General features: G+C 36.2%; 2 protein-coding genes across 5 annotated transcripts in view; both read right to left on the reverse strand.

The window, feature by feature from the left end:
* Window positions 1–936: 936 nt before the first annotated feature.
* On the reverse strand, window positions 937–79,271 carry LOC140161388 (inverted formin-2-like). 4 transcript variants are annotated; one of them, XM_072184901.1, is made up of 18 exons: window positions 79,126–79,271; window positions 77,385–77,969; window positions 55,551–55,666; window positions 50,257–50,450; window positions 48,710–48,751; window positions 42,251–42,404; window positions 39,611–40,346; window positions 36,464–36,609; window positions 30,951–31,118; window positions 30,023–30,108; window positions 28,819–28,919; window positions 25,913–25,983; window positions 22,197–22,375; window positions 19,725–19,845; window positions 17,812–17,976; window positions 16,062–16,235; window positions 13,838–15,307; window positions 937–2,242 (listed from the first exon to the last, which is right to left on the reverse strand). In XM_072184901.1, exons 2-18 carry the CDS (start codon window positions 77,791–77,793, stop codon window positions 1,808–1,810), a joined length of 4,767 nt encoding a protein of 1,588 aa, XP_072041002.1. In that variant the 5' UTR covers window positions 77,794–77,969; window positions 79,126–79,271; the 3' UTR covers window positions 937–1,807. The 4 variants fall into 4 exon arrangements, with proteins under 4 accessions (XP_072041002.1, XP_072041000.1, XP_072040999.1 ...); XM_072184899.1 differs by lacking the exons at window positions 48,710–48,751; window positions 79,126–79,271 and adding an exon at window positions 45,211–45,231 and having other exon boundaries at window positions 77,385–78,990; XM_072184898.1 differs by lacking the exon at window positions 79,126–79,271 and having other exon boundaries at window positions 77,385–78,990.
* Window positions 79,272–95,864: 16,593 nt separating this feature from the next.
* Window positions 95,865–144,179, reverse strand: part of LOC140161389 (phosphopentomutase-like) — a 55,819-nt gene continuing 7,504 nt past the window's right edge. The window contains exons 3-15 of the mRNA XM_072184902.1: window positions 126,085–126,152; window positions 124,673–124,761; window positions 109,738–109,822; window positions 107,976–108,083; window positions 106,952–107,121; window positions 105,782–105,905; window positions 104,319–104,577; window positions 101,325–101,407; window positions 100,359–100,452; window positions 98,785–98,914; window positions 98,169–98,355; window positions 96,848–96,981; window positions 95,865–96,288 (exon numbers count right to left, since the gene is read on the reverse strand). Coding sequence (XP_072041003.1) covers window positions 96,186–96,288; window positions 96,848–96,981; window positions 98,169–98,355; window positions 98,785–98,914; window positions 100,359–100,452; window positions 101,325–101,407; window positions 104,319–104,577; window positions 105,782–105,905; window positions 106,952–107,121; window positions 107,976–108,083; window positions 109,738–109,822; window positions 124,673–124,761; window positions 126,085–126,152 — 1,634 coding nt within the window. The 3' untranslated portion in view covers window positions 95,865–96,185. The remainder of the gene's footprint in view (window positions 96,289–96,847; window positions 96,982–98,168; window positions 98,356–98,784; window positions 98,915–100,358; window positions 100,453–101,324; window positions 101,408–104,318; window positions 104,578–105,781; window positions 105,906–106,951; window positions 107,122–107,975; window positions 108,084–109,737; window positions 109,823–124,672; window positions 124,762–126,084; window positions 126,153–144,179) is intronic.

A 144,179-nucleotide genomic window follows, 5' to 3' on the forward strand; every position in this document is an offset into this window, starting at 1 on the left:
GTCCAAAATAGTTAGAAATGTTGCATATTTGAAGCTGATATCACATAATACAAAATGTAGAATATAAAGAGAAATTTCAAGTGATTCAGTATCATAAGTACATTTCCTTATAGTGACATACACCATGGTATAAAGGTCCGTTCATACTATGCTGCAATTGCTTTGCAATGCGTTCCTGCACTGCATCGTACTGCATTGTGGTTATTGCAATAAACTTGAAAATGTAACGAGTTGCGTTGAGTTGCGACAAAAAGTAATCGTCAATGCACCGCATCGCAAAGCAATTGCGGCATTAGTATGAACGGACTTTAAGCCATTTTATTTCTGGTTTTATCACATAAGAGTATTCCTTTATGGCTTACAAACATTATTATACAACTTGTCAGTTCAATGGCATTACCTGTGTGGGAAATAAGGTAGGACATATTGGCCAAAATGCCCATGAAAATCACATAATGCCCACATTAATTCACAGCGTAAACACGGAAGTGGGGTTCTGATTGGCTAATTCAATCGTCTGACAATCATAACAACAGAGGCGATCTGTGCTCAATGTCACTCATTAAGGGTAGACGAGGTATTGTTGGTCGAAGCAACCTAAAAATCGATTTTCATTATCTAGATCAATATATTATTGAAAAATAACACCTTGATGTTTTGCAAAAGTTCATTCTACAAATCGTATACTTTGCAAACTTGCTTAATTTATTGTTGTTAATGAGTTATGTACGTTTTACAAAAGTGTTGTTGTTTCAGCCCTCTTTACAACGTAACTCAAGAACCGCAGCACCTATAAAAGTATATCTGTGATATTTTAATTCTTCTACACACTCGCTATGAATTGAGCAATGCGGTTTTTGCCAAAGTTCACTACCATTCGTAAGATGCTGTGAACTACCAAATCACAACAGTTTAAAATAATTAATAACCTTAACAGGGTGTTTGTGTCAATCAGAGCAAGAGAATGCTGAACTTTGGTGGCAGCTAGTGTAGTCAGAACCAAAAAACACAGAAAATTCCACTATTTAGGCCAAAATTTGACGATTCCCCTCAAAATTTCACTTTTCCCCACACCCTGAAACAAATCTTGCTGCCGCCACACAGTTACCAATATCAGCTGACTTCAACGTCAATCTGTCCCTGCTATTGGCATCACCTGTATGAGTTGACTTCCAATAGTGAAACACAGGATCCATGTATTACTGAATGTTAATAATGAGTGGCAAGTTGTCACATCCCAGACTTGATGATGCATCCAGGAAAGAATGTAAACATTTGTCACTCATTAAAGTAAGGCCAGAAGATCTGATTATATTTACAAAATTCATAACATAAAACAAACAAGGGAAGAGGCTTACGCATCATACACTGGAACATAGAAACATACAAACTAGTGCACAAGATCAAATCAATGATTACTGTGACATCATCTGATCCAATCAGTCCAAAGGAGACCATTTTGAAAATTGAGATGTAAAACCTCAATTTTTCAGTATAACCAAAAAATCTGTACATCCTCAGTGTATTTGTTAAATAGTTACCTTTTTTCAGAGTCTTGGTTTAGACATAGCTTGTGACACCATCAGGACATTGTAAACACTACACCCGAGTAAAGATGTTGTGAAGATGTTGCAAAAAAGTAACATTTTAAGCAAATATCAAAAATGCAGAATGCAAGAGTCTACTCGCTGCTATTGCTTGGTTTCAAAGATGACTTTTATAGAGTCAATATTTTTGCTTATATTTCAATTATGCAATTGCCACCTTTGTCCAGATTGGGTCACATTTAGTAGATTAATCACTGATTTCAAACTTCGCTTTCATTTTTGACCTTTCGTTTCTTTTTGTCCTTCTTGACAGATTTACCCTTCTTCCCTTGTTGACCGTCGTCATTCATTCTGATGCCTTCTGATGTTGGTTCTTTCAACCCAGGTGAGCTGTCTCTTCTATCATCCACTATTTTGTTTCCATTCAACTCTCCTGTTGCAGAACTATGCGTCCTGGTATTCTTTTTCCAACGTTTTGATAAACTTCTTAAGAAGTTTCCCTTCTTCTTCTCGTTACCATATTCACTTGGATCACTGTGGGCTCTGCCTTTGTCTGATCCTTCATCAGAGTAGACTGAAGATTTTCGCCGCTTCTTAAAGCGGAAACTAGACGTCAATCGTTTTCCAAATTGTCTAAAGCTGCTCCCTCTTCTCGACACTTTCCTTCCTAAGTTTACTTCTGGTGTTTCCATTATCTACACATAGGAATTGATAAGAGAATTCATAGCACAGTTAAGTTTAGAAACACTGTAGTATGGATATGCAAGATGAAGCAAGCGATAACATGGAAAGTAGTTCTGAAGTCTGCATATATGCTCAAGGAGGCAAGGATTTACAGAATAAAAAATTTGATTTTTTCTGTTGCCTATCCAATAATTGTGTCATAATGGATGGGCTGGCCAATATTTTGAGTAGTGGATGCCAGCGAAGCCAGTATCCACTATCATGTCCATGCGCATATTTTGGGGGGCTTTGGGGCGCTAGCCCCCGGGTAAAAGCAGGGGCAGCCAAAACGAAGGGGCGGCCAAAACAGGGGCAGCAAAAACGAAAGGGGAGGCAAAAAGAATTAGTAAATAAAAAAGGGCGGAAAAATTTGATAAAGTATAAAAATTTTTGAAAAAATGGCACTATACATCAAAATGTGTTGCTTTTAGGGCGCTAACACATTTTTTTTTTTTTTTTGCTCTTCACTTTTTCAAACCACCCAAAAAAACTGGGTCAACCTTTTGGGGAAGGGGCGGCAAAATTGAATTTTCTTCAGCCCCCCGGGGTTGGAACGGCCACGGTACGCCACTAGCTGAAAACCAATCAAATTGCATGTTCTTAACAAGACACACAACTGAATAAGAATGTCACATCATCATCATCAAAATCTATTTCAAATAGATGATTTGCTTTAGAATTAATTATCAACATTTTTCCTGCATGTAATTTTTAATTCAAAAGATAATTGAGTGATATGTGAATAGTGATTCCAAAGACTTTCATCGAAGAAAATTATTCATATATTTCTTCATTATGCATAATAATGGGCGTTCTTAATTCAATCTCAGACCTGCAAATTTAATATACATATAATGCAACATGGCTGATATTTAGATGAGAATGCAAATGCTATGGAATAAAATGCATAAAAATATTCAAATGCATAAAAAATATCAAAGGCATGCGGTTAGCATTTGACAGAGCTTTGTTGTTATTTTGATTATAACAAGCAAACAAATTGCTTCCATAATATAGTTTGATCAGCTCGTAATAGGCAGGAAATGTTAGGCTTTTACCACTACGCCGAAAAGTAGACCTACGTTAAGAGTGCTATTAATTGACCTGTCTGGTCCATGTTTTGTGTGTCTTACAGAAAGTAGACAATGTATAGGACTTGAATTAATAATTTGTGATGCTTCTGGCGAGTTGTCACAAGATGATTCTCAAAATAAAATATTTTGATATTAATCCATGATGTTATAAGTCCTGCCGATTACGAGCTGATCAAAGTATAATTGTATTAGTATGCAATAACTATGCAATGCGTATAATTAGTCTTAGATACATTTTGTAAACTTCATAATTACTGGTAGATTGCTGCAGAGTTAATATTTAATAACATGCTGATGAAATTCAGAACTAGTGCAAATGCTTTTGCATCAGTGGCATAACATCATAGGGGCATGTTCCCCTCCCCATCAGGCCTGGTGTCCCCCAATCATGGTCAGTGCCCCCCCCATAGGATGACTCACGCTATATGCCACTGTTTTGCATACTCATATTACATAAATACAATAGTGCACATTTTTGTGCTAAATTTATGTTCACGCTTTTCATGTTTTGCAGCCGTCCTTTAAATTTTGCATATTTGAATACATTTGCCTAAATTAAGTTGCATAATTACCAGCATTTTCCCTGTAACAATCATTATTCTAGTCTAATAACCACAACTATGATTCTAGTCTAATTCTTATTATATTTATTCAATTATTATTAAATTTAAATCTAAACTCCCAACTTTTCTTGATCACCCTTTGTTAATATGGTACATTATATTGCATACAAGACTGTTAATGTGTTCAGCCACTGATTTCATTCAAGCGCATTTAATAAACATACATCATGTAGGATGTAGAAACTGCTATAATATTATGTAAGTGCCAATCATGCTCTTTGAAGAACTTACCCATAATTGGTGTTGCCATTACTGTATGTTACACTTTTTAAAGCTATGCGGCTTTATATGATGTAAAATTAAAGCAAAATAGTTGGTCAGAAATAACTCTCACATAGGCACATGACATTTTGATCTGATGCAGACTTATACTTCCATTTTTTCAAACAATTAAAGGAATAGAATTTGTAAGAATAATTACAAACATTCTTAAAAGACTTCCAACCAACCCTCTCACGTACGTTTGTTGTCAGTTATATAAATAGCAAAAATACAACTGCAAGTTATGTGATTCTACAATCTTAATTGAAAAAAATACATGAAGATGCTACATGTAACTTCTATATAGCTAGAAGTGCATTATGAGATAGAAAGGTAGGGCCTACAGTGTTATTATTTTGAAGAAAAAAATAAACAACTGAAAAAACAAAGGGAGATATACAGGCAAAGATGGCTAAAACATGATATTGACTGACAGCAGACTTGAAGGCAGCCAGTGTTTTTCATTTGACTTCAGGATTCAATATGTTTCCATCACCGTTTAATAACAACATATCTGCATCATCTGCTTATTTTACTTTGTGCAGCTTTAGCTTCTCAAGCAAGTTGTTAAACAGTGATGAACAACAGTGAAACAATGGTTGAATCCCTTTCAACAATCAAACCAAGCCAAAGATTGTCTAATTTACATGATTATTTCATGAGGAATGTCGCTTAGTCATTGCTACACAACATTTACAAGCACATCAATGATTTCTTTGTTGATTCCAGCACTAAAACTACAGGACAAAACGGCAAATGTTTAGCCACTTCCTCCAAAATAATGAATTCAACATGTAAGAGTGTATACACACACAAGTCCCAGGCATGAAGTCTTTTATGTGCAAACACATTATCCATATACAATGTATATTATACATGCTTTTGTTAACTTGTGTTTGCGTACACGCTAGTATAAAGTGTGGATTCATTACAGATTACAAAGTTTTGCTCCTGTAAAAAAGTATAAGAAAAGTTGTTGAATACATTGTAAATGTTGAAAAGGTAATTCCAGAGCCTAGAGGGCATATTGGTAGAAAAGAGGCAGCTAGCCAATCAAGTGCACAGGCTGTTGAAATTGCAAAGGCCTAGCAAAGGCCTAGGCATCATGGATGAAGATTGAATGGGCTTGGAGATTGTAAATCATCTTGTAAAAATGATGCAGATTGCAGAGTAACAAAATCATGGTGCTTGGAGAAGAAGAGGGTCTACCTTTGAGAGCAGAGCATGGAGACTGTTTTGCAGTAATAGACCTTTTCAAATACAATTCCGGGTCATCAACACTAGCGCAAACGCAACTATTACATCTGAACACAAATCTGTGTGAAAGACATGGTCAAGCGTTGGGTATGGCGCAAGAGATTGATATTTATATTGCGAAGACCACATGAAGACCAAATGTGCCGCAGACGACAAACATCTGCATTTATCTCTCTTTTACTGTCACATTGTGAAGTGCCAAATAGTGGAAGTGTTAGTTCAATACCTTTAAAAAATATTTCTCTGTGATAACTCATGTTGATTTTGGCTAAATATGTTGTATTTTCACTCAAAAGGTATGTGATTCCGCTTGATTAATTGTGCACCAATTTGACCCCCTAGCTTACTGAAGGAATACTGCGGTTTTCCGATTTTGATTTGACAAGGTCTATACCGAGAAGTAATGATAACAATTCTAAGTTTTTACACTTAGAAATGTTATATACTATGCTTCAAAAACAGAAATAATCCAAGGTAAAATGAAATGATATTATGTAGAAATGATGTAAATTAGTTAAGAGTCAATGCATTCAATTGCAGTATGCAGTATTACGTACTTTACAGTAACATGTGACTTATAATACTAATATACTTGCACTTAATTTCAGTTTAATTGATCAATGCAATTTTCAATAGTACAAGCAAGTAGAATTCTTCACACATTTAAGAGTGCAATATCTAAAATCAGGCAATACTAGACTGAGTCCCTCATCATCAACTGCACATGTTATCTGCGATATGCATTTAGTGATGACTGAAAACGAAGCTTTTGTATCATGTCGGACGTAAGTTTCTTGGTCATCAACCTGGACGTTGTCCGACTGAGGGTGTCAGTCTAGGAAAATACTACATGCTACAGGGTGACCAACTGAAAATCTTACTCATTTCTTTTCTTACTAATTAAATCATTAAAAACATAAAAGTCTATAATGTGTCTCATCTCAAGTTGTGACTAACACCAGCGATCAGACAAATCGCCCTTCTATGCATGCGTATATACCCTGCGGGATTAGGTTAGTCCGCGCAAAATAAAAATTGCCGCTGCAAAATCCAACATGGCGTTACTTTCAACTGGAGATCAGACAGACTATAGCACTACTTCTTTTAGCCTTAGGTTCCAGCTGACTTGTGGTTCTTTCATCACCTAAACTAACTATCTCCAAGCTCAGAAGTTGCTTATTTTAACACCTTGTTCTTCGTACATGCGCTTATACATTAGCATCAAAATTCCATTACTGACAGCTCAGATACTTATAAATTGACTGATATACATGTACTTCATTGTATTTTTTTTACATATTAAGTACTATTTTCAAAATTAAGTTTTCCTGAGACTTTGTGATTTTATTTTAATAAGGAGAACATGTCCAGTGAAATAATTTTGATTGGAGAGTTAGATTTTCAATAGGACACCCTGTATTTATTGTTTAACTGAAGTAATTACTAGTATTACATAGTCATTACATTATCCTAGATGCTTATAGTGGTGTACTAACCTGGCTCAAAATACAGCGACAAAATTGAACAAAATATGTGATGTGCATCTTCTCTCTATGTATGTTTTACAAATAGGTTCCTTATTTTGTCAAATTTTATCATTGTATTGGCAAATTGTTGCATTCATACTGTCCCAGTCAACTCACTCTGAGAGTAGGCTACATATTATGTGGGCCAGCAGGATGAATTTGTAATTTTTACAACTTGGATATTTAGCCTGGTAACATACACCACTGCATGACTACAATCAGGAAAAATATTGTTGGTGCACTTGGGTATGTTTTTCAATTGAGCTACTGTATTACAACCCCTGCATCCAAGTTACACAAGCCAGCCATGTATTTGAAGCATACAATCACACACTTTTTAGTGGCCTTGTAGGTCTGCTGATGACATGAGTTCGCTAAACATATTGTATTGGGGGAAGAGGGAAGCATGTGACGTTGACCCATTGAAAGTGTGCCGACATTATTTTTCTTGATTGTAGTATTTAATAGTTAGGTGCTGCGTGCACATTACTTTATAAACATCTCAAAAAAAGTAACTAAGCCCCCTTAAATAATGGCCATTATTCAAAAAGGGGCTATTGTATTACAAATCTGTAAAATGCCTTGGAAGCAGAATTTATTTCTGCGCATTTTGACACCTCATTTGATACGATAGCTCAGAAAACAATAAAACACTGGTCAATTTCATGTAGTAAAGTCCAGATTTGAAAGTTGCACTTACATGCAATACAAAAACACTCAGATATATATCATTACACAGATTTCCTTCCATTACACTGAATACAAAATCAATACAATTTACTGCAACTTTCAAATATTGGGTTACATTGTTTTAAATGTACGCTGTGACGTCAATATTTAGTCAATTGCTACAAATGAGGTGTCAAAATGTGCAGAAATAAATTCTGCTTTCAACACATTTTACAGATTTGTTATAATCTGTTTTGGAATAATGGTCATTATTTGAGGGGGTTAGTTACTTTTTTTTGAGATGTTTATAATAAGGTAATCAGATTCACATAGAATCACTATATCTTCACTAATTCAATCTGTTGCAAGGTGCTTTGGGGATGGAATAACTATAAAGGGAGCAAAGGATTCTGGGAAGGATGCAATCTTACCCATGTCACTTCTTTCTTACTGATTGAAGGTTGATTAGGATTTTATGGGAAACTTGAGCAGCAATCTGCAACTGACATAATCCAACTTATCAAAACAATTTCACTATGTAGAAAATGAACAAAATCTACATATACAAGCTCAATGAATGTCTAGTTCTTTGGTTTGTATATTTTCAGTTAGCTTGTATCATTCAAACTTTTGTTTAGAAAATATTGAAATAATTTTTAAGGTAAAAGTAAGCTGTTTTTCATCTCTTTGCATAATGACAAAAATGGTAAGGGTGTAAAAAGTAGACAATAGCTGAATATTGCAATATGTTTAAGAAGTATAATGAAAGTGTGAGAATAAATACAAACTTATATCAAAACAGAAACCAGAAGTGGACTTTCATTGGCTTAATATCATGACTATTGGACACAAAAATGGCAACAATCTATCTATAATAATATTTCATTATATAACGTTATAAAACATGCACATTTGATTTCTATTGAAGCACAACTTTGTGCCTTCATTGTGTCTACAAATTAATACACTAATACAAAATACTTGGAAATGTTGATAAGATGTGAAAATTAAGCAACCGATCTGCTGTCTATATAATGAAGAAAAAAATACTACCAAAATTATGTTCATTCAACCAACTACGACCCAATACCAGTAAGTGAGGCTAATGCCTGGCACTGTATTCCAGCAATATTGCTGCAAGTTGATGTTTGATGATAATTCTACAAAAATCATTAGGCCTACTTGATACATATTAAAGGGACCATTGAAAGAAAATATGATTTGGTATCAAAATAAAGCCCATAAAATATAGAATCAATATCTAAAACAATTGAAGAACTAACTATTTTAGAAATAAAAATACAATGAAAACAACGTACTCGATTTACCCCCTTCCGACGCTACATCGCACGTCATTTATCAAAAGTAGAAAAATTGGGCGCTTTCCTGATGACGTCATTGTGGTTACGCGTTTTGTGTTGCGTTGACATTTTTGCCGGGATAATTTGACAACAGCGATCGCGATCTAAATATCAGATGCAATAATCATGGTAATACAACCACTTATAATTATTTAAAGGTCAAGTAAAAACAAAATTCCAGTTGATTGTCCACATGTTATCAAAAAGAGGAAGTGGAGGGCCTTTTTTATTTATCATATATTATTATTTTTTACAATGCAAATGGATCATTTATGCCTATGTATTAGGCCTATTCCCAGACATTATTACTAGTTGCGTAACTTGTAGAGGAGGATGATAGGATCGAGGCTCTTGCTATTTGATGGTTCTCTGAGAGGATGATTAAAACAAAGCCTCTAAATTGATAATGCTTATTGGACAGAAGCAAATATAAACTATTGACAATATTATTAACTTTTGAAACATTTAAAAAAAGAAGTTTTTCCTTTAATAATAAAGAAAATAGCATTAAACATTTCAGACTCCCTCAATTGCAATGCCATGCGAAAGGAGGCGGGCGGGGACGATCAATTGGGTTTTTTTTATCATCATCAAGCATGCAGCTTCCTATTTTACTTATTCATAAATTCAACCCCGGTCAACATGACTAAGATATGATTCCGATGACTTTATCTAGGCCCTACATGGCATATATAAAACCATAAAACTAATTATGTGTATGCCTATAGGCCTATGATATAGTCACGATGTTGAGGGAATATCGCCAAGATTTGTCATAACACATAGATTGCAGATGATGTGCCGCGCGAGCACCTCCATGGGTATTATTATTATAGGCCTATGTATTTTTTTCCGTAGGACGTACCTACCTTAAAAATATTCAAGAGATGATTATTTTTTCCAAACCTTGACAATTGGTATAAAAAAGCTTTTTCTTCCATAAGTTAACTTTCAAAAGTGCTTATTTTCATACCCCAAACAATGCAAAGTAGGCCTAGGCCCTTTTATTTTGCAACTTTATTCCCCTGTAGGCCTACCATGTGTTATACGGGAGACTTGCCAATATTATTTGAGCCGTTGGCACTGGGGCAGTAGCTGAACGGCAGATGAAGAAGTTGGTTCAGAAGAACATGACATGCAAGCTGTTCTTGAAATAAATTACGAGGAGCGCCTATAAACATACATAGGCCTTCAAAAAGCCTATATGCTACAAACATAAAATGGGAAATATTATAGGCCTATACTTATTTTAATCCATGGATGGTTAGGACGGGGGTAGGCCTAGGCTATGCGAAATTGATGTCAGTCATTTCTAAAAACGAAATATCCAGCCAGGCGCGCTGTATTTTACAAGATTTACCCAATCAACATAAACTTTGTAACTGTAGGCCTACCTTTGATAAAACGCTCGGACACTTTGCACTTTCAAGTATCAGTGGGAGTTGAGATTGGATTAGGCCTATAAGCATTTCCATAACGTAAACTAAAGGCTGACAGTAAATATTGTTCATATGATTGTTTGGAGTGGCCTTTATATGTTCCTCTCGTGGTTCTTTATCTTCAAATTTGTTTCTCATTTTTCATAGGCTTTTAAAAATAAATTAAAATAAATTTCGGCTTTTATATAATAACGCCTTTTCCCAGATCTCGGAGGGTTCAAAGCGCTGTAATTTCGCTGCCATGGTACTTATCACAATCAGATCGCATCATCTAGGCTGGATGCTGCCGAACCTGTCGCAAATCTAGCCGCACTTGGATTGTAACATCCACCAATTATCTTTTCAGCTCCCCAAATTTCATTGGGTGAAGGAAGTTTTTGATAACCAAGCAACTAATCACCGATTTTTGAGAAGCAAAAGTTTTCCCGAAGAAAACCTGCGGGATCGAGATAAACCAAGTTCACATGAGTCTTTGGGCTGCGCGCCAGGGGCTTGAAGTTGAACCCGAAACCTCAGTAGTGATGCAAGGCGAGGAAACAACCGCGCCAACTCGCTCTCCCGAGCCTGACTTTTGTTTTGAACCTGGTCCCATAAGTGTAGTGTCTCTACACGGAGCGACCTTTTTAGAAACAAGCAACACACTTTAATCACTCGTAATTCAGCTTCAAACTTCGGAGTTAGCATCGGCTTGCGTTTTAGGCCTGGCCAGGCCCGTACGCAGGGGGTGCGGGTGCGACCGCACCTCCCCAAATTTGCAGAAGTATACAAAAAGTCTCAAAATTTAAGAATTAAAAATCAGGTTTTTACGTTTTTTGGTCAAAAAGGTCCAAATTTGGGGGAAAAGTCTCACTTTTCACAAAATCGCCCCGCTTTTGGAAAAAGTCCACTTTTTCAAAATCAGCACCCTCAAAAAATCCTGCGTGCGGGCCTGGGCCTGGCCTGGTTAAGGCCGAAAATTAATGTTTTGGTTCTCGTCCCCTCCCTCCTCAATTTCTGGCATTTGTCAGATTTTTAAAATATATTTTTCAATTATTTTAGACTTTGGAATTATTGATGAATTTTTCATACATAGGCCTATAAATAAGTTTATTAGAGAACAAGGACCACTTCCAAGTCTTTTTGTGGTAGGGCCTACTCTAGGGGGTTTATCCCGCAGAATCTCACATTTGAAAAAAAAAAGTGCGTCATCGTTTCCTCGAGCACTGTTGGAAAAGACCGAAAACTGCAGACAATGCTGATTTTACACTGAAAAAAAAACACCTCCCTCCCTCATCAATTTATGAAAATCCTCTGGACGAGAACCAAAATATTAATTTTATACGGCCTAACCTAGGCCGCACGCGCGCCCGGGAGGTAGGCTGATTAGGCCTAAAGATATTAAGTCGCATGCTAACCCGAAATATCATTGCCTTCTCTTTCCTATCCTCACCAGATATTTCAGAGGAAATATAAGTAAAGAGTTGCTATATTATCAGAATGCCTCAGTCAAAACATATGATACTCTCTTGCAAACGCCGAGCAGCTAGCACTGACAGCTTTGACTTTGTCAATATAAAGGCCTAGGCCTAACTTACTTACGTTTCCCGTTGTTGGCCAATTTTGTAGGCCTAGCTAGAATTTATATATAGGCCTATCATATAAGTCATTGTAGCTTTGTAATTTATATTATAATATCCTTTTTAATATACTTATTCATTCAAAAGTTCATTGCTGTAAACACGTTCATGCGTTGGTTTAGGACCAAGTCTGGACTATGCAGTGTTGCCATGCAGCGGAAAGGATAACCACTTTGACGTCACAGCGGTTGCCACGTGTCTCTGCACATATGAATTGGGCGGAACGACGCGACATTGGGCGCTTTGTCTTTATTTGCTGATTTGGGGGGTAAAATAAAGGAAAATTGCGTTTATCATTTTAGAAATGGATTCTATATGTTATTAGCTTTATTTTGATACCAAATATGTTTTTCTTTCAATGGTCCCTTTAAGAGAAGATTCATGGAGGTGTTGGAACAAAAATGACATTTCAATAATGAAACCTTTGAAGTGGCATGTGTGTCCCTTGTAATGATATAATGCAAATTTTGATCATTTGTCTTTTGAAAGGAAAATAATTGACCTTTTAAATTTTCTATTAGAGAAGAAGCCTCATTCACTTGTTTTGGGTCACAAATACAAATATAAAGATGGTATTTAGATGGTTGTACCTCTTGTACAACTATACAGTAATATCAAGTTTTGATGTGTGAGACAAGCAAGAATAACCTCTCTTCAAAAAGCTCTCCTAAAGTTTCTCAAGACAGTGATGTATTGCTCATGTGGATCTGTTAACTCTCTCCTTGCTCACAATGCTGGTGTCAACTGCAGATGACAATTTTATTTAATTGAAAATTTCAGAATTGTACATTTTCATAACCATATTTGGAATCAGCATGAAAAATGCATTAAAATGAGTACAAGCAAGTCTAGTAGTAATGGTTCAGAGGCTCTTGATACTTTTAGAAACTTTCTCAAACTTGGACGTTTTTTATTGAAGCATATGACTAGCATGCAGAGCATTAAAACTCAATATTTAACTTTATCACAAACATCCTGAGGAGGACAATGTGTATTTATCTATTTTGTTTAATTTAAATCACCTCCTGAAAGCACTGCATGCTAGCCAGATCAAGTTTTGTGATACTTTCTCAAAATATCAAGAGCTATCTTAAAGGAGGATTTTGTGGTCCTAGCATCCTCTTTTTATGACATTTTTCAGTAGATTCAAAAAACCTTATTCCCAAAATTTCAGTTGATTCCGATTTTGCGTTTGCAAGTTATGCATGATTATGTGTATTACATTGCTCCATAGGCCACTGTTGTAATTTCGTTCTGGTATACCAGAACGAAATTAAAATTTGGCGCTGCTAAACGAATTCATCTGCAAGAAATATTTGGTACATAAACATTATGTAGCCAGAGATATCCAGTGGTATAAGAATCTCAACTTTTTTGAAAAGTGGGGGGATGAGGCTGTGGCTCACGAAATGCCCTTTTAAGAACCACTAAACCAATTTTAATGCATATTTCATGCCGATTCCAAGTATGGCCATGACAATTTGCAATTCTGAAATTTTTTGAATTTTAAAGACACATTTGAAACTTGTTGTGTGCCGTCGTCTTGACACCCGAGTAGAGAGAGTTAACCATCCACGCAATTTTGAAAGTTAAAACCCGCAATATACTGATAAATCAATATTCATTTGACTAATGACTGCTGTATGGATAAACAAATGTGTATAAAGCAAAATGGTTTAATTGCATTATAAAATCATTAAAGCAAAACAAAAAGAAATTACCTGCTCTGATGGAACTTCAAGTCCAGGAGATCTTGGAGCATCTTTAGATATATCCAGGTTGGCATTGGTCCTTGCCCTAGTATCAACACCAGAGATGGATTGCTTGCTGGACTCAGTGTCATCTGCAGGTGGTATATGATGATGTATAACAGGTTGATCCTTCCAGTGGGAATCATCTATACGAACAGTGGTTTGCCCAGGTGAAGTGGTACTTATGGAAGGCACCATGGCAGGTTTAGCTTCAACTTGCAAGTTGCCACCTGCATTGATGGAAGTGTCAAGACTACCTGTTCCATTTTGATCATTGACTGTCACAGAAGGAACTGAAGGTTGTTCATTGTCTTCAAGTTGTATATTGATATCTGTATCCGTAACAATGTCAGTATCAGAGTTTACTGTTAGTTGTTGATTGTCAATATTGGGAATATCTAGTGTTGGTTGACTTACTTCAAGTTTTGCATCCAAGTTGATGGTGCCATTGACTTGGCTTGGAATCTCAACTGCTGCAGTTCCATTAATCTTGGGAGTGTCAATGTCAGTTTGTTGCTTCAGATTAATATCAGTGTCAATATCAGCAGTACCAACCACTGATGCAGTCTCATGTCCATTAGTTACTACGTCTGTGCCTATAGAAGGCTGTTCCACATGAACTGCCGGAGTTTCTAGTGATGCATCTACATCTAATGAAGGAGTCTGTGCAGTTCCTGCTTCTGCCGAGATATCGCCGTTAATTTTGACATCCACAACTGGTTTTGCAGCATCAATTTCATCAACAGTTGAATCAATCCCATTTACAACTGGTTTAGTACTGACTTCAATTGGTTTAGTACTGACTTCAACTGGTTTAGTACTGACCTCAAGGTCAACATCACCTGCCCCTTCAAGATCAAGTTTGGGAACCTCTTCCATTTCTACAATACCATTAATAGTTGGTTTTGCAGCACTGACATCAATCATGACAGAACCATCTGAGTCTGACTTTGTCCTCCCTTCTTTTTTTCTCAATGATCCAAGCAGTTTCATGCCATGCAAAGAAAATCCTTTCTTCCTTTTCTTTTTACTCCCATTCGCATCTCGTCGTAATTGCTCCGCCTTCTCTTCATCTCTTGGGCTGGTATCACTTGATTGACTACCAGTTATGGCTGGTGGTGATACATCAGGAGAAATGGTTATGGTTGGGGATTCTGGAGTGGTTACCGTGGGTGATTGGAAGACATTATCAGAACCTGCTCTATCCTTGGTTTCTGTGGGTGGATGTTCCTCAATGACAGTAGGTATGAAGACATTGTCCGATCCAATTCTTTCGTTGCCTCCTGATCTCTCGTTACCCTTGATAGAGGAAGAGGATTTTTTCGTTGCTGATCTACGAGACTGATACCTTCTTGAGACATTTCGCTTCAAATTTCCAGCTCTTGCATTGTCTGATGGAGGCTCGGAGTCTGACATGGTTGTCCTCTTTAGTGGGAAACCCTGCAATGAAAAAGATATAAGATGACAGACATCTTATTTTGCTAATTCTTGCTCTAATCTATTTTTGTTAGCTTCCATTGGCTTTGTGTTTTACACATTGCGCTACGTTTTTTATGAAAATGAAATACTGAAAGATGCTAAAATCTCTCGGTCAGGGTTGTACAGGGCCTTTAAGTTCCAGTTAATTGTCTCAGGATAGATATTACGAATTTGCTCTTTCTTTTGTAATTATAGGAAGTTGATTTCCCCTGATAAACATTTGAACTTTTGGAGTTGTTTCTCCAAAAGGTATTTATTTTATAGAATATTTTGTGATTTCCCCCATTGATTGCAACAGTAAGTTTCCCCTTCATGTCAGAGGGAGTTAAATGGAACAGCCAAATCGCAGCAAAAACAACCAATGTGATGAAGCAATCTATAGCCAGTAACTGACCTTATAAGGTGTGTCTTGTGCCATAGTGGTCAGCAGCTTTATGTAAAGTGCAATGGGCCATTCCATGTTGGAATCCATACACCCCCTATGGAAGACATGCCCTTAATCGTCCACATAGTGAGTGTGAATATTAAAGAGGATTACTTAACAATGGGTGACTCCATTTGAAATCTACACCCCCTGCGTGGGAGATTAAGGTCAAGTTTTCCATAGAGGGTGTATGGATTTCAACTGGAATAGCACAATGATCTTTGTCTTATGTAATTGCACTAATATGTTGCTTTTTTTGCCTAAGCTTAAATTCAACACTGGTCTCCATACCTTTCTGATGTCACTAAGCAAGTTATCAATAATATTTCCATCTTCTTCGCCAGGTGGAGGGACAAAGACGGACTTTCCAGTTGCTTTTGCTGCTTTCCTCTTGGCCTCCAATGCTTCTCGTTGCTTCTTCCTTTCAGCTGCTTTCTTCTCCTGGACAATTCGCTTTTCATTTTCCTGTTAGACATATGTGGACAGTGTAATTTGTTATATACTAAAATGGATATAAACACATTTAAAATGAAATCATCTAAGGAATATATTACTATATAAGTGGTAGTTTTTGTGAGGATTTCATTTTCACAAATTTTGTAAATGGAATGCCAATCTGCGCAAGGTGTATATTATAATACATAGGCAGGATTGGACAATCACATAAATAGCAAATACCTTAATGTATCTCTACTTCAAATTGCAAAAATAACTGTATGCAAAAATTACTGCTTGACTCAAAGGCTACCTTCTGTGAATTTTATTATCATTGTTGTATTTCATATTGTTATTTTAGAGATCTCAGCATGCTTCTTTCTTTTATGAATGGACATGAAATTGTAATAATATTGTGAATACCCCAAAATTAATATATAAAGTTTTTAGACATTCTAATAGTAGGGATGCCCACTGTCCATACAGTTTCCACTAGAACGATTTTTCATTTACTGTGTGCGTGCACTCACACACGTATTGTCTATGGAGAAACTGATCGATACAAGAAATCCCAGGCCTGTTAAATGGCGTACATACTTGTTTTTGATCCAAATGTAGGCCTATATCAGGGTGTTTCAAGAAATTCCTGATTCCACGGAAAACATTAACCAAACTTTTTCCTGATTGGTCAGTAAATAGAGAGGACCTTCCTCCATGCAGAGATCAACTTTTTTTAATGAAAAATTTAATGAGATGAGAACTACAACAGGTTAAAGTGACACCATTCCGTGCATCAGGTGTTCAAACGCAATTATTTCCGAATTTGGAGTGAATCAGACAAGCAAACTTACATAGTCATAAAATGTAACTATTTTTGAAGACAAAATGTACAGGATGTTAAGAAATGTTGCTATCCATCATGGCTTCCATGCACACACAGTGTATTGCTCAATGTATTAAAGATAACCTTTGAGTTGGAGCAAATTTCTCAAAATTGGTAGTGATTAATATTACCAAACTTATGCCATGATGAAATATAATAATTTTTGAAGATAAAATGTGCTGACCGTAAAAGATTGAACAATGTTTAAGACTACCGCCATTCATTTGAAATAATGCACTTATTGTTCATCTCCTCTATGGAGATATTTTCCATGGCGACCATATATGATCATGCTTATGGTTTCACCAAACAAACCATGGGTTTTGAGGTCTTATATTTTTTGTTGTATGTCAACAAAATCGATTACATTTTCAGGATGATCTTATTTTCATGTTGTTATAAGCAAATATATTGCACTTTCTGTTAGTAATCCTTTTTGGACTTTAACTTTTTAACATGTTCTAGCAGCCCTATATAAAACCGTAACACTCAAAAGGCCATATCTCTGGAATGAAACGTCCGATTAAGATTATTTAAACGCCAAAATGTTTCTTTCATCAATTCCCAGCCAATAAGTTAGGTCTGAATCAATTTAAAAGTACTTCAATTTTTAGTGGACATGCCTACTAATAGTTGCTAAAAAGGAAAAGAACATTGTACAATACAACCTTTCCCACACAGCAATATAGATAATGCAATGATTAGCATGTCCCTAATACTGACCTCATGAGCCTGTTTAACTCTTTCAGCAAATGTCTTGAAGATCCCCAAGAACTCTTGAAGCTTAAATGTGGCTGCATCCTCCAAGAAATATGCAGCGACTTCATTGGACAATTCATTTATCTTCTTCAAACCATCTTGTAGGCCTGCTACTTCGGACTGGGCATCCTGAGAAAGTGATCAAAAATTCCATTTTGTCAAATGAGTTGGATGTAAAAACAGATAAACCACATTTTTAAGCTTTCAAACTTTTTGAGTTAAAGCTGTATTGCAACATTTCCATACAAAATAGATTTGCATTTCTTTCCCACAAAATGTTAGATTTTACTGTCAGATATGTCCTGTTTTAAGTTTGAGCCAAATTACTGCAGTAAAGCAAAGAAAATCGCAAATATTTATTAACTTCCACCATCAATGTCGCCAATGCATGTCACTCCGTCAGTTGTGACTGTGGTTAGACCTTTGATATGTTATGACCATCCTGCATGTCATGTACTTAATAAACATCTAAAAAAAAAGTAACTAACCCCCCTTAAATAATGGCCATTATTCAAAAAGGGCTATTGTATTACAAATCTGTAAAATGCATTGGAAGCAGAATTTATTTCTGCACATTTTGACACCTCATTTGATACGATAGCCCAGAAAACAATAAAGCACCGGTCAATTTAATGTAGTGAGGTCCAGATTTGAAAGTTGCACTTACATACAAATTTTTACAATTAAAAAACAGTCAGATATTATTACACAGATTTCCTTCCATTACGCTGAATACAAAATCAATACAATTTACTGCAACTTTCAAATCTTGGGTTACATTGATTTAAATGTACGCTGGGACGTCAATATTTAGTCAATTGCTGCAAATGAGGTGTCAAAATGTGCAGAAATAAATTCTGCTTTTAATGCATTTTACAGATTTGTAATACAAAATCCTGTTTTTGAATAATGGTCATTATTTAAGGGGGGTTCGTTACTTTTTTTGAGATGTTTATGTACAGTGCATGGTGTTATGAACATTGCATGTGGTCGACTAATATTTGGATCGTGGGAATAAGATGGGCATGTCATTTTATTAAAAATCTTGGATCTTGTCACAAATACAGCACCTAAAGGCATGATTTTTGCAGGATATGTTAGTTCTTTCAAGCAAAATATCAGGAATTTGACTAAACTTAAGGATGTCCTTCTCAGCAAATGTCACTATGTGGCTTTAAAGCAACCAACATCACCACTGCCTGCTTAAAATCAGGTGAATTACTGAAAATATGATTATAAAAGCAGCATATTTTTTCATAATATTTTCTTTATATTTGAACCCGTATTTGACTGGTTGACCCGGGCGGTTATATTTGCCAATATCTCAAATTGACTAGTAAAATGAATATATCTGTTTTTGTATCCGACTTATAGCTGTCTTACAGTCATTTGGTAAATTTTGCAATACATAGACTTTCCCAAACATCACCAATCAATTAATATTGAGTCCAGCATTCAAGTAATCTGAACGCATATGCAAATAACTGCATGACTATGCCCCCCCCCCCCTCAAAATTCTGGATCCACCACTGGCTAACTTCTCAAAAGGTGCATTGTATGGGCAGACTTATAATTGTAGATTTCTTTTTCTTTTTCTTTCTTTTTTTTTTGGTGGTGGGGATATAACAAAACATACACATATTTATGCATTCACCCACTTTGCGGACCCCTGCAAATCCAACCAAAGTTCATAGTCCAACGCGTACAAAATCTTGAAAACGTATGCGTTCAAATATTACAAGATGTGAATATAGAAACACCCAATATTGTTAAAAATATCTTCCAAAGAAGAGCAGAAAGACTGAGCAGCCCTTTTTGTGAAGCCCCTATACTTCTATCACTAAATGTTGCCTAACTACCTTCAGGGCTTAACATACCTTTAGGAAGTCTTGGAGTTGTTCTGTGATATCAGCAGGTGCATTGGTCAGTTGCTTCTCAATCTTTTGTAAGCTCTTGTTAAGTTGGTTCACTTCACCTGACAAATGATCTATTGATAACCTGAAAGAAAGAAGCCATCAAAAGTTCACAATTACAGTAGCTTTTATGCTTTGAAACAGGAGCTCTTGTTAAATTGGTTCACTTATGATGACAAATGATTTAATGATAAACTGAAAGAAAAAAGTCACCAAAAGTTCATAATTACAATAACTACAATGCTTTGAAACAGAAGCTCTTGTTAAGTTGGTTCACTTCCGATGACAAATGATCTATTGATAACTGGAAAGAAAGAAGTCACCAAACGTTCACAATTACGATAACTATTATGCTCTAAAATAGCATCTCTTGTTCAAATTGGTTCACTTCTGATGATGATCTATTTATAACCGCAAAAAGAGAAGCCATAAAACTTCAGCATTATGATAACTATTATACTATGAAATAGGAGCTCTTGTTAAAATTGGTTCACTTCTGATAACAAATGTATTTTCTAAACTGAGATGAAGTACTAGTATACATGAGTATGCGTTTGTTGATATCGTAATTGTTATCGATTGACAAAAGTGTTTCAGAGTTTGTTCATTCAGGCATGTAAGGTGGTTCGGGAAGAATCTAGGCGTTGTCACTTGATGTCTTTCGCTCATAACAACTACACCAGTTCGGAGTCTTGTCCCTGTTAGTGTTTGTATGCTTGTTCAATTTGTGGCCGTCAGCTGTACATTGGCTATTAATTACTATGTCCGAAGATGATTCGGGACCTAGCCAAGGGGCCAAGAGAACCTACGGGGCCTACACAAAAATTCGCAGGAATGTTAGACAACTTCAAATCATATTTTGAAGGCAAACTGGATAGTTTTTGCAAGGAGATATTGAATCAAAGTTCTTTGACCCGGGAAAACTTGGAGAAGCTACAAATGCCAGAACCAGAATTCAATTATAAAAGCAACAAGAAACAATGACGGTTCAATACTGAGGTAGGAGATAAAGTTGAAGAAGCAAGTGTATTTCATGAGAAGAATAAAGTCGAAAAGCAAAAGAAGTGCTGAAACAGGCTGTGGTGATTATTAAACACAGAAATAAGCTAATTCGTCTCGCATACAAAGGCGGGCTGGTTGGCTGTAGAAGAATATGAGGAGGATGACCTTGTGTCAGATAGCAAGGATGACAAGTGCATACGGTCAACAGAAAATCGTGGGACAGCCCGTAAAAAACGTCAGATTCAAATCCCAAGATCCCAAATCCAACATGGCTGCTACTTCCGCTGATTTTTTTATGATGGGGAGCAGGCCTTAGCTGCTGCGGTAAGACGACTCCCCAGTAAACAGATTTTTATGTTGTGTATATAACATGTGGCGCAAGCGTGTTAGAAAATGTTTTATTCTCATTTAAGCAGCGCATATTTAGCGAATAAATGATCTATTGATATAAACCGGAAAGAATGGAGCCATCAAAAGTTCATATTTACGATAACTAGTATTATGCTCTGAAACAGAAGCTCTTGTTAAAATGGTTCACTTCCGATGACAAATGATCGATTGATAACCAGAAAGAAAGAAGCCATTAAAAGTCGATCATTATAACTGAATGTTTTGAAACATCAGTGAGGATCAATTCTGAGCCTTTTGTGCTCTTTTTGTTTAGCAAGCAGTCAATCAGAAATGAGCAAAAATTAATTACATAGCTTGTGATTTTTTGAAATATAAAACATTTGGTATAATCTTGCTGTAAATATTATCAGGTATCACTAACTGCTCACATTTGATATGTAGACTATGTAGTTTACTACCAGGCTCACTGCTACATGGATTTATGAACATTTGATCTTGAACAATTCTAGAAACACTACATCTTCTAGAAACACCACCAGTGTTGCTGGATCATGTCATCACTCATGACTAGGAAACCAGACAAATAGGTTTCGAAACGTTGAGTTTCTATAAAATATGAGTACTTTGTACATGGTTATGTTTTATATAACTTTAGCTACAAATGGATATGAGGGGTTAGTGCAATAAGGCCCTATCTGTAATAGCTGCTCATAAGACAATGTCTGCATTCTCTATTGTACACATATCATAAAAATATGATACCTGGCAGCTATAATTGCAGATGTGCTAACTCCTTGAATAAAGGTTTCTGTAAATAACTCTCTCCACAACAAGTTTCTTTTTTTTTTTCAATTCAAAAATTTCATAATTGTAAATTTTCATGATCATATTTGGAATCAGCATGAAAAATGCATTAAAATGAGTACAAACTATGCTAGTATTGGTTCAGTGGTTCTTAAGATAGCTCTTGATATTTTGAGAAAATATCTCAAAACTTGGGACTATTTATGTCAAAGCCTATGGCTAACATTCAGAGCATTAAGAGCAGAAATCTTTGATTTTGAATTTTGAAATTGATCTTACCTTGTTGCAGCTTTGAGACTGTTCATTTCATTGGGGAAATTCAGTAATTTCTTGTCTTTATCTTCTGCCAGTTGCACTATGAAATGCATGAGATTCATGCGAGGTTTGTTGGACTTAGTGTCCGGTATTTTCATCAAGGAAGATATCTTAAATCCAGCTGCATTGCCTGCAAAACCACCCTGGAAAAAGATGAGAAATCTCAATTAAATTGATGTAAAACTTTCATAAGCAAGACAAAAATTGTTGCCCAAGGACACAATATGTTGGCCTACCAGGGTTTGAACCCACCACCTTGCACTCACGAGTCAAATGCTCATTAGTTAAAACTACTTTTAATTTGGGATGGTAAAATATCTTTGCAAATTGGATCATAACTTGTTAAGCATGGTTAATGCAAAGTTTCTGGTACTTTCTTCATCAAAGATGTATAATATTAATAATGTTAAATGTTATGTCTTATTAAATCTGGGAGTAAATAATGATCTTTGATTGGAAATTATTGTATAATGATCATTTGACTCATGAGTGCAAGGTTGTGAGTTCAAACCCTGGTAGGCCAACATGTTGTGTCCTTGGGCAATACACTTTATCTTGCTTGTCCCACTCCACCCATGTGTAAAATGGGGAGCTGTTAGGAAGTAGACATACCAGTGCCGTTATTGTTGGCTGCCAAATGGTTTGATATATCCTAGTGGCAGTGGAAGCATCATCACAAATGTGACATGATGAAGGAGAATGAGTCACAATAAAAAATGTTGACTCTGGTCGAATATCAGTTTTACACATGTTTCTAAAGAGGACATTTAGAGCTTTTAGTAACTGAAAACCCCATGTTGATACGACTTTTTTTTTTCCTGAAGTTACGTCAATTTATCAATCCCTGAAAACAATATAAAACAAAAGAATTTTAACACTTTCTTTGCCAATATCTCAAAATCAATATCAGCGACATCCGACTCATTTCCCTTGATCGTGTCACAAATGGCCACACATGACACCCCTCTGTTAATGATCAGTCCCCACCAAGTAGCCCTATAAAATGTAACAAGTTTTTATGACAAATGTGGTGCATCCTTTTTCTCCTAATCTGTAACAAAACTGGAACTGAACTGTAACTGATATTCTTAAATTTCTCCCTCACTAATAAAACAGGTTCTGTACCCAGGGCTTCATTCATTTCTCCCTCACTAATAAAACAGGTTCTGTACCCAAGGCTTCATTCATTTCTCCCTCACTAATAAAACAGGTTCTGTACCCAAGGCTTCATTCATTTCTCCCTCACTAATAAAACAGGTTCTGTACCCAAGGCTTCATTCATTTCTCCCTCACTAATAAAACAGGTTCTGTACCCAAGGCTTCATTCATTTCTCCCTCACTAATAAAACAGGTTCTGTACCCAAGGCTTCATTCATTTCTCCCTCACTAATAAAACAGGTTCTGTACCCAAGGCTTCATTCATTTCTCCCTCACTAATAAAACAGGTTCTGTACCCAAGGCTTCATTCATTTCTCCCTCACTAATAAAACAGGTTCTGTACCCAAGGCTTCATTCATTTCTCCCTCACTAATAAAACAGGTTCTGTACCCAAGGCTTCATTCATTTCTCCCTCACTAATAAAACAGGTTCTGTACCCAAGGCTTCATTCATTTCTCCCTCACTAATAAAACAGGTTCTGTACCCAGGGCTTCATTCATTTCTCCCTCACTAATAAAACAGGTTCTGTACCCAAGGCTTCATTCATTTCTCCCTCACTAATAAAACAGGTTCTGTACCCAAGGCTTCATTCATTTCTCCCTCACTAATAAAACAGGTTCTGTACCCAAGGCTTCATTCATTTCTCCCTCACTAATAAAACAGGTTCTGTACCCAAGGCTTCATTCATTTCTCCCTCACTAATAAAACAGGTTCTGTACCCAAGGCTTCATTCATTTCTCCCTCACTAATAAAACAGGTTCTGTACCCAAGGCTTCATTCATTTCTCCCTCACTAATAAAACAGGTTCTGTACCCAAGGCTTCATTCATTTCTCCCTCTCTAATAAAACAGGTTCTGTACCCAAGGCTTCATTCATTTCTCCCTCACTAATAAAACAGGTTCTGTACCCAAGGCTTCATTCATTTCTCCCTCACTAATAAAACAGGTTCTGTACCCAAGGCTTCATTCATTTCTCCCTCACTAATAAAACAGGTTCTGTACCCAGGGCTTCATTCATTTCTCCCTCACTAATAAAACAGGTTCTGTACCCAAGGCTTCATTCATTTCTCCCTCACTAATAAAACAGGTTCTGTACCCAAGGCTTCATTCATTTCTCCCTCACTAATAAAACAGGTTCTGTACCCAAGGCTTCATTCATTTCTCCCTCACTAATAAAACAGGTTCTGTACCCAAGGCTTCATTCATTTCTCCCTCACTAATAAAACAGGTTCTGTACCCAAGGCTTCATTCATTTCTCCCTCACTAATAAAACAGGTTCTGTACCCAAGGCTTCATTCATTTCTCCCTCACTAATAAAACAGGTTCTGTACCCAAGGCTTCATTCATTTCTCCCTCACTAATAAAACAGGTTCTGTACCCAAGGCTTCATTCATTTCTCCCTCACTAATAAAACAGGTTCTGTACCCAAGGCTTCATTCATTTCTCCCTCACTAATAAAACAGGTTCTGTACCCAAGGCTTCATTCATTTCTCCCTCACTAATAAAACAGGTTCTGTACCCAAGGCTTCATTCATTTCTCCCTCACTAATAAAACAGGTTCTGTACCCAAGGCTTCATTCATTTCTCCCTCACTAATAAAACAGGTTCTGTACCCAAGGCTTCATTCATTTCTCCCTCACTAATAAAACAGGTTCTGTACCCAAGGCTTCATTCATTTCTCCCTCACTAATAAAACAGGTTCTGTACCCAAGGCTTCATTCATTTCTCCCTCACTAATAAAACAGGTTCTGTACCCAAGGCTTCATTCATTTCTCCCTCACTAATAAAACAGGTTCTGTACCCAGGGCTTCATTCATCTGTGTTGAATTTAAACATACATTGCCTCTCTACTACTATGTACAGACCCCTTCAACAAGATGCCTGCGGAAAGAAACAATTTCCCCAAAACATTGTTGTAAAAAGGAGAATTTCTTTCACCTTTCAAAATAAAACAAATCTTCTGCTACTCAAGTCAAAAAAATCTGTCAAAATAAAACTACTTTCCCACAATATTGTTGCAGAAAGAATAACACATGTTTCTTTCACCTTTCAAAATAAAACAAAAATAATTTTCTGATACTCCAAGCAGGAATGTTCTCAAAACAGTAGATCTTTACTAATATGTGTTTGCTCCGTATCAAATAAATTATTTGGTTCTTGTCCCATCCTGTCTCAATTTTTGGGATTTTTTTAAAATAGATTTTTGACAAAAAATCAAACACTTCCCCAGAATGCTTTAAGAAAAAATAAGATAAATAAGTTTATTAGAGAACAAAGAACACTTTCAAGTCTTTTTGTGGTACTCTAGGGGGTTTATCCCTCAGAAACTCACATTTGAAAAAGAGCAAGAAAAGAGGACTCCATGTTTTCTTCAAGCACTTTGGAAAAGACCGAAACTACTAACAATATTAAATTTCACAATGAAAAAAAAATCCCTCCCAATATCAATTTAGGAAAATACTCCGGATGAGAACCAAAAACTAATTTTATGTGTCCTATGCTGTAAGATTATGAAATACTTACTGAATTCATGAAGTTTCCTGTCAATAGGATGAGTGTGAGAAATTCTAGCAGAGTTTCACTTCCCAAGATATCTGAAGTAAAAAACACCAAAATAATTCATAATTTAAAAAATAATAATTTAATTTTCATTCAAAACACTTATTCAAGTTAAAAGTTCAAGAGAATTAAAACTATGATATTAATTTTTAGGTTCTTTTACCTATCAATAGTATTCACAATATATCACACGCACCTTGTTCTTTTATATTATATTACCATTTTACAGGAAGTTTTCTGGTAAGTTTTACAGGAAGTTTTCTGGTAAGTTTTACAGGAAGTTTTCTTGCGAGTTATAAATTTCCATATTATTATTATTAAGGAACAATAATATAAATTGTGGCATAAGATGAGAACATTTGATAACTGTTCTCACTGTTCTCTGTGTTTGTGGGTGTATATTTTGGCAAGAGGGCTAATATCCTTATTCAAATACCTCAAGCTTTTCCAAACAAGCTTATTAAGAAAAAAATAAAGTGATTTCAGAGGTTTTCAATATTTAGGTGGACAAAGGCCTGGGTAGGGGCAGTGCCCCTATGACAAGATAAGGCATAGTAGATTTCATATTGTGTACTTATCACCTGTCATACTTGGTTCATATTTCCCTAACCTACAGCACTAGCTCTAAACACACCTGTTTATGTGAACAGCTAGAAATTAAACCTTAACCAAGGAACCTAAATTTAATAACATTCACACAAATATACAGCAAAATAGTCAAAATACCCCCAAGTTTGTTTTCATACTTTGGTACTTTCTGATCTGCTCACCAGAGAACCACAAAGTTTTACCTAAGCACCATCAACAATAACCCATAGCCACAAACTATAGAAATAATCATGTTTCCAGAAATGTTACAAAAAAAAGGGTTTTTTGTGTGAATACAGTAAATGGAAAAAATAATAAATGCAAAAGAAAAATGAAAATTGATTTTGTTTGATCACATCACACATCTCCAAGAGTTTGATGACGTATCACTCGTTATGAGGGCTTCAAGTCAGAGAAGATGTCTTGCCCTTCCCAGAATCCTCTGCAACATGATGCATTTTAATAAATCAAATGACGCTATTACTTTTATTGTACAAGTTCCCTTTGTTTTCATTTTGAGAATATACTGGCTAAACATGGGTTGATAGTCAGGAAATAAACATATTTTGCAAGATCTGGATGCTCTCTGTTCATTAAGGTACATTTTGCAACTATCAACCCGTGTTGCACTAGATGTAAATCAGTACAGAAAATGAAATGGGAGAAATGCATTATGGGAAGTGTAAGATATTTTCTCTGGCTTCAAGTCTTATTTTGTCTCCTGCTGCATCATGTACACTATAAAGATGACACCACACACTGTCATATTCTATTCTTTACATACCATTTGCGTAGGTTTCCTACAGATCACAAGTCATATTTGAGTAGGTTTCCTAGATATCATACAGTCATATTTGACAATAATCACTATGCTCTCATCAGGGGGTGACCAGTGCAGACTACAAAGGTCATATTCACATGAAGAACAATACCTTAGGCCTGTAATAATCATGAGGTTTAAATTGGTGATTGAGATGCAAGAAAGTATCAAGAAGTCCAAACAAACACTAATGAATCAACTAATAGTGGCCCCATAATGAGGTCATTTCTATTCTTTGCCAAATCACACAGGTGTGTATATTTCTGTCTTGTGCTATGAACACACAGGAGACTAGGAATAGCATATAGAATCTTGCCTCTAATATACTAGCAGCTCAAAAGTTCAGATTTCTTTGCTTATGTAATGGGAGTGTCATTTGATGTAGTGAGGGGATGTATCTTGTTGCAGAGGATTCTGGGAAGGGCAAGATATCGTCTCTGACTTGCAGCCCTCATAACGAGTGATACGTCATCAAACTCTTGGAGATGTGTGATGTGATCAAACAAAATCAATTTTCATTTTTTTTTTAATTTTTCCTATTTACTGTATTCACACAAAAACCTTGGTCAAATGAAATATATCTTGATCCAAGCATTTTTGGCAGATTTATACCATGATGAAACCAAGTCAACTAAATCTCAAGATGTTTCTATTCACATGTGAACATGACTTTCATCTTACTAGTACATGTAGTCTCTTTATCAGAAATCCATCCTATTGTCATAAGGTTATAGACTTCATATCATTATGAGTAATATTTAAGTAACTTAATGCCCAGACACACCTACTGAGTATTAGTCAAACTTGTGAAATATTGAAAAGCTTTTGAAATTGTAAATTCTGTAATACTAAATGTGGTGCATGTGTGGTACATGGTCTATCTACAGTGAGTACAGATTTATTGGACTAGAAATATGAAAAATTTTCATTTATCTATATTACCTAATTTGGGATGATAAAACCGAGAAAACATAAAAATGTTTTTAAAATAACATTTAAATATCTGATAATGAAGAAGGAGGTGCCCTGTATGTTTTACCCTAGCAGGGCATAAGACAATGTGAGAGTGAGACTCAATTAATATATATGAGGTTCAGAAATGAATGATGCAAGCCCAAGAAATTGTGATTTAAATATCTGGTTATAAAGGTCATGAAAATATTTTATATAAAAAACATTACAACAACATTTTAACAATATTGTCAAATTGTTATAGCAAAATATTTCTTAGCAGACATTTTTTCAAAAATTTTTGACAACACTAAATAATGTTATGTCAGAATGTTTTGTATCACAATGTTATTAAACGTTTTATACCCTTTATGTAACCCAACATTTAAACATTTTCTGTAAAACATTTTGTGTTTGCTGGGTTGTTGCCAATTGATATTTACCTTGGCATGCTTGTTGTAGGCACTCAATAGCTGGCTTCAAATCACCTACAGATGACTTGAATTCTTACCTTGGCATGCTTGTTGTAGGCACTCAATAGCTGGCTTCAAATCACCTACAGATGACTTGAATTCTTCTTTTAATAACATTCCTTCAACCCTGAGTTGATAACTGATTACAAAAAGACAAGAAAATAATTGATTACAAAAAAGACAAGAAACAATACTGGTCACCTGTTGTCTGACAATGTGTGTATTCACTAAAGTGCAATGTTTGGTAGATTATATTCATACCCGGGGGGTTCTCAACTTTGGTTTGGGTGGGAATGTGCGGCTGGGACTCTGAAAAACTACCAAACTTAAAACCAAATATGACATAAAAATAAGACCCGAAATTATACAAATTTTTGGAGGATTTTCACAAATTCTGTCAAAAAACAATGAATAATATGCACTTCTTCAAGAAAATTTTGCAAAAAAAAAACCTTTCATAAACATTTTTCATAAAATTGAGGGCCATCAATTAACTAAAATGGATGAAAATGCACCCAAGTTAGACTAAATGGCTGAAAATGCACCCTGAATCTGCCGCATATCACCAGACCCTCATTTCCACTAGGACCCCCTCCCCAAGCATTCATGACAAATAGCATGTTGTGTTTAGCAAGGTATGATATAATGACACACCACATGAAAAGATAACATTACTTGTTCTGAGATAATGATGATTAAAGCCATATTGTAACATTTGCTGAGACACATTCAATGTTTTACAAAATTCTTGATTTTTAAACGATTCTAATGCACTTCAGTCAACTAACATACCCTAAAAGGCATGCATCCCTGTGTTCTCTGAATAAAGATTAAAGTCATCATATTATCAACTTTCAATGAAGACAACTAACATAGCTACACTCGCTGACTACAATTAAGGTAAAGGTAAAGGAGACGATCCTGTATAAACAGTGATCGGAGTGCCCATCTCTCTTTCATTGGTGATAGCTGTGGCGTGCGTAGCACATTGAAAGTGGGGGGCAGGTAGTTCAGTTCCCCTGAATGGAGTCTGATTAGTGTAAGGTGCGGGCGAAATCAGTAATTTCAGGGGAAATGACTTATATCCCCCTGAATAACCAACAAAAGTGGGGGAGCCGTGGTCCTCCCTGCCCTCTCCTTTGCGCATGCCACTGGGCGATGGGGCCAGACTCAGATTCAAATGCAAATTGTATTTCTGGATGATGAGATTTAAGATATATCCCTGATTGCAACTCAACTCACTTTGAAAGATCCGCTAGTAAGAGGTAAAATTTCTCCGCTGTCCCTAGCTTGTCTTTGTCTCCATCAAATGCACGTAGCATTTCAATCTGAAAATAAAGTGTAACATAATCATAGTATATTATAAGCTAACTCATAATTAACCATGTCCATTTATTTCTATATTCAGTCAAGCCGTTGTCCTATTAAGCTCCATCAATTTATTGGTCTCTTTACATAACTTATATAAACTATTTATAAACAGGTATAAGTCCACATATATAACATATTGAATGTGAACATTAATCCACGGTGGCTGGAAAGTGACACGGGGGCACCAGCAGAGTGGTATCCCCTCCCTCCATCGAGAAATTCACTTATCCTCCCCTCCCACCCCCACCCCAACAAAAAAGGAAAATGTGGCCCTTTTCCATAAACAACTCATTGGGGCTTAAGGGGGGCAAGCAGGGATGAGGCTTAAGGTGAGAGGGGGAAGCAGGGATGCAGTAAGGTTTAAAATATTGGAACACCCAAAATTGTGTCAAAATTGATACCATGTTATAAAAAAATACAGAACAAATTACTTGCAAATTGGGCAACCATACTCTCCTACTTACTACAGCTCTGGGGGAAAAGGGTCCTGATTGACAAGTCAAGCCTCACTTAAGGGTAGATGCGGTTTTGTTGGTCAAAGCAGCCAAAATATTGATTATCTAAATCAATATATTATTGAAAATAACACTTTGATGTTTTGCAAAAGTTCATTCTACAAATCATATACTTTGAAAAATGATCAATGCAATTTTTGCCAAAGCATTTGCAAGATGCTGTCAACTACCAAATAGCAAGAGTTTAAAATAGTTGCTAACCTTAAAGATTCATTTGTTACCAAATCAATCAGCTTTCTACCTAATGACACAAAGTTCAAACTAATAAAACTTTTCCCTCTTACCTCTTGTTTATCTGGCATTAGATTCATGAGACTTTTTAGCCTCTCAGCACCACCAAACTTCTCTACATCACCATTCTTAATATTAGTAATGATGGCTTCATTGGATGATTTGAACTGACGAAGAAATATGTTGAGATTCAGACTCCTTTTGCCATCTAGAAGTGTGATCTGAGAAATAAAGCATAAACCTTGTTATTGCAACAGATAAATTAAAAGTATCAGCTTAAAATTATAATATTATACAAAAAATACCTCTTATTTGTTGACATTTAAAGGCTTTTGCTCATCCGAGGGACCGTACAAATGCTAACATAGCCTGCTAGTGTTTATGCCAAAAGCCATGTATAAAAGACAAAATAAGATATTTTACATGAATCTGCAATTTCTCTACTAAAGTAGAGAATTAGCTATATGTATTTGAATGGAGCTTCAACTTTGTCAATACTGTTATTTTTCTTGTTTTTTACCAAATTTTTCATTTTATTTATTAAAAAATACCTTATGACAATTGTAATGACTTATTATGAATTACATTTCACTTTGAGGAAATTGATACACAATTTTAAATTTTTACACTTTCGCTGGGGTCATAGCTTTAACCTACACTCTGAGGTGGTCTCCCAGCTAACCAAATAACGTTCTCTGAACGTTCTGAGAACGTATCGTTGACGTTTTCCAGACGTTTTGATAAAACGTTTTTAAAACGTAATTTTGTTGAAGGTTTTGACGTTCTAAAAAGCGTTATTAAGAGACGTTCTAAAAACGTTTTCACAACGTAAACAACGTTTTAAAAACCTTTCTTTCGGTCACCCAGGACCTACAGAAAACTTATCGGACTTTGTAGTGCGCAGCGGACGTACTACTTAACGTTGTAGAAACGTCCAAAACGTCCTGAAAACGCGTTATAGGAACGTAAAAACGTATTGCATATTTTGTTTTTGTTTTTATTGCAGGACGCACTTGTCACCATCAGACAACGTATGTTACGTTTCTACAACATTTTTAGAACATTTTAATGACGTATAGACAACTTTTACTAGTACACTTTACAAAAGTACCAAAAATAATATACATAATATTGAACTATAGGTCCGGCTCCTGAAAAAAAAAAAAAAACGTGGTCCATGGCAGTTTTACAGTGACCAAGTGACGGAAACTCCGGACGAAAACTCTGTAGTATAAACACGAGAACCGTGTGTAGCGATCGTCTACCATGATGATAGTAATAATGTTTCACACCAGGTAATACGTATGACCTCAACAGTTCCATGTTCGACAGCAGCAGCAGCAGGTTCTGTATTTTACCGGCAGTAATATCCGCATGATCCCGGGAAAAATATACACGATAAGCAGAAACACGCCATTGTATGCCTATTTGGGATAATTATTATGTTTGGTACCTTATAATATAATTGTATCTACCGCCAATACATATACAAACAAGACACTCGCATTACATTTACAAAGACTACACCACACTTTCCGTTTTCACAGGGAAGTGGTTAGTCGGTAACACAAATCACGGAAAAAATGTCACTTTAATATAAATAGGCCTACCTGAAAATGTCACTCCTTGGAAAATGTTGTTTTGATGATATACATAGAGGAATTATTCCCGGAGCCATGTTTCACCGTGAGATTACGGCATACATAATAGCACAGTTATGATACATATGTACATACACGTTGTACTGTACACAGCACTATGCTTTCGGCGAGTAACCGTTAGGTCAAGTTCAACTGTGACATTCCAATGTCTTTCCATATTATGCGTGGGCGCTATTATAGTCTTGAGGTCAAGACACAAAGTGAGAGTATAAGTATAGGCACATATACATCGTTTTCCCGAGACCATTTTAATTCTTTGATCGAGGCTAACTTCCCTTTCACTATTTGAAATATTTGATATATTAGGTAGGCCTATATAGAACTATTTATGCAAGAGTATATAAATAATTGACTAGAACAAAATCGCAATCATTATTATTTATATTGACTCCATAGGCCTTGGCAAAATGCAAATAAACAAATTTCGACTGGTAGAAGTTAAAATTCTTCTTTTAGGCCTACATTCTATTGTACATTTCCAATATTCTATCGATAAAACTTAAGAAACGATTAACAGACGTCGGCGCAAAATGTTTGGAGAACGTTGCAGGCGAATGTTTTATAAACATCGCAAAATAACATTAACACTTTATAACGTCCACAAAACGTCCTGTGAACGTCCTAATAAAACGAAATTAATGCTTCAACATTATAACCAAATCACGACGTTTTAAAAATGTTTTAAAAACGTTTTGGAAGACGAAGACGTAAAAGACCTAACCAGAACCTAACAAAAACGTTTTGTAAACGTTTTGTGTTTGCTGGGCTAAGATTCCCTGTGTGTTACCCTCCCCACCCTGCTGAAGGGGAAGCACCCAGCCTGAGTATATTGTGGTAATTTTAGTAAGATGAATAATAAAATCAGAAAGAATATTTTCGATCATCTCACTACACACAAATCAGTAAAATTCTTCAGCAGAGCACTACTTTCACAGTACAGGGTTTATCCCTCAGAATCTCACAAAAAAAGGGCCTCCTTTCGTTTCCTCAAGAACTGTTGGAAAGGACCATTCACTACTAACAATACTAATTTTATATAAGAAGAACCAAAAAAACACCTCCCTCATCTATTCATGAAATTCCTCCAGATGAGAACCAAATAATTAATTTGATATGTGGCCTTATAAATTATACCGATTGATAATAAAAATGATTGCTCGTCTTCATCTTATCTTTGCAATGGGTTGTTCTGTTTGATAACCACACCCCTACTGTGGAAGATTTTGGGTATAAAGTATTCCAGATCCAAACATTTTTTCTCCATAAAAATTGAAAAAGGTGTGCAAGATTTTGGAATTCTAAACAAAATTGTCTAGCTTTTGGCGAAATTGTGCAAATTCCTACTGGATTTTAAAAATGTCAATAGGTTTCAGCAGGTATTTTACATAAAAGTAGCAAAAAATATCCAGTTGGATTGACCATACAGTGCAATCTTCCATAGGGGGTGTGTAGATTTTAAATAGAATTGCCCAATCCAGTGTCCATCAAATAATAAAACCTTACTTTACAACAATTTTATTTATGTGATGGACTATACCCTCTGTGGCTTGGTAGCAGTTAACACAGATAACATGAAACTCAATAGGCTTTACTTAATGATAAAATCAATTCAACATGGCATCAAAAAGTTCAAAATGGAAACAGCTTATCTTTTTATAAAATATGCTGGGTGGGCGGTAGTTTGAAAGATCAAGTATAAGTTCCATGCAGCGGGTCCGGTGCTATATCTAATAGTTCTGGTTCTAGTGACGTCAATGCCTTTACAGTTACCCGGAAGTGGGACTACAACCCCCTCTTTACAATAAACTTGATTCGATGCTACAACCACCAAAATACGCACCTACATCATTGCCGAACTTGAGGTGATCAAACTACAGTTTAGATGTAATGATTTGATCTAATGAATTTTTCATTAGTTCAAATAAAATTCCTATCTCCTGTTCTCAACAAAGGCATTTGACAGGAACATTAAGATTGTAACAGACACACAAGCTGGATTATGGTTTCTTACTCTATACAAATATAGGTCAAAATTGACTAAATCTGGCCAGTGAAAATATCTTGCACTTCCAACAATGCATTTCTTCCATTTCAATTTTCTGTGCTGATTTGCAGTGTTATAATATAAAGGAGGCACTGTTTTTTATGCAATTTCAGATTTTTTTGTGCACAGAATCAAATGTTTTAAAGTTTACAATAATTTCAGCAGAGCAACAAACAAGTTTTTATTTTTCAGAACTTTTGGGTTGAAACACTTTTCCGCTATTTTAATCCATTGAAAACATACAAAGTATTTTGATTTACTTAACCTGGCACTGGCTACTGTGTGAAACTACTGACCTTAACATACAAGCAGTAAGCTGCATGCTAACAATCTAAAAGCCATTGTGACAAATACTTTCTTTGATGTTTTCTATTTCAATGTTAATGAATTTTAACTCATTCAATATATGTGACACGATCTGGTCCATGGGGGCCAAAGGCGGCAAATTTGAAGCTGAGATAAAGGTAAAAATATGGAGTAAACAACAATAAAATACATAAGAAAATAGACATCAAAAAACTTCAAAACCAAGTATGCTAGACCTTTGGTGTTTTCAGTAAATGATAACCTATTGTATGTATAATTTAATAATTACAGTAACTCAATTTTCAAAAATGCCTCCTTTGGCCCACATGGACCAGATCGTGTCACATATAACATTATGCATTCAGGTTATTCTGATATTATCTGTCAATATTTGGTCGCATACACAGATAAAATTCATTTTGTTTTTATAATTTGGCTATATAATACAAACTCTGTAACATGTTGGCATTTCAGGTTTAAACCAATTAAAAAATCCCCCCAAACATGAACTTGTTGGCAGTGATGATTTGATTCAAAGTTTCCTTTCTTTTGACCCAAAGGCAAATTTATTGTTCACTTGATTTGTCAGGAGTGGCCTTCCTTTACCTTGATCTTCTTACTCAACCCTGCTGATTTCTTTTATCTCTATACAGCATGGTTATATAGGCTTTTTAGCCAGGCTTGAGCAATTCTATCTGAACCTAAGTGTGTGTCCAAACAAACCCTGACCGACCAGTTTAACAATAAACAAAACTTGGTCATAGCAAAATGTATAATTTTATAAGCATATTCCAAGTAAAGACCCTGAATTGATGGAATTTGTTCAAATAATGCAATAATAACAATATCACAGATTCCCTTCAATCCCTAGCTGGTCTGCCCAGGTACCTCTTGCGAACCAACCCAGTTTTTGACAACTTTTGTAAAAGAATGCTTTTAACCACCAGGCATTACAGAGACCATTATAAGGTCATATTACCACTAAATGCAATTTTAATTATAAGGGCTTGACACCTGTTAACAGTCCACTGTTGTCCTAAGGGTTCTTACACATTTGAAACTCTGAATAAAAAATGTGGTGTAAAAAAGTATTTAATATTCGCAATATACAGCAAAATTTAATATTCACAATATTCATTACCACAAATTGTAAATATAAAATTTGAGATTCTGATTTATTTCTTATTTTATGTACACACATATACTTTGATCAGCTCGTAATTGGCGGGCCTTATAACATCGCAGATTAATATCAAAATATATTTTGAGAATTATCTTGTGACATCTCGCCAGAAACATCGCTGAGGGCCTGCTTGAAAAGCAGTGCTTGTCACTGAAGCAGTATAACCCTCAATAAAGAAAGAATAAATAATAATTATTAACTCAAGTCCTATACTATATCTACTTTCTACAAAATATAGACCCAGCAGGTCAACTAATACTTAGCACTTTTATTATGGGTATACTTTTCGGCGTAAACGGCGTTGGGGGTTGGGGAGGGCAGATATACTCCCATCCTTAGGTGCTTCTTAGGGGTTAAGGCAGATATACTCACATCCTTAGGTGCTTTCTTGGGCTTCTCTTCTGTAGCTGCAGCTTTCTTGGTCTTCTGAGCAAACAGTTCTTCGATCTTCTCATATTCTGGTGTTAAAGACTCATCTGATAGCTGACTGATCTGCCGCCATATATTAGGAGGCTTATCTGCGAGTATATAAAGATGATGTATGATATACTTCATAATGCACATATATTTATTTAAATCTGGATACGAGTAGGATAAAGATTAAATTTATTTCACATTCTTCAACATAAAACAACAACCAATAATGCAAGAATGCAGCAGATGCTCTATGGCTTGTAGTGAACACCACTTGAACTTTAAAACAAAATTATACAGACTTACGGGGATTATGCCTACACATAACAAGCCCTATTCACCTCATAATTTGGAAATTATATTGTTTTGGCAATAAGCTTCCATAAGGTAACTACAAAATGTATGAAAAAATCTCACCACCCACCTTTAATGATAAAAATAAAATATATATTCCATCTACATTTTGAGCAAATTAGTGATACGCCTATATAATAACAATTGCTTAATATGTGACATGATCAAGGGGAATGAGTCGCATCTCGGTAATTTTTAATTCGAAGCTTTTGAAATCATTTTCTGGCAGTTTACGGAATGATACATTTTGATGCAAGCCCCATCCAAATCGGACATCTGGTTACCGAATAATGAACAACTTATCAATGGCTGAAAACAATGTAAAACAAAGGAATTTGAACACTGTTTTTGCCAATATCTCAAAAACAATATTAGCGACATCCGATATTCCCTTTGATCATGTCACATATCTGACTGCTCACCCCATGTTTTTAGTAAATAACTAAACATCAAATAATTTTTTTACTTTTCTGTTCAAATTTGTCACATCCTTAGCTTCTAAAACACAATTTTCCACAACAAAATTGCTATTATCATACCAATCTGTAACAATTTGTATGCATTATTATGTTTTGATGAATCCAAGTGTGTGAAAATATTGGATCCAAAACATAATAATGATAAAATTCGATGCGTTACGCCCAATATTTATTGGTCTCGCTATGAGTTTTAAAATATTGGACTCGGCTACGTCTCGTCCAATATTTTCAAACTCATAGCTCGACCAATAAATATGGGCTCAATCGATCCAATTCTGTATCAAAGTTGCACTATAGATACGATCAACTTTAGCCGAAAGCCATTTCAAAGTGCGAATAAGTGGTATGGAACCATAAGCATTTTAACAGAATGAAAATGATTAAAAAGCAATCATGTCTATTGCTCCAAGTCATGTTAAAACATATTTAACACATGTGTTAAGAATGACATACAAACACACCCATCCTTCATCAGAGGTTAATTAAATATTATTATGCCTAGAGAGTCTAGACTAGATATATGCAATACAACATTATATTGAGATGTGAACATGGATTCATCATATTAAAGGCAGAAATCAACAGTGTATTCCAAGGCAGTGTTTGCTAGGGTCTAAGTTCCTAGTATGTTTACAAATTAGCCCAGAAAAATACACTACAAACAGGGAGAAAATTGTTCATTGAGCCAATTATTTTATGACATACAACTGTATAAGTCAAGAGTGCATTTGCAATTTGTCTCCATAAGGAATTAAAAAACTGTGCAAATGTGGGTTACAGAACCCTTATAAACTGTATATAATACTGACCCCACCCATTGAGATGATCTATCTGTGTGCCCAATATGAAACCAATAGTGAAGTTGCCTAATTGGATGCCATTTCATGATCTAATATGGTCATGCTTTGGTAGATAAAAGCTTATACAGCGCAGATGGCTTTTAAATGATACACCGGTATAATTAGAAATAAATAAAGCATTACATATGTAGAGCATAGCGATGCCTATGATGGAGTGCCAATACAGTGTGCTGGCATTTATGAACGCTTCTTGTCACAGTTCATTTGCATTCATTTTAATAAATCAACCTTATAAAAAGGCAGCTTCATTTATTTGTTGTGATTATATTTATTAAATAGGTGGATAAAATCTATAGGAAGGACACATACATGGACAGGGATGTAGCAGTGGCTTAGACAATGGCAGCTCTCCATGTGAGACATTTTGTCCCCTCACCTTGTGGAATGCTGGCCTCCATTATATTTTAGATCTTTAAGGCATTTTTATAATATTATTTTTGTTGAATTTTACCTTCAATATTTACCTTGTCACTTTTACCCCCTCCCCTCAACCTCTGGAAATATCCTGACTATGCCACTGGGGTGAACCAGTGGGCTGGTGGTAATTTTGTTGTTGTGGGGTGGGAAGGTTGCTCAAAAAGGGCAACTATCACTAGAATTTCATACACTCTAAGAACCACATAGCCAATCAGAGAAGCCGCTATAAAAATACGCTTAGTGCATTAATATTGTATAATTGCACGGGCGCGCACTCCGCATGCTACGCGCAGTGATTCCAAACGCGTTTGCATCGCGTAGGATTGAGTCATTTTCCTTGCCGGTTGATGCATTATATTTGCTCGTATTTTCCAACATTTTTAGTGACAATTTTGTTATAAAATTAGCAAAAATCACACCCTTTTATCTTGTGTATGAAATAGGTTAATAAATGCGTATTACTTGTTGCTCCAGAAATTGTACAAATAATGCACTTGTACTGAGATGTTGTTGCGTCTAATGCACTCGCCCTTCAGGGCTTGTGCACTAGGCATCAACATCTCAGTACGCTGCATTATTTTGTACAATTTCACTCTCAACAACAAGCGCATTCATTAACCTATAAATCAAACATGCTCATCTGTCTGTACACACTTCTTTAACCCAATAGGCTCCTACATGCATAAAATGACCTTTGAGTGTTGGGTACAAAATCTTGTGCTCCAAAACTTTAAAATGTCAACTTTTGAGCTAGCTATGCTTGTTGAATGGAGGTCAGTGGACTTTGTCATCAGAAATGATATCATTGGGTTATTCCAGTTTGATTTTCCATACACCCTCTATGGAAGACATGACCTTTAATCTTCTACACAGGGAATGTGGATTTCTAATGGGGCTACCTGTGACTCCCATTTGAAATCTACACTCCGTGTGGGAGATTAAGCTCATGTCTTCCATGGGGGGTGGATTTCAACTGCAAGAGCCATTTTTCTTACCATTTCCAGGAATCTGAACAGGTGCTAATACTTTGTTGGCTGGTATCTTTGCCCAGTTGAATGTCTTCAGTTTTGTCTTTGGTCTGGGTGGGGCTGTCACAGCATTAGCAACTCCTACAGCACTAAACATCGACATTGGTGGCATTCCAGGTGGTGGAGGGGGACCACCCATGCCTGGAGGAGGGGGAGGTGGTGGTGGTCCTCCCATTCCTGGTGGAGGTGGTGGCGGTGGTGGGCCACCACCAGGTGGTGGTGGGGGAGGTGGGATTCCCATACCTGGTGGAGGCGGAGGTGGTGGAATCCCCATTCCTGGTGGTGGGGGTGGAGGTGGGATTCCCATTCCTGGTGGTGGTGGGGGAGGCGGAGGAGGAGGAGGAGCAGCCATTCCTGGTCCAGGTGGAGGAGGTGGTGCAGGTGGTGGTGCAGCTGATGCTGTTGTTGAAGCAGTCACCATTGTTATGACATCTTCATCCTTACATTCTGTCTGTATTGCTATATCTACACTGTTCTGCTTTTGTATCCTGACTCCTGTATGTGGTTGCACAGACATTAGAATCTCTTTGAAACCCTTATCTAGTAAGTTGTTGATGTCAGTGGGTTTATCAAATGCTATTGCTTGATTGACCATCCTGTCTGCAAGGTCCCAGTAGATGTCTGAGGTAGAATCTTCAGGGTCTAGTTGCAGTAGAGCATGGAGAAGAGATAGCAAGGAGGCAGCTTGTGGACTACTACTAACCTGAAAAATATTAATGAATGAAAGGAAACATTCTGTTATCAAGAACAATCAGAGAGCTAATAAATATATCTTCTCCTCAAAATCTCTGCATATATAACTTGTTTCTTAGTTTGATGTCTTTTAACAAGGAGTTGTTTGGAGAGTCATCAGCAGAGACTGACTGGTTGACATAAGCCTAAGCAAGTAAGCAAGCAACAATGAGTGCTCTACAATTATGAAAAAAGCTTTTTAAACACAAGTCTCCACATACATAAATGACAGCCAGTGACAAGGGCGGATCCAGGACTGCTTCCCCCCGGGGTGCTTTAAAAAATCACAAACAAGTAAAAATGGGCGCTGAAAGCGAGCATCAAGCGTCGCTTCTTGCTGCGCAGACAGAGGGTGTCTGAGGGGGATGTGCCCCCCTCAGAAGTAAGAAACTTTTGAAAATGAAGACCTAATTGAAGCCATTTGGTGGACCATTTTGTCACTATAGAGTGTGTAAATTTTGTTTGAGCATGTTGAAAAAGCCGAAAATTTGTGAAATGATGGGACATGAAGCCTTTCGTGGACAAGTTTCCCCTATTGTTATAGGCCTATATATTGTTTTAAAACAAATTAATTTTGAAAGCAGAAGCGAAATGGCCACTTGTTTATGCACTACGCAGGGGGGTGTCTGAGGGGGGATGTGTCCCCCCTCTGAAGTTGGAAATTTTGCAAAATGAACACCCCCTTGAAGCGATTTGGTGGACCATTTTGGCATTATTGGTGTGTACAATTTAAGTTTGAAAAAGCCGAAAATGTGTGATATGACGGGCCATGAAGCCTTTCGCTTCCCTATTGTTGTAGGCCTATAAATTGTTTTAAACATAAATGAGCAGAAATGAAAATGGCCACTTATTTATCCAGTATGTAAGGGGGTGTCTGAGGGGGATATTCCCCCTCAGAAGTTGGAAAATTTTGCAAACTGAATACCTAATTGAAGCGATTTGGTGGACCATTTTGGTATTATTATTGTGTAAAATATTTTAGTTTGAAAAAGCCGAAAATTTGTGAATGACGGCCCGTCCATGAAGTTTTTCCTATTATTGTAGTGACTTTGGTGACAAAATGTGATAGGCCCTCTTGGGCCCGCAGTAATTTTCAAATGCTTTTGGTACGAGGTCCGCCTTCAAGCAATGCCTAAAAATTGCTGGCCCATATTATAGGGCCTACTTCCGATCGACCCGACTCTGCGGTTTTTTAGGCATGAACCTCAATTATAACTCAATTACGTGCAAGTTAACCTTTTCTCTCCTCCTTTTCTCCATTTTCTCTTCTCTTTTTCTCCTTTTTTTTTAGCTTTTCCCCCTTTCTCTTCTCTTCTCTCATTTCCTTTTTTGTGGGAAGAGGGCCCGCCCCCAAATCGCGCCTGCTGTAAAGTAAGTGACCAATACGGGGGTCCAGGGTGTTGGAAGGGGCTGCATCCCTGCCTAGGAAATTTTGCATTTCTGAACTCAATTCATGCTGATTTGGTGCATACTTTTTCCTTTCTTTCTTTCTCTCTTTCTTTCTTTCTTTTTCTTTTCTCTCTTTTTTTTTTTTTTTTTTTTTTTTTTGCGATTCATACCCCGGGTGCTGCAGCCACCAAAGCACCCCCCCTGGATCCGCGCTTGGCCAGTGAAAAAAAGTCACTGACCATCCAAGATTTGAACCTGGGGCCTTTGGATCACCAAGTATTCTAAAAGCATCACTTTGAGAGTGGCGGCACCAATTTCTGCACTTTTCTGCACTGTTTTGAACTTTTTCGCATCTTCGCGTAAATTTGGGCGCCCTCAAAAGCCTGTCAATTGAAATCATGAGTTTCATACCACAAAAGTAACATAAATAACTTTCAGGCCTAAACAATAATGCCATTTTCCTTAAATTTATACCCATTTACATACCTTTTTAAATATTGCATGAAAGACATCGATATGACTGTTTAGATCCACACCATCATTATCAGGGTGTAACTCCATTAATAGCTCATCATCAGCTCCTTTCTGCTCATCAAAGCAGTCTAACTGAATGGCAAGATCATCATCCTCTTCCTGGTGCCTAGGAAATGAATACAAAATGCTTTATAAACCAATCCAAAATACTTGTATATTGGGCTATTTCAGTTGAAATCCATGTATCCCTATGGAAGACATAATCTTAATCTTCCACACAGGGGGTGAATATTTCAAATGGAATCACACATTTAGGTAACCCCATTTGAAATACACACTACCTGTGTGTAAGATGAAAGTTATGTTTTCCATAGGGGTGTATTGATTTCAATTGGAATATCCCATTGCATTACTGACTGTTATTTTCTTTGCTGCCCAGCTACCCTCCCTTATAACATGTTATCACAGCCATGTATTTGGGTTCATTTTAATGTACAAATGTCTATAGAAAGGACGCTTCCAAATTTGTTATTTTTCATTTCTTGCCAAACAGAAAGTATTTCTGAAGAACATCATGATAGCATTAACATTTATACATATTATCTTTCAAATTATGCAATTGAAATTATGAATCAACAAGGAAAATTTTCAACAAAAACAAAGATTCCACAAATATGGTCTTTAAAATGTTGTTCCTCCTGCGAGTCATCTTAATGCTGTGCATGCTTGCCATAGACTTAAACATAAAAACTTTTTAAAACAAATTTTAAGATATTTAATCAAAATCTCAGAAACCACTGAACCAATACTAGGTTTGCTTGTTTTCATTTGAATTCATTTTTCATGCTGATTCCAAATATGGTCATGAAGTTGTATAATTCTGACATTTTTAAATTTTTAAAGAAAATTAGAAACTTGTCGTCAGCAGTCAACCGCATGGAGAGGGTTAATGTACTTTTGCATTAATATAACAACATTTACAGTTCTCAATCAAATTGCAAATTTGTGATATCTACTTTTTTCTAACTACTAAATACTGGTGCTAGGCTACCAATCCCAGGCAATTTGAAATTCCAGTCAGCAATAGCAAAACACTACAGATGACTTGCATTCGCCTTATGATGAGTGCATTACCTTCTAGTCAGCAATAGCATAAAAAGGCTGCAGAAGACTTACATTATTTCATTACCCTTACTAGCACTACTTTCGGGCTCTGTTGCTATTTAGTATACTATCCAGAGAGGTTGCGTCACGTGCTGACGCGCTCGATTGAACGTCTCGCGCTACGCACTCGCTAAGTCCGTGAGGGCCACAGACTGCGGCTATACCCTTACCAAACTTGAATGCATTCCTGTTGCATTCGGAATGCATTCGGCAGCATTGTGGTAGAATTCATTATAAAGCAATTAAGGGCCACTTCTTTTTCATAGTGCACTGTTCAGAGCATTAATATTCAAACCAATTTCTATTACTATAATACAGCATATTTGTAAGTTTGCTAATTTATTACAGGATATTTATTTTCAGCATGTAAGCATTATACAATTTTCCCTTTGATTTTTAGCATGCTTAGCTTACTACATATTAACCAATACACAGCAAAGAACGGTATAGATTTTTCATGCATTATAAAAAACAAAATAGCTATTTGGATGTCCTCCACCAACTCAAATTTTGAAAACTGACACAAAACAAGGTTTTTTTGCGAATTGATAAGCTTAAACTATGAATGAAGTCCATACATACATTTTGTAGGCAATAACCAGCTGAACAGATTAAATTGGGATATCAGATCATTCCCGACTCGGCTCTTTCCCCTCTATCCAGGACAATATTCTCAATGACCGGGGTTCTGCTCAGCCTCTTGGAACTAAGACTGACTACAGACTGGTCAAAACTTTGTGGAACTTATAATTACCACAAAATATTTTCTTTGTATATATATTATAATACGCTATTCTCTGTAGATCTGAGTTGTGAATCACTAAATAATCAAAGGTGATAATTTGGGCTCCAAATAGATTTCATTCAAGAGCAATGACCAATTTTTTATTCACTGGTCTCAAATTGATTTTCTGGAAAGAATTAAGAAGTTAATTTATTCAAATAAAAACTGTGTGATCAAAACAGGTCAATGTCAAATGAATCTGCTTGACTTTTGACCTATTTTGCAGTGATACCTAAAATTACCATGCAACAAAACACATTTGCTGTCCATATGAACTTTGAGGTGGTGGTAGATGCATGGAATGTGATGAGGAAGAATGAAGGGTCAAGCGGGGGGTCAAGGGTCAAAGGTCAAAGGGGGAAGGTCTTTAATGATGAAGGGTGGAGAGTAGCCAACTATGATCTTAATGCAAGCGTCGGTTTGAAGCTTGAACCTACCCTACTCAAGCCTTCGACACTACATCAGCGTCTATTCGACGCCTACGTGTGGGGTGTCGTGTTACATCATGTGTCTCATTTTGTTTGCTGCTGGGACTAGATATCATATAGTCATAATGGGACGCCTACTTTAAAACGTCATCAAGTCAAGGTGGTTCAGGAATGTCCCGTCATTGTTAATACCCAATAGATACTTCATAAAATACAATGCTTTATAATCCACACATGGTCTCATAAAATCAAACAAAGAATAGAGCTGTACAATAACAACCGACATAATTGCTAGCTTATTATACTCTTAGTAACAATAGGATTACTGATTACTTTGACACAAGTGTTTAACTGGCAATGAGAAACATGTAGGGCAATACCAGCACGGCTTTGGCGTCGAATCTACACCGATGTAGCGTCGAAGGCTTGAGGAGGGAAGGTTCAATCTTCAAACTGACGCTTGCATAAGAAATAGGAAGATTGGGTAGCATGGTGAGGAAACTGATCACACTCTGCAGCTGCCTGGGTATGAGTTAGCACAGAAGTAAGCACATCAAATCACCCCACACCAATGTCAACCAACAACCTGTACTTACCCTTTTGTAGAGGGCAAAAATCTTTAGTAATCACACAGGAAGAAAGTAACAATCACAAACAGAATCACATTAAACTGATATGTTAGTGTTTGAGACTACAGCAGCTGAATGGTCTATCCCATCATGCTTTGCAGTACCATGACAACTGCACGAGCCATAGAAAGTGTACACAAAATCGTTGAGACTTTTGTTTGAAAAAATATGAACTCTGCAAGTACAGTGAAATTATCCATATTATAGCACTCCATATTTAAACAGCTCTTACTTATTTTTTGTACACATTTGCTATGGAGCAAGCAGATACACACTCTGCAATATATGATGGGACACTCCATTCAGCTGCCGTGGTTTGACACTTAAGTTAAGGGTGTTCATTTAAGAAGTACAATGTTAAAGAGACATGATATAGCAATATTTTGACATCCTCACAGAAACACAGTTTGTTTCTTGTTCAAAGATCTTATTATTCAAAAACATACCTTTTGAAAATACCAAGAATGAGAAAAGTTTGCTGTTTGCAAACCACTAATAAATGAGTGGATAACATTTTGGTATAAAATCGGATAGATTGAGCCTATATTTATTCACTGGTCAACATATGAGTTTTAAAATATTGGACAGACGTAGTCCAGTCCTGCAGTCCAATATTTTAAAACTCATTGCGAGACCAATAAATATTGTGCGCAAAGTATCCAATTTTATCAAAACTATGTTTTGAATCCAACATTTTTACAAAGTTGGATTCATATAAACATAATAATATTCAAAATTGTTTTGTCCAAACACAGTTGGTCCAATGCCCGATGGGTCCAATGTTGTTTTGTCCAAATAAACATTTGCAAAAAGCTGTGTAGCTTCAAATGCTCAAATAGCTCTTATAAATGCATATACATTGTAGATGCCAATGCCACCTTGCCCCTGTGCAGTCAATTCACAGATTTATTCCAGTAATTACATCAAAGCTAATTACGTTAATGGCATACAAAGAAAAAGCCTGATTTTAAGTTAATTGTGTCTAATGGAATGACAACCATAATGTCTTTATAAATTTACTGGCAGCGGCAGGTAGCTTGGGCTCTGTAGTTTGGTAGTATCAGTATATACACCTTATGATAAATTGGAAAGAAACAAGTCAATAAAATATGGTACTTGTGATAGCAGTTTACTTCATTCTATCTATTTATGAGAAAGATATCGTAACATTCTTCTTTTCTAATTTCTGTTTCAAATTTCCCAACTCATTTTGTGTACAAAATACATTCTGCAACATTTAACCTATTATTGGGTTACTGTTTGCTTAATAATTCAGACTTTTGATATATGTATTACTCAACATTAAGTAATGTTTGTCCAACACTTTCATGCATTCATGATTCGACCTCCTTTATAGGTAAAAATAAATAAATAAATGTAGATATTTATATAGCGCTTTATACCACTGAGCCACCATGTCCTCGGTACATTTTGTATATTATGTGAAAGTGCCACAATTACACCAAATGTAAATAATGATGCTTGGAATATATTCAGCAAAATGGAAGAACCAATTTTCACAAGTTAAGAATCTTTGCTTTTGTTGTAAATCTGGGTTAAGGTTAGTTTACTGAATGACATCATTGAGAGTGCTCAGACAAATACAAACCACAGATGGATGTGAGAAATGACATCATTGAGTGCGCTCAGACAAATACAAACCACAGATGGATGTGAGAAATGACGTCATTTAAAATAATGTCACAGTCACATACACAAAGTCACCCAAATACACCCCACCAAAACCTATACAAGTAATCACTGTCAATCACACATGGATTTCTACACAGATATCAAAGTTCATGAGCTTTGTATTCAAACCGCAGACTTTCTTCATTGAGCCTATGTTTACACCATGGTCATTTTCCAATTGTTTGTGTCAGGGGGACCTCTATCTATAGGGCATTGGGTTGTTTTTGCATCCCGGGTTGATATTAGTCATAGTTTACAGATGCCTGAGAACCTTTGCCACCCAAATGGGTCTGGAGGATTTTTCACAGAAAGTTTTGAAAAATTGTCCCAAACAGCAAAAATAATATTCCTGTTAGCTGTTTTCTTTCGTAAAATTTACTAAACAGTGGTTTGGAGAGGTCACATGACAAACAAAAAAGAGGAAAGTAAGCTGAAAACTGTGTAAAAGTACCAAATATGGACTGAAATTTATGGCAAAGAAAAAAGGAAATCAGCTGAAAAAGGAACTCTCACATCCCTGAATAAGGGTGTTGAAGCTCAGCTGTCAAACATTATTAAATACTCCAGATGGACCTTCCCCCTTGTTTAGAACTGACTGCACATATACACAGTTCAAGCTTCATGTCTAGTGTAGGCCTATACCCCACCCACACCCATACTATTTTTTTTTCACATTTTAACACTGCACACAAAAATCATGGAATCTCACCACAGGATCCTGGAATCCCAAGATCTGTGACGTCAGTAACCACATTTAACACTGCACACTGACACAAAATCATGGAACCTCAAACAAGAGAGATCACTACAACAAATAGGTTCCTGGAAAACCACAACCAAGACTGTGGGAATGTGTAGGAGTGTGCCATTGACAATGCCCTTATGTTAGGGTATATGGTGAAAAGTGGGTCATAATAATTTCCCATACCAATCAAGATTCCCTCCAGCATCCTTCCTTAAAGCAATATTGTAACATTCCCATCAACATAGATTATGTTCTTTCCACAAATGTTAGTTTTCGGTGTCAAGTATGTGGCCTTTTAATTTTGAGCCGAACAGTGAGGTAAAATGAAAGAATATCATGACTTAATTCCAGCGCCTAAATCGTCAATGCATGTGTCGATCAATTATGAGGTCATGCATCGATTCAATGTGCCATTAACATAATCCCATAGATTCATGCACACAATATTTCAGTCATAATGAAGTTTGATCAGCTCATAATCGGCATCGCGGATTAATATCAACATATTTTATTTTGAGAGTTGTCTTGTGACATCTCGACAGAAGCATCATGAATTATTAATTCAAAACCTATACTTTATTTACTTTCTTTAACATGCAAAATATAGACCAGATAAGTCAATAACATTGTATATCACTCTTTAACGTGGGTCTACTTTTCGGGATAGTGGTAAAAGCCTAACAATTCCCGCTGATTACGAGCTGATCAAACTATACACCATTTAAACTAATATTTTGATGATTAAAAAATCATTAAAGTCCATTACAATTGTGAGAAAATCAGAATTTTGAAAAAGAAAATGAGGCCGCCCTGCTTCGCATATGTTACAATATTGCTTTTTATGTTCCAGGATCTGCGATAGTAGGGCTATCCTTTTTTATTCTTTTTCAAACAGGGACAGTTGGAGGTAGGACCTATATTTTATTTAGATACTTTTCAAATGCATATTATTAACGAGAGGAAGCATTAATGGCACACACCTACAAGTATCCAATGAGTCCTGTTGTGGTTTTCCTTGATTATACCTACACCTCTAAATTTAGCCACTTGTTTACTATTTTCATGCCAGCTCTAAATGGTTAAGAAAGAAGATGATATACAAAATATTGTAATGATGCACAGATGTAGGCATATCAAATGTATTCATCATGGTGAAACATTCATAATTATAAACATGCTATGAGTATGTTAGAATGATAGATTTCTATCAATGAAATATTAACCCCATGAGAACTACCTGCCGATTGGCCAAAATGAATATTGTGTTCTATATTGAACCGACGAGGAGGGTATTAATAAGATCATCTGTAAATGCAAGTTTGACCATAAATAGTTTAAAGCCCAATCATAATTGGCAATTGAATTGAGCATTTCAAGTTATCAACCAATCAGAAATGCTGTTAGATGACCAGTAGTGTCCGGGGGTTAATATCTTGATATTGATGGATGTGATAATGATGATGATGCATTATCGTAAAATGAAAGATTTCAAATGCAAAATGCGATTTTAATTTTTTTTTTTTGCTTTTATGATCTTTCATGCAATGAAATACCTTTGTAATTTGTAATTATGCAGCGGGCACTAATTTGTGTAATTTTGGGGTTTTTACCTCTAAAGTAGGGAGGGCATAAGAAATATATTGCCCCTTGCCCCCCTCCCCCCGGTAGCACCACCACTTGTGGTACTTTTTTTTTTTCTGCACACATCTTTCTGAATTTAATGTCCAAAGATTTCCAATCAGCTGCTGAAATGGTCTAGTTTACATACTGCATTTTGCTGAGATTTCTGAGATACCTTTATTGTCCCTCAAAAATGTGGCAAAATTTCAACTGTGAACATTTGATTTGGGTCATTTGGGATAACTATATTTGTTATTGCCAAGTTGATAAATTCCCAATCTATGCTAGCATAACTTCACAAAAATTGTGTATCAGTCACACAGTACACAAAACGTGTGTATAACATTGTAAACAAATAGATAGCAGTTTATTTGTTCATTCAAGTTCTCATTAACCTGAATGCCCAACAACCCAATAAAGTGATTCTCCATCAGTTGATTTGAACAAACCCAAAGGTCTCTGCTACTTTCAAGTTTGACTATCCCATCATAAATGAATTCGGATGTATGTGGGTGTGTATGTGTTGTTGTGGCTGGGTGCTCAGGGTGCACATGCAGCGTTCGAAATAGGGCCGGTCAGCCGGCCATTGGCCTGTAACTTTTTTGCCTGGCCGGTAACTTTTCTGACTGGCATCTAGTTGCCGGCCCGGCTGGCCGGTAACTTTTTAAGGTCAAGCCCGGCTGGCCTGTAACTTTTTGAGGCATATTTCGAACACTGTGCACATGCATGCATGTGCATTTGTACATCCATTCAACTGAGGACACACAAGGTAAACAAACAGGAAAATGTGGACACAACAACTGAGGACATCCTCAGTGAATTGACTATATTCAAAAATCGTAAATAATGTTAAAGTCTACAGGGGAAACAAGGGGTGGGGCAAATTATTCCACCTCTCCTCCACATTTGGTGGTGCATCTGATTGCTTTAATACATAATATCACAAATATACCTACCTCAAAGAACTCAGAATATCTAAAAGTTGAAGCCCAATGAACTCATTCCTCATGTGAATGCGTGTCTCAAAATCAGGCGTAGAAATCAAGATAGCATTGATGAAGCCCATGAGTGATGTCTTGTAAGGCGTTGTCTCAGCCTTATTGAGTTCATTGATGATCAGACTAAATCTGTATCTCTGACTTCTGGTGGTCTGTAAACAATTTAAAATAAGAGAAAAAAAATCATAAGTATGAATGTTCATATCAAAATAGTCTTGATAAACCATGTTGGGATCACACTCAAATTAATACCAACACTCAACATAAACACAATGTATAAATCAGCATGAATATAATAGTAATACAAGCTATAAATACCAAAGTTCTCAATCCTTTTTTTTTCACTAAATTATATACATTTGAAGGGTCTCCTGCATTTTTCCATGTTTGTCCACATTGTGCCGTGAAGCTCTATAAACAATCAATTGTTATTGATCAAGCAAGCAAGCAAGCAATCAATCAATTGATCAAGTCATAAACCAAGCAAGTAAGTAAGCAATCAATCAATCAATCAATCATTCGATCAATTAATGAATCATTCAATCAACATAATCAATCAATCATCAATTGATCAATTAAAGGGCCATTCAGCAATTTGCTCTTTCAGAAAATCATAAAAAACATTAAAATTTGGTTTTTGCACCTTTGTTTAATACTAATAGTAACATAGATGTGCTAACATTTCCTACTAGTGGTTAAGGCGAAAGCCAAAAAACAAAATATAGGACATTTTATACGAAAATGTAATTTCTCTACTCAAGTAAAATTATTTACATGTATTTGAATGGAGCTTCAACTTTGGCAATACTGCTGTTTTCCTTGTGTTTTGCCAATTTTTAGATAAAAAAACCAACCTAATGACCATTTTATTGACTTGTCCTTCACTTTTAAGCAATTAATACACAATTTTAATTTTCATACACTTTCGCTGGGATCACTGAATGGGCCTTTAATTATTAGAAAGATTCGAGCCAGGTATACCAACTTGGTGTGTGGAACAAAGACAAAGACAAGATAAAAACTAATGCAGTATGTAAACCTGAACAGTGTACACTGTTACTGCACTAGTAAAATCCAAAACAACAGGGATAGAAGAGTTAACAAAAATACAACCGATGTTTCGAGCAAATAAACTGCCCTTTAATTATTAATCAATCAAGAAATTTCATTTAATCATTAATAAAACTTTTTCATTACTAGAATATTTATATGTTAATTTGGATGAATAAAATGCAAGGACATGAAATGTCTGCCTCTTTGTGCACCTTTAATGATGACTATAATGTACAGACACTCACAATTATCGCAATAAAATCACAATAAAATTATATAAATAGACACATTTATCATATTCATTTCTTTTCAAACAATAACAACTAACCGCAGGTTAACCATTATGTCACTTGTGTTTGTTGCGTGCTAACCTCTTATCTAGTGAACGGAACAAATACATGAACTTTCAGAAAATGGCTTATGTTATAGAATCATGTGTTGTAGATTGGGAATTTGGGAATGGTATTATCTTCCTGGCATAAAATGAACTGGATAATGTTACAGAAAACCTTAACTCACAATCACCTGCTCCCACAAAATGAGGATAAAGTCGCCAGGGCACTTTAGAAGATACAAGTCAACAGGCCCGTACGCAGGATTTTTTTTGGGGGGTGCTGATTTTGAAAAAGTGGACTTTTTTTTCCAAAGAGGGTGCAATTTTGTGAAAAGTGGGCTTTTTTCCCCAAATTTTGACCTTTTTGACCAAAAACTGTAAAAACCTGATTTTTTGACTGCCACGCCGAAAATACTTACATTTTGGGATTTTTTGTATACTTTTGCAAATTTGGGGAGGTGCGGTCACCCCCCACTCACCCAAGCACCAACACCCCCCGCCACACCCAAGCACCCATAAACTTTATGCTCATTTTGTGAGAGCTGGTCACAGTGAGTTGCGGCTTTCTGGTTCTGAACCCTAGATGTGTTGTAGAGTGGGAATTTGGGAATGGTATTATGTTCTTGGCATAAAATGAACTTTCAGAAGCCACTAGATAATGTTACAGAATCATGTGTTGTAGAGTGGGAATTTGGGAAAGGTAGTATATCATCTTGGCATACCTGCATGTGTATACATGCATGGCCATCACATGGGGTAATATATCAGGCCTGACCCTACATCATTTATTTAATGGGTCAAAAGTTAACACATTTCAACCAAATTGCATTTTGGAAAACGCTATCTCGGTACAAATATATCGCCACCTTCTTTTTAGAAACTTAATGCACATAGGGCTTAAATACAAATGTGCAACAACTTAGTCTCCAGCAGGCCCATAAACAGGGGGGCTGGAGTGGACACCCCCTCCCCCAAATCCCAAAATGCCCCAAAAGTCCCCTTTTTTGACCCAAAAAGTCCCATTTGTGACCGTAGCGAGCGGAAAAAAAAAGATCCAAATTTTGGAGAAAAGAAAGTCCACTTTTTCAAAATTTCTCCTTAGTCCAAAAGGTCCAAATTTGGAAAAAGGTCCACTTTTTCAAAATCAGCCCCCCCCCAAAAAAAAATCCTGGTTATGGGCCTGGTCTCCAGAATGAAATTTGTATTTAGGGGACTTTTGGATAAAGAAAATGATTGAATTCAGATGCCCTTTCCAAGACTCAAGCCATGACATTTTAATATCCTAATTTTTTTCAATGTCTATTGGATCTTACTGATTGAAAACCAAACAAACAATTAAAAAATCAACATCAAATTACAGGAAATATATTTATCATTCAAGTGACCGGAAGGACCTGTTCAGTATCCATCGGTTAATTCATTTGCTACGATATAGCGATCATTGTTCTGTATATAGATATCATCAAGTTTGCACTTGACACAAATCTACGGTGACATTTGCGAGAATGAGTCCACAATTTCCTTGACTCATTTAAGCAATCTTTCATAGTCATACATATACACCAACCATGGTATACTAATTGTACTAATCAAACCTATAATTATAACTGTCTATATTGATAATACTGAGACTTGGTCCACATCATACTCTCTGATACACATCAACTTGATCACATCCAAAAGTATGACATAATGGGGGAAGAATCTTTACAAATTTGATTCTTGAACAGAGAAAAACCCAGAAAAATTAAAGGGGCATTCCAAGATCCATCACTCCCAAACACACAAGTCCACATCATGACTGCAATTGTTTGCACTTTTCAAATATTCAAATATTTAGTAACCCTTATAAAAATTTAACAAAAATAAAACACTTGGTAATTCTTTATGCCCATGCACAAGGTATTCCATGCATATCAAATAAGACACAATCCCAAAGATGGATGTAACCTTTCAGTTTTCTTCATTTGGGCTATTCCAGATAAAATCCACACTACCCCTGTGGAAGATTTTGAAAATATCTTCCACAGGGGGAGTACATTTTCAAATGTAATTGGTCATTTTGAAATGCACACTCCCCCTGTATATACCTTTACCTATATCTTCCACAAAGTCTGGTATGAGTATTTCAAATGGAAGTTACCCAATAGTCTGTTCTATTTGAAACCGACACTCCCTCTGTGAAAGACTTTAATAGGTAAATCTTCCACAGTGGGTGTAGATTACAAATGGAGTAGCCCAATCTTGCTGTATCAACCATTTTCAGACAATTTATTTTTGTTCCACGACAGATCTCTAAATTTACTTTATGGACATAAGTAATACCAAACATTTGTAATGAATGTAGTATTTTTTCATGACGTATATCTGTCGCTTTATCGGAAAAGCAATTGCCAAAGTTGCTATCATGCAATAGCATCAAATTCCAAACATTTTAAACCTTTTAGCAACATCACTAGCCACTACTACAAATGTTGGTAGCATTGTACAATCACTATGCACATGGCTAGTGATTGTGTCATTTGCTGTGACTGCCAGTATGATATGGATATTAACCTAGCCTCTTTGACAGCTAAGAATGTGGCTCTTGGAGGGGACATGTCAAGGAATTCAAACATTGCACTTGATGTTATATGTCTTTCAGTTTCTGCTTTAAAGTCATAAACAGTGCCACCTTAAAACAATTAAGCTGGCAGTCTACATTGTATACAATAATTATTATTGGAGGAGAAAATCAAGATTTTACCTGGCACTCGATTAACCTAAACATGCACAAATCCAACTAGGTAAACCACTGCGCATGCATGACATCCCATGTGATGCCATGGTGCAATCACCCTTCACATATATACACAGAATCGCTGGCCAGGCCAGCAAAACCCCTGTCCTTGATCCAGTGGTTGGTACCCGAGGGATCTAAGGTTCGAATCCTGGGGGTAGCAAGTGACTTCTTTGTTCATCTTCTCTACTTTTTCTTTTCTTCTTACCTTCCGATAGCAAAAAACCCTAGTTAGAGTTATGCTACTTGCTTCATACTTGTATGCAACATTTTGAATCCATTACTGAGCTTAAGTTTAATCTAGATTCAAATCAATTGCAATGCATCACATGGACAGCCAAATATATAACAGTTTGCAATATCTAGTACTGACATTAATAGGCTTATCTAGGGCTTGCATGGTCACACCTTTCATATTAATTTCCGCCATACTATAGATGTTTTTATATATTGTTGATTGACCCATGCTGTATGCCTTTTTCAGCTTGATGATTATATCACTTCAAACCATCTGACATGTACTCATCAAGTTTGTTATTAATAATTCCCCACACGTTCACAGTAGGTTTGTGGAAAGTAACACACTTTATTCTCTCTAACAAATCCACATGTAAATTATTTTATTATTTTGGAGCATTGTGCTTTCAAGAAATTGAATATTAGCATGCATACTTGTTATAGTCACTGTTTGGATTGGTCACTTCACATGCTATCTACTGAAGATAGCAGTTTACAAAATGTATATATTTCTTAACCGGGGGGGTGTACGGACATATATAAGGTTTACAAAAATGTGCCGGTCTAATGGGTCGCTTTTTGCAAGAATGAATGATTATTTGGAAATTTAAACTTTTCATATTGCAGATAAATATTTTATTCCCAAAAAGACCTAAATTTTCTAGGTCTTTTTGGAAAAAAAAAATGTGTATCTTTAATACGAAAAGTCAAAATTATTTGATATCAGAAGGACATTCTTTGTATTCAGAATGCAATTCAACATGTCTGATGTACTCTCATCAGGCCCTACAAAATATACTGTGCAAAAGTGGGTGGCCAACCTAATAAGTTGGTATAAATAAATCTTACCTTGTAGTCTTCCAATGCATCAATAGCCAATATATATCCATCATAGTTGTATACACATAATGCTGATAACAGCTCAAATACTTGCTTCTTCACCATCTGATTATTGGTGTTCAGTGCTATATAAAACAAAAAAACAATTATATATAGAATTAATTGATAACTGTGTTAGGAACGTCTTTACAAGAAAGCTTCAACCAAAGGGCCTGGAAGCATCCCAGCAAACACAAATCTTTTTTGACATTATTCGCAAAAGCTTATAAACAGGGCCGGCGCAACCTATGCGACAGGTCAGGCGATCGCCGCACCAGTTTGAGCAAAGCAAAAAAAAAAAGAGAGAGAGAGAGAGAGAGAAAAGGAAGAAAGAAAGAAAGAGAGAAAGAAAGAAAGAACGAAAGGAAAAAGTATGCACCAAATCGGGCTAATTGAGTTCAGAAATGCAAAATTTCCTATGCAAGGGGCGCTGCCCTTCCAACACACTGGACCTCCGATTGGTCATAACTTTACAGCAGGCGTGGTTTAGGGGGGGCGGGCCCTCCTCCCACAAAAAAAAGAGGAAATGAGAGAAGAGAAAGGGGGGAAAGCTATAAAAAAAAAAGGAGAAAAAGAAAAAGGAGGAGAGAAAAGTTAAATTGCACGTAATTGAGTAGGTCCATGCTTAAAAAAACGCACAGTCGGGTCGATAGGAAGTAGGTAGGCCGTATAATATAGGGCTGCAATTATTTTAGGCATTGCTTGAAGGTGGGTCCTCGATACCAAAAGCATGTGCAAATTACTCATGGGTCTACCGATATGCCCGAATGGGCCCATTTTGTCACCAAAGTGACTAGACGACAATAAAAGGGAAAACTTGTTCACGAAAGGCTTCATGGACGGGCCGTCATTCACAAATATTTTCGGCTTTTTCAACATGTTCTAACTAAAATTTTACACACTAATAGTGCCAAAATGGTCCACCAAATCGCTTCAATTAGGTCTTCATTTTGCAAAATGTTCCAACTTCTCAGGGGGAATACCCCCCTCAGGCACCCCCTTGCGTAGTGGATTTTCGCTTCTGCTTTCAACAGTTGCCAATTTATATTTAAAACAATTTATAGGCCTACAACAATAGGGAAACGAAAGGCTTCATGGCCCGTGATTTCACAAATTTTCAGTTTTTTCCAACTAAAATTGTACACACTAATAGTGCCAAAATGGTTCACCAAATCGCTTCAAGTAGGTCTTCATTTTGCAAAATTTCCTCAGACACCCCCTGCGTAGTGCATAAACAAGTGGCCATTCAATATTTGCCCATTTATGTTTAAACATAGGCCTACAACAATAGGGAAAACTTGTCCACGAAAGGCTTCATGCCATGTCATTTCACAAATTTTCGGCTTTTTCAAACTAACATAATTTTTACACACTAATAAAGACAAAATGGTCCACCAAATCGCTTCAATTAGGTCTTCATTTTGCAAAAGTTTCTTACTTCTGAGGGGGGCACATCCTCCCTCAGACACATCCCCCGCCCCCCCTGCGACACGATGCTCGCCTCGCGCACATTTTTTTTTACATTTACGATATTTTATTTTAACGCACTCCGGGGGGAGCAGTCCTGGATCCGCCCTTGACACCTTGTATATATTGATGGGTCTACTTTCAAATTCTCAGCGGCACCCCCCCCCGGTTTTATAATGTGAAGTTCTTAATCTGCATATTTACCATTGCAAATTGGGGAAATTATAATAGAGTGATTTTTTTTTTTTTTTTTGTGATTCGGAAGCCTAGAATATCCGCAATTAGTGTTTAAAAAACAACAGGAAATGGCCTCTAAGCGCATCCAGAAGCAAAAATTTTCAAGGGGCCCTAAAGCGGGCCCCTGCACCCTACGCCGTTAGACGCTCCGCTCGCATCGCTCGCTACGCTCGAATGGGATATTATATTTCTAGCGCCGCACCACTTATAAATCCTTTGCGCCGGGCCTGATAAATAGTTGTCAGAAAATGTTTAAATGTTGGATTGTATAAAGGGTATAAAAAGGGTATAAAATGTTTATAACATTCAAAAATATTTTTTTGAAAACTTACGGTAAATTTTTTTAACATAATGTTGAAATTATTTGGCAAATATCATTTTACAATAATATTTTGACAACACTTGAAATTATTGTTGCAGTGTGTTTTCATACAAAATGTTTTCATGATCTTTATAAAACCCAACATTTAATGTTAATAAAACGTTTTTATCAAAACCAAACATATAATATGTTAAAAATGTTTTAAAACATTCTGCATTTCCAGCCCTTTATAACCCTTTCAACAGTGTTCAATTTTTTCCAGCAGTAAAGTGGCAATACTGACAAAAACCTGTTTTTGCTAGTTTTTAATATTTATCGAAGTTTTGAACATGTTTTTATACACTGAACAATTACCTCATTTACTGTGACGTTGTCCCTGATGAATTAAATCCAAGCCATTAAAAATGTATGTATACAATAAATATTTGAAACTAAAATATTATTAATATCAACCAGTAGGTAATGATTTATGTCCCATGAACTATGGATCACAATGGCCTCATTCCAATGGCATAGTTCAATAACCTCAATTAAACAATCATAGTGCAAAATTTGACCTCAAGTTGCAGAGTATGAGTTTTTGTACCCAGATTTTCAGAGGTCATCAATGAATATACAAATTTATTGGGGTTAAAGAACTGTGTCTTGATTAGATGAGCATGTTGTGGATCCAAGTGATGGTGAGACAAGTTATTGAAGCATTCATCACAACACATAGTTTGTTATCAGACCATGAAGAAAGAAGGATCACACTATTCATTAAAATTTCATAAATGTAAAATAGTGTGAGCTTCACCAATCTAATATCAGCTAATACAATGTGCTGACCTATATGGGTAAAAAACATGAGCACATAAAAAAGTGGGCATCCTCCAAGCTGAGTATATTGTATAAGATTAGTTATAAGCATCATTTCTGCACCATTAATTTCATTATTTATGTTCTCAGAATCTTCCTTCCTATATGTTGTACAGTACAGAGTTACATATAAATATAATTATAATGAACGCTTACACTCAACACCTGGACTGTGTTGGATAGGCGTAAATTTTTCCATAACATTTTTTTTTTCAATAATTTTTTGACCAAAACTCATTTTTGACCAAAAGTATCACATTTTGGACCAAAAACCACATTTTTGACAAAGATAAGATTCTGAAAACATAATAATTATAAAATTAGATGGTTTTTCACCCAATACAAAATTTATTGATCGAGCTACAAGTTCTAAAAATATTGGACTGGACGTAGTGTAGTATTAGTAATGTAGTTTCAATCCTTCCATTTTTTACTTTATTTACTAGCTTTTACTATTGTGTGCAGTCATGTGCAGCAACCAACTTGAATACATGCAGCAATCAGCATGATGGTCATATGTTTTAAAGCAGCACATGAGCTCACATGACTATGCAAGAGTTCCGGCTAAATTAAGATATACGACCATGTGGTCTTTTTCAACTTAAAAAATGGTTAAAATGTTAGTTTAACCATAGATTTAAAATCTATAGTTTAACATTGAGCAAAAGTGCAGAGAAAATGGATGGCCATGATATTTCTTTGTATTGTAAAGATAGAACACGATTGTATCTTTAATATGTTGAAGAAATTTCATATTTTTGATATTAAAGAGGAGACTCTCTTTACACAATCCAATAAAGGCATGTTTTCTACCACATTTGTTGAGGATATCTATCAAAGACCCATTTTGGAGGACCCACTTTCACTGAACTTGGATTCTGAGAATTTTGTCACCAGAGGCATAGCAAGAGCCTCGGGGCCCATTGGACAAGGAGCAGTGCGGGACCCTTCTAACATCTCCTATCAGCCCTATCCCTATAACCCACTTCATTTTCGCTTTTGATCAGGGCCCTGAACCCTCGGGCCCATGGACTTTGTCGACCCTATCCACCCACTTGCTACACCCTTGTTTGTCACCAAAAGAACCCATACCTATAGGCCTATATATTTGCAGTAAACTGCTTTGTGGATTTGTGACAGATTTCATTCTTACTTGATAATTGTCTAGCAATTGTGCAACATGATACCAGATGATACACATGCATCATCTTGATGGTAGAGTTTGTTACTTCTGATCACCTAACAAAAATTAGGCATGTCCACATGGAGGGTTTTTCAGTTCTCATGCAAAAACTTGGGGAAATCAACCGTGTGAACTGTGTTGAGGATATTCCAATCCCTAAGATTGTCCCTTAATTCATCAACCAATATATCCCCAGGAAATTTAGGGGATTTTGCCATTTCTCCCAGTGATCGTCATATGGTCCTTGAGTGCTACTGCCAACAGTGCCATGTGAACTAGTCATTTTGTGATTCTGAAGTGCAGGCCCGTAGCCAGGATTTATTTTGGGGGGGCGCTGATTTTATTTTGGGGGGGCGCTGATTTTGAAAAAGTGGATTTTTTTTTCAAAAATTTGGACCTTTTTGGACTGGTGGCAGATTTGGACATTTTTGGACCAAAATGGCATAAAAAACCTCTACACTGCAAATTGGGACTTTTTTGGTCAAAAAAGGGGACTTTTGGGGCCTTTGGTAGTTTTTGTTGGGGGGTCATCACCCCCGCACCCCCTGGCTACGGGCCTGCTCAAGTGCTGACCTATGACTTTGGTTTAATTATATTTAATATGGTTCAAATCGTGGGGGGGGGGGAGGGGGTTGGCACACACTAGATAAGGTCAATTAAGCTTCTGGTTGTAATTCCAAAGCTGATCTCATCAGGAGATTAGGCATCGCAAAACTCAAGGATTTCAGTCTTCAAATGGAGTTATGTGAACACGCAGTTGGGGATTGACAATTCTCAAGATGCCAATTCTCGAGAATTATCTGACTGTGTGAACTTGGCTATGAAATTGATATGTGTGGTAGGACAAACCCTAAGGGATCCTATAGTGTTGCTGATCTGACAGATGAGGAGCACTAATGGGATGATGAGATTCAGAATTTTCCAATGCAAAAAACAAAACAACCTTTTGTACATGTAGGCTAAACATTTCCTGTACAAATACAACTCGGTGCAGGTGCAATGAGTAATTGTAATGTTTTTGCTACGGTTTATTTTATTCATCTGGTAATCTGCAACAAAATTGGATAAAAACAACAAAATTTAATTAAAGCTCCAAGTTTTAAAATTTAATTAGAAGTTTAATCAAAAGCTTCAATAAGGCCAAATTGATCAATTTAACCAATTTTCAACGGAAATTTTAATAACATAAATTTGGCATAAATGTTCAGCAGGATTGAACATAACGTCATAAGGTGCACCTGGAATTCATATGACAGTGAAATGTTCCACAGGAAATGTGAATTTTAAATGGAATAGCCCATGTGACAAAATGACATGTGTTTTGTAGGTTTCGTGCTAACTTTTCCCACCATTTTTTATAAAATTACAGGTAGAAGGGTTAGGGGTAGGCCAATTTGTTCAATATTTTTGTTTTCACAATTTTTTTCCCCATTTTATTTTCAAATTATTTCCACATATACTTTTTTTGGGGTGACTACTTGGATCAAATTCGGTCAATGGTAATGTAAGATTTTCAATAAACCCAGCCTTTTCTATACTACCAATATAACACTAGTGTTGCCAACGTTCATCGCATAAGCGGGCAGTTGAGGAAGCAGGAGAGACTCATTGTTCGAGAACCGCCTTGTATAAATTTATTTCATAATTTTGTTTGGGCCTGTAGACAAGTTGCTCAAATATGTTGGGGAAATCGGAATAAAACACCTGGCATCATTCAATTTACAATTCCAATACAGAATACATGTTAAGCTTGACTGATACAAGTTCACCATACTACAATTCATGTTCATAAATGTATAACCAAATAGACCAAACATTTTCCCACATGAAACATTTTATGTCCAGATTACCAGACATTTAATGCTTTCTCTTACAGGTCAGCTAACAATTGCAAAGTTACAGACAAACATAATAATAGCAAAATAATGTGGTTCATTACATGAAGGGAAAAGGCTCATCTAAGAGGACTCATTGTGTACTTCGGAATAATGCCTTTGTGAATTTTGGGCCTTTTTTCACCCAAATTTTTTTGCTTGCTATGCTCGAAAATTGTTATTTTTTAGGACTTTTGGTATACTTTTGCAAATACTTTTTGCACCCGCCCCCCCTGCGTATGGGTATTTTGCAAGATCTGCAATCAACGAAATATGTCTTAGAACGCTTGCGTGTAAATAACGGAAAACTCTCACCCCCTCTCCCCCGTTCAATGTTGAGAAATGCCAATGTCTTCAGCGGTTTCCCAATGTGTTCCAACATTGATTGATGGGGAGGGGGGAAGGGTAAATCATTGTTGAAGATGTCATGCTTGTTTCCAGGCAAAATATACGTCATTTCCATAATCATATGAAATTCTGCACGGGATTTCGACAGAGTGAGCCAAGCGTTCCAAGGACTTTTTTCGTAGATTGTCTCTGCCGAATGCAAAATATTTCATCTAAATTTCGCTTTTGTCTCATAACTCAAAAACGAGATGTCGTATGAGCTTCACATTACACACGATTTGAGAGTGGATTATATGCTTTGGAATCATAACAAAATTGTTGATAAAGAAATTGGTTTATTTAGGAAGTGGTCACTGTAATCACCCCCTATGCTAAAATACACACATTTCGCAATTATAGCTCTAAAATGCCCTAAAATGCCGTCTTTGTCCCATAACTCCAAAACAGAATGTTGTATGAGCTTCATATTGCACAGGATTTGGAAGCAGACCATGTACTTAGGAATCATGATACAATTGTTGATAAAGAAATTGGTTGGTTCAGGGAATGGACACTGAAACACCCCATACCCTAACATACACGCATTTAAGGAAATTTTTATGCTATATCTCAAAACCGAGAAATCGTATCACGGCTCTAAGCTGCATGATTCCGAGTTGTTTAATTTATTTTTCAAATTAATATTTAAAGTTCACCTTCATAGCACTTGTCAGATAGGTGAACGAGCGTTAGAAAACAGAAAATGAGTTTTAATTCAATACTAAAACCGCATGTACGTTAAGATTGTAAGGAAGCAAATAATAAACTACGACTATCTTCAGTAGATAGCATTAACTTGTTTTTGACATGATGTAACAACTATCTTCAGCAGATTTGTGCTTCACATTTTTGTGTAGGGGTGTGTGTATAATGTGGGGTGTGGGCGTGTGAGGTGTTGGGCGTGGGATGTATGTGGGGTAGGGTGGAGGAGGTTTGTAGGACTATTATAAGATCACATTTAAATCGGAACGTATTTCATTTGGGGGCTTTTGGGAAAGAAAGAAAGAAATAATTAAATTAATTAATCAAACATAGAGAAAGAAAGGAAGAAAGAAAGACAGAAAAAATAAATCAAAAATGTATACTTCATGTATTTATGATAAACAAATCTTTTCACCGGGTTCACAGTAGCAAAATAATAAATGAAACAGAAAAAGTAATACCGCCTGGGAATCGAACCCAGAACCTCATGTTTACAAGACCTATGCCTTAACCACTTGGCCACTGGAGCTTCGTGATTAAGCTGCTTGCAATTTGAACCTATAAGCGGTCATTTCAAACCTTTTCCACGTTCATGTTTTTATTTATTTCAAATGTCTTTCGTTCATTCATTCATTCATTCATTCATTCATTCATTCATTCATTCATTCATTTTCTTTCCTTCTTTCTTTTTTTTTTTTCCCTTTTCTTTCTTTCTTTCTTTCTTTCTTTCTTTCTTTCTTTCTTTCTTTCTTTCTTTCTTTAATTCTTTCTTTAGTTATTTTTAATACAAAGAAAGAAAAAAAGAAGCATAGAAAATAATTAATGCATAATTTAGCAATGATTCACGCAATTAAAACACGAATAGTCAAAGGGTGTAAAGTGTAAACCCATAATGGTAATCTGTAATGGTAAACTGCTACATTGAATAACGTGCATACTGAGCAGTTTGCCCTGCATCGATATTAATATATATACGTATAGATATTTATTTCAATTCAAAATGGCAAACTGTTAACAAATGTCATAAATGCGATCAATTTGTCATTCCTTTTGTATTCAAACATTCTCAATTGGTATAGCCAAGGTAAACGAACGTCACGCTTCATGAGATGCGGCCTAAAAACCATAAAATGTTGATTTTGGACCATTTTGTCATAATGGTAAACTGATGCACTTTGCCATTTCCACTATACAGGTTTACACTTTCCCCGATACCTGACTACTATAAAAGACCAAAACTGGTTACTTTGATTATGTAATGACAGCGTGGCGCAACGGCTTAGACCTTCGACTCATAATCTTTTGACTATTGATTGATGTGAATGGTTCGAGTCCCGTGGTGGTAGATTTTTTCTTTAAGTGTATTTAATTGTTTTTTTCTTTTTTTTTCCTCACCACTAAAGCGTATTTTATTATAAATAATATTCAGAAATGAGTTGTTTCAAATTGTTACATCATAATCTTTCTGATTCGCTCGGATAGGCCTCTACTCAGGAAACGTAAGTTTTACAGAAAACATTTACATGTTAGGTTATATTATAAAGGGTACAGAACGTTTTAATAAAATTCAAAAACATTTCAGAAAACATGCTGCAAACATTGTAATATTTCTTTAAAAATTACATTTGTAGTGTTTTTGACTTAGGAGACAAAAAACGAGATTTGACTCAGCATAATACAGTAGAGAGTCATAATTACTTAAATGTGTGTAATTTAGCAAAGGAGGTGTTTTCAGAGACCATTCCTAAATATTCCAAGTTCTTTATCAACAATTTTATTATGATTCAAAGGAATATTATATACTTCCAAATCGTGTGCAATATGAAGCTCATACAACATTTTGTTTTTAAGTTATGGGACAAAAATGACATTTAGAGCAGTTTAGAGCCATAATTACGAAACGTGTGTAGTTTAGCATAGGGGATGGTTTCAGTGACCACTCCCTAAATAAACCAATTTCTTATTCAACAATTTTATTATGATTCCAAAGCCCAATATCCACTCTCAAATCGTGTGCAATATGAAGCTCATACGACATTCCGCTTTTGAGTTATGACACAAAAAACGAAATTTAGATGAAATATTTTGCATTCGGTAGAGACAATCAACGAAATATGTCTTAGAACGCTTATGCGTGTAAATAACGGAAAACTCTCACCCCTCTCCCCGCTCAATGTTGAGAAATGCCAATGTCTTCAGCGGTTTCCCAATGTGTTCCAACATTGATTGATGGGGAGAGGGAAGGTAAATCATTGTTGAAGATGTCATGCTTGTTTCCAGGCAAAATATACGTCATTTCCATAATCATATGAAATTCTGCACGGGATTTCGACAGAGTGAGCCAAGCGTTCCAAGGACTTTTTTCGTAGATTGTGGATGTGCTCTGTTCATTGAGGTACTATTTGTCAACATTGATCAATGTTGCACCAGATAGCAAATCAGTACAGAAAACTGAAAAGGAAGAACTGCATTGTGGGAAGTATAAGATATCTTCTCTGGGAAGTAGCGGACACTTACACTATGGACAACAATGACCTCATCCCAATGACATAGTTCTCTAACCTCAATTAAACAGTCATAGTGCAAATTTTGACCTCAAGTTGCAGAGCATGAGTTTTCATACCCAAATTTTCAGAGATCATTCAATGAATGTACAAATGTATTGAGGTTAAAGAACTGTGCTCCTGATAGATGAGCATGTTATATCCTAGTGATGTGATCTCACACAACCACTATGCTATTTCATTTCAAAACACATCAAGTTTCTCTTGTCATAGCAATTTAATGGTGAAAGGTTCAAACAATTCAGAACATGAACTTCAGGAACAAAGTCATGGCCGATATATCACACCAAAATGTGTTTTTGCCAACAACCTACATGACACCTATAAATAGAAAACTAATTTCCTTCTATAGGTTTCATTATATAGGCCTTTGTGTTATGCTTCCATAAATATGTTAGCAACATTAATTCATATTAAACTGTGGATTGAGAGGATACGTGTATGCATGTATATAAATATGAATTTTAGTTCTCTCATACAGTGTAGTCTTTTAAAAGTCTCATAAAAACTGTGATTTGGGTATCAGTGTTTTGTTTAGATGTTTGAACAAAAACAGGCCTGTGACCAGGATTTATTAGCTTTTATTTGGGGGCTGATTTTGAAAAAGTGGACTTTTTTTCAAAATTTGGACCTTTTTGGACTAGGGGCAGAACTTTTTTTCAAAAGTTTGACCTTTTTTGACCATAAAGGCCTAAAAAAACCCTATTTTTCTCGCTACTCTCGCAAATGGGACTTTTTGGGTCAAAAAAGGGGGCGTCCCCCAGCCTCCATGGTTACGGGCCTGAACAAAAACATGGTAAAAAGTGGTAACCACCACCAGATGTATGTACTATCCTATAGGTAATATCAAAACCACTGGAGCAATACAACTCCATTCAAGTTTCATAGTGTACACATGCAAGAAATTTTATCCCTAAACAGGAGATAATAGGACTGTATCTGAAAGGTACCTTATCTAAACAGTACCACCTTCACACGATTTTGATAAAATACACACCTTATTTAATTTTTTTTTATCATTTTCTAATATTAATATAAAGCTGTGGGTCATGGTCCTGTTTCAAATCAGTATTTACACAAACTTTAACCCTAACACTGACCCATTTTTTTTTTGGTATCGGAAGTCAGAGAAGATCCGAATTTTTCAAGAAGAAGAAGAATTTTGACTTGGCACCCCGGATTCGAACCTTTGACCCCTCGCATGCCAAGCGTTAACGATCGCGACCGGTAGCTGCTCGGGTTATTGCTGCCCGCCAGCAATTCCGTGAGCATATCACACTTCGGGTGATTGCGCCATCGCAGACCCTGGGATGCATGCATGTTATGAATTTGTCATCGTGGTATTTTGTGGTTTTTACTGGTGTTAGGGTTAAGGGCTGGGGTATGAGCGTTTGGACAGTATTTATTTTGGGACATCAGAGCACATCAGACATATCGAATTGCATTCTGAATACGAAGAATGTCATTCTGATATCAAATAATTTTGATTTTTGAAATTCGCAATTTAATACACATTTTATGGCAAATCATTAAAATTGATATTTTGATATTTAACAGTACTTGAAGTAAACTTTATAAATCTGATGATTTATACTTAAAGTGTATGTAGGTGGGATGAAAAGCCGACGATCAATTGAAAATTTTGACCTTTAGATTATTGAAGATATGGATTTTTTCCCAAAACACCAAAAAAAATTAGGTCTTTTTGGGAAAAAATCCATATCTTCAATATGAAAGGTCAAAATTTTCAATTGACCGTCGGCTTTTCCTCCCTGCTACATACACTTTAAGAATATATCATTAGATTTATATAATTTACTTTGAGGACTGTTATATATCAAAAATTTGAAAAATATCAAATTTTTATAATTTGTCATAAAATTTGTATTATATTGTGATTTTCAAAAATGAAAATTATTTGATATCAGAAAGACATGCTTCAGATTCAGAATGCAATTCGATAGGTCCGAGGTGCTCTCATGTCCCACAAAAATACTGTCGAAACGCAATAAACGCCATTTTAGATCCCTTAAAGGACACTCTAATCTGGAAAAATACATCTTTTCTAACCCTAACACTGACCCATGCTTTTTGGTATCGGAAGTCAGAGAAGATCCGAATTTTTCAAGAAGAAGAAGAATTTTTGACTTGGTACCCCCGGGATTCGAACCTTTGACCCTCGCATGCCAAGCGAACGATCGCGACCGGTAGCTGCTCGGGTTATTGCTGCCCGCCAGCAATTCCGTGAGCATATCACACTTCGGGTGATTGCGTCATCGCAGACCCTGGGATGCATGCATGTTATGAATTTGTCATCGTGGTATTTTGTGGTTTTTACTGGTGTTAGGGTTAAAGAACACACTCGCATTTTCTGGTCACACATGTGTACACTATGAAACTTGAGTGCCCCTAAGGTCACAAAATGTTCCTCCCTTTATTTCAGTTCCAGAAAACAAGCCTTGTCATAAAAGCAGGCGTAATATGTTGGCAACATATTGAACCACATGAGGAGTAACATTATTCTAAAAAGGGTCAAACAAATGTGAGCTTTTATTTTAGTTCCTAACAGGAAATAATGCTGCAAATACCAGTGTGGTTTTGGTATTAGGGATATCATGTACAATCATTGTTTGGATCAAGTGGTTGTTCAATAGACACCATGGGACATTTCAGATCAGAAAATTTGATTTATTCAGATGCAATTTAAAGGAAAGAAAAATGTTTTCTTTAAATACAGGGCTACCCATCAAACTTTTTCCCCATGACCCAAATTTCATAAGAAAAATATTGTGGCTCCCAGAATGACCTAACCGGGACAAATGCACGCATAGCGCGCGAAAAATTATAATGCAGCATTTTGAGAAATCAAAATAAATATGTATGTAATGGCAAAGTGATACAAACAAATAGCTAAAACATTATTATTTCAAAGATTTATTGAGCGCATTTCCACAAAGACCAATGAGCTTTACAAATTACAGAATATAAACACATACAAAGTACATACAAGAGACATAATACATATCAAAAGCCTTCTATAAAAAGGAAACATTTCAAACTTCAACAACACAATCCAAACAAATCAGGAAACTTTTAAAACCCAAATCAATAAAAAATATATATCTGCATGGAAATTCAAAGATTAAATAATTACATAAAAATCACATAGATATATGATAAAAACCAACATACATTTTTCAAAGTTTTCATAGTAAAAAATTTCAAGAAAAAACTCACGTTTTCCATACAGTTTCGGCAATCCTGTCTGTTGCCTTTCTCAATGGTATATGCCTATTGATCCTTTGTTGGATGGTATGACATCATCGGAAGATGATGACACCCTCAAGATCGGTCATAGACGTGACTCAGTTGGAAGGCCCCCTTGTCGTCGTTCATTAGGCTCTCTTTCATGCTTGGTTGTGATTGCCTCCGGATCCAGATAGACTCCCTTATCCATCTGGTGTTTCTCGTGTCATCCGTAGCTAGAATTTTTGGATTGTCCCAGTTAATAAGATGGTTTTCTTTACTGGCGTGTTCATCCATCCAACAAAGGATCAATTGGCATACTATTGAGAAAGGCAACAGACTGGATTGCCGAAACTGTATGGAAAACGTGAGTTTTTTCTTGGAATTTTTTACTATGAAAACTTTGAAATCTGATTACTGTATTCCTGATGAATCTCTTCAATAACATACATTTTGTACATAAAAGCAGCCAAAGTGAAAAAACAAATACTTTAGTAACTAGGGCTTAAACCATTGGGAAAAGTAAAGTTTTTAAAATACTTTTTAAAACATTGCACACTCTCAGCATGTATGTGCACAGGCAAGTCTCAACTTTCCTGGTCTGGGCCCTAAAACAGAAATGGGCTTGTCCCCAATGGATTGTTTTGTTGGGGTATGGCAAGATGAGTATGATCTGAGCCCGGAGTTGTATACAGAACTTTAAGACAAGTTATGTAAGATCCCGTGCAAGATCCATTACAGATCAACAGATACAATGTATGTACCAGGAATTTGGCATTCAAAGGGCAAAGCCCATTTTGATATCATAAAAGTAATAAAACAATGATAAGAAAATATAGTAAAAAGTTTATCAGTTGAAAGTTTAAACAGTAGTGAAGAAGTGTTTACTTTAAACTGCATAAAAGCTCACATAGATGTTTACGGCTGTGCAATAATCATGTGTAAATATGGATTTTTTTTTAAAATATAAGAGTTGTGCGGTTCAAATTACAAACAGGCGAATTATTTTATGCGAATTTTACAGCAAATATGCGAAAATTTGAATATGAAAAAAAAACCTATTTTTTAAGATTGAAGGGTACTGTCAGAAAAGGTTTTTTAGGCCTGCATTTTCTACATTTTTTTGGCGCAGCTCTCCCTTTTAAAGGGATTTTATTTCCATCACACTGTTGTTGTACCAAGTACCACTGACCGCATTTCTTGACCATACTCTGAATAAACAGTGCTATGAACAGAAGGACTGAAATATCTACTACCTCCATGCCCAGGCTTATGCAATTCAATCCAAGATACACCAAGCAGGCATACCTGTGAGGTGGACAATCTTTTGTGTCATCTAGTTATCAAAATAAATAGGTTGTGTAAACTGAACTTGATAGCATACAATACTTCACTTTTATAAAAGCTTCCTTTACTGTGCAGCACACACAAAAATTAGTAGTTCAGGTCTGTAAAATTGGTCGAAGTATGGACTTTAACTGGAAATTATTATAGATATGGGGTCCCTATTTTCCAAAATCCTTGCATATTGTATGTATGTGTCCCTTTATTTTCGGCAAAATCATCCTAAGGTTTAGGGGTTCGTTCACTGGCGTTACGCACATCATGCTGCATGTCACCAATTGAAAAAAACACCCCTACGATAGTGACCAGGTTGAAACTGAAACTGAAATCCAGTTGTTGACATTGGTCTTAAATTGTACCTCCAGGTAGTCAGGTACATAGCCTATTCATTTGGACCACATACAAATAAGCAACACCAAGTAAATATTTGAAGCTGAGATTATGAAAATAAACTTTATTTCATCAAGTTATCTAGATGTTATTTGATTTAGATAGGAAACTAATAGGAAGGTTTGCATGTCACTATTTGGCAAATGTTTAGCCTCAAGTCACCTAAGCATTTTCCAAGTATGTTGAAGAAATTTACTTTTCAGGGCCGGGGACAAAATTTGTGTGTTGTTTTTTTGCCATCTTTGTTAGTAAAATGTTTTGTTTCTCCAAATTCAGTGGCTCTGGAACCAGGGAGGTCATATAATTTTGGTGGCTATGGAAATTGAAGTACCATAGGGCCCTCCAATAATTTAACATCTTCTGAAGCCTCTGAATTTTGAATATACTTTTATACAGAGTTGGGTGGGGCAACATTTTTCCATCTCACTTGTAGGCCAAGATAATTGTCACTGTTTGCAAATGATTGCCCTCTAAGTCATCTAAACATTCTTCAAGTGTGTTTGACTTGATTTGACAAGTTGCTCCCATTAGACAGGTCATAAAAAGAAAGGGTGCAAGTTCACAATTCAAAAGGTCATTATTAATACTACAGGGTGTCTCCATTTTATAGTGGTATAACATTTACTTGCCTTTTCTCTCTCCCTCTCTAAAAAAAATGTAGATATTTATATAGCGCTTAAATGCCGTAAACAGCCTCAAAGCGCTTTACATTTATTCCGCCGTCATTAGAATATGTCGGAACCACGATTGTAGCCTACAAGTGGTGCAGGGTCCATTAGTACAACGACTGTGACAGCTTCCCATTGCACCTGGGTGGGGTGAGGCAAGCAAGACAACACGGTGGTGGGACGGGCAGCCACTGTGCCCTCCCTGATGCCCTCCCCTCCATCCATCCCTCCATAGATCAAGGAATATTGATGGTCATGTGATGATGTTAAACTTCAGAAATACGATACCATGGAAACTGTCATATGAATGGATCATATAATTCTGGAACACCCTGTAATTTGTGCGTGTTGAAAATGGCTATACCCAGGAGTGTACCTATAGGATTTTTTTTTAAATACATGTAGAACAGTATACATTAATGTATCTTTTCTTGAAGGAGTGCAGAATACAGCAGGGCAGCTACACATGAATAGCAGATAGGATCTTTTTGTACTATTACTAAAGAAGTCATACTTTCAGACAAAACAATAAAATTGATATTCAAGACAAATATAACTCACTGGGCTTTTTTTATGATCACTTCTGTGTTATTATATGTCTGGCAATTCTACTTCCCAGGAAGTGAAGGGGGAGGGTTCTTCCTGGTTGAAGGTGTACAGGGTTGTGCCATGGTTTTGGGGTATCTTTTCAACGATTTTGGCATATCTATGGGTGGCTTGGAGACCGATGTGCCTTATTTGGGTAAAAGTGCTAAATGTAAAAGCACCCAATTTAAGTAAATTTGGGTGCATTTTGAACAAAAATTAGTATTCTGATGGGATGCACAACAGCAAAAAGTCATTATAAAAGTCAGCATCTGAAAGTCTGTGTGGCACATCCCAGTACAACATTTTTCAATGACAACCCCCTCTGATCAAAGGTTGATTGCACCTTGGTAGTGTAAATCCAGGGCAACTGAAATTGTCTCTTTTCGGCCTATGGTGGATCAGATCATGTTACAAACTGCAGGCAGGATCATCTCCAAACTGAATATGTAGGCTATAATTAGTCTTAAGTTACTCATTGAACTCTCTCTAACTGTGCAATAATTATGAGCGCTGGGGAGGGTACAATTAGGGGGGAGAATTTTTTGTCAAGTAGGAAGTGAGGGTGGGCAAGCCATTTTTGGCAAGCCAGAAGGAGGGGTGCAGGCAATTTTTAGAACACATTCATTATTTTGTTCATGGGGAACATAAAAATGCTCTAAAAAACTTTGGAAAACAGTACAGAAACACTTAAATATGCAAATTTCCCTGCTCGCTGTACATGTACTTGTAATTGTATATAGGCCTTAAGACCTTAAGGTTTGCAAATTGGGATTAAAAAAATGGCATGTGCAAAGGGGGGTGGCAAAGATTTTTTGGAAGACCAAGAGGGGAGGCAAGCAATTTCTGGCAAGCCAAGATAATTATTGCATAGCCCCTTACAAAATAGCGCTCAAAATGATCAAATAATGAATATGTATTGCTACTCTGCTCTCTCAATGGTGTTACAATATATAGGCCAGGTTGCACACCAGGTAGGACCCTGCACATTCAAATTGAGTTTGCATTAAACATGGTTAACAGACACTTGAAACCATTTTCAAGCTTTCAATATAATGAAATGATGAAACTGACACTCCATGTATCAACCAACATGTAGCACTGTGCTGATGTGATGTACCCTCCCATGGCACTAAACAACTGCACTCTACTCACCACTTGGTACTGACCACCCCCTCCTCCATGCCCGCCCCCATTATCTTTTGATTAACTGCTGGACTTGTGAAACATTTATGTGAAAGGCTCTAAGCCTATGTAGGTTTGGGTGTCAAAGTCAATTTTGCTTCCAAAATGACTGTACATTTATATCCCTTTAAAATAGCTTAAAATCAATTTCCAAATTTTCTGTCCCAATTTCAGCCAAAAATGTTTTTAATGGAAAAGCTACTCTACATGTACATGTATTGTAGCCCCACCCCCTTAAAGAGTTACTTTTCATTATTTCTTGTGTTGTGTGTTAAATCTTTATATGTACAGATTTGCAGAATAAACATTTCCTGATAACCTAGATTACTAGAGAGTCTGCCTGCCAGCAGACACATCCAGGGAAACAATCTCGGATTACCTCATTAGCTGGCATTCAATTCCTTTGATTCAGAGATAGTTGATTAATTAGGATGCAAGTATTTCATCTTACTTAGACTTGTCACTACCCTACCATCTGTTGTCATATCCTATGCCTGCCCAAAAACATCTTCACCACTTTTAAAGGTTTACTGTATCCTAGAGAATGCTATAACTATTAAATTATGAAAATGTTCAAAACATTTGTGAAAAGGATATATATGTGACCCCTCCGCACAACTGAGCCCGGATGTCGCCAGTGCCACTATTGAGATATGCTCCATCGAACTTAACAATAAACAATAGGAAACAAAGGATTTATTGACTGTTTTATTGATTTTTCACTACTCAAATGTCAAGTACTATAGTCATGATATACATCATTTTAAAGCTAATTTCAAGCAGAATATTTTGGTTGAATATCTCCAAAATGATGATTGGAGACATCCGGGCTCAGTTGTGCTGAGGGGTCACATATAGGCCTACTTGATTGAATATTTAATATTTATTTCAAACTTGTCTTTTAAAGCTCAATTTCTTAAATCTATGCCCTGGTTTTAAATCTGCATATATGTGCATGTGTTACTGCTTTCCCTCATGGCATGATCTGTGTTATATTCAACTTTATAAACTTAAAGTTGAGTTTTGTTAGTAGGCCTACATGTATGTACATGCAGCTCATATATTGTGATTTGCAAATGATAAAGTATCTAGCAAATGAAATATTTCTCACTTTTGTGTAAAAACAAATTAGTCATCAATGGTCATAGATACATACATGTATATGTATATGCCCACCCATACATGTACATCTATAATACATGTGCATACATTTACAATGTTTTTTTGCAAACAATTATAACATTTGTAAGTCAAAAATATACAATTTAACTTTACTCAGTTTTCGGGACCTGTCCCATGCGTTTCCGTCAACAAGGGCCATCCTTGACATTTAAAATGTGTGTTTTAGCATAAATTAAGCAACCAAAAAGGGTTCTGTCGAACTCAAAGAACAAACAAAGATGTTTTTCACTTGAAAATGTTTCACAAAATGAGATGCAAAAGGGAGTGTTTTCAAAGTTCATGCAAGAGCACCCCTACATCCAATCTATATTATCAAGCACAGTACTGTTGTATCATCTCTCTGATAATATATAAAGAGTAAAACAGTGTAAATAATTTCACAATACATGACACAGCTCCTTTATTATTGTCTGTGAATTTTATCCAAAAGTTTCATGATTTGTTGTTTTTGTAGAAAATTCACTTGTGAAAAGTGGCTAAAATTAATGTTTTTCCTGCTAAAGCGCTGAATTTGCACCTAAACTTTGAGAAATTGCAGTGGACCGTCATTTTCAAGTTAAAAAAACAACCAAAAAGCGCAGTTATTTACATGTATAATGTGCAACGCACAGGCATAAAGCCTACATGTTGATCCACAGCACACCGTCCACTACTGCCCCACATCATTCCATAAACCATTTAACAAAAAAAAAAAAAAATCAAGGATCAATAAATGATACAAGAGGATACAATAACTCATGGAATTTGCAGCTTTGCAGCTAGCTTCAAGAGCGCACACCCTAGACATTCCATAAAAAACCTTGGCATCCAGGATCAGCTCCCTGAGTTTCACACGGTTACTACGAGACAATTAGCAGTAGTTCCTTGTCCATGGCAGGCGCGGATCCAGGCATGGGCACACCGGGCCTGTGCCCCCCCTTTTCGAGGGTCCTATTTTTTTTTTTTTTACAATTTTGTTGAATTTAGAGACCATTTTACAATTTTGTGGGGGGGGGGACGTCCCTCCTCAGACACCCTCCCTGCGTATGCATAAAGAAGTTGCCATTTTCACTTCTGCTTTGGGCACCAGGCTCTTTATGTTTCAAGCGAAAATTTGTCGACGAATGACTTCAAATAATAGTATTAAAATTTTCCACCAAATGGTTTCAATTGGGCCTTCATTTTGCACAATTTTCCAAATTCTCAGAAGGGAACATCCCCCTCTGCGTATCCATAAAGAAGTTGCCATTTTCACTTCTGCTTTGGACACCAGACCCTTTATGTTTAAAGCAATAATTTACATAATTAATAGTGAAAAATTGTCGACGAATGACTTCAATTGGAGCTAATTGGGCCGTCATTTCACAAATTTTTGGCTTTTTCAAATCAAAACTTTACACAGTAATAGTGCCAAAATGGTCCACCAAATGGCTTCAATTAGCAGATTAGGTCTTCATTTTGCAAAAGTTTCTCACTTCTGAGGTGGGCACATCCCACTCAGACACCCCCTGTGTATATGTTTTGGACACCCCGACCCTTTATGTTTAAAGCAATAATTTACACAAAAATAGTGAAAGCTTGTCGACAAATGACTTCAATTGGGCAGTCATTTCGCAAATTTTCAGCTTTTTCAAATTAATATTTTACACTAGGGCTGCTAAGAATACGCAATTATGCGTTATTTGCGCCTGCAATTCGTATTTTGGCTCCAATTATGATTTTGACATTTTTGAAAAAATCTAAAAAAAAAAAAAAATTAAAAAATTTTAATTTTTTTTTTTTTGATTTTAAGATTACCTTAAACTAATATAAATTTTTAACATCATTTAAAAAAAAAAAAATGTTTTAAATGGAAAAAAGATACCAAAAATTACAAGTTTGTATCCAAATGGGACCAATTTGTAACTTGTGTTCACTTCAAAATCTATCTAAGATATAGACTTGTGTACAAAACCAATGCATTTTTATATCTTCAATAGACTATGCAGTGAACACAAGTTACAAATCAGTCCCATTTGGATACAAACATGTAATTTTTTTGTATCTTTTTTCCAATTTTTTAAAAATCAACCACAAATGATTGCAGTACCTCACTCTAGGTCAAGGGACTCTCTAAATCCATAAAATATTTTTAAAAAAAAAACGCATAATTTTTAATTTTTGTAATTTTTTATTTTCTTAATTTTTTTTTTTTTTTTTTAATTTTTTTAATTTTTTTTTAGATGATGGTAGCACTTGATGTTAGGCCCAGGGACTCTCCAAATCCATGAAAAAAAAATTAAAAATCGTGAAAAAAAATTTTTATTTTTTTTTTTTTTTTTTAGATTTTTCGTTTTTTGCGGGTATTCGCGTTTTTTTGTGTTTTTTGGAAAATCGGGGTGTGTTTTTTGTCCTCCAAAATCGCGTATTCTTAGTAGGCCTATTTTACACAATAATAGTGCCAAAATGGTCCACCAAATAGCTTCAATTAGGTCTCCATTTTGCAAAAGTTCCTCGCTTCTGAGGGGGGCACATCCACCCTCAGACACCCCCCTGCGTCGCGCAAGCGCGCCGTACGCCACTGCCGCGCCGATGATTCTAAGTTGTGCCCCCCCTTTTCAAAAATCCTGGATCTGCCACTGGTCCATGGGAATTTCAAGCTAACTCAATTTTTCCACCGAGAGCGTACTAGGCACCGCCAGGCTCCTGGGTTTGAACTCGCAACCTTTCGCAGGAAAGTTACAGGACAATGGTTCAAAGCTGCCAAATTGAGTGCAGTAACCCTGATGCATCATGGGATTGCATACATGCATACCCAAGTTTTAGGCTAGATCTATAGGCCTACATGTACACTATTTCCAGTGGTGGTGTCAGGAATTTTTTTTTTTTGTTTTGGGGGGTGGATTAGGGGGAAAAGTGAATTTCAGGGGGGGCAAAACCAACAAATTTTGCACAATTGTTGCAAGAAGATGAATTTTTTGTAATTTGGGGTTTTTACTGGGGGAAACTGGGGGAAGTAGTTCTGACTGGAGGCATTTGCCCATGCCCCCACCACTTGGGCTGTGCAGCCACCAACTATTTCAGGAAACGAATTTCTTATTCTATTTTCTTCAGTCTCATCTTCCCCTTTCTTTCTATGGAAAAGTCATCAATCAATATAAATGTAAATATAATTCCCAATATAATTGATTGAAATAAACTGTCCTAATGTAATCGGAATACACCAACAATGGCCAGTACACCTGCCTTGGACAAATATCAGACATAATAAAATACAACAAAACAAGCTGATGACTAGACTATGAAGAGACTATGAATCTTGAGACAAACAGCGCATGGCAATTAAAGGGATATTATACATTCCACAACTGTTTGGAGTACATGCACCTTTATTTTTGTGCAGGTATTATTATCACTTAATGGACTCACTGACTCCACACTATGCAGTTACATACATGTATGTAGCTAGGATGAGATTAATAATATGGCTTTAAAAAGCCATATTACAAAATGTATAACATTTCCATAAGAAAAATAATTGTACTGCTTCACAGGCAGATCTACAATGTACAATGTAGTGGTATGAACCCTTAAAACTTTTGGAATTCAAATGTAATTATACAATGTATAATATTTATTTCATATCACTCACCTCCAGCTAGTTTCCTGGTGAAGTCATCATGATCAACGATAAAATCCAATCCTGCTTTAGAGTTCATAACAGCCTTGATACATCCAACGATCTCCAACTGCAAGTATGCATCGGTAAAACTCAGCGACCTATCCGAGAATCGTTGCAATACTTCAAATAAAACATCCAGCCCGTCTAGCCCCAGAAACTTATCCATCCACTCCGCATCCTGGTTGGCTGTTCGAATCCTCTTCTTAAGCCCTGCATAGTTATGAACCGTCGGAATTTGCAACCACTGGATGCACAATTCCGGATCGGCATTTTCCAAATTACCAGAATCAGTTTCATCTTTGCCTACCACTCCTTTTCTATTCGGACTTGGACTGCCTCGTCTTACAGCATTTTTGGCTACTTGTGTCCACCGCTGCATCTTCTTACCACCAAAAAGGGATCCTGAAGATCCCTTGTCACTGCTGGTGCTACCACTGCCACCTTTTGGACTTGACTTCTTGCTGCCGCTCTTTACAAGTTTGTTAGATGAGCTTCGTTTTGACAATTTTTTACTCAATTTAAACACAGATGGTGTCGTCTGCTGCTCAGGAGGTTCTGTAACAGAATCAGATTGTATTTGAGAAGAGTTATCAGTTTCCATGGTAACCTTTACAGCAGTACTCCACTTTGAGGATGCCATATTGATTACCAATATATCAAATTTTACGAATGTACACAAAAACTTGAACTGGAGCAAGTTGACTACAATAATAGTGACTTTATTTAGGTAAAATCAATACATTATGTGTGTACATGAAGCCCAGTACTTGTATAGTTCACCGAGTTTCCCAATTCAACACTGGAAATCTATATAATCACAATATAGTGCATTCCTCGATTTACTTTAAGCTTATACTGTGATCCAAATCAGCAAGCAGTACAGAAACCCAGGGTATCAATGTGTCATGTCAGTGTTGATCTCTGATTCCACATTCAATGCATCTGAAAAGTTGTTGAAATGTTTCCTTTTATATACCACCCATAACATGCAGGCCTGTGTCGAGGCTAAAGTCATCCAAGAAGTATGTTATTTCCCGTTTGGATGGATGGGTGTAGAATTATACACCATATAGTACAGTAACCCTTCTGAATCGGTGTAACAATTGATGTCAGCAACAGAAGTTAATCAACTTGACAAATTGACCGAGTTTTCCAAAAAAACAAGTTTGATAATCCATAAAGAATCCCCAATTTAAGACAATCCCTGTTGAAACCATGCAGGAAGACAACAATGTCTGAATCGGCTCAATCAGGGTCTGAATACTACACCAGTAATTCACAGGAATGCAATCCCAGTGTACTTTGATATGGTAATTTAAAATACCAGGGACTTTTGGTATGGTATACTAGTATAAAGTTCATATAATATTTTCACATCGTAAAAACTCAGTATCCAGTTTTCTAATTATGTCAACTGTTTTGTTTTGACACTGATGAGAAAAGTTGGATAATACAAAGTTTCTGTACTCGGTCAAAGTACCTGTTTGCCGATTTAAACCAACAATATAATCTTATTAAAATTATTAAGCAACAAAATTTACTCTTTGTCAAAATCATTCAAGCTTGTGACACAAAGTTTAATCCAAATGAACCTTTTTATTAAGGACACGCTGTCTGTCCTACAGTTCAATGCATCAATGTAACAGAAATTCTATACTATTAATATTCATTTGAAAATTAATTTACATTATCTTATATAAAATTGCCATACCTTGTCAGTCTAGACACTGCATGCTTGTTGGATCCAATTATTCCACAAGTTTTCTTCCATCCTTGTTAAATTCTATGCTCTATAAATACCAAATAAATTTACATGGTATATACTCAAGAGCTCCTTCAGTCACCTCACATCAAGTAGTGATTATAAATAACACACATTGAAACCACTTGAAACACCTGAATGGGAAAAAGTACAATAAGATTGATTCATTATATGGTAGGGGTGAGGGTTTAATGTACGGATGTAAACAAACCATGTAAATCTAGAGAAGATAACCACATGGAACAAAGTTGAGAGCCCTCTCCCTCCCACTCAGGGATGTGTTCATTTCATAGAGATGGCTCAGTACTAGTATCTTTTTCTTCCATCATTTTCTATTATTTGTTGGGGTGATGGTTTAATCACTTTGGTTTAATGGAAGGATGTAAACAAGCCATGAAACCCACATAGGGCAAAGTCTAGAGCCCTATTTCTCCCACTCAGCATGGAAGTAGTAAATAGAGATGGTTTCTATCTTGTTTCTTTGATAACTATTATCTATTATTTGTACATGGGTAGATAAGTGGTGAGATAACATGATGGATCAATAACACAAAGTAAATAACTATAATATTCATATCGCTTCCCATCAGATAAAATATTACTACTGATCATACTTCCATGGTCATGGTCTGTCACTACAACTTTGTGCAATTTATTTAAAGCAATAATGTACAATTCCCATCAAATTTTTAAGTTTGATATTCTTTACTCAACTGCTGAAATAATATTAGATTTTAGATTTATTTATTTGAACATACGCTTTCATAACAGCGGCACACGCATGTAAGACAGCGGTGCGTTCATAAAACATTCATTTGTACAAAAGAAATGGTAAAATTACAATTTCTTAGTAATTCGAGAATTGTCAAGTTTAAACTGACTTTCAGCACCAAAATTCACTAACCATGAATTTTCGATGTGTGACACACATTCTCATCAGATGAAGTCCTAAGATGTTGTGATGGACTTGCCCTTTTGTTGACCACTATTTTTGATATTTAACAGTCCTCGAAGTAAAATTTATAAATCTAATGATAATTTATAATAAAAATTTAGTTTTTTTTGGGGAAAAAAATGTGTATCTTCAATACAAAAGGTCAAAATTTTCAATTGATAAAACTCAGCTACATACACTTTAAGTATCAGTAGATTATAAATTTTACTTCGAGGACTGTAAATTATGAAAATATAAAAAAAGACCAATTTTAATAGTTTGCCATAAAATGCATGTTTTATAAAGCCAATTTCAAAAAATCTAATTTACTTGATAGCAGGAGGATATTCCTCGCATTCAGAATGCAATTCGATATGTCTGATGAGCTTTCAGGCCCCACAAAAAATACTGTGCAAAGGTGTGTGACTGAGCCCTTAAAATTAAGATTTAATTTAAATCTGGTCAACCAGACATACCTATTTTTGATGGACGATCCGACGTTGCGACTGAAACCTTCGGTCTTCCGCTGGGTTGTGATGCAAGTGGTCATTATGTTTTTAAACAATGAAAACATTAAGGGTACTTGCCCATCAGTTTCATTCAGGGGCGTGTTCGAAAAACGGCACAGCGCATTAGTAAAAAGAATAAAAATACTAAAATTTTCACCGGGTTCGAACCACTGCCAATTGCACTATTAATGCTAAAGATGCCTACTGTGCCACGGTGACTGTGGTTAACATTAGGCGATTTTCAAAGATATACATATCAACACGTTTCTAGTGTATTGAATATCAGATTTTGGTAGGAATACGGTCATAGAAAGACATATGACTCTACTTGTCTGTTTGTTTTTCATTTAATACAAATTAATTTTGATGAATTGAACTGGTACGACTCTTAGGACTCTGATAAACGACGATTAATTTAGTAATAATAAAATGAAAACGCTGGGTCATTCACGACATCATTTGTAATTCATGTCCAGCCCTCGCCGAGACCACACCCCTCCCCCCAGCCTGTGCTCTTCCGCTGTCGATACTCAATGATCCAGACAATAGCGTTTGAATATACCGCCCTTTAATGTATGCATCTGCTTGACACATCTTGTCACTTGCGGGAAGATATACTATAGGCCTACCCTAATAGCTTACAATAGATACCCCACCGTAAATAGCTCTCTGCATTACCTCGCTGTCCCAGTATATACGCATAGTGTACGCACTTTTGAACCATATTTTGTTCAAAAATGATAGGAAGGGGCTGTTTTCAGCTAAAATGTTGGTTATCAGCAGATGCTTAATGATACCGGGAAGTGTTGCAGAAAGGTAAGCGTACTCTTTATTTATTCAAAATATCACATATCAATGAATTTAAATTAGAAATCCAAAAAGGAAATGTCAGGTCAAAATTCTCACCTTAGAATTATTGTGAAATAAAATCAAACCAAATTTAGGCTCCGCAAACAACGTCCAATTATTCCCATTGGTGTTTGCTACACGTGAATATAATAAATTATGATTTGGGGCTAATTTAAGAAGAGTTAATGCCTCGAGTTTCAAAATACACGAGTGATGTTTTTTGATCAAAAACATCGACAATTCAAGACTCTGTAAAAACAAATCAAGAATTATCTGGGATAATTGCAACTAAGTATAATGAAAGTTATGATCTAAGCTACCAGGTGCATCATTAATTTCTTGACTATGATATTTAGTTGTGGGAAAAGATTACTTTAATGTTTTGGCGGGATTATTTCCCGCCAAAAATTTCAACCAAAAAGAGCATGTAGCCTTAAGTTGTAAATGAAATAACATTGTGATAATTATGTTAGTGCAAGTCTTGTATTGTACATGCCATAAGGAAGAGTTAGGCTTCTTTTTGAAATAAGTCCATGGTAAAATGATAATTTCCCTAAGAGTTTCTAGTCCAGTACATACCAGGGTTTAATATGCACCTCCCCCAAGATTCTACCAAACCAGCTTTTTTAGCTTCCTTTTATGGTCCTATAACACATTCAAGATAAATTCCCTGCATTTTGGCCATATTCAAGTTTAAAGATCAACACAGTGGTCAAATTCCAAAGTTGCTGAAATCTGGTTAACAAGCAATTCCTCTCATTGCAAGGATTACGAAAAAGTATAGTTTGACCTACCTGCGACATACCGTTCTTGAGTTATAAGCAAACAGATCAAATCTTGGGGATGGTCAGTTTTTTTTGCCCAAATGTGGTATTATTTTGGTACTAAAAAGCCCATGCAGTTCTGCCTCAGCCCCGATGTTGTTTTCAATCCTGGTTATGTGGGTACATGATGTCATGTCCATGACGGAGGCTAGATACAGGGAGTTTAAACTGCCTCAAAATATTACACCCATTCAGTCAAGCTCTTCCTGGTCCTGGTACTTGTGGCTATTCAAATCAAGGATGTGTGTGGGAAATATTAAGACAACTTTGAAACACTTAACTTCCACATGATACATGATACAAATATGATGCCGATGATAGATTTTAGGATAACAACTATATCATGGCTTCAAAGCCATAACGGGCAAAATTGTATATTAATAATTAAAGGAGTATTTTGTGACTCTAGCATCCTCTAGATATCCACAGGGATGAGGCTGTGGTGGATCACAAAATGCCCCTTTAACATATTTTTACCCTTTTAATATCTTTTCCTGTCATAATTTCAATGTAGGCTCTCAGGATTTATTTTTATAGATTAAAGTTAAGTCCAAATATTGCTAGTGCAAGCCTTCTGTCATATGAAATGAAGGCATGCCTTTAGCCAATCTTTGTGAAACTGGTCCATAGAGGCCTGTGTACTAGGCATTATATGGAGAATAGGAGTACATATTTCGGATATTTCAGAGATCAGATTTCAATCCTAATCGTATTACAATTAAGGGTTTTCCGTCGTAATTAAACCTATCGACCAAATTTTTTTGAATTGACATATTTTGTACATTAATATGTGTAGATAATAAATCAGGAAAAAAAACAGGGGGTTTTGAGCTACAGTCAGTTTAAAAGAGGTGTACATTTCGAAATATCTCTGTAGACTTCAATGGCAAAATCAGCAATTACCCAAAATAGACCATCTTTAGCGTTGTAGAAAAGAATTGTATCGACAAAATTTGTTAAAATTTTTTATATGTTATTAAAAAGTAAAAGCTATGTAAAATCGCGCAAAAAAATTTGGGGGTACCGGACCTTGTTTTCGTGCAAATTGACCAAAATAGGGCAAAAATGCATTTTTTCTGCGACATTGTGCGTAGTAAATTGCACACATGCATATTTTGATGCATTAGGCCTAAATTAGGCCTAAAATTTGTTTAATTGGCACTATAATAATAATACAATTTTGCCATATTGAAGCTAAACTGGTGAAATATGGTACAGAAAGTGAATAAATTCGTGCGAAGGGCGCAAAAATTGGCACTTTTTAGGTTAAAATGGCAAAATATAATGTAAATTTGGTCAGAAACACAAAAAAGTCTTTAATGTCGGGGCGGTCACCATCCCGCAAGAGGGGGGCAAGACTTTTCACAGGGGGCAGCTGCCCCCCAGGCTACAAAAATCCAATTAAATAATAAAAAGGCTTTTATCAAATGTAATTTACAGCTTTAAAAGTAAAAAATAAATAACTACCTACCCTAAATTTGTATGGCCCAAATCTAATCAAAATTGGACTTCTGGTTTCGAAGCTATGAGTGATTGTCCAATTTTAGAAACAAAGTAAAACATAAGAATCTATCACTTTCCACCTGATCAATAACTCAAATCAAAGCAACATTAGTCTTATTCCTCTTGGCCGTGTCACCATAAAATGGTTCATTTTGCCGAACAACAGCCGTGTTAAAACATGAGGCAAGTCAAGTACAGGTTGTGATAAGGTTGAGATAGTGCCCAGTCATGATAAGGTTGTGTCAAGTTCTTAACTTGACTGATTTACCTCTGAAAAAATCAGAGGTAAATTGCTAACTCAACCGGTCCGGTCAGAGAAAAACATTTTTCCAACCCAAAGAAATCTACGCCACTGGTCAGGAGTGGGTATAAAGGCGCACACCACCAATAACAGTGGCTGGGCTGCGAAAGGATGAAAATGGGGATTCATGAAAGCGCAAGTATGTATCTTCAAAGTGCCCTGGCCACTTTGTCCGGGTTTTGATAGAACAGGTCACTTACAATTGATATGAATGAAAAATGTGGTGTGGTCAAGCAAAAGCAGTCTCAAGTTGGACATATTCAATTTTCAGTTTCTTATCATTCTTAGGCCAAAAAAAAAAAGTTGTTTGCTTGCCCTCGTCCGACCGACCGTCTCGGCAGTCCCGACCGTAGAACTTTTTTTTTGAAAAAAGTTTTTTTTTTGTGATTTTCCCAAAAATGGCATGTATTTTTCGTCTGAAAAACCGATGATTTAAAAGAAACGTTGTAAAATACCATATCCTGCATGTTTACATGTCCGGCTGTACCTGACTGTCGGGTCCCGCAATTTCGTATACCACCTCAGCGTCTAAGCTCTAATACAATTAATGCTATCCACCTGCACATTGCGGACGGCGCATAGGGATGAGTTTATTTACAAAATATAACCGTGCATATCGTGCAAGAATGGATACAATATAGCAGATGTTAAAATATGGTAAAAGTAGATAAAATTTGAAAACAGTTGTACCAGATATTCATTTCTTGTTTATAAATATTTAGATTCATGATATTTGTTCAGTATCGACTAGGAAGTAACATTGCACTATTTTTTCAACATGTTTGTTGAGGCTACTTTTATTAAGAGCACAAATCGCTTCGGTATAAATATGATTTCAAACATGGCGGACAAAACACGAGTAGCGCTAGCTGTACAGGTGAAGCAAGGGACCGAACACGCTGATTAATATGATAGTTTTGAAAAGCATAAAACACTACATGTAGGAGAATTGTACACTTCATTAAACGTAGGCCTACATGTAGAAGAGCTAAAATTGTTTAAGGTGCAAATGGCGAGCACAGATGCAGTCGACCATGGCGTGATGTTGCTGCTACGGAAATGCTTGAACCATTCGCCGATTCGGTATTCGCCATGTCTGTTTCTGGGAAACGGAAAAAAAAAAAAAAAAAAAAAAAACTTTTCCCGACCGACCGACCCAATTTTTAAATTCCATTCGAGGGCAAGCAAACAATTTTTTTTTTTTGGCCTTATAGGATTGTAAAACGCATTTGCAAAGCTATATTTTGCAGAAAACTCCAATTAATTTGGACAACCAGTTCAAAAGATATGAGCAGTTAAAGAGTTTCTAAAACAATAGGAAACAAACCGAAATGTTTCCTTTGAATTGTGGGATAGGCTTTTACGACGGGAATTCATAACAATTAGTGGGTTTTTAGCGGGTTCGCCGTCGGACAAGTTTAGAACTGTCTGACAGTTCTAAACTTGTCCGACGCGAACCCGCTAAAAACCCACTAATAATTATGTTTCCTTTGTTTAGCTATATCTCAAAATCAATATTTCCGACTTCGATTTATTTTACTTGATCATATCACAAATGTCTACTAGTGTGAAGCTGTGTGATGGATAGAGCTTTATCATATAGCTTAATATTTCAATAGGAAGTGTAATAAAAGAACAATTTCCTGATTGGTATATCCCACTTGGTGCTGAACTTGTGTACAATAAATCACTGTTAATGTCAAAGGTAAACTCTTTATTAATAAATTCTTTTGGTATTTACTGTATTCAACTTAATAGGCCATATAAAAAAATAAACATGTTTCACGTCCCCTCCCGCTTCCTTTTTTGAGGTTTCTTCAAATATATTTTTATTTTTTGAAATTCAGTTATAATTTTTCAAAAATATGTCTAGGAAGTAGAGACGCTTACTATAGCCTTGCTAATATGTACAAGAAACAATTTTGGAAGGTTTTGAGATAATAAGAGGGACCTACCTCTCAGAACAACAAATAAAAAGAGGCCTCCTTTTCCCAGGCATTATTGTGTCCGCTAAAACGGCTCTAATTCCAGATATTTACACAGATATTGCAATAAAAAATAAAAAGCCCCTCCTCCTTTTTTTCAAAAACCCGGACGTGAAACATGTTTTTTATTTTATTTGACCTAAGCAATACCAGGGCATGATGCAGTCATTTCAACAGGGTGCTTATTGGGTATTATATTTTTGATATGGACATTGTTTACAGGTAAATGGTCCATGCCAATTGACTGCCTCATACAATACCAAAAAAAAAACAGAATAAAAGAATATTTTTTTCTATTTTCATTTTGATATTGTCTGATTTTGTCTGTATCCAACTGCTTTCATGTTTGCCAATTCCCCGCTTCATTCAGTAGCTCATCTCTACTTGTTCTAATTAGAGAGGTTACTGCACCATAGCTGAACCATGGGGCTTCAGCAGTATACCATACTTGCCCTCACAAATAGGGACAAATGGGAGAAAAAAATCTGAAAATAGGGACATTCCTGAATTTCCTATACATTACTACAGTCATATTTTTGCACAAATAGGGACATATAGTAAAATCGCTCTCTTTTATGCTTTTTGTTTCAGTAAAAATAGGGACAGTCCCTATTAAATAGGGACAGTTGGCAAGTATGGTATACCACTGTCATCTGGGGGTCATAACTTCTTGGAATTTCTAGATATGAAACAGGACCCAAAATAGGAGCTGAGCCTTTATGAAGAACGTCACCCGGGGGAAATCATTTTTACTTTTTTCTTTTTCATTTGACATGACACGGACCACACCGAAGTTTCTTACAGGAAGCACTCGGAAGCAGTAAAACAGTCAAGAATTTTTTGGGTGTTCAATACTGAGGGGAAACATTTGATAGAGAAGACAAAGTCAGTGTCAAGCTGAGCAAGAAGGTCCAGTGACCCCAAGCAAATTAAATTCAATTAAAACACGGTCTACCCCACACCACTAACCGCAAAAGTCCACTATACCGAGCCCGAGAGCCTTCGGCCGGTGTCAGAGGGGATGTGGCAATATTTGTCTGAGTTTCTTTTTTTTCTATCAGATGTAAAATATATGGTCAGCTTTGGAGCAAGGCTATCATCGTCTTGAGTTGATGGAACAGTAAGCAAATGTTGTGAAGGTATAAGGAGACAGCACGGTACATTGGTTATGTAAGATGGTGCCTTGGACATCATGGCTTTGAACACATCGAGACACATCTTATAGTCTATATCCATAATATATCAAATTTAAATTTTCTTTTTTCTTTTCCTCACTCACAATAAATGAAAATATTCAGGGTCGGCAGTATATTAACGCTTCTCAAACAATTTGTTTGGTCCAATATCAATGTTGTTTTGTTTTGATCCACTTCAACTTTAGTTACAGATGGGGGAGGGAGTGTCAGCTATGAAACAAGTCATTGATCTTTTGGGTTGCTCCCTAATATTTTCAGGTAACTGCTACATTTATTATGCATAAAATTAGCAACTGAAACGAACATTCCAATCAACAAAATACAAAATAACTAGTTCACTTTCAATTCAAATTTAATAAAATGACACTAACATATAATCTTATCAAGTACAAAATGATATGATTATGGTGAAACAAATAAAATCAACAAATTCAATTCAAATCTAATAATTATATGACATACACAAATATAATCATTTCATCTATCAAATACAAATTGATATCCAAATATGATTATGTTGAAACAAATAAAAATGAACAAATTTAAAGTTACACAGATGACCAAAAGTAGTCAACAAAATGAGACAAATATTTCAGTTGCACTATGAGCATTTACTGGAAATGGCATAAACCTCCATTTAATCATCAAAGCTGACTTATGTTGGAAAAGTATATGTTTTATGCCACAACTATTCAAAGCTCATCCTATGCCTGTACAAGAACCGTGTCCTTATAAACTATGTTCTGATAGATTGGCCTATTCTAAACCCACGATTTCTCTGTGCTACAAAATTTAAATTCTGTGTTACAAATTGGTCGATTTCCGTGATTTTCCGTTTACCACTATAAAGCACTGAAAAGTTAAAACAAACATGCTTTAAGTGTATTTTGTCTTACCTTTTACTCTAGTATGGCCAGGATTTTGCATCGTAGGCTAATGCTAGAATGGGTTCTTTAATGGTTGATTACTGCTAAATAATCACTTTGCTTTGTTTTATTTTGCAAATCAACACAAAAGTTAGACATTTTACACAGTTTTTTTACTATTTTGTGGCATTTCAAATTTCTGTGAGCAAACTCTGAATTCCGTGAATTTTTCTGTTTTTCCGTATCACGGAGAAATTGTGGCTTAAATAGCCTATTCCAGTTGAAATCTGTTAGCTCTTGGGTCAATGTTGGAGTTACATAGGACATTAAGATATTTACCTAATTTGTTCAAACACATTCATTCCAAGATTGTCACCGAATATGACAATGAGGATGATAGTGACATATACATGATACATCTGCATAGACAGTTGAGAGAAGATTAACTGCTGAGTGACGAATACAATTACACAGGAATAAAAATTCATTTCAATAACTCTCCAATTTTCATATTTGTGGCTTTTGACTCTTAAAAATATGTTACATCGTCAAAATAATAACAAAAATTAAGTAGCAATAAAACTATACTTTGATCAGCTCGTAATCGGCGGGCTTTATAACATCACGGATTAATATCAAAATATTTTATTTTGAGAATTTTCTTGTGACATCTTGCCAAAATCATTACAAATTATTAATTATTAATTATTAATTCAAGTCCTACTTTCTATAACACACAAAATTTAGACCATACAGGTCATCTAATAGCACTCTTAATGTGGATCTATTTTTTTCGGCATAGTGGTAAAAGCATTTCCGCCTATTACGAGCTGATTAAACTATATGTAGGATATTTTATAATTGTAACAAACAAAGCAAAATAATAACAACCCAATGATGACACTGAAAAATGGCCAAGTTTATCACATCCAATTTTGAATTGTTGGTACCTGCAGGACCAATATGGCGGTAACCATCCACACTATGGATGGAGAGAAGCAAATGGTAAGAGGCTAGTCTTGGGTATGGCACTGCCAGGGGTTCAAAAGCAATATGTTCTCATTTCAACTTTCATACCTTTTTAAAATAACTTTGCTATGTACAGCGCTGTACATAAATTTGCTGTTAAAACAACAAGAACAAAACAGAGCAGCTTTTGTCCTGCAATTTGCAGTCCATAATAATGAGGACTATATGGACTATAGATTCAATATATATCAATTCATCAAATTTTGCTACAGATATTGAGAAGCACCATGATTCAAGTTTCTTTGTTCATATTTTTGTCGTAACTGAGAATATTATAAGTATCTGATGTATATTAAGAATAGGTATTTACAATAAGAGTGCAACATACTACCTAATTAGCACATCTCCTCTAATAAGTGCCCGCGTAGACTTTTTTAGTGAAAAATTTTAAGCGCCCCCTTTTCATTGCCGGTCTGAACAACTGTATTTTGACAAATGTCTATAACATAACAATTTTAACTTTCCATCTTGTGATTTCGTTGATTCTAACTTCAGCTGCACTGTCATTTTAATATTTATGTGTTTAGATTTCCAATTTGTACTTTCATTTCATTGTTTTAATAAAGACCCCTGAAAGTACTGATGTAGGTGTACTAATTAAGTTGCAAATGGTACACTTGTTGCACAAATATACCACAACACAATACATGACAAATATTTTTACTAAGGCGATCAAAAAACCCTGTTCTACGGCCCGACCGATCTTGTACAAATGAAACTAAAATTTTGAAATTTCCCTTTTTGTATTTGCAAAACATTTACAGAATTTGGATTATTTTTAGGTTTAGTTGCAAAAAGTGGCCCGACCAAACGACCGACCCTACTTGAAAGGTCCGTCCACCCGTAGAACATTTTTCATCACCTCTAACAGGTAGTTCAATTATCCCTAGTATATGAACAAATCGATTTCTTTCTCAACAAGGTATAACAAATCAACAATTTTAACCATTCTGAACAGCTTGCGGTTTCTTCTACTCATGGTTTCAAACAGCCATATTTTAAACCTATGCTCAAAAATAATTTCACAGGCTCTTCAAAGATACGGTTTAGAAATTAACTGCAAACAGTGTGGCTCCTGAACATGTTTAAAACAAAACTGCCAACATGTTACACAAGAGGTTTTGCTTTAAATATGTTCAGGGGCCAATGACATATCCTGCTAATACAAAACCACAATGAAATATTTCTAGTAAAGTTATGTATTTTGTCAAATTTGATGAAACAATTAAAAAATCACTTCTTCTGCACATCACAAATACTTCATAATATGGGAAAGAAACCAACTGGTCTCATTTTATATCAGGATAAAAATCTTTGGTAGCTAAATTTGAATATTTCATTGCTTAGTTATCAGTACACATGTGAACTTGCACCAGTTGATAAGTTTTTTTTGTATAGATATACTGATCTGTTTACTTACAAAACATAGATATGTAACTTAAACCACACAATGATAGCTATAGGCAGGTTATCTTTAGTGGGAATTCCAATTAAATGAACGCAGCTTTCAATGGTGTGACAATATTTTGCGTACACTGTGCGGTGTACGCCAGCGTGTGTGACTGTGCGTGAGTAACGCTGAAGTGAATCCAACCGTGCCAACGCATTTGTGATTGGTTAGCATTGTATCCACGGTCGTGAATTCGCGTTGTAGTTTGAAATATGCAATATACGATCGCGGTTGGATTGAGTACAGCTGTTGAAAGCTGTGTTCATTCAATTTGAATTCCCAGTATAATTCTCGATCATGACAGGCCATACTTTCCAGGTACTATTGCGTCAGCATACTTTTCATGGAACAACACCATCGTGCGACCGTAGTTCTAACGTTCTAAAAAAGATGTTCTTGCTCCGCAAGCGGTGGTCTTTGGGTAGTACGCTCAACGCAAATATCTGTGCATACCTAAGTTGGCTCTCATGATCAGAATTAGATATTTTGCCTGTAGCGACCAATCAACCTGTGATCTTAAATTTAATACTGAACTATTTGACAAATAGTGCAATAATCATACATGCAATTAGCCTATTGTCAAGACTTTATTGAGGGATTAGACAGCTTTATTCTGTATGCTGTATAATCCCTGTCTTGATACTAGGCTAACTATAGACGAATCCAACGAGCCAAGTCATGGTCAGGATTTGGTCGGCCATATTTGGGTACCCGCATGCACCAAACAGGTGTTGTAAGTACCCAATTGGGTGGATTAAACCCGCTTAAAATTTGATGTTAGATTCTTTTGTGTTGTAAACTGTCATCATTCTTTTGTCCACGTGTTACACGGGTGATAGAATGCAGTTTATAATACCCTTCAAGGCCGCATCATCCCACATTTTAGGTGGGATAGTTGGGTACCCGTCGCGGCTAATGGCTGCCATTGAGGAGCAGGAATGCGTGAAATTGGATTCGTCTATAAGCAGAAATATGGTCCATGCATGAAAGTTTACCAGAAGTTAAGTCTGTTAATTTATACACTTTAAGTAGTTTGATAATACTTCTCAAGACAACATTAAAATTGTTTTTAAATTAGGACTATATAATATATTATGTTATCTATCAAGGTCAATAAAAAATTTGTAAAAGATATGCTATCACTGTCTATACACATACCTACATATCTATGATAATTATATAACCAAATTATGCACTGTCACATTAACAAATCAAATAAAGCTTGGCAGTATTTTAAATATTCTTACTGTGAGAGGCATTTCATTGACCAGATTTAAGCCAAATCCATATACCCCTTGTGAAAGATATTTCCAACATCTTCCACAGGGGCGGTGTGGATTTTAAATGGAATAATCTATTGAGCCATGCAGGTATATTCTTACCAAAGGCACTCATTAAATAAAACCTGAATGATCATGCATGCATTTGTGGAAAATATACCAAGATATGTCCATGCAAATTGAAACACTGACAAGTAAATTGTGAACCACAACTGGTTCCATCTGGGCTAACAAGCATTACAGGTGAGCAATATAACTGGCTGTATGACGGCTGTATAGCGGCTGTATAGCGGCTGTATGACAGCTGTGTAACTGGCTGTGACGGCTGTACAACAACTGGATGATGGCTGTATAACAGCTGTATAACGGCTGTATGACAGCTGTATAACGGCTGTTATGGATGTATAACGGCACATTCACGGCTTCATGGGAATCATCAACTGAAATTGTTAGCATTTTAATACTTTGATGTTTCACTGCTGATGTAGTTTAATCATAAATTAAAGCCATATTGTAACATTTCCATAAAAAATAGGTTAGTATTTCTTTTCTATAAAATGGAAGCTTTTACTGTCAGATATGGCTCCTTTTAATTTTAAAATTAAAACACGCATTGCAGACACTCCGACAGAATCAAGGCTTGTCATTGGCTGATACAGCATGAAAGTCTGACAGGGGCCGAAGAAATTTTTAAAAAGAACCATGTGACATGCCAAAATTATATTTTCATTAAATTAACTTTTGATGTGTGTATGCAGGCCCATTAAAAAACAACATTTGTGCACTATTTTGAAACTAAAAAACTGTGAGTGTCCAATTAAATTTTCTATCACTTTCTGCAAAATCTTTTCTTTCCATTATATAGTTCATATTATATAAAACTAAACAACACTAGCCTCTTTTGTTATGTGACCAAATCTGATCTAATCAGGCTAAAGTTGGCAATAATGAAAATGAGATATAGGCAAACAGTGAGGAGAAAAAACAATAAAAAAACATAAATAAGAATATGGAATAAGGTTCTAACTTTGCAACCAAATATTCAAGAGATTTGGGAATTCAACATCAATAGGTGTAGGTACTGAGCAAGTTAGTAATGGCAATTTTAAAAATTTCAGACTTTGGCCTGAGCAGATCAGGTCGGGTCACATTAATAATAATGACTTCATAGTAGTAATGTGCACCTGAGATATATTGACTACAACTTAATATGTATCAAAAATCTTATCATATTTAAATTTATACAAATCACAGAAGACAATTAATCACATAAATCCAAAGCATAAATTTAATATACTTATGTGATGTTTACAACATTCGTTTACCAATGCTGTCCTTAAACAGTTTGTGCGTTTTAAATGTGGCATATGTCACATCATTATAGCTACACAACAATCCATGCTTTATGTTACATGTGAATATCACACTATTCTGTTTTGAAAAGGCTTTATTCTAATGGCAGAAAAACAGTTGTGCTTGAGGTACTCATTATTCAACACATACAATTTACAATATTCCAACTGAATCCCATAAAACAAAATGTTTTCAAAAACATTTGCAAAAGGTTAGAAAAGGTTTCCATAAAATGTTTAAATATTGGGTTATATAAGGGTGTATAAAGCATATACCTTTTAATAACGTTCAAATATTTTTGAAAACTTGCAATAAAATATTCTAACATAATATTATTTAAGTGTTGACAAAATATTTGGCAAAAACGTTTGAAAACAAATATTTTATAACAACATTTTGACAACATAGTGTTTTTTCCTACAAAACATTTTTAAATGTTTTCATGACCTCTATATAACCCGACATTTTATTAAAATATTTTGACCAAAACCAAAAAGCGAATTAAAAACATTTTAAAATGTTTTTGTGTTTGAAACTCCATACACCCATTATAGAAGACATGACCTTTAATCTTTCTTACATGCTGTATAGACTTCAAATGGAATCACTCATTTGAATAACTCAATTTGAAAAATATACTGTGTGAAAGATTAAGCTCAAGTCTTCCATAAGGGGTGTATGGATTTCAACTGGAATAGTGCAAACCATATTTCATGGGGTAGATTCCTGCAAGAAATCATCCTCCACACATTATATGAAAGCCTGCCATTTTTTTTAATTTTTATTTTTTCTTTATTATACCAATAAAAGTCGTTTACTCTACCGGTTCTGCTGGGTTTTAGCAATACGGGGTGCGTAAACAAACAAAAGCTGCTTTCTATGCAAATTTAATGAAATTATTGTTACACACGATTATTTTGTTTGTTTTTGAATTAAATAGAGATATATGATATGATGTTATTGTTATGTATATCTTAGAATCACTAAAATGTTTTTTTTATCTTACAACATAAAATACTTTGTAGATACACTTCCAGAACCAATACTCTGTTCAAGAAAAACTTGTGTAAATGTATACACATTTGTATATGTGACAAAATCTGGTCCATGGAAGCCAAAGGCGGCAAATTTGAAATTGAGATAAAGGCAAAAAAATAGATATCAATAAAACTTGGTAACTTTAGAAGCAAGTATAATAGATCTTTGGCATTTTCAGCATATGATAGCTTGAGGTAATAATTATAGTAGCTCAATTTTCGAAAATGTCTCCTTTAGCCTCCATAGACCAGATCATGTCACATATTGAAGACATTATCTGTTATGCTGGTAGAGTGAGCAGGTGATATGGTGGAAAATTTTGACATACAATCAAGATTCAATGAAGAAACATGCAAACACAATTTTTCAAAGCAGTGGTGGGTTTTCACTTTTCAGTACTACAGGATGCCTGTAACTATCTCCACTCTGTTATGCTGTAATCCAATCCAGGTCCTCCGGGTTTCATGTCTAGTGCTCTGGCTAGTTGCCTGCTCCATGATCATTAAAGTTGACCACAAATGATGGATAAGCAGAGACTTGGTCCTCTCCTCTCAAGTCGTCCATATCTTACAGTCAGAATTGCAAATAAATGAACACTAACAACATGTTGGTGGGTCAAAATACTGATCCAACCAATCTGGAGTGAGTTACTTCCTCCTCATGCAGTGTACACTAGCGTTTGTCATCTTGCGTTCACTCATTTGTCATTTTGTCACAATGAGGTTCTCACAAAGACATTCTCATGAGTGTTTCACATTTTCATCTTAACATACTTCTTTTCAGGTAGTCATATGGTGAATATCTTAGAAGTAAATACCAATGATATTATCAAGCATTTATGCACCTGTGATGGGTTTCAGTGCAGAGTTTTGCCCATATCAAAGCTAACCCACCATTAAGTTACAATTATTCTTCATTCATACTGCAAAATTGGACATTTTCACGTTACACATATCACGCTTTTCTCATTCCAAACTGATACAGCAAAAATGAAAACACACAATTATATTCCTTTTGTGTACAGGTCAATCAGGAAGCTTAGATTGTCAAAATTATAAACAAGTGAAATAGTTAAAACATTCCATTTGGATTTCACAACATCTTATGATGAATTTTGAAACTTATGATGTATCTGAGATGAATCCCTGGACAATATTATACACAGTTGAATATATTGTGATAGAGACATTCCAATCAATGTGAGGCTATGTTGATAACCAACCTCAATAAGCCAAGCATTTATAAATAAGAACCATTTTAGAGATGCGTTTGCAATTCCATCTAAATACAATTGCACAGGTCAATTCCATGTTTCTTATCACATGTTTCTAATCATATTTTACAGTGTTTCTTATTACATGTTTCTTATTCCATATGTCTTATTCCACGTTTCTAATCCCATTTTACCATATGTCTTATTACACATTTCTTATTCCATGTTTCACATTTTACCACATTTTTTTTACCACATGTTTTTAATTCCATGTTCCTTATATGATTCTTATTCCATGATTCTTATTCCATGTTTTTAATTCCATGTTTCTTATTCCATGTTTCTTAATCTGTGTTTCTTATTCCATGTTTCTTATTTTCCATGTTTCTTATTCCATGTTTTTATCACACTTCAATCATCATACTTCAATCAAGTATTTGTAGTTCAAATTGTGTTGAATTAACTGACAAAACAAAAGGGAACTGGCAGCTTTCAACAGTAATACTTACAGCAGGGTGGTGTATGTTCCATGCAGTCTATCTTGAGAAGGGAATTCAACACAATCTATTATCTGGCTCTCATTTCATATGCACTTGTTCTCTTTGGTAATCTAAATCTGCATATATAGTGATTCTTCGTTTCGGTGGTTTTCATCCTTTCATAGCACATCAGTGGCCTTTCATTTGCCTTTTGGAATGAGTTTGTTCTTCTCAGGTTCTAAGAAGTTGTCAACAAGGGCTTGAACTACTGCATCAAGTTCTTCTTTGATCTTGTCTCTGTCACTGTATAAGTAAATACCAAAATTAAAATGGTTACTTGTCAAATACTGTGAATTAAAAGAAGTAGATCACAAACAAACAACTCATTATTTACTATTTTGTTTAAATCTGATTTCAATTCTTTCCATAAAATAAGATATATTATTACTATAAAAAGAGCCGGTGCACCTATTTTGAAACACAAAATATTGGAATATTCCTCGGTTCCAAAGCACATTTAGATATTTCACAATACCCTCAAACAACTTGACGCGCAGTTATTAACTTCTAATCAACCCATGTTTCAGCCAGCCTATTCTCAACATGAAAACAAAGGGAATCTGTACAACGTAATGTGAGTGTCATTTGATATACAGTAAAACTAAGTATTTCTTGGCCAAATTGAAACATGTGCATTGCGTCCATGTAGCATACTAAGCATGTACGCAATGTAAGGCGCGTGTATACTTTCTTCTGTACCACGCTATATTCGTGTGTGTTTATCGTGGATCCACTAGCGTTTATAGTGTTCCAGTTTGGCCAAGAAATACTTAATTTTACTGTAGTGAGGTGATGCATTTACCTTCTTGATGGATCAGCACACATCTCAGTGTAATACTTAATTTTAGGCTCTGTGCCACTTGTCCTCAGTGTGGCAACACATCCATTCTCAAATGTGAATGTTATCATCTGACTGGATTTACTAACTGGCAACACCTGCAACAAAGGGAAGATAATATTGATATAATAATTGCATTTGTATTTCTATTTAATTCTGGTTTCATACTTTCCTAACACTTGCTGTTTTCCTGCTTTGACAACAATTTTGCTTCACTGTGCAGTCGCATCAAAACCGCTAGTTTTGACCAGCAGCAAGCCGATATATCGATCACTCCACCGCTTTGACCATAGCGGGAGATTGCTAATAGTTGGTAACGGCGCTGCTCTGACGTATGAGAGCGGGAAAACAATTTTTTGGCGGTACAAATAGCAAGATGAAGCGTCATGCTGCTCAGCGGCAAAAAGTATGAAACCAAAATAATTTGGTAGTTCTGATCTACCATAGCAACCATGCAAGGACACCAAAGAAATGGGCTATTTCAGTTGAAATCAATACATCCCCATATGAAATACATGGCCTTAATCTTCCACACAGGGAGTGTGAATTTCAAATGGGTTACCCAAATGGGTGACTCCATTTACACCACCTGTGTGGAAGATTAAGTGGATTTCAACTAGAATAGCCAATCACAAGCTAAAAAGTGTGTCCAAAGTTACACATTTGAAGGAGCAGCAAGGCAATGGCATGCGGCAGGAAGGCAAATTGTCATACTGCCTTGGGTTATTTTAGTCCTGATTATCTACTACAGAAAAGTGATCTCCCTTCAAAAAAGTTAAGATTTTTATTCAATCAGAATGATGTTTGGGTGCATAACTTTTTTTGTAGGTTCAGTTGTTTAACAAAGACAAAGTCTGTATTCTGTTTGTTGACATATGGGGATATGTAATACTTGCTAAATTCAATGTCCAAATCAACTGAAATTTTGAAAATAAGCTTCTTTCATGGATAATCTATTGAACCATCATCATCTCTCAGCTGCGGAGCAGGTGACTATCATAAGCTTGCTCTAACGATTGCGATCTTGGGCTAGTGAGACTATTTGTTTGGCTGCAGCATCCCCTCAGTATCTCCCAGGAGGTGCTGGACATACTGCAAGTACAGTGTCTGTGGCCATCCCAGTTTTCTCTTCCCATATGGTGTAATATAAAGGGCATTCTTTCACAGACTCGTAGTCTGGAAGAGGTGGTATATAATCAAGAAATTTGAGCTGATGAATCATACCCTACAACAAGATTGCTAAAGTCATGAAATATGCCTCTATTTTATACTACCAAGTACTTACTGCCTGCTTATTTGGTTGATTGCTGTCATATCCAGTGTTGAGATCACGAATACCTCTGATCTTATACTGGCCACAAGATGATGGATAGTGGCCATTCTCAAACTTTTGTATTCTCTCAAATATAGAAGTGATAGTGGGTGGGTGCAGGCACAAGAAGTAGGAGTTATTGGAGCAGTGGTAACCATATCTGAAATTAAACGAAGAGGTTTTTCATAATTATGCATGTACAGTTTGATAGTTGTACAGTCATATTTAGTCAGAGTTGGTTTTAAGTGTATGTATCTTTGTGATATATGTGTAATACATTGCGGAGATCAACTTGAACTTAGTGCTACATGTGATGCCAAATTTTGTTCCCACCTTCACTTAAATAAATATTGGGTCCTCATTCATAGCAATCTTAATCAAATATGGAGGCTTTCCTACATGGGTTATGCAGTTTCGTGTCTGGACCTCTGGTGCACACACAATACATTGAGGTTTATAAAGTACTGTTCTATGGAGATTGACATTTACAGGAGAAGCCCTACAGTCACTATAGACTTAAAACCTATGAATGTTCCCATAGTAACCAGCAATAATTAATCATAAGATAGCAACACATTTGTATAGTTACATTTTGTAGATTTCCTGTAATTGCTCTGTACATGTTGTGTTGATGGTTGCTAAGTAGGCCGCCATTTCTGCTACAATCACTGCCGTGGCAACGCCATCCTTGTCTAGCACTTCAATACCACACATGAAACCTAGAAAAGATGGTCAAGAGAATATGGAAATAAATAATCTGTGTCTTGTGCTTACTGCAAAACATTTCAATTTTTGATGGTTAAACTGGTGAAAATTACCTGCTTTGGGTTAATACATGTATCAATTGCAGTGAAATCTCTCCTTCTGCTCACAAAGAAATCACAGAGGATTGTATCAGTCACATAATATTTGAGTCATGGTGTAGGTGCTGAGTTCTGCTGTACATGTACATCATGCTATATCTATCTATGCTAGAGGCTTAGGCCATGGATTTAGATTTAGATTTACGCCCACCATCCGCATGCTTTGAAACCTATCACATGAAATTTTATTATTTAAAAAAAAATCATTATTTAAACAAAACAAGCTTCACAAAAATTGCAAGTTCTGGATCGACAAGCTGCCTGTAAACACTTTATTTATGCAAAAATCAGCACAAAAGGCTTCCCTAGTAGTACTAGATTGTATTCAATTACTGCTATAGCTTTTATCTATGCACTCATGAATGATACCATGTAGGAAGCCTACTAAAAGTACTAATGAATAATGAAAAATGGCCGCATGTGATTTGAAAAAGTGACAGTCGCAAATCTAAAACTTTCATTCTCATGGCCTTACTGTTAAAGTGCTTATTTTCTCACATACAATATCATTGTTACTTTGCTTCTTTTAAAATTCAAAATATTGGGCTTTCCTGTATAAAACATATTCATGTTTTTATTTTTGCGGTAGCTGTGTTAAAGCCATATTATAACATTTGCTGAGGAGAACGCCCTCAAAAAAATTTTAAATTCAGGTTTTTACACGATTGTAATGTACTTTAGTAAACAAAGATTCTCTGCAAAAATCAAGACTTTAGGTGCTGTAGTTTTGTCAAAATCCGCGATTTTGAATAAACGGCCGGAATCAGCATTTTATTATTACGATAGAAATATTAGTCGAACGCGTATGCGATGTCAACACTGTCAACACAGTACTACGTACACGGCGTGCGGCACACACACACACACACGCCAGAGGGTTGTACCATATTACAACCGCCGGCGTGACATGCATTGGCGCTAGTTGTAAATTCTGATTTTCTTTGCTTTACCTCACTTGTTGGGCTCAAAATTAAAAGGGGACATATCTGACAGTAAATGCTAACATTTTATTGAAAATTAATACTAATCTATTTTTAAAGAAATGTTATAATATGGCTTTAAGCAGAAAAGCCAGAAAGTTAATGTTCTGTGAAAATGTCCACTTTTACAGTATTATGTTATCATTGTGGCCCTTGAACATGTTTAAAACAAAGCTGCCAAGAGGTTTCATAGGAGATTTTGCTTTAAACATGTTCAAGGGCCAATGACATATAGGAGGTTTTTTCTGCCCAAACGATGATGTGTTCAACAAAGTAGAGTTCCCCACACATCAAAGCCACTTTTTCTGCATTGGACTTACCTATGGCTTCTTCAAATGCAAAGAGAACAGTTTTTCCATCTTGAGTCAAGTCATTAGCTTTATTAGCCATCCACTTGAATCCTGTCAATGTTTCCTGTAAAATGATAATGATAATCACTATTTAAGGGGGTACTACACCCCTGTGGTAAATTTGTGACTATTTGTGACTATAATAACACACTGGTAGAAAAAGTTATACATATTATTGGGGCAAGGAATCCAATTACTACACTGAAATTGCAGTGACTCAAGACAAGCGGTTCAGTATATATGATAGGAAACGAGGTACATCCAAGGGGTACCTTATTTCTTATCATAAATAACAAACCGCTCGTCTTTGGTCACAGAAATTCCAGTGTAGTAATTGGATTCCTTGCCCCTTATACATAACTTTTGTTACCACTGTCTTATTAGTTTTTGAGACAAATGCAAAAATAGACACAAATTTATCGAGGGGTGTAGTGCCCCCTTAATGGAGATTCAATTCAACATGGTTACAGAGCATTTGACCATATGGTGGCTGGTCAACTCATTTTCTAACATAAGTCAAATTATTTTTTGAACAACAACAGTCTACAAACTTGTGCTTTACATTAGAAACATTAGGAACATTTAAGAATGTAAAGCATATTATGACAGGCAATGCATTATCTAGGGATCTCCATATAAATAGCTATACTGGGATGTGTTGCTGAACTGGGTTCTTTATTTTGGCATTGTGGTATAAGGATGGTCTTTTTTGCCAATTTTTTCAAATGTTCTCAAATTTGTTGGAAGTTGGCCCAATTTATGAGCAGCTTGGGCCAAAATTTCCCAAAACATGCAAAATAATATGCCCATCTATGACACTCCAACCCAAGCTTAAGGAGGCATAATCAAATAACACATTTTTTATCCAATGCAACAGTATACAGAAGTGTTCTGGTTTTTAATTGTATACAAAATGTCCATTCCAGAATAACCTACTTCAAAGTGAAATCCCTCTTTCTTTCCAATGGCTTGTAGAATCTTGGATGACACTGTGCTTGCTACCATATATACATCATCACCTAAAAAAGGAAAAAAACAAGAAATTACATAAAAATGTTGATAAAATTTGAGATGAAAATGTTTAGGAAAACAAAATCCAGATTACCATTATTTTTTCAAACACCAAAATATATTCATACCTCCATACAGGGTACATTGTTATATTGTGGTTTCTTCTCTCTTCCTTCTCCTTCTATCAAACAAATCATTTTATCAAGGCTAGCACTAAAACTACAAAGGCCCCAGGCCCATTATGTGGTACACTTATGAACCCTACTCTGCACACCAATATTCAACAAATTCTTCCAAGATACCCTTGATAAAGGGGAGATTCCACATCAGTGGTGTGAAGCCAACATCAGTGCAATCTACAAAAAGGGTGAGAAATCAAAGCCTGAAAATTACAGGCCTGTCTCATTGACCAGCGTTCCGTGCAAGGTCATGGAACACATCATCCATTCTCACGTAATGGGCCACTCAGAACAGAATGGTATTCTTGTCGACAAGCAGCATGTATTCCATGCAAAACACTCCACAGAAACTCGACTAATCCTGACTAAGAACTCGACAAGGTGCCACATCAATGCCTTGTCAAGAAACTTGAGCATTATGACATCAGGGATGACATTCACAGATAGGTACCACACTTTCTTACCAGATGCACACAGATAATGGTCTATGAAGAGAACAGCTTCAGAGCCAAAAAATGTGACTTTGTGGGTACCTCAAGGCACAGTCACTGGACCACTGTGGTTCTCTCTCTTCATCAACGACTTGCCTGCAAATCTCACCAGTATGGCAAGGTTGCTTGCAGATGATTGTGTACTTTATACATGTAGCAATTTACCTGAGGAGTTGACATTTTTGCAAGATGACCTGACAAAACTTCCGGAGTGGCAAGACAAATGGGGCATGAAGTTCAACCTTGGCAAGTGCTCTGTAATGCAGATCACCCTGAAGAAAGACAGACCAAAGATGAGCTACTCCTTCTTTGGGGAAGAACTCCAAGAAGTAACAAGTCATCCGTATCTAGGTGTCCAAATTAACAACCGCCTTCAATGGAAGGGTCATATCAAAATGGCAGTCTCCAAGGTAAGCATTATCTTGGGCTTTCTCAAGAGAAACATCTTATTTGCATCACAGGAAACCAAAGTAGCAGTCTACCCATCCTGTGTATGCATGGGATCCATACAAGAGTAGACAAGATACTTCTGGAAGGAAGCCAGCGGAAAGCAACCAGATTCTACTTAAATGACTAAGAGCAGCACAGCAGTGTAACAAAAATGCTGGAGAAGCTAGAGTGGGAGACTTAAGAAGACTGACGCAGAACCAACAGACTGACCATGATGTACAAAATCATGAGTGACTTAGTCGCAATCGACAGGGAGGACATGATCACCATGTCAACGGAAACCAGAATTAGGTGTAGTCACCATCTCAAAATCCTCAAGATACAAGGAACAAAGGACATCTACATGAACTCCTTCCTCCCTCGCACTGTGACAGACTGGGACAATCTACATGGTGACATCACTTCAGCATCCCTTCCTCCTTGTCGGCAGCCCTGTTCAACTTCCTTCGTAAGTTTAGTTACCCTTTTGATCTTACATACATGTATTTACTGTATCATTGTTGTTATCTGTATCATTTTTGTTTCTGTATTATTAACTGTATCATTTTTGTTATTAACTGTATCATTTTTGTTTCTGTATCATTTTTGTTTATTGATATGCATGCAATTTACAAAAGTGCAATTTATACAGTTTTTCTTGGTATTTTAAGTGCTTTGTAATTTAAGATTAAGGAAATTTTATTTTTAATATTTGTATATTTTTTATAACTTTGTATTTTAATATGTAAAGAGGGCCCCAGTGGAAAGCAGTGCTTTGTTCACTGATCTGGGCTACCCTCTATAAAGATGCCGTTAATAAAATAATAATAAATAATTTGTTTCAGGATTTCTAAATAAGTGGCAATCCTGCGACCCTAGTAGGTGTTAAAACGTCCCAATCAATAAAGAGGAAGCATGGAGAAGAAGACTCCTACCCTACTTACTCGCCAATGAAGAAGGCAACCATCGGATTTCACAGAAAGATATTCAAGACAGGTGCAAAAAAGTTGAATAACATCACCTATGAAGACGACCTCTTTGTAAAGCCAGGGAGAGCTGACACCAGCAGTCAATGCTTCAATTGCAGACAAAACAGCTTGCAGTGAAATACTCCTTTGGGGAGAAGTTATTGATCAGGTTTGTATTCTTAACTATTTCTTTAATTCTCAACCAATTTCAACAAATGAGGTCTTAAATCAGAGCTAGAGTACAGGTATTGGCTGCTTGTTTTTTAATTTTGACATATTAGTCTTTATTTAGGATATACAAGTATGAACATAACTAGTACCTTAATTCTTTTGCGCACTTTAGCACTCAAAAGTACCAAAATCCAGTATGTCGAATAGTATAGGGCTCTCTACAAACATGCGGGTACTATAACCGTATTTGTGTGCAAAAAGGCCCTCTAATTTAACCTACATTTCTTAGAACATTTTTTTCAAAGGCAATCAGGAGCCTGGGGATCAGGAGATTTCTTTGATGCATAACTGTTTAAATTACCATTTGTTTTTCAGTTGCGATAGACATTGCGTTTTCGGTTTGCCACAGCAATTTTCATTCAATTCTCAACAGCAATTTTTGTTCTTAGCTGTACTTTTCCGCTCAAGTGATTACAGCTTTGTTTGGAGCTTTTGTTCTTCTTCTCAACCATAAATTTTACCATGTCGTAAGACATCAGACTACATACTGGCCTAAAATCTGATTAAATTAAATCCCTCTTACTCTCCCTACCATTGTAATTCAGCTCCTTCTCTTTATAACAAACGAAGAGCCAACATCCCAGTAGGACCAAGGACAGAGCCTTGGGGAACTCTACTTACCATTGTAATTCTGCTCCTTCTCTTTATAACAAAAGAAGAGCCACCATCCCAGTAGTGCACCGACCTCATTCCCACTGAATATCTTCCATGACCCATCCTTCTGTTTCTCAGCCAGGGCAAATCTATCAGCATCGGGATCGTTTGCTAAGATCACTGTACTGTTGTTTTCATCTGCAGTTTTCTGAGCCAAATCAAGGGCTGATTTGCCTTCTTCAGGATTTGGATATTTTACTGTAGGGAACTCTGGATCTGGTTCAACCTAGGCATGGTATGTAAAAAACAGAGAGAAACTGTCAAAATAACATACTTATCATATTTTTGAAATGAATTTATTATGTGTGTGTTTAGGAACATTAACTAACAAACTATTTCCAGTGGTGTTTATTTCCTTTGGGAGATGGGGTTGGAAAAAAATGTCTTGAAGTACAGTGAATCCAGTACCTTTTGGCAACAGAATAAGTTTATGGTACAAATTGCTCAAGAAATTTTGCAATATTGAAGCTAAAATTATGAAATATGGTGCAAAAGTGGAACAAATTTGTGTAAAAAAGGTAAAAAATTGCACTTTTTAGGCTAAAATGGTCAAATACAAGGTTAATTTGGTCAGAAACCCACATACAGGAATCAACATTGAGGGATGATTGTATGGGCCATCCCCATTATCAAAATATTGGGGATTCAACCCCCCCCCACACACACACACACCCCACACAAACACCGAGATCTATCTGCCATATTGGTTTGTCAGGCATAGAGACCAAAATAGTGTACCTCTAGCATATATTGGCCAAGTCATATGTTTAGAGAATGTTAGCATGTTTACAAAAACATCTTGTAACTTACAATCAGCCACTATCAGCAAGCTAAAATTAGTTTAGTTAGTGGGAAATGTCCACATGTTTATCAAAAAGAAGATATATGATTACAGTTTGTTAAACAAGTGTCATACACAATTTATTGGTTGATAACTTGCAGTGTTCAAAACCATTTATTAGCCAATTTAAGGCTCATTTGCATCATGTTTGTGCAGTTGAAAACAAGTTTAATCTTGTTGAAAAAGTTTAATTTGATAAATTAGCAATTTTAACCTTATATAGCTCAGGTGGTCTAAAAGTCAGGATCGCCATCTCCCCACCCACTACCCTAATGGGACAGTCAGGGGTTAACATCATATTCTTGATTCTGACTCTTAGCTCTGTGTACAGATATGGCTCTCTGAACATGGCACTGGTGGATTAACATCCCCTCCAAAAGACAGAGTACTCTCATGGTTCATTTACTGATAATATAGATCACTTGCCAGACTTCATCCTCAAATCCAATACCCCACACAAGTTGGCCACACTGGGGATTGAACCCAGGACCTCACGCACCATGCACCACACTCTCCCAAATGGGATTAAGATGACAATATAAGAAAATCATGCCACAATGAGATGATTTAATTTCTTGCAATCAATTACCTGTTCTTTCACCAAGACCAGAGGTGGTAGACCAAATGCTTCCACAGCCATCTGGACAAACCTTGTCCCTACACCATGCATGGCTGTATAGGTGAACCGCAACTTGGTACTCTGATTTATAGATCTGTAACAACAAAACATGCAACAAATACATAGCATCAGCCTCCAATGGTAAATGTTGCCTGCCTCTTATCTCTCTCCACAGGGATGCCGACTGCAGATAACAAGTTTCGCATTTTTTGTAAAAATTCAAAAAAATTCAGAATTATAAATTTTCATGACCATATTTGGAATCAGCATGAAAAATGCATTAAAATGAGTATAAACAAGCATAGTATTAGTTCAGTGGTTCTTAAGATAGTTCTTGATATTTTGAGAAATATGTCAAACTGCGGATTTGCTTTTCAGCCATATTGAGTTTCTCTGCTTCAGTGAACTCCCAATTACCATACATGTGCACATGTCAAAACCATTGATTACACTAGCTTCCAGAGAAACACTGCACTCTCTTGATCTGATTATTGCATGCACCCTTTTAATGAACGACATGCGCATGGTTTTAATGAGTGCCAAACTGCACTGATCGCTTCTTTAACGCAAATCAGCCAATCAGATTATCGGTCTGTTGTTCTGCTTGTCAGACGATTGAATTAGCCAATCAGAATATCATTTTTGTGTCTATGCTGTGTAACGCTCTCAAAATGTAGACAAGTGCCGTTCTTCTCTGCCAGGAAGTGTAATAACATTTAAAACCAATAAAATAGTGAATATATATGAGACCAGTATTTTAACTATATTTTTGTGTTTCTGTAAACTCTGCCCGAGTCAACTCTCTATTACCCAGGGATGTAAGTAGGCCTGAAGAAAAAGCCCTGAAAATTTGGAAAAAAAAATATGAAAAAAGGGTGTGAATTTGGGCTAAAAAGCCCCAAAATGGGCTGAAAATAAATAAAAGTGCAGAAATTTGGACACAAAAAATCTTGAATTCTAGATTAATCCTGAAAACTTGCATCCCTGATTACCATGTGCACGTACCTTGTTCATTGGCCAATCATGTGTCATATCAGCATAACTTAAACATATAAATTTTTTTTTTAAATTTTTGTTGATATTTATACAATGACTTAATCACCAATCCTAAATTTAGCCTGTTCTACGATCACCACTCACCTATGTAGGCACTTCTTTTGCAGGTCATTGGTATACACCTTTTCTACTTCTTCCAGGAGATCTCTCTTCAGAGGACTTGACTCTACAATGGATGTATCCCAAGAATTAGGCCATGGCTCTAGGTTCTGATTGATGTGATTTGCTATACCTTTGTCATGAGGCGGGATTATCTGTTGCAAAAGATAAAAGAACAATTTATAATATCAGACTGGAATAAAAAGACTAGTTTGCATCTGACGTAATCTGTCAATCAAACGTAGAAACAATTTGTTTACGATTTGTTGTGATTCCTTTTCTCCGATGAAGGCCCAGGTGAATCAACCTTCCTTTTACGCACTACTAAATTAGTCTTTCAATTCAGTCTGCGATTATAGTGTTTATTTGGTTATGAGCCGTTTGTCTACTGTGCCCCATTCATACTACAAATGTACTGTCTTGTAGAAGTGCGATTAACTCAGTAGTCAGGGGTCTCGAAAATACCAACTTGCAACTTTACGCTCATTTTGTGGGAGCAGGTCATATACCTAATGGCGCACTTGGGCTCCCTTGTCTTGGGGTAAATTTCATGTGCAAATAGAGAGCTCCCTCCTCTGAAATTCCAACAAGAATTAAGGCTCCGTGGCCTTATTTGCTGGTGAGAATTTTACGGGAGGGCACTTTTAGGTTGTGCCTGAAATTGTCAAGGGAGCCCATAGCGCCATTAGGCAAACCTTCAGTATTTTATCTGACTTTTTTGATTGAAGGGTGTTTTGTACACAATCTCTTCTTGGTAGCTGTATTTAAAGTATGCTGGTAATATTGATAATATCAGGTGACATGATGTATACTACAATTGAAGACCAAATTAAAAAGACTAGTTTGCGCTGATGTCAGGGCAATGGTGCTACGTGATTGGTTGCTGACCTGCGCATTGACAGGATGCAAAGTAGTCTTTTTAATTGGTCTTCAATTATATTACCACCATATTTGTTTGTTTTCTTCCATTGTTACTGTTTAGTAGAGAGTAGAAGATTCCTTTTCTTACCTGTGCACCATTTCCCCAGTATACTTTGTATCCATTATCGCCTTTTGGATTATGAGATGATGTTACCATGACTCCTGCTGCACATCCATACTTCTTTATAGTATATGGCTTAAATAAGAGACAAAATAGTAAAACTTATTAATATGCTGTAGATATATATGTTATGTTAACAATGTTATCTGCCGGAGATGTTTGAAATGGGCTGGGCATATCTTCAGGATGCCTCAACATTGGCCTTGGACATATGGGGTATCAAAATGCACCTAAATAAACCATCATTTTTCTGTGTTCAAATATTATGAATATGACAAACAGATTTGAAGGTATAGGCATATGTAATAAATTTGAATTTATTGTACTGACACGACACAACTGTACTGATATGACAAGAGTAAGTATGGTTTCCATTAGTAGACTTTGCAGTGAGCAATCACATATGTAATGAATTCTCTAAACACTAATCAACCACAGACCCGGGCCACAGACCATACAGGTACCATTCATGCAGGAGCATTTAAAAATGGCTATTATGTTGAGTATGTGCATTCACTCTGGAGACAAAATTGGGGAAGATATGAGCCATTTAAAGCAACTTGCTAAACCATTGCAGTTTCACATTTTGTATATATTCCTGTTTATCTACTATTTAATACAATTTCACAGTATGGTCATCATTCTTTATGCACTGTTCATAAGTTGCATCATAACCTTACCACAATGGTGTTGGGACTATATTTGAATCTTACCACAATGGTGTTGGGACTATATTTGAATCTTACCACAAATGGTGTTGGGACTATATTTGAATCTTACCACAATGGTGTTGGGACTATATTTGAATCTTACCACAAATGGTGTTGGGACTATATTTGAATCTTACCACAAATGGTGTTGGGACTATATTTGAATCTTACCACAAATGGTGTTGGGACTGTATTTGAATCTTACCACAAATGGTGTTGGGACTATATTTGAATCTTACCACAAATGGTGTTGGGACTATATTTGAATCTTACCACAATGGTGTTGGGACTATATTTGAATCTTACCACAAATGGTGTTGGGACTATATTTGAATCTTACCACAAATGGTGTTGGGACTATATTTGAATCTTACCACAAATGGTGTTGGGACTATATTTGAATCTTACCACAATGGTGTTGTGACTATATTTGAATCTTACCACAATGGTGTTGGGACTATATTTGAATCTTACCACAATGGTGTTGGGACTATATTTGAATCTTCAATTTGAATATCAAGTACAGGCATCTATTTGCCATTTCAGTATCACATTTCATATATTCTTGTTTATCTACTATTTAATATAATTTGACATTATGGTCATCATTTATGCAATGTTCATAAGTTGTATCATAATCTTACTACAAATGGTGTTGGGACTATACATGTATTTCATCATTCTTTATGCACTGTTCATAAGTTGTATTATAATCTTACCACAAATGGTGTTGGGACTATATTTGAATCTTACCACAATGGTGTTGGGACTATATTTGAATCTTACCACAATGGTATTGGGACTATATTTGAATCTTACCACAATGGTATTGGGACTATATTTGAATCTTACCACAATGGTGTTGGGACTATATTTGAATCTTACCACAATGGTGTTGGGACTATATTTGAATCTTACCACAATGGTGTTGGGACTATATTTGAATCTTACCACAAATGGTGTTGGGACTATATTTGAATCTTACCACAAATGGTGTTGGGACTATATTTGAATCTTACCACAAATGGTGTTGGGACTATATTTGAAAACAGGAAGACTGGTACACCTGCATGAAGCATCACAGCACTTGTAAGAGCTGCAAATCTGAAACGACAAAAAAGAAAATAAAAAAACATAAACAAAAAAAGTTAAAATTACCTGAAGCGTACATAAAAAAGATTTTCAAAATTAACCTTCACTTAGGCTGTAAGGTTCATGAACTGCTACTAAGCTGTTGCCATGTTCAAAATAACATTGAACATTGAAATAAAAACAATGAAAACATTGGATACATTGATTACTTGTGGCCCGCTCTAACCTAATGAGCACAGGGTAGACAAAATGACTTTTTGAGATATATCATATTTTGAAAATTTTCTTCAAAGCTTTAGAATAATACCAATCATGTATGAGTCACTTTTAGTGGTGATATATGCTATGATTTCAGTGATTTGGTTGTAATTTTGTCCCCTCTATTAATCAAGAAAGTATGAAATGTTAGAAAATTACTATTTAATACCCTTTTCATGTCAAGAATGTTGACAATGTTGTTAATTGTAAAAGATTGAAAACATTAATAAGTTAATGTTGGAAAAATATTGATATTTTTCAATATACCGTATTGTTTGTAATAAACGCTCCCCCTCTAATAAACGCCCCCCTCCAATTTTTCACAAATGCGAACATTTCCATGACATATCATGTAGATAAGCTTAAAACTTGCATCAGTCATGTCAGTCACGATCGCTAAATTGAATGGACAAAACCTATTATGACTCAACTCCCAACCATTTCATTGCCTAATTATGGTAGAATGTCACTAATTCCATGCACTTACAGGTGTAATTTTGTTGTATTCCCCACAAAAATATCATTTTCCGTGGGCGCCGCCATCATGTATAGTGTAAATCCCTCCTTTTAATAGGAGCACCATCGGGATATTGAACATGATTGTTAGGCTTTTTTCACTGACAATTCACTTCCAATAAACGCCCCCCTTTTGGAAAAATGCAACGCCCCCGGGCGTTTATTACAAACAATACGGTATTGAAATAATGGCAACACCTTAACTGCTACCTTATCTATTGTGCCGAGTGTGCATGAAGCCTACATGCCGTCTGCTTTATAGTGCCAGAAGTGGGTAAGTGAAATAGCTGCCTTGTGTAGCTGTCATGTGTTAGATGAGTACAATAAACTTTGGGGAAATTGTCAAATGTTCACAGGGCAGCTATTGCACTTACCAACCTCTGTGACTGCTTAGTGCCAGAAGTAAATAAGGTGAAATAGCTGCCATGAGTTAGATGAGTACAAATTGCCAAATGTTCACAGGGGACAGCTATTTGCACTTACCCCCTTCTGGCACTAAGCAGTCACCAATAAGATCATGTTTACACAAACTGATATCATAATACACCTCAAGCAGAATAATGTACTTTGAACATGAATCAGATTTTTAAAAAGATATTTAAGAACCATTCATAACCTCATTAATAAACGCGATGCGTGCGATCCAATCATATTTTATTATTTGTGAAAACGCTAACGCAAATCGAGGTCATTAATATCTCACAATTGACCGCAAAATGCGTAATTCTTCCAATGTCGCACACAATTGACTTCTGCGTGCGCCGTGACAGCGTCCAACGAACTGCGCGCGCTGTCTGCCGTATTTGGATTGCGCGCTACCATATTTGCACAGATTCTGATACGCACTTTTGTTATTGGTCATTTTGTTTTAGCCTGATCGATTTTGGGCTGCGCCCCTCGGGATATTCCTCGGTTCCAAAGGCAAAATGTTTAGATTTTTCACAATGCCCTCCAAATAACCGATGCAAAGTTATTAACCTCTAATTATTGAACACCATACATACTCCCCATTTTTTTTACTAATTCAATGATATGCATATCTCATATGGTGAACAGTATTTCAGATTTGCAATTCTAATAAATAAAAACACAAACCTCAATAAAAACAAACCACAGCTGCAAAATGCAAATGCATTTGATTTGTGCATTTTTTGCCCATCTATTTTTCGCATACAAAAACATGTTGAACACTGTTTACATGTTGTCTTTCCAAATTTCCCTTTTCAAAAACTATTCTTATCAACAAAAAAAAAACCTTTCTGACTAAGTAAAATGGATCACAAAAAGTCAATTTCTTATTTTGGACTCATTTTCAGTTTAAAAGATACCTGGATTGAAACTTTCTAAACTGCTATATCTATTGCATCTACATTTATTATACAGACCGCAATAGAATTACGGTACCAGTTATGTTCACCCCCATTATGCTATATCCTAAACAAAGACAAATATAACTTTAGATTTTGCATATTCCTTTGGATTTTGTATCATTATGTCTTTATTTCTTGACCGATTTCAATGAATGAGGTCTTAATCTGAGCTAAAGGGTACCAGTAATGGCTGATTTTAATTTTGACACCTGTTTTTGTTTAGGTGAAAATAACTGGTACCTTAATTCTTTGCTGTCTGTATAGTTCAAGCTGATCTGGAATAAGCCGATTCTGATTGTCAAATGCAACCCAATATACTACTATAATAATAATTATACAAAAATGTGTCAACAACAATGATAGTATGCAACTTTGCAACAATTAAAGTCAATCAACCACAACATAAAGTTATGCTATACCAATTTTCTAGCTCAATTGGGTGACTTTTAAAAAAAATTCTAGAGATTTTTGACTATTTCCTGTCTCAAATGGGTGACTATTTAATATTGGCTACAGCGACTTTCAGTAGTTTCCAACCCTAAATATAAATCAATGTGTAAGACAAAATTGTGTGACTTTTCAGTGATTTGTTTACAACATTAGGTGATTGTAATAGTATTGTTTGTGTTACAATCCAGCTGGGGTCTGGTGGTGGGATCTCACCATGCAGCTTGTCTGTATTACTTGGCAATGGTGGTTTCTTGGTTCATCATAAATAGCCATGTATCTCCATCCTAGTACACTCTTTTGAGGAGCTGTGTTAGCTACTAAAACTGGGATGCTGCTGTCTGTCTGAAAATCTAGATATTTTTATACATTTTTGTTGTTCATCCATCCATGTATTCATTAGATAAAACTACCAAATACTCATCTGTTTTTTAAAATCAAAAAAAGAAGCAGTGATTTACAGTGTGCTACACACCAGCAGAGCCCCTATGTTGTTCTACAATCCCGGAAAAAAATGTGTTCGAACACCCACTGTAATTCCCATGTTCATCTTAGTATAGTGCGCACGCTATATGAGTCACTGGAAACTAAGATTTATAATAGAGTTCTCTCAATGTTCATCTTAAGCATATCCCCTCCCCTTTCCCCACCAATCAATGTTGGGAGAAGATATGTGAAGATAAGCATATTGGGTATGCCAACATTGTATGGGGGTAGAAGGGGGACTATTTCCAATAAGGCCTTTAAAGTGTTCGAACAATATTTTCTGAGATTGTCTGAGGAATTCTAAAATCAGTGTTTGCTTTTTCACATTTGGGATCATAACTTCAGATCCAGTAGAGCGATTTAAATGAAACTTGGACATGTTAGTTTATATATAATAAGGTACACATGCAATAAATAATATTACATTACATCCACAAATATTTCAGGGATCGGTCACTTTAAACATATATTTTCATCAAATTTTGAATAATTTAAGTCGAATAAGGCGTAAAATACCTGATACATATCCCCAAACAGTTTAAAACATAGCAATTTGAATAGCTAAAAAGTTGACAATGTTTTTGGACAATCATGGACCATCTTTTATATTTGCTATAACACTAAGGGCACCGTCAATCAAACATCACATGGATGTGGGGTGCAAATTTGTCAATGCTATCTGCAGTAGATAGCAAAATAATGCAACGACATCTACCACCCTATGTCCAATGCATTGCCAAACTTCTCCTTCCAAACCAGTAATTCCTGACCCCACGAAAGTAAACTTCAAAGATTTCAAGCAAAAAAAAAAAAAAAGAAGTCATTAAAGACCCCCCCACAAAAAAATAATAATAAAAGATATAAGAAACAAAGAAACGAAACCAAAACAAAATAGGAAAGAAAATGCCAAAATTAAATAAAAGAAGATAAAAAAAAAAATCTAAGTAAAAGGAAAATAATGCATTAAAAAAGAAGGAAGAATAAAAAGTGCAAATGTCACTTGCTGTTCAATATGTTTCAAGTTCAAGTCCAATTTCACATTAAAAGACACATGCGCAATGTATATGACACATAAATCAATAATATTTTAACTAACATGGTCAATGATTGGTATGCAAGTTCAGGGTTATTTCATGATTGTCATTATTTTTGATCGAAAAAAAAAGAAAATATAAAAATTCATAAATGTTGTTTTTCAGTTAAACAAACACCGATCATTATGAGCATTATAGATAATGACTTTTATTATTAGGCCTATGCAATCTCAAATTGGCACATTTCATTAAACATGATTTGAGTTGTCTCTTCAGTGGGTATAACTGTGTACACTGAAAGTGTGAAAGCCTATTCATGGTAAAGGTAAATCATTGCACATCTCCCCATTGAAAACACACATTATGCACGGTTGACCACAAAACATAAAGAATAATAGGATTTACTTTTCTATTATATGGTGAATCGTTGGAAATGCGTGCTTGTCTATGTGTGTAAATCGTTATGATTCACCATTTGACCATCCTAACCATGGTGTATTTAAAATGTTGAATGAACACAATTTCACACATTAGGCTGATTTTCTTAAATGTTGGTCAAGTAATGTTTTTAAAAACAATAAATGTGCATAGCCTGTGCGTATCTCTCCCTTCTTATCACTAGCTCTCTCTCTAGTCCCCCCCCTCCGATTTATCACACAGTGGTAAATTTGTGACATTTAAATACATAACATTAAATTTACGAGTAATGTCTGTTTTTAGCTGAATATAAAATTTTAACACCTTCTCTAAATTAATTATACCACATGTACATATGCTCAATAAACATGGCACATAAATAATTTAGGCCTGTATTTGTGTGTACAATACGCTATGTTAAATCTATACTAACGGAACGCTATCAAAATATTCATTGATTTCCTCCATATTTTGTGGGATGATAGCAAATTATGTTTCTAACATGTGTGCCAAATTGCATTAAAATCGATGGCGTAACTGCAGAGTTACAGGGTGATTTAAAATGAACTGTACCCAACTTCAAAAATTAAAATTAAATACTTACCGACATTTAAATAATTTGTGTTTGTAAGCTGTAACAGGATAGTATGTTTCCTATTATTGGTGAAAACATCATGTATTTATCTCTAATGGTTTTGAAGAAAATGCATTCTTAGAAAACACACCAAAAACGATGTTGCACACGGGTGAGTATTTTATTCAAACTATCTGTTCTACAGCATTTTGCTCACTCAACTGCCCTCAGACACTTTTAGTTCAACATAAATTGCGCTTGTTTATTTAACAATGAAAATATGATGCATTGATAAATAAATACAATTAAAATTTTAAATACTTACCAACATTTAAATAATTTTATATTACAAGCTGTAATAAGATAGTAGGTCATGTTTCCTATTATTGGTGAAAAAATCAGGTCTCAATTACGAGTGTATGGATATTGCACCAACACCATTTCTATTTGAATTCAAATTTCCCTCTACAATTTCAAGTCAACGGGTCCTTTGTTCTACATGTATTATTTAACATGTAATGTTTGCAAACCTGACATTGTAATTGAATATCAATATTATTGATTTAATAATGCGAAATAACATTTGTCTTGGTTTTGCTCTACATGTACGTAGTCATGGTAGTTGTATTTTGTTACTGCGCGGTATACAGAACACGGATAAACTTAGTCCCGTGTGTTGGTCTAAAAATGGGATGATAACTTGAAAATGCAATATCTTCTGACTAAAACCACTTATTATCAAAATTCAAAATTTCTACTACAAAACACTTGTCACTGCCTTCTATGATAGTTTTTTGATATGTACAATCTCCGCAAATATATAAAAAATATTGGGTGAAGTTGGGTACAGTTCATTTTAAATCACCCTGTATTGTCCAAAAACTAAACTCAGATATATATATATATTAGACTTTATTTCAACACGGAAAGCCCAATTCAACAAAAGTTGTTCTTCCTTGGGGCCGTGCATAAACAAACATACAATGTACAAAATAACAAATAATTACAAAAGCTTATTATCTAGACTTAAACATATTACAAACTCAAAATTATTAATTGTCAAGCCAAAATGATACTTATGGTTACATACATACCATGCTTACAGGCATGGCTTTATGATTTTTAAGATTATTTTGAAAGTATACAATGTTGGAGAGTTTTGGATATTATTTTCTAGTTCATTCCAGCTTACAGCACCTCTATATGACAGACTGCGCTTTTTGTACTCTGTTCTTGGCAGGGGAATAGTTACATTGCTTTGGCTTTGACGAAAATTATAGGTATTGTTTACATGACTGAAAATATGACTCAAATAAGGAGGTGCAAGATGATTTAAGATTTTGTAGGTTAAAATTAAACAATTTGAGTTTTGTCTGTCAATTAATGGTTTCCAATTAAGTTCAGCACGGACATCTATGCTAGGTGTGTCCCATTGTGCACCACAGATAGTTCTTGCAGCCCTGTTTTGAATAACTTGAAGTTTCTTTGAAACAGTAACACCACAATTTCCCCATACAACATTACAATAATCTAAGTGCGGCAGAACAATAGCATTATACACAGTACATAAAATATCCTTAGGGAGACTATTTGCCCTGCATTGTTTGAGCATGAACATACCTTTTAGACTTTTTTACGTACATTATTGATTTGCTCATTCCAAGTTAATGTGTCATCAATAATTACACCCAGATGTTTACATTTATTAACTTTCTTTATAGTTACACCATTTATGTTGATAGATAATTCATTAACACTGTTCTTAATTGTATTGAGTCTTTGTCTAGATCCTATTAGCATAAATTCAGTTTTATCAGTATTCAGACTAAGTTTATTACTTTGTAACCAATTATTTATAATTTTTAAATCATTATTAATACATTCCGTGATATCATTTGACGAGTTAGAGGCATAGTACAACACAGTATCATCTGCATACATATTAACTTTACAATGAGAAACATAATTTGGTAAATCATTTATATAAATGAGAAAAGCGAGTGGTCCGTCAATTGAGCCCTGGGGCATTCCACAAACAGTTTCTTTAAAGTCTGAGAGAGTCCCATTTACAGATGTACATTGGGTGCGACCAGAAAGATAACTAGTAAACCACTTAATACAATATTCACCTACTTTATACATTTTAAGCTTACTCAAGAAGATATTATGGTCTACGGTGTCAAATGCTTTCTTCAGATCCAGCAGACATAATCCAATTAAATTACCTTTATCAATTTCATTATACCAGTCCTCCGTGATGTTTATAAGCAGTGTTCGAAATAAGCACTTATCCTCTTGTCCTCTTGTCCAAAAATTACTGGGGACAACCATATTTAACTGTGTACTTATCCCCTGGACAACCACTATTTGGATTCTTTGCACTCAAAAACATGACTTATATGTTTTTGGGACAACCAAAATGTTTTGAGGACAAGCAGAATTCATGCTTTAGTTGTCCTCAGGACAACCTCCATATTTTCCTTATTTCAAACACTGTTTATAAGAGAAGAAGAAGTGGAGTGAGATGGCCGGAAACCAGATTGGTTTATATTAATTAAACAATTTACATTTAAGAACTCGTACAGTTGATCAAACACGGCCCTTTCAATAATTTTAGAGATAACAACTAGAATTGAGATAGGTCTATAATTGCTAGGATCATTGGGATCACCAGCTTTAAATACAGGAATCACCTTTGCACGTTTCCAGCATGTAGGAAAAGTACATGATGCAAAAGAATTATTTATTAAATAAGTTACAATTGGTGTGATTACTGGTGATGCTATTTTCAATAGTCGAGATGGAATGTTATCTAAACCAGTAGCTTTATCATTTGCTAACTTATTGAGTTGATTGAATACATAGTCATTTGATACATGTACAAATTCAAAATGTGACTGATCAGTTTGCTGCTTTTCATTGACTTCATAATTACAAAAGTTATTTTTAGCAATCTTACTTGCAAGTTTAGGGCCTATATTGGCAAAAAAAATTGTTCAATTCATTTGCTTTATCCTTAGGTTCAGTTAGTGCCAGGCCATTTTCAGAGTTAATAACAGAGATTTTTGTATTTTTACCTTTAGATGGAACAATATGCCGTAGATGTTGCCAGCTTTTTTTAATATTATTCTTGTGTGCATCAAAACCTTGTTTAAGAAACTCTCTCTTTTATCTTTTATAAGTTTGTTAGTTTCGTTTCTAATTTTACGGAAATTTTCCCAGCATTTGTTATCATTACTTGATTTAATAGCAATTTGTTTAAGTTTGTCACGTTTACGCATCATATTAAGCACATCATCAGTGATCCATGGAGAACACTTTTTACTTAATTCTATGCTTTTTAAAAGGTGCATGCCTGTCAATTACTTCAAGAAATAATTTTTCAAATAGTTCAGCTGAAATGTTAACATTACCAGTATTAAATACACTATCCCAGTTTGTTTGACACAAATCATTTAAGAAGTCAGTTTCATTGAATTTCTTGTAAGAACAAGATGTTCTGAAGTTATGTTTATCTGCATGCATTTTATCATCATCAATTTCATTTGTTGGTTCATTACATATCCTGTGTTTTTTACCCCATATTGCATATGATATTGAATGGTCACTTATACCAACATGAATTACTCCAGAATCACATATCTTATAGGTCTGTCACACTACGACGGACTGGATTAACGTACATCACCGAATACAAAAATATTTTATTCGTGGAAAAATCACCAGTCCGCAGAAGATTCGTGGGATTTTGGGTCCGATTCCTGTTCGCTCTCTATGCGTTGTGGCCGCTAATAACCCTGCAGGCGTCTTATATCCGATCGCTTCAACGTCCGACAAATGACCGGATATGGGGTCCGATTCCGTTCGTTTCTCTATGCGTTGTGGCGCTAATAATCCTGCAGGCGTCTTATATTCGATCGTTAAACGTCCGACAAATGACCGGATTTGGGGGTCAACGTCCGACAAATGTCCGGATTTGGGGGTCCGATTCCCGTTCGTCTCTCTATGCGTTGTGGCCGCTAATAATCCTGCAGGCGTTTATATTCAATCGTTCATCGTCCGACAAATAACCGGCGAATCCGTGGCATGTGGCACCAACAGGGACGTCCACACTATCAGAAAAGTGGGGGAGGAGAGGGTGTTTGAGAGGGTTTTTGACCCCTTAGAGGCAGTGACGTAGCAAGCACTTTTTCAGAGGGTGAACAAAGTGGGGAAAGACAACTTTTAAGGGGGAAACTTTGACGAAAATGGTCAAATATTGGCTAATAAGTACAAAAGGGCTACAAATCTGATATATCAGGGCAACCAGCGTCATGGGGCAATAGAGGTGAAAAACCTTTGGACAATGAGGGCCCAATTGAAGCCATTTGTCATTTTTGGATCAATTTTAGCACTATTATTGGGTACTATTTTAGTTTGAAACAGCCACAAATTGGTGAAACGAAAGCCTAATTGAAGCCATTGAAAAGTTTTCACAATTATTGTATAATATAAACAATTGTTTTAAAAATAACACGTGGATGTCCATAGCAGAAGCAAAAAAGGAAGACTTGTCCATTTTTCAAAATAAAGTCAGTAATAGACCTAAGTCCGTCTTAAATACTGATTTTGGTGACAAAATGTCATGGGCCCTACATATCGACAGGCCGGCAGTAATTTTCACAGGCTTTGGGGCCAAGGAACGACATTTAAAGCACTGCCTATAATAATCACAGGCCTATACTTAGGCTTACTATATACTATCCTGGGCCTACTCAATAACATACAATTTAACCTTTTCCATGTTTTCTCTTCTTTTTCTTTCTTGTCAATCACTAAAACTGGTAGGAATTTGATATTGCGTCCTCTACCCTTCAGAAAGTGCCCCTCCCTCAACATGCTCAATACTACTTACATGCATAGGCCTACTAAATTACGTGCAATTTAACATTTTCTCTTCTCTTCTCTCTTCAATTTTTCTCACTTTCTTTTCTTTTTCTCTCCTTTCCCCTTTTTCTACTTGTCAGTCACTAAAGTACTGGGGAAATATGATATTAAGTCACACACCCTTCAGAAAATCCCCCACCCCATGATTGATGCACATGTTCGCCATAGGCCTACATCCGCACAAGCGCCTAAAACCTTGCAAACACCTGCGGTATATAAACGAAAGAATAACGAACAAACCCAGGGTATATATACAGAACTGTACGAACACACATCGGACAACTTCCGAACATGTGTATTCGGCACACTCCGCTTCAAGTTTTGTGCATGCACAAAACTTGAAACGTATTGTCGACGGACTAAACAAACATCACCTAACACGAAACGCATTTGGCGGATAATAGCAGGACATATGAAGAACATAAAACGAACATTGACGAACACTAACGGATTTGCTAAAATACCATCCGTTTCTTATACGGAAGACCGATCCGGTGTAGTGTGACACTAACACGGTCTGGGTCAGCGTACATCACCGAATGCAAAAATATGCTATCCGGTGGTGAAGGCCTCACAGGAACGTATTTGCAACGAACACGGGGCGAGTGCAACGAACAAAGAAAATCGAACATGAACGAAAGGAGAGCGAACAAACTCCGCAATATTCAGCACCATACGAACACACATCGGATAAATACCGAACATGTGTATTCGGTACACTCCGCTTCAAGTTTTGTGCATGCCGATGGACTTAACGAACATCACCTAACACGAAACGCATTTGGCGGATGATAGCAGGACATAAAAAGAACATAAAACGCGGTCATTGACGAACAACAACGGATTTACTAAAATACCATCCGTTTCTTGTACGGAAGACCTATTCGGTGTAGTGTGACAGAAGCATTAGAAGGATTTGTACAATAAATAACATCAATGAGTGTTTTACTATTCTTAGTTATCCTAGTTGGTTCCTTAATTAGCTGTACAAGGTTCATATTACTACAAATTTCTGTAAGTCTATTTGTATAACAATGAGGAGTGCTTGTTAATAGATCACAATTTAGATCACCCATAAGTATATAATCTTTACCTTCTGACTCAACTACTTGAAGAAGATGATTAAGATGATTGAATAGATCAATAGAAGACCCAGGCACTCTATACCATAATATAACTATAATGGGTTTCCTTTTAAGAGGCATTAGTTTAATAGTAGGGATTAAAATCATTCAAGTGATTAATACCATTACTATTATTATTGTCTTTACTGACTTGGTTTGAATTGTCACTTGATATATTTAAACTATTGTTGCTTTCAATACCCATACAAGCTTCACTAACATCATTTAAAACATAATCAGTATAACTGTCATTGCTATTTTCAACACTATTTTCATTTAAAAGGTGGATGCTATTTGTTAATTCATTGTTCGCTTTGTCACCATCATTATTAGGATCAACATCATTGCCATTCTTTACGTTAACATGAACATTATTTCTCACAGTTGTATTTTAATTTTTGACACTATTAATTTCTTCAACAAGATGGTTTATGGCCTTATTTGCATCTTTGACTTTAGCAACTTCTTGTGTATCATCATTCAATTTAGTACACTCATTTATAACAATACAATTTTTCATCATGATATCAACAACACTATCATTGCTACATGTATTATTATTAGCATTATTTTCTTTTGAAAAGTGAATAGCACTATTGAAACAGTTGTTAGCATCATTGTCATGAGAGTTTCTGTTATCATAACTCCATTTTATTAAGTCATTGGATAATGCGGGTTCCATTGAGGGAAAGCTGAAGTGACAGCGAATCGTAAGTTAATAACTAGTCTTCCAAGACCTTTGTTGTTCAAGTGGACATAGTCCCAATAAAGTTCCTCTAGGACTTCACCTGTTGATGTAGTAAGTAGTGGGGCGTTGTCAACAAATGTCAGTTTGCTATTCTTGCGGCAGTTGCGTTCAAACATTTTGTTCAGCTTAAAGGCCACATCATTGGGGTTATTACTCCTATTTAGAGGGATGAGTCTGGATGATTTTGCTAAGCAATTTTGTAGACAATCCCGGAAAAAATGTGTTCGAACACCCACTGTAATTCCCATGTTCATCTTAGTATAGTGCGCACGCTATATGAGTCACTGGAAACTAAGATTTATAATAGAGTTCTCTCAATGTTCATCTTAAGCATATCCCTCCCTTTCCCCACCAATCAATGTTGGGAGAAGATATGTGAAGATAAGCATATTGGGTATGCCAACATTGTACGGGGGTAGAAGGGGACTATTTCCAATAAGGCCTTTAAAGTGTTCGAACAATATTTTCTGAGATTGTAACGTCAGCGCACTTTACAGGTTGTCGCTGACCACTTCGGCCCCATATCATTCCATCAACCATATAATTATAACAACAACACAGGGACTTGCAGCCAAGTAGCACACATCCTAGAATTAATTGGCCTATTGCCTGTAATAATTATCCCGTACTTTGATACAAGGGATACATCTTGTTTTCATATAAAGTTTCCATGGCAACAAAGAATCCAGTGTAAACATGCAAAATTGACCTCAAATAAAGTCAAGTGTAAAAATTGCACTGACCATGCATATCACAGAAATATTATTATTATTCATCAGAGTGTGCTTGTTTTCTTACGTTTAACACTGCAGTGTTATGAGATAATAATAGCCTTGTTTGATTCCAATACCACAGTAATGTACATTTGCAGTACTTTGACAATTCATTAACAAAAAACTTCAAACGCCAGAATATGAAATTTGTATATTATTAATTAATGTATTTTGAAAAGATAACTTCAAATGAAAAAAAAAACCTTTTTGGCCCACACACATAAGTGGGGCTTATGTTATCATCCAGATGGTTGCCTGGTTGGTTGGTTGTTTGTTTGTTAAGAAAACCTAATAATGATAATATTGGATGGCTTATTTCGCATGATACCATAACATATCGGATTCGTCATATCGGAACTCGCCGTTGGCTCGTCCGATATTTTTATGACTCGTCCGATATTTTTATGACTCGTCCGATATGTTATGGTATCATGCTCAGCCATCCAATATTATATCAAACTTGGTATGTGGACAAGGACATAGTAAACATTTCTGTGACAGTCAACAACCCCCATAAAACCTGTGATTGTTTATAAATTGCCTCAAAGCGATGGACAAATCATCAAAACTGTCATTAGGAATTTTTGAAATGAAAAATGTGGCCAAAAAGCATAAGTATTGACAAAGTTGAAGCCCCATTAAAATACTTAGGCCTATAGCTAAATGAGAAATTACAGATTCATATAAAATGTCTTATTTTGTCTCTAATAATACACATCTTTCATTTAACCACTAGCAGGCTATGTTAGCACATCTATGGCATTAACAAAGGTGCCCAAATCTGTTCCTCCAGATGAGCAAATCACTGACTAGTCCTTTATGTCCAAGTTTGTTTGTTGTTTTCACTTTTATTCAGGCTGTCATTTTGACCGGATGAGTTGCTATGTCAATTATTCTATTCAAACTTGTAGTTCAAGGATAAATTATCTTTGTAGCAAATGATGCATGCAATAGAGAGACAGGTGAACTGTCTTTTTGTAGAGTAAATGTGACCTGCTCTGACAAAACCAGGAACAAGTCACATTTTTGACATTTGAATAAAAATGTAAGCACTAGACAATAAGCTTTAAAATGATACCAAAATTATATAAAGAGCATCAATACTTTCCAAGATACGGATAATTTTTTAACTGAGACCTCTATTTTTGCCAAATTGCTATTCTGAGTAATGGACCAATTAGTTTTCTGCCTTAATACACAGGATTGAATAGGGATTATCACAGTTCAACTGTTATTTATTGATTAAATAACCCTCTTAAATAACCTTACTTTCAAGAATTTCAAGAAGTCTACTTGTCCCACATTCAAATACCATGAAATTAAGAATTCCAAAAATTATTTTTTTTATGGGAATGTCATCTTTAAAGGCCTATAACTCAAGAACATGTCTAGCAACTTGTTCTGGGTTTTGTTGGAGCTGGTCACAAATGTATTTTATGAGTTTTGTATACAGACAGCTCAGTATATAAGGCAACTGCTTCATGAAACTTGACCTTATAGCCAAAGTAAGTGTTGACTCATTGTTGCTCATTTAGTAGGACATGTCCATCTATATAGCAAAAGAGGGCTGTTCTTCTCTGACAGATCTTGTAATGCAAATTGGCCATATAGGCCTACTTCCTCTGCATCATTTAATATAAACACTTGGAATAGAATTTTGTCGCATACAGGTCAAAACTTTACATTTACATTTTACTTTACAAAACTTGAATCCTTAGGATGAGAGGAATACTTTGGTATGGTTTTTAACAAAATTTGACCAACTTGATTTGACCCCTGTGTTAAACCTCTAAATCCAAGATCCGCCCCCAAAACAGCCAAGACACCACTTCTAAAATAAGCACCAACAATATTTAATTTTGTTCAAGAAAAACCTTGGTACCAAGATTGTACCCAAAGAAACTGAATCACCAATAATGATGACACTTCCAAGTATACTATTAAAAGTGGGGTGTATTGTGCTCATCAAGTTCACTTTTATTAGTATAAACAAGCGAGACAGAGACAGGGAGAGACAGTACTTAGTAAGTGGATATAGACAGAGAGAGAGGAGAGCTATATACATTGGTTCACCTCAGGTTCGGTAGTGACGTAGGTGCGTATTTCTCTGGTCGAGGTATCAAATTGCATGCGTAATGGTCACTACCAAACTAGGGTTAACCAAAGAAAGAGACAGAAGACTGACTTACCTTTTACTGTTATGCCTTGCATCATATCCAATCACTACTCCTTGTGTTTTACAGTCAGGATTCACTGCTTCCAGATGCCTTAAAAGACCCTACAATCAAAACAGAAACATGTTGACAATACTTTGACACAAGGCAATGCTTGACATGTACTGCATTTTGGCCCAAACTATGTTTGTACAAAATGATAAATGCTATACAAGGTTAACATTAACTTTACAAAAGAATTCAAAACCCCAAATCAAGTTTCATATCATTTTTTTAAACAAATCTATATATTTGGGTTACAGACTTCAACAAAATTAAATATATCCTCAATCAAAAACTGGCTAGAAATCTCTTATATATGCAAGCAGACGTTCTCATCTCATATAAACTGACAAGGTATAATACATATTCACATTAATCCTATGAAAACTTCATTTACCTTTATAGTGTGTCTCGTCTCTAATTAAGAGTAGCGCCATGTTGGATTTCGTAGAGGCAGATTCGAATCCAACATGCTAACATAATCCCGCATGGCATATACACATGTGTAGAAGGGTAATTTGTTCGTACGCTGGTGACACAACCGCATAAACCAGTGCCTCAAATTTGTATCGAGAATCGATTATCACAATGATTCTCCTAAACTTAGATTGCAAGAATCAGAATTGATTCTCCCAAATCATATCCATTCTGTACATGGTAAATTACGATGATCAGTCAATTCTCCTAAACTTAGATTGCAAGAATCAGAATTGATTCTCCCAAATCATATCCATTCTGTACATGGTAAATTACGATGATCAGTCAATTCTCCTAAACTTAGATTGCAAGAATCAGAATTGATTCTCCCAAATCATATCCATTCTGTACATGGTAAATTACGATGATCAGTCAATTCTCCTAAACTTAGATTGCAAGAATCAGAATTGATTCTCCTCAAACAATATCCATTATGTACACGGTAAGTTACGATGATCAGGCAATACTCACTTGATTCTTGCCAGATGAGTTTGTGATAATCAATTTTGATTCACACAAATTGGGACGAAATTGAGCCCATGTAAAAGCACTGATTAGAATCTGTTACTGCAAAATCCAACATAGCGTTACTCTCAACTTGAGATGGGACACAATATAGTACCCTAATTTGAGCTTGATGTGATACAGAATCTGGGTCTTCCCAATTTCCAAATATTGTATCCCAGTCATGTAACATATAATCCATAAGCCTTTTTTGAGTATGGCGGGCACAAAAGGAGAGGGCGTACTTTGATTTGGGTAAACTTGTGTCAGATGAGAGAGAGCATACAAAACTTTACCCAAATCAAAGTATGCCCTCTCCTTTTGTGCCCGCCATACTTCAAAAAGGTTTATGAGCATTTTCTATAAATTACAAATGCTTTTAAGCATTTGTAAAAGTTGCCCACCTGGCTTGCTTGGATAACTGTTAGGTCATTCATCCGAGCTGGTCCAGCCTCCATTCCAGCACGCAAACCTATAAAAAGAATTTAAAGAAAAGAAATAATAAAAGTTACTTTGATAATTATAATTATTATTCAATTATTTATTCAGTTTAATTAGTCACTTACTCCCGAGCAATACTGACCTAAAGTTTATCCGTTTATAGATAAAGGCGACTCTGGACTACCTGCCATCTTTGTTTAGGCATGGAAAAAAATTAGGAGTATTCACATCTGAACTACACGAGGGTAACCAAATTTGGTTTGGGTAGAGGTGTGCCACTGAGAATTTGAAAGTGTACCCATCCTTTATCTACCTATTTTCCAAGAAATTTTGACCTATCACTATACAATACCAATTGTTCAATTGTCTCATATCTAAAGAACTTCTCTAACTTTAACTTATATATTTGCATTATTAGGGAAGGAAGTAGGCATACCCAATGCTATTTAGTAATCAGGTAAAATGAAGGACTGTGATAGAAAATTATTGTGAGAAATGATATAAACATTGAAGTGACATGCCAGACAAAAATGACTTAAATTAGGCCTGCCTACCCAAGATTTTTAATAATGTAGAACCTAGAAACACAATCTAAAAACAGTAGTGTACCTGGGTGGGGTGCAGCTTCCCCTTGCACCCCACCCAGGTGCAATGGGAAGCTGTTAGTGGTAGTCACAGTCCTTGTACTGATGGACCCTGCACCACTTGTAGGCTGCAAACGTGGTTCCGACATATTCTAATGACAGCAGAATAAATGTAAAGCGCTTTGAGGCTGTTTACGGCAAAAAGCGCTAAATAAAAATATATACATTTATTTATTTATTTTTATTTTAGTATGAGGGGGCAAAGCCAAATTTTCATCACCATTTGTCAAATTTGTGTCCCATTTGTGGGGGAAGTTTGTCCCCCTGGCTGCACCCCTGCTAAAAAATACTAATATTTTAAATACATTAGGTGATAAATGAAAATCCTCCTCAAGCTTTTGATGCTGTACACATTTTTTGTGTTGCAATTAAAAGTTGGAATGGAATATCAGGCAGCCAACATCCTTTGATGTTCTTTTTGGTCCCTGGTTTTGGAGTGCAATGGTGTGCGATCGGACTCGCACGCCTTAAAATTTGATCACTGATCTGATTCCCCCATATTTTCCAACCCCACAAAAGCATTTATGAACACTCCCTAAGGTGACCATTGTAACTGTTTTTGCCGATCCATGACCCATACTCTGGTTTTCCTCTTACATTTTTAAATTGGAGCTCTTCCTGTCCCGTCCTATCTGGGTCACCTTGTGTTATAGCGGCTTTAAAGTGTGCTTCACACAACAATATACATGAGGAAAAAAACACACTCAAATTTTTCAAACTAATTAATGATTGCAGAGTCTTTGTACTTGCAGCATGTATATGGCTTCAAATTCTGGAAACCAGTTTCTGGACTTTGCTAAATGACTTGCACACCAGAGAAAGAAAAATCATAGTTTGATAAAATATAATAGTAATACCACCTTTTATAATACAACAAAATACAAACTTGTGGTCTTAACTCTATCCACATGCATGGATGTCCACTGCATACGACACGTTTAATTTTTTTTATATGACCATATATGTGACACGATCTGGTCCATGGGGCCAAAGGCGGCATATTTGAAATTGAGATAACGGCAAAAATATGGAGTAAAAAACAATAAAATACATTTAAGAAAATACACATCACAAAACCTGACAACTTAAGAACCAAATATGCTAGACCTTTGGTGTTTTCAGTATATGATAGCCTAATGTTACTACAAGATAATAAATATAGTAACTCAATTTTCAAAAATGCCTCCTTTAGCCCCCGTGGAGCAGATTGTGTATGAGAAAATATCTCAAAACTAAGACTTTTTATGATGAAGAAAATTACACAAATACTCAAAGCTTATTTTTGCTCACCTGAGAGCTTTCGGAATGTATCACCATTCCTTGTTGTTGTAGGACTTTTTATGTTGAAGCCTATAGCTAGCATGCTGGACATTAACATTTCTAGGTGGAAGGTATGTAATATGTATGCAGTTTGTGTGGATTTTGTATGCAGAGGATAGGGAAGTTGGACCATGGACTGGACTGCATAAAAATCAAGACTAATTGTGTTTTGTTTTGAAAACATGATATACGTCACAAATTAGCTGAAAATAATTTGATATGTTTCTACCATAGTACTTTTACTAGTAGCTATGAGCTTGACAGGGGTGATGTGCAGTAGATATGTATGCTCTAGGGTGATAGCAAGGATCAGGTTGATGATGTTATTTTTGATGACCATCAACCGTAGACCCTGGTAGATTCCATTTCGGATTGATACATGATCACTATGATCTATGATACATGATGCACTATGATCTAAACATCATTTCCAGGGGCACAGTTCACTTATCCCCATACTTTCATGTCGAGTATGAGTTTTTACACTCAATACATGTTGCACATGTTGAAGGTCATGTGTAAACATATTGGGTTTAGAGTACTGTGTATTCACAGATGAGCAAGTAGAAATGTTCGTGCCGCTTCATTTATTTTTGTGCTTTTTGCATTCCTAACTTCTACTACGAAAATAACAATGTCCAAATATACTGTATTTCCTCGAATAGCGTCCCCTTCAATGAAATGCCCCCATCACTTTTTCAATCAAGATGTTTTAAAAATGCTGATATTTCCATGCTATCTTGTGTAGTAAGCTTACCAAGGTGCACACACATGGTTGCTATTGCGTAGGTAATTAGCGAAATCTGGTTGTATAAACCCGGAGGTCATCGTTCCGTTCATAGTTTGTCATTTCAGCGTTAGACAGCGAGTTTTAAGCTTAACTAATGATTTTAACGGGAATTATCGTTCTAAAAACGACCTCTAATAAATGCCCCTTTTTGGAAAATGCAACGCCCCCGGTGCAATGTAAGGAAACTTTACCGAATCGCACATTTTAAAAACAAGGAAAACAAGAAAAAATAATCAGAAAAAATTCCACTTTTACAGTACCATGATATTTTATGCGCGTATTTTTTGGGGGGCTTTGGGGACGCGAGCTCCCGTGGTAAAAGCAGGGGGCGGCTAAAACGAAGGGGCGGCAGAAGAAGAAGGGGCGGCAAAAAGAATTAGTAAAGAAAAAACATTTGAAAAAGTATAAAAAATTTTGAAAAAATGGTACTATACATCAAAATGTGTTGCTTTTAGGGCTCATATTGAAATTCCCTTACACAGGAAGGTGTGCGCCATCCTGCAGCTTTCCTGTGCTAGCCTTCTTTGTTAAAATCCTGGGCAGGGTGTATCACTGATGCATATAATCCATCCGCTTTATGACCGAGCTTTCCTGAGGCGCGCGCTTAGCGAGGGGAATCCTGCCTTCTTTCTGTGTGAAAACGTGGTAGGGTATTTCAATATAAGGATTTAGCTAGGGTCGGTCACTGAGGACAACGCAACTATTTTGGGGGGGGGCCTAATCTATGGCATAGATTTCTTTTTGACATGGGGGATAGAGTTGGAAATTTTTAGTACAGTGAAGTATAGTGAATCCAGCACCTTTTGGCAACAAAATAAGAAATCTTGCCATATTGAAGCTAAATTGGTGAAATATGGTACAAAAGTGGAATAAATTTGAACAAAACATGCAAAACTGGCACTCTTTAGGTTAAAATGGCCAAATATGAGGTTAATTTGGTCAGAAACCCACATGCAGGCATCAACATGGGGGGGGGGGTGATTGTATGGACCATCCTCCTATCATCCTCCACCCACCCGGGATCTACGCCTAAATGATCATTGCATTTGGCACAAAATGTGTGCACAGTACTTCCCTATCAGTGCCGTAGCCAGGTAGATTTGATTTAATCCACAAACCCTGCTGCAATTATGAAAACATTTGTAGAAACTCATAAAATATTTGCTTGACAGTCAATGAATAAAACCAATAATGATTTATAGTTTTTATTACATGGATGAGTTCAAAAGCTATCACCAGACAGGAATACATGTTTATCGTTTGCCATTAGTTGTTGGTTATTACCATAATACCATTACCACATACAAAGTTGTCTGCACAAAATAGGCACGTTCACACACATACGCTTTTTGCTTGTAAAAGCAATCATGATTTTCAAGCAAAATCACCAGTAGCAAAATGGGTGTTTTAATTTTGAATTTCCACTAAAAATGCACAGATATTCATTCATCGGTTCTATTAAAAAAATTACCAGTTTTTATTTCTATTAAAATTGAAAATCACAAAATATTTAATGAATTCAAGTGCAGCTCAGAAATGATGTATGGGCAGCCAACAGGAAACTCAAAATTGACTTTTTGTAGCCAAATACGTCTCAATTCGGCGCATCACTAGTAGATGGACCACAGTAAGCTCCTGGTTGTAATTCCAGTGCTGATGTCAGCAGGCAGCACTACGAAACTCAAGGATTCCAGGCTTCAATTGAGTCGTGTGGACACAAACTCGGGGATTGAAATTAAGCAAACCAATCCTCAAGAATTCTATGACTGTATGAACATGACAAATGTTGACTCTATATTGATTTGACAATTGGTTCCATGTTACTACACAAGTTGATGAACATTTAGATCTAAATACTGGGGGTCTAATAGTAATATTAGTACAAGGCTCATTTTATGATCTATTTTGCACTATTATTCACTTCAATCCTTATAAGTAGTAATCAGTGCTCGAATTAAAGGTCCCCATTGAAAAACAGCCATTTGGGCACTTGGGTTTGAATTTTACAAGGGCCCTAGAGTTCTCTGTAATTCACTACATTACATTATGCATATTTTAATATTAAAAAAACTCTGATTTGTATAATTTGATACATTTTCACATCTGATCTTTTCAGTCACTGTACTCCTTCTGATCTACAAGCTCAGAAATAAATGTGTTTGAACACTGTTCTAATTCCCATACTGCAGCATACTATATGAGTTCCTGGAAACTAAGTATCTATTAATAGTATGGCCTCAATGCTCATCTTCGATATACCCCATTCCCTTTCCCTACCAATCACTGTTTGGGAGATATGGTGAAGATGAGCACATTGTGCATCACACATGGGAAGGGGACAATTTTCTGAGATAAAATTGGTCAGCTTTGCCAATCTTTCTGATATTTACCCATCATCATTTTTACAAGGAACATTATAATATTATCATTTTCTTTTTTCTGTTGCAGTCATCAACGTCGGACGTGGTTCACATCGTGTGCGAGTAAAACCTAATTTTCTTCAAGAAATTTGGCTGAGATATAAGGACTACAATATATCTGTCCTTTGCTTGTAGCACCAGGATCCACTTGAGGTAAATTCTGATGAAAACTGTCGCAAAATTGAAGAGAAATTACAACTTAAACAACTTTAAAACAATCATCGTGCACTTGCTATAACAGCGTAGCTTGTGCATAGCTACGTGTCGTGTTCACTGTATGCTATATGCACATCCACACTTCACTGATCACCATTCAAACCTACCGCGTGTGTAGTCATGGCGGACAAGGACAAACGGTAAGCTTGGATAATGCAGAAAACACGATTACAAATGAGGAGGAACTAGCAGTAAAGCGATTGAAAGATCCGGATCTGTGGATCAGAGTAAAAGTACCTCGCAATATCAGACTAACAAATATAGAGATGGCACAGGCGATATACGAGAATACAGTTACAAATGATAAAGACGCCATTACACCGAACGATATATTATCAGCCCAATACCATTCTGATTACAGTATATGGATTGTCACAGTATCAACTCTGCAGGCAAAGGTTCGTGTATTGGCAAATGATGTGATCACGTTAAAAGACAAAACCTGTCCACTAGAAGATTACAGTTTGATACACGGAATGCGAAAAAGAGAGGAATAAGACTGAGTATTCATGAACTACCACAGTCCATATCGGACTAATACGTTGAGCAGTGGGTCGATACATGGGCCAAGCGTGAAACCATGGTATCTAGACATAAGGAAGAGGATCGGAGTAGAAGAGAAGAAAACGACATTACAAAGCGCTTTAAACACCTATATACAGGTCATAGAGTATGTATGGTGTCGGAGATATATGAACATAAGTTACGTTACTCGGACATACAAATCCCCGACCCAAGAAACCAGAACAAACTAATTGATGCGCAGGTAGTTGTCTACTACAAAGGACAGCCACCTATAAATTGCCATCACTGTTATTTGAACCACCCAGCACGAGAATGCCCAGACAAACCGCAACTAAAATGCTTTCTTTGTAATAACAATGGACATACTAAGCACAACTGCCCAACAGCGGACCTTGGCCCGACATGTTTCAGATGTAATGAGCGAGGGCACACCAAGAGCAACTGTGACCAAGCTCCTGCGCCTCTAGTACCTCTTGCATCTGCCCGTCCTGTTGTAGATCAAGCTGCACCTTTAATCCATCCAGTTGCAGTTCACCAAACACCTGATCAGAAGACACAACATATGGCACCTCAATCTCCGCCGCCAAACCCATCGATTGTAATCCTGCATGAACTGTTGGACAAATGCATTCAACCAGCATCAGGCCCCACATCACCAGAGATCCTAAAAAAAGTAGAAGATTTGTTAATATCAGCCGCATCACCGCAGAAAAGTCAATCTGAACCTAGAAAAAATCGAAATGAAGAAAAAACTGATCAGAGAGACCCTGTACCTGAGACTGAGAAACAAAGCAAAACGCTGACAAAACAAACGGACATTAGGTCGCATTTGCAAGGAGCCGCTCCAATCTCGTCCAAGATACTAGTCACGCTGAAAGCAGAAGCAGCCAAAAGAAGAAAGACAAGAAGAAGAGAAAATATCAACTTCACCAAGAGATGAAAAGGAAAACAACAAGAGCCACCAACCGTCACCAAATGTAACAGAACATGCATCGCCGTATGCCAGTATGTCAGAGTATGAATCCATGAAGTCGGCATCCTCGGATGAAACACCATATGAGGACCCTCCATAAAACAGTTAGACTGATGTAAAAAAAAAAAAAAAAAAAAAAAGAAGAGAATTGTATTATGTATATGTGTCCTATCTTCAAATGAAGACATTATGTGCGAGACGAATAACCACCAATGATCATGGAGCGTCTTTTCTTAATTAGCTTTAATGTATCGGGACTTCAAAACAAAAAAAAGCGTGCTATTGTCTTTGACTGGTTAAAGCGTAATAAATATGATATTGCCATATTACAAGAAGTGTACTGTAATACAAATGACATTTCTGAATGGTCAAAAGAGTGGGAAGGTCAAATATTTGGTAACTATGGAACTAATAGAAGTAAAGGTGTACTTACTCTCATAAATCCACAAAGTAATATTGAGGCAAATCAGTTTTTTGCAGATAATGAGGAAGACTTCTCGAGTCAAAGTTGAAATGGATAATGTTAATCTTAATATATGGAATATATATGCTCCAAATGAGCTGCAAGACAGAAAGAGGTTCTTTGAGTTTCTTAAGCAAAGTATTTTGAAGCATGGAGTGGGCCTAAACGAGCACAATGTATTAGGCGGGGATTTTAATACTGTATTTGACCCAGATCTTGATATGTTAGGTAATGGAAGCAACTCATATTATAAATCCGAGTGTGTAAACAAAATAAAAGAGATTTTTGAAACTTTAAATCTCATCGATATATGGAGAAGAAAAACGGAAATAAAAAAGGTTTACATGGAGCAGAAAATCATCAAAGGTTAAATCAACTTTAGATTATTGGTTGATACCGTGTACTTTTGAAAGCTATGCAGAAAAAATTGATATTATACCGGGCTTTGGGTCGGACCATATGGCGGTAGAAATGGAATTACTTTTACAAAAACAAGAAAGAGGGCTTGGTTACTGGAAGCTAAATAATAGCCTACTGCAAGACAAAGAATATAATGAGGGTATAGAAAAACTTGTTAATGGTACTACACAGGAATGTCAAAATATATTGAATGCCAGACAATTGTGGGATCTTTGCAAAAATAGAATAAGAACTTTTTCTATTAACTTTGCAAAAGGTAGTAAAAAAGATAAAGAAGTTAAAATGAGAAATTTGGAGAAGAAAATGAAACTGTTATTTGAAAAGATAACTGATGATCCAAATAATGATTGTTTTGTACATGAATATGACAAGGTAAAACTAGAATATGAATTACTGTATCACCATCACATGAAGGGACTTATCATAAGAAGCAAAGCAAAATGGACAGAAGAAGGGAAAGATGTACAAAATATTTTATGAATCTTGAAAAAGAAATGTAAGTAATAAAACTATCACTTATCTGACTGATACAGGTGGAAATGATGTAAGTAATCAGGAAGACATTATTAAAGTGCAAGTTGATTATTACAAAGAATTGTACAAAAAAGGGGTCAAACGACAAAACTTATGTTTGATAATTTCGTTGAAAATATGAACTCTGAACAGTTATCTGAGGAAGATAAAGAGTCATGTGAGAGTTTACTTACTAATGATGAATGTGAAAAGGCTCTTAAAACAATGGCCAATTGTAAGAGCCCCGGGATTGATGGATTAACTTCAGAATTTTTTAAATGTCACTGGAGAGTGGTAGGACAATTGATTGTAAATTCGTTTAATGAAGCACATGAAGCTGGCGAACTCGCAGCATCGCATAAAAGAGGTATTATTATATTAATTCACAAAGGGAAGGGACTTAATAGAAACAAATTGGATAATTGGAGACCGATAACATTACTGAATATAGATTACAAGATTGCAGCAAAAGTGCTCGCCTCAAGAATAAATAAGGTTTTACCCAACGTAATTAACACAGACCAAAATGGCTTTTTAAGAAAACGTGGTGCAGCTTTAAACATACGCCTTGTTGAAGATGCTTTGAGATATACAGAAAAGGAAAATGTAAAAGGGCTATGATTTGCATTGATTTTCTAAAAGCATTCGATCACGATAAACAGAGATTTGATTTTATTTGCACTTGAGAAATTAAATTTTGGTATGCAATTGGAAAAATGGATAACCACTATGTTTAAGAACACTGTAAGTTGTACATTTACCATCAGCACTTTCAACATCAGAACTCTCAACTCACTAGCCAAAAAAGAAGAACTTGCTCATGAAGCCGCACATTATGGCATTGACATCATATGTCTGCAGGAACACCGGATTTGTCACAATGACTCCCTCTTGCAGGAAGATCTGAATGGATACAGATTAGTCACCTCTTCAGCATGGAAGAACCAAAGGAATGCTGCCACTGGTGGAGTAGGCTTCTTAATCTCACCAAGAGCCATCAATTCCTGCATGAACGGATTATGGAAATTTCTCTGCTGGGCAATCCAACATCCACAGTTCTCTGCTGCTACAGTCCACATAACGAACAACCTGAAGAAGCTGTTATCTCCTTCTACCAAGAACTCTCTTCTACAGTTAATGCCATCCCAGCTCATAACTTACTTATAATTGGAGGAGACTTTAATGCTCAGCTTGGGCCATTGGATGCTCTCTTCACACCTGCTAAAGAAACCAATAGAAATGGCAACCACATGAAAGACTTCCTGCAGGAACATAACCTCATAGCCACAAACACAAGGTTTCAAAACCGCATCAACAGATTATGGACACATAGGCGTCCCTAATGGCCAACTAGTTCAACTAGACTTTGTCCTGGTAAGAAAGAAGTGGATCAACTCAATCAAGAATTCACGTGCATACAGCTCCTTCGAGGGTGTGAACTCGGACCATAGGATTGTTTCATGCAAATGTCAAATCAGCTACCGAAATGCAGAACTTCCATGAAAGACCCAATGAAACGTATTGACTGGAAGAAGGTTACCAGAGACACCATCCTGGGTGAGCAGTTTGTGGTAGCAGTCTATAACCGCTTCAGTTCTCTACACGATGAGCTACAAGAACCCAATATTAGCACCACTTATGATACCTTAGTTGCGGCTAATGAGGAAGTTGCACTGGAGATGCTCCCTAAAAAATCAAAGCAGTCCTACAACATTGCTGCATCAGACAAAGTCACTGAGGCAAGAGATGTCTTAAAGAGTGCATCTATGAAACACAATGCTAGATCCACCCGAGCATCACAAAAGCTCCTCGAATCGGCCAAAGTTACTCTTGATAAAGCCTACACAGAAACTCTGGAGTCCTCTATTCAAAAGAAGACAGAGGAACTTGACAACCTCCATCATGAATATAAACATGCAGCTTCTTGGGAACTCCTCCGGAGATAACTGACACCAAATCTGCTCCTGTGGTTAGAGTGAAAGGCAATACATCTGAAGAGCGTCGTGACAACTGGTTTCTACACTTTTCCAACTTACTAGGGAAACCAGAGCAAGACGTAAACCTTGAAGATACGTTCTTTAACAGCAATGTCTCTGACGATCTCCCAATACACACTGGTCCATTTACTATGGAGGAACTGCAAAAAGGTCTGAGCAAGCTCAACAAGTCAAAAACACCTGGTCCTGACAACATACCAGCCATTGTTTGGAAAAACCCACTCTTCCATCAGCAACTGCTTGATTTCTGTAATGAAACCATGAAGGAAATAAGCCAAAAGCCTTGTCAAGATCCACAATTATACCTCTCCCGAAGAAAGGGATCTTTCACAACCATCAAATTATAGAGGTATCACACTGTCAGCACTTGCTGCCAAGCTGTATAACACTATGCTGCTCAACAGGATTTCTCCTCATCTAGATCCTATTCTCAGACGTAACCAAAATGGTTTTCGCAAGGGTAGATCAACCACACCACAGATTCTAGCCCTTAGAAGGATAATAGAAGAGCTTAAAATCTCAAAGAAGCAGGCATATATTGTGTTTGTTGACTTCTCAAAAGCTTTCGACAGTGTTAACCGGAAGGCCATGCTGCATATTCTTCGTAATTATGGGATCCCTCAGGAGATTGTGAATGCTATTGCAATAATGTATGATAATCCTTCAAGTTTTGTACAAACAGGTGATGGACCAACTGAAGAGTTTCTCTCTACTGCTGGAATCCTGCAGGGCGACACCTTGGCCCCTTACCTTTTTGTGATAGTGGTAGACTATCTCCTCAGACAGTCGATAGACACTGACAAGTCCAAAGGGATTGACATCATGCCCAATAAGACGAGCAGAGAGAAGAACAAGTATTTAACCGATCTTGACTACATGAGACGACATCGCTTTAACAGCTACGTTATCACAAGATGCCCAAGATCTTCTGTCATCTTTAGAAGATGCTTCCGCCAAAGTTGGCCTCTTTCTCAATTCCAAGAAGACAGAATATATGTGTATTAATGGAGATAAGAACCCAACTCCAATCCTTTCTCGGGATGGCACACAACTCAAGGAGGTGTCGGACTTTAAATATCTTGGTTCATTTGTTGCCGACAGCAAGAAAGACTTTCTGACTCGCAAAGCTCAAGCATGGAAAGCTTGCAACAAACTGCACACCATCTGGCAGTCAAACATATCAAGAAATACCAAGCTTGCCTTCTTTAGAGCCTGCATAGAGAGTATCCTCTTATATGGAAGTGAGACTTGGACAATGAAGAAAGATCTTCAGGACCGTCTTGATGGTACCTACACCCGGCTGTTGATGAGGGTTCGAAATATATCCTGGCGTGAACATAAAACCAAAGCAGAGATCTATGATGGTGTTCCACAGGTGTCCTCCATCGTTGCTCAACGGCGAGCCAGATTTGCAGGCCACTGCTACCGTGCAAAAGACCAAATAATTTCAGATGTCATCTGTACGAGGCTTCCACGAACATGTAGAGGAAGAAGACCATTCAACTACATCGACTGTGTGGCAAGGGGCGTCAATCAAGAAATTAATGACCTCCCAAATCTGATGGCTGATAGAGATTCCTGGAAAAGAATCGTAAACTCTTTCTCGGATGCGTCCGCAAGATAGATAGAAGTTGTATATTACACAATGGTCATTTGTCAAATTTCTTCTTTCAAGAAGAAGGTTTAAGACAAGGTTGTAATTTATCTCCTTTATTATTTCTTATAGCGTCAGAAATTATGTCTAGTAAGATAAGACAAACAAATGATATACGGGTATTGAATTACCCCTTAAAGACTATGGGGAAGGTGAAGTTAAAATAACTCAATTTGCCGATTTACACTACAATCTTTGTGAGGGATGAAAAGTCAATACATAGAGTTATAGAAATCCTTGACCGTTTTACAGAAATTTCAGGTCTACATCTTAATAAAACCAAAAGTGACGCAGTTTGGATTGGCGCAAGCAAAAGTAAAAAAAAGAAGGTCGGTGACATCAATTGGAAATTCGAACCAAATAACAGTGTCAAATTATTAGGAGTAGTAGTTAACCCATCAATTAATATTGAAGAGTTGTCTGCAAATTGGGAACCTAAAATGGCCTCAATAGAAAAGTCCATAAGAGCTTGGACAATGAGAAACCTATCAATGGTTGGTAAAATACTCATAGTAAAAAATTTGATGGCATCAAAATTTTCATATATAGGTTCAATAATAGACTTACCACAATGTTTTGTAAATAAAGTAAATAGTATGTTTTTTAAGTTTGTATGGGGAGGTTCGGAAAAGGTTAAAAGAACAACACTAGTAAACGAGTACGACAACGGTGGCCTAAAAATGTTCAATTTTAAAATATTTCTGGACTCATTGAAGTTGTTATGGATAAAAAAGTTGGCATCGTCAGAAATCAGCACGTGGAAAAATATTCCTTTATATATTATTAATAAAACCCAGTTAGGCGTACATATTTTTAAGTGCAACTGTAATTTTGAAAATATCAATGCAGTTGTAAGATATATAATAAATGAGATGCCCATGTTTTACCGAAATCTAATCAAGGTATGGTTGTCAACAAAAGTACTCAAGACAAAAACCAAGTGCAAAACTGGGGAGATGAAGTTATTTGGAACAATATTTGTATAATTAGCAGAGGTAAGACATTTTATTACAAGGAATGGGCTAAAAGAGGTATAATATGTATTTCAGACTTGTATGATCAAAACGGTGTCTTTCATTCACTAGACGAAATCAAAAGTAGGTTTCCACAGCCAGCCAGTGTTTGTATACAATATTTAGCTCTAAAACAAGCAATTTTAAAGACATGCAAAAAAAACCCAGCAGAATGCTATTAACAAGGACATATACTTTTATGATGGAAAAACTTTTGTTGCATTAATGAATTGCACCACACAATTATATAGGAAAGCTATGTTATCAAAGATTTCGACTAAACCAATATGTCAAACCTTTTGGGAAAATAAATTCAACTAGACTTAGCTGTGGTCTAAGACCACGAACACAGCCGTGTTGTGACCCCTTAATGACCTTTGACCCCAAAATATATGAAAACCCCATAGACATTGGCTAATGTCAATATATATATATGTGTGCACGTGGCATCACTTTGCCATGTTATTTGTGGCAGAAGGGGCATTTTGAAGGTTTTTGTCTCAGACCGAAGTGACCCTTAATGACCTTTTACCTCCAAATAAAAAAATACCACGTATATACTGAGTAACATCAATTCATGTGTGCATGTACCGACTCTGTGCTATATTTTTCTTGGCTGATAAAGTTTTTTGAAGTTACTTCGTTTTATACCGGAAGTGACCCCTTAATGACATTTGACCCCAAATCTGTGTACACCCCATAGACACTGGGTAATAAGAATGCATGTGTGTAAGCGGCATCACTGTCCTACGTAATTTGTGGGAGAAGATGCATTTTAAAGGTATTTCGTTTTATACCGGAAATGACCCTTTAATGAACTTTGACCCCAAATAAAAAAAATACCATATATACATTGGGTAAACATAATTCATGTGTAAACATACCATCACTCTCCTATGTTTTTCTTAGCTAATAAAAATTTTTTAAGATATTTCGATTTATACCGGAAGTGACCCCTTAATGACCTTTGACTCCAAATCTGTGTACACCCCATAGACACTAGGTAATAACAATGCATGTGTGAAAGTGGCGTCACTGCCCTACATAATCTGTGGAAGAAGATGCATTTTAAAGGTATTTCGTTTTATACCGGAAGTGACCCCTTAATGAGATTTGACCTCAAATAAAAAAAATACCACATATACATTGGGTGACTGAAGATCATATGCGAACATACCGTTACTGTCCCATGTTTTACTTAGCTAATAAAATTTTTTGAAAGTTTTTCGTTTTATACCGGAAGTGACCCCTTAATGACCTTTGACCCCAAATCTGTGTACACCACATAGACACTGGGTAATAACAATTCATGTGTGCAAGTGGCGTTGCTGTCAAACGTAAGTCGTGGGAGAAGATGCATTTTTAGTTGAAATCACGTTTTTGACCCCTATGACCCCTGCGTGACCTTTGACCCCACGAGTTTCATGTGACATGTAGGGGCACGGTCAATGAACATTGTGACCAAGTTAGGTTAAAATCGATGTAAGCGTGTGAGTGCTAGAGCAAATGTAATGGTTGACAGAAGAAGAAGAAGAAAGAAAGAAGAACCTGTAAGAAAAAAGACACAGCCGTGACTAACGTCACGGCTGTGTAAAAATATGAAATTCAATTGGAGCAAAATTTGGAAAAATATTATGGCAACAAAAGAACCTAGGCTAATGACATTGAATTGGAAAATAACCAGCAATATTTATGCAACAAAAGTCTTTCTTAACAAAATAGGAAACTAGACTTAGCTGTGGTCTAAGACCACGAACACAGCCGTGTTGTTACCCCTTAATGACCTTTGACCACAAAATATATGAAAACCCCATAGACATTGGCTAATGTCAATGTATGTGTGTACGTGGCATCACTTTGCCATGTTATTTGTGGCAGAAGGGGCATTTTGAAAGTTTTTTGTCTCAAACCGGAAATGACCCTTAATGACCTATGACCCCAAATAAAAAAATACCATATATACATTGGGAAAACACAATTCATGTGTGAAAATACCATCACTCTCCTGTTTTTCTTAGCTAATAAAATTTTTTTTGAAAGTATTTCGATTTATACCGGAAGTGACCTCTTAATGACCTTTGACCCCAAATCTGTGTACACCACATTGACACTGGGTAATAACAATACATGTGTGCAAGTGGTGTCACTGTCCTACGTAATTTGTGGGAGAAGATGCATTTTAAAGGTATTTCGTTTTATACCGGAAGTGACCCCTTAATGACCTTTGACCCCAAATAAAAAAATACCACATATACATTGGATAACTGCAACTCATATGTGAACATACCGTTATTGTCCTATGTTTTCCTTCGATAATAACATTTTTTGAAGGTATTCCGTTTTATACCGGAAGTGACCCCTTAATGACCTTTGACCCCAAATCTGTGTACACCTTATAGACACTGGGTAATTACAATGCATGTGTGCAAGTGGCGTCACTGTTCTACGTAATTTGTAGGAGAAGATGCATTTTGAGTCGAAATCACGTTTTTGCCCCCAATGACCCCTGCATGACCTTTGACCCCACAAGTTTCATGTGACATGTAGGGGCACGGTCAATAATCATTGTGACCAAGTTAGGTCAAAATCGATGTAAGCATGTGAGTGCTAGAGCAAATGTAATGGTTGACAGAAAGAAGAAAGAAGAAAGAAGAAAGAAGAAAGAAAGAAAGAAGAACCTGTAAGAAAAAAGACACAGCCGTGACTAACGTCACGGCTGTGTAAAGAACTAGAAACCACAGTTGTGTTTGACCAAACACGAATATCTATGCCCGTGACCACACCTAACCCCCCCTTCTCCTATTCACAAACGAAAACTTGGTGAGCACCATGTGAAAGCCCTTGTTTTAAGCTTTCATTCTAATACCCTACCAAGCCTTCCCACTCTCTTATACCCCATCAGACCATCAATCTCTCTAAAACACCACCAGACTGGACCACACTCTCTCTAATACCCCACCAGACACTCACTCTCTCTCTTATACTCCACCAGACAATCACTCGCTCTAAACCACCACTAGGCTGACCCATACTCTCTCTAATACCCCACTAAGCCATCACTCTCTCTTATACTCAACTATACACTCACTCTCTCTAAAACGCCACCAGACTGGCCCAGACTCTCTCTTATACCGGTACCCTGCCAAGCCTTCACTCTCTCTTATACCCCATCAGGCCATCAATCTCTCTAAAACACCAACAGGCTGACCCATACTCTCTCTAATACCCCACCAAGCCTTCACTCTCTCTTATACTCGACCAGACACTCACTCGCTCTAAAACACCAACAGGCTGACCCATACTCTCTCTGCCTTCACTCTCTCTTATACTCCACCAGACACTCACTCGCTCTAAAACACCACCAGGCTGACCCAAACTCTCTCTAATACCCCACCCAGCCATCACTCTCTTATACTCCACCAGACACTCATTAGCTCTAAAACACCTCAAGACTGGACCACACTCTCTCTAATACCCCACCAGACCCTCACTCTCTCTTATAATCCACCAGACACTCACTCGCTCTAAAACACCACCAGGCTGGGCCAAACTCTCTCTAATACCCCACCAAGCCATCACTCTCTCTTATACTCCATCAGACCCTCACTCTCTCTGAAACACCACCAGACTGGAGAATACCCCTTTAATCCCAAAACATTATGTCCCTTTAAGCGGTTAACCTCTTAACCCCATTGTACGTCTTGATGTATATTTGAAGCCTTCATCATTGCAAATACAGGTAGCTACCAAAATGCTACCTATTGCGATACACTGTGTTAACCGGTCGTACCTATTTGTCTTTTTAAAGCATATGAACTTTGACCTCTGGGGTTGCGGTTAGCATAGCATACTTCTAGGGTCATAGGCCATCATTGTACCAAGTATGAACCCTGAGGGCGCTATAGTTTTTGAACTAGAGCTGTTTGAAATTTTACACATATTGCCCCCTGTAGCCCATGACCTTTGCCCTCTGGGGTCGGGGCTACCCTATGAAATTTCTGGGGTCATAGGCCATGATTATACCAAGTATGGGCCCCGAGGCTACTTTAGTTCTTGAGTTAGAGGAGTGCAAAGAAGTGGTCTTAAGAAGATGAAGGAGAAGGAGAAGAGTCCGAAGACTAAACACAACAAATACAATATCTATGCCCCGTTGCACGGGCATAGATAACAAAGTAATGTATGTGAAATTTGTAACGAAGTAGATTATATTGAACACTTTTTTTTTGGTTGCAAAAAAAATAAAAAGATATGGAGCGAAGTGGACAAAATAATTTTGCAACACTACAATGTTAAAATTAAAACCACACAAGCAGATGTTATCTTTGGTTACTACCATGCAGGAAAATGTAATACTACAATCAATAAAATAATAAGTGTTAGTAAACTGTCAATTAGTAAATATCGTTACGGGAAATATCCCGATTTGATCAGTCTATTACATTCTGAATTAAGAATCAGAAAGCTTATGTAGTAAAAATTGTAGAAATTAGCAAAGTCAGAAATTAGTTAAGTGAGAACAAATGAGTTATGTAAATATATAATGTGATGAAATCAACGAAGCAAATAAAATAAAAGATAAAAAAAAAATAATATTATCATTGTATAATACTGTCACTCACTTCCTTTATTGCATTCTCTTGATATCATTTCGTTAAAGCCTGAATGCTCATTCACACTAACCTACAACCTACAACTAAATACTTTAACAGATGCTGGTAGTGTGTTTATGCTTGCCTTCAGCTGCATATACACTATACACATACATGTACTATCACATACAGATTTGTTTAGATTTAAAGAAAGATATCCTGACACATGCTATAGCCCCATAATTGAATGACCCATTGAATCCCCATTCCCCTCTGTTAACAGAGTTTATGCATGTCTAGTACTTCCCTGGTTTATGCGAAGCCAAAAGTGTACATTTGAAGGCACAGTCTGTTTCTGTCCATGGTGTTTCTTCTGACCCAACTCCTGTTCTGTCTGGTGTTCCCCAGGGCTCCGTCCTGGGGCCTCTACTCTTTCTTATTTACATTAATGATCTTTGTATGTCTTCATTTTCTCTAAACAGTTCTCTGGTATTATACGCCGATGACACCACCCTCTACAA

Source organism: Amphiura filiformis, chromosome 9, assembly GCF_039555335.1.
Source record: "Amphiura filiformis chromosome 9, Afil_fr2py, whole genome shotgun sequence".
Taxonomy (NCBI): Eukaryota; Metazoa; Echinodermata; class Ophiuroidea; order Amphilepidida; family Amphiuridae; genus Amphiura; species Amphiura filiformis.

Coding starts and splice junctions, on each gene's coding strand:
- LOC140161388 (XM_072184898.1), bottom strand. CDS start 78,054: ATGGCATCCTCAAAGTGGAGTACTGCTGTAAAGGTTACCATGGAAACT. Junction 55,667..77,384: donor CACCAGGAAACTAGCTGGAG/GTGAGTGATATG, acceptor TGTTTTATATAG/CACTGAACACCAATAATCAG. Junction 30,109..30,950: donor TAATGCCAGATAAACAAGAG/GTAAGAGGGAAA, acceptor CTTTATTTTCAG/ATTGAAATGCTACGTGCATT.